Source organism: Protopterus annectens, chromosome 4.part0 (genome assembly GCF_019279795.1).
Source record: "Protopterus annectens isolate FY-2018-M chromosome 4.part0, PAN1.0, whole genome shotgun sequence".
Taxonomy (NCBI): domain Eukaryota; kingdom Metazoa; phylum Chordata; order Ceratodontiformes; family Protopteridae; genus Protopterus; species Protopterus annectens.
Window position 1 is genome coordinate 62,300,105 of NC_056733.1, and position 144,179 is coordinate 62,444,283.

Consider the following 144,179-nt stretch of genomic DNA (forward strand, 5'->3'; position numbering starts at 1 on the left):
CTTCCACTGTGGCACAAGGTGTAAGATCAGTGAGCTAACTGAAAAAGTAGAGTTAAAGCAGGGCTCAAGTCCAGTATGGAGATCATTTTAAAAAGGGCATTAGAATGTGATTATCATAATTAATTTTGATCATGTCTTTAAGACTACATAGGAATGACTTTTACTGAAATAACCTTTTATACCTGCTACTTATGAGGCATTTTGCAATAAGAATGGAAATGCCATTCAACATTGCATACTATCTCTCACAAATGCTGAGGGCTACAACTGATATAACAGAAGGGTTTAGCCAGATACACAAGCAACACATTCACAACAAAGACACTTATAAAAACAGGCAGTAAGAGTTTCACCTAAGGCTGGATTCAAGACATTGTCAAGGGGAGAATTAAGTTTATAGACTTGATTGTTATCTCAGCACACCACAAAGGAAATCTTACATCACTCCTCTCAAAAGTCACACCTTTGAAGGACTATGATAATCTATTTAGCAAGTAGAAGATGCAGGTATTATTCTTCAGCAAAGTAATGACAGTATGAAAATGTCATGAGATGAAATTTACATCCATAAGCTTAATGAATAGTCAACAGTACAAAGGGTAAGAGAGAAGGGGTGAAGATAGAGACAGCTATACAGACACATATAAAAGGATGGTGTTATAGGTCATTAATTAACATCTTTATGGCATATCCTCATTATTCATCTGTCATGCTGTGTATCACTGATTGATGGCTCTGGGGATCAAGAAATTGCAGATGAGTCCAAATTGATGAAGACATGAATAGAATAAGGGTGGTTAACTAATTCTTCCTTATGGTCATGGATGTGTTTGCAAATGATTTTTGCAACAGTATTCAAAGTATGTTAATTAAAGGTCTTAACTAGATAAACATTAAGATATGTGTCATGAAACATCACAGAAGGACAACATCACAGTAAGAAATAATGTGACATATATTTGGAATTGAACCCGTGAAGCTATGATAAAAAAATGAATCCTCAGACAACTGATTTATGTCAGCACTCCACAGAGGAAGTTGCACTTAACTACATCCAATAGTCAAAGAACTGTTAGAGTAACTGTTGCCAATTATTTTCCTTACTCTGCCTTTACTCTGTATTCTGATAGTGCAGCATGTTTAAGCACATTTCCTTGAGGATAAATAAACTACTGTGGTGATGGCAACAACTGACCAGGTTTTGCCATAGGACATGAAGAGTCATTCACCATCACTTGGCACTGGTCAATGATGCCAATGTATGTGCAAATGCTGAGGGGAAAAGGGAAAAAGTGAAGGTTTTCTTATGGGCCATGTGTGTTGTGTGTGGTTCTGTTTTTTGACCAGATTAAATGTGTGAAAAAGGGATTGACAAGAAAGTGGTGAAATGAAGGGACAAGCAAAGAGGAGGATGTGGTAAAGAATAGAGGAATTTGCAGGAAGGATGTGGGAGAGAACTATTGCTATCCACTTCCTCACACCATAAATGTACAAGTGTAGCCAGAATTTACTGAATTTGAATTGTCACCACACCAAGGATAGGTGATAACAACCAAATAATGTACAGCCAACTGTACTGAATCAAGTGTGTCAAGAAGACACATAGGTGAAGTGAAGAGCTATTTATGCAGCTTTATTTTGTTGTAGGACAGGTGCCCATTTTTTATTTATTTATTTTTTTACTTTCAAAGACCTGCGGTGGTGGCGCTGCGCTAGCATTGTCGCCTCGCAGTAAGACGCTATCCGGTTCCACTCTCAGCTAGAGCGTCTTCTACGTGGAGACATGCATGAATGGGCATACCTTCTTTGAAGGTTGTGTGTCAGAGCTGTTAACTCGGCATGTAAAAATCAACTACCAATCATTAGCGGACCGGAGTTCTGCTGTGCTGACCCCTAACCAGGAAAAGCCGAAAGACACAACAACAACATCAACATTTTTTTTACTTTCAAAGAGTGAGCAATGTTGGGGAAGGGGCTTAGGAATGTGAGGGTCACGTAGGTTAGGGTAGGTGAGGAAGCAGGCATATACAGGACAAACAAGACAGACAGGTATGGTGATGGACACTAAAGGTTGGGGGACACCATGACTGGGGATAGGTGGGGACATCAGACGTGCACCTATGTCATGCCTGAGAACAGTTTGAATCTAGTCCTCACTCTCAAAACTGTCATCACTGTCTCCTGTCTCAGTTTTCTGTGTCAGTGCTCAATGTGGCATCATCTTGGCAATATAATAAAGCACATTTTCTACATGGCTAATTCAGACTGCATGGTACCCTCCACCAGCCCTGGCAGTTCTTGGTGGATAACAAAAATCTCCCCCTCCACTGGGGCAGAACTACCTAATGAAGATGGAGTACGTAGGGCAAGGGTTATGGAGGTAGCACTAACAGCTTGGTACCCTAAGTGCTGAGTGTCGGTGCTACAACCTGTGGAGGGATGGCTAGCCGAGACGCAGTGGTCAGTCTACCTCTCTGTGCTGCCTCTCAGTTTTGGTGCATACAGCTATTTATTTCAGTATTGTCATATTGCATATAATTACAGTACTGATTAGGCTTACAAGAAGACCTGATGCATATGTATCCTGGGCCTCTCTGAGGCAATTTAACCACTCTTGGTGTGCCTCCCTTTTCACTGCAATGACTTCAACAGCTGTACAATACAGAAGAAGAGGCATGACAGCATAATGAATAACAGTCTTGGCTGGGTCTTGCATTCTGTATTGGTTCCACTTTATATCATCGAATTACCATTTCATCGAATTGCAAATCATCGAGACCAAATCGTCGAAAACTCATTTCATTGAAAACTCATTTCATCGAATCTCAAATCATTGAAAACTATGAAGCAACTACAAATAACATTCCGCAATGTTTTTACTATGTTTATGCAGGGGGGCAAGTCCCCCTGCACCCCCCATGTGGGGGGCTCCACCCCCCACCCCCCCGTAAATAAATATACCAACTCCAAGGTCACACTACAGTGGTGGAAAAAGGTAATTTCCTAACTCCACTGTAGTGCAACCTTGGAGTTTGTATATTTAATTATGGGGGTTGTGGGGGGTGCAGGGGGGCTTGCCCCCCTGCATAAACATAGTACAAAGTGTCTGGGATGTTATTTGTAGTTGCTTCATAGTTTTTAATCATTTGAGATTCGATGAATTGAGTTTTTTATGAAATGAGTTTTTGACGATTTGGTCTCGATGATTTGCAATTCAATGAAATGGTAATTCGATTATATGAAGTGGAACCTCTGTATCATATAATGTTGATGGATGAGTATACTTACACAACTGAGGGATGTCAGCAGTTCTAAACTCATCCTCCCATTGGCTAAGGAGGTCCTTCTTGCACCATTTCAGGTCACTATAGTGGTGCCAACAATTCTATCCAGTGTGTGGGATGCCACTTGCACTGCAGACAGCCTTGACTAAACTGTTCCAAGCCTCAGTCTTATACTGAGACTCAGTATAGTCCCTTTGCAGCTGCCTACAGCTGTAACACTTCATGAAAAGTGCCATAAAATTCCTGGACTCCTTAACACCCCACCTCTGTGCTCCAAATTTAGCACCATCATCTCCCACACTAGCCATGCCTGCAGAAGTCAAGCAGCAACTCTTTGTCTGAACTGGAACCAGCTTCCAATCTTGAGTTTAACAGCCAGTGTACAAACATGCACAACCATGCCAACTGCAATTGTGCAATGGAAAACAGAGACAGCCATTCCCAAACAAAGAGGAAGCTACTCAAACAGCAATGAAAGCATGAAACATGGCAGTGAGATTTGCCATGTGTGATGCTCAGCCTATTTACACTTTTTCAGATGGTTAACAGTGATGTGCTTAATGGCTTGGCTTGTTATCCTTGGTGTTTTGGAGATTAAATAAGATGACTTGGCACATAACTTTCTAGAATTAAACACTGTAAAAAGTTAGTTGACCAATGTGGGGATCAAACCTAAGGAAGAAATAATAAACAGATTTCAAGTAAGGTGATAATTTGCCAGTGCTACAGGAGAACAACCTTTCAACTCTGTTCATTACAGATAAACTGTATTCAGTATGAATGGCGATATACTTCAGATAGGTCTTTATGTGTGTGAATTCAAAAAGTCCTCTGAAATGCATTTCCATGAAAGAGGCAGTATTGCTGTTTGTAAATGTATGTCAGATGCATAGACTTTCATGTGCTGAGTAATACAGGTCAGGGTATGAGACATACATACTTCACAACACATACTGTCTTAAACACAAAGTTGGGTAATGTGAGGAGTGACGATGATTTTAACTTAAGTATTCTGCCCTTTATAGATATGCACTTGCATTTTTAATTAATTATTATAATTATATTGCTTAGAAAATTACACACACATTCAACTGTGTTTCTTGGGAATTATGTAAATGATTAATGAGATATGCTGCCTAGAAACATTTATTTATCAAAGCATTACTGAGGCATTTCTTGCAATCAACCAAATTATGGGTAGTCATTTTTATGCCTTCTGGAATTTGAACCCTAGAGCAACTCTATTACAGGTCCAGATTGACTGCATTTACAGCTTGTGTCACAGAAAGAGGCATAGTGCACACCACTCACACATTAGAAATACTATGCAACCATGACAAAACTGTGCTAATGGAGGTTACAGAAATGACATTGTTCACACTTTTCTTCACCTGTGAGCCCTGTTTGCTCTCAGCTAAACAATGTGGAAATTATACAGGAAAAAAAAATATATCACAATTTATATTCCACATAATAAAACACAAGCCACAGTTTTACCTCTGCTACAAACATTGCAAGCAGCTTGGAACTTTAAGTTGGATTCAAACCCTGCATCCTCTTTCCTTTAAGCTAATTTCATTTACGCCCTGTGCTGCGCTGTTCTAAGTGCATACCTGTGCCACTCTAAAATGTTACACTGATGGCATGCCAAATTACATTTCTTAGTTTGTACCTTGGGCAGTGGACTCTTGTTCACTGCTACGAAATGCTGCCAGTCCAGAGCACACATTGCCAAAATGCATGTAAATGAGGAACACAAAAACAATTGTCAGTAGTAACAAATAACAGGAAATAATAATGAAAAGGATTGTGAAGTTTCCTAGATCTGTGTGTGTTACAACCTGATCATATGCTCAGGTATTATGCATTAACTTTGTCAGACAGCACATTAACTGAATTTGAACCCTTAAGTGCAATAACAACACACGCATTTTTAATCCCTGTTTGCCACCAACACAAGCTTGGATTAGTAATTAGAAAATGTATATGCCATACAGATCTGACTTAGAAGACCATCAAATGACAGGTCCAGCAGTAGAAAAATCAGAAAGTGTTCCTTTCTTATTTGATTTAACACAGTGATTTTCAACATTTTTTACTTTTTGGGGACCAGTGAAAATAGGGCAATTATTTCAGGGACTGCTAAACAAGCAATAATGCCCAACAGGGTGTGTTATTGTAGAAATAATGCCCGCCCAGCGGCATCGGGCTTCTACACCCCTGGAAGGGCATTATTTCCACAATACCACATACCCTGGAGGGCATTATTGCACTTAGAGAATGGGCTGTCTATAAAATTGTTGTATATTAGTCACCTATTTATTTTTATTACTATTTTTTATATATTTTTTATGTAAATAGCTCCTCCTCCTAATGTGAGAAAAAAGAACAAACCAAACAGTGAGACGCTCCCAGGACAGTTCCTCCTCCTAATGTTTCGGACTTGCTGAAGTATATGTCAATGGTGGTAGAAAAAGCATTTTACTTCCAAAATATAACACTTAAAAAATATCCAGGTATCTACTTTATTTTTTGGTCCCTGACTCCTAAAACATTTGGTTTGTTGCCAATCATTGGAGATTGAAGTTACTAAATAATGGCATGCATCTGAGTTTCAGACTATTATTTTCTTTAGAAAATTCATCCTAACACAAATCTGTTATTTAAGCAAGTTTGTAATTTTATGACGAATAATTAAAATCTGTTCCTATTTTTGAGCCTTGTTCCATTTTTATTTTAAGCTTCATCCAGATTTCTTTAGCTGAAAGGTCAAGAGATATGCACACTCTTTATTACTGCTGCTTCCAGTAGTCAATCTCACTCACTCTCACATGCACACCTCTGTTTCAGAAAATGCATGCTAACTCAAATTCTAATATTCAAGTAAAATATGCCCCCTGTTTATTCAGATATCTTGAGCTAAGAGTCAAAAGACTCACATACCTCTCAACTGTCTAGATTTTTGTAGAATGTCCAGATTTTTGACTCATATGCTTGGTCCCATCTTCATAAAATGTGTAATTTTCTGGCAAATCACTGGAGATTAAAGCACACCTCTCAACTGTCCAGATTTTCACAGAATGTCCAGATTTTTGCCACATATTTTTGGTCTATTCCTCACAAGATTTGTCATTTTCTAGCAAATCACTAGGATGGTCTGAGGATTGATGTCACTAAATTAAATACATTTGAGTTTCAGACTTCAACTCCTTCAGAAAATGTGTGTTAACACAAACCCTGTTACTCTTGCAACTTTTTAAGTTTACAAGAGTAACATTTAAAATCCGTCCCTATTTTTGGGCCTTTGCTCCCCATTTTGTCAGACTTTGTCTAGATTTCTTGCACTTAGAGGTTGAGAGGTGTAGACTGAAGTAATTAAATAATGACAGACAAACACATTTCAGATGTCATATCCTTCAGAGAATACATGCTAATGGAAACCCTGATGTTCTAGTAACTTTCAAAGTTTATAAGAGCAATATTTAAAATCTGTCCCTATTTTTGGTCCTTTGTCCCTCATTATTTGTAACTTTGTCCAGATTTCTTGTGCCGAGAGGTTGAGAGGTATAGTGGAGAGGCACGCAAACCTCTTAACTGATGCTACTGCTGCCAGGGATTGCTCTCATTCTTCACTGTCTGTCTCTCTCTCTCTCTCTGACACACACACACACACACACACACACACACACACACACACTTTTTTCGTTTCATTTACTTTTTTTATACTTGCTAAACAGCAAAAGTGCTGCTTAGCAAGTATAAAATAATGCCTCGATCAATCTCTCAGTCGCATACATGCACACACTCTCACAGACAGAAAACACCTACACACATATTTTTATTTATTTATTTATTTATTTATTTTCTTTCTTATTTTACACTCGCTATACAGCAAAAGCACTGCTTAGCAAGCATAAAATAATGGCGGCAATTTTGTTTTTCAGTCTGAGATCCTAACTCTTTCATGGACCAGCAGGAAATTTCTGGTGGACCGGCGGTTGAAAAACGAAAAATGCTGATTTAACATGTCTAGATGAATGTGATACTGACAAATAGTTTATGCTAACAATAGCCCACATCATATTAATGTAAAATTGTCAAGATTGCCAACTATTTATTTTGTTTATTTTCTGAGAATCTTCCCCTCCTCTCAGCTTAACTACAGAAATGCAATGTCATGGGCATTTATTTGCATCTTTGCTTCAAAGTATAATATAGCTGATCAGCATTTCAGAAAAAAATTAAGTAGAGGACAGACTGTGTGCCTTGTTAAGGTGCTTCCACTTTTTTTAATTTAAGTCTACTATGCATGATACACACACTTCAGAGAGATGAGTCTGTTCAGTATTGCATGTTGAAGAAAACAAAAATGCAGTCACCTAATATAGCAAGCTCCCAACACAGACCAAATGTTGTATACTCCAGTGAAGGGTATTCGTGCCTACACCAATAAAAAGCGAACGACTCCACAGAGACTTTTAGTAAAAGACCTTAACGCCAAGTTTATTTAAGCAGAAACATGCGTTTTCGCTGAAGCTACAGCCACAGCTTCTTCAGAGTTTAAAAGTAACCCGCCAAGCTGGGTTTTTATTTTCACGTCATTACGTGTTTACAAAACAAGCTATTAAAGGGCTATACTCCTTAAAAAGAAGTTTAAAATATATTTAAAACATTTAATAGACATCCCTGGCCACTTCAAATTAATACACCATTAATCGTGATGTACTCAGACATTATAAGAGGTGTAACATCATAGAGTGAAAATTTTAGTTCCTTCATATTACATAAACAGATTTATACAAATCATTAAAAAATACCATAGCATAGCATGTTGGCTATGCATGCACTACCTCATAGTCGCCCGGGACCTACTCCAGAGTGCTGCTTCCATCCCAAACAACACACCACATACCTCCAGTTATGGTCTCCTTAGAAATGAAGAATTTTAATACACACAATATTGCACTTATTATGATTTATAAATTTAATAAAAGTCCCTTACATTAACTAGTTTTATCATGTAAAGACCAGGTCACAAGCAGAGTACTAGCCTACCTCGCAGCTATGATGGATAGTTCATGACCCATGGTTCTTGTTATTATTAACAAAAAATATTTTTCTCAACATGTCAACTAAATTATTGGTGTAGTGAATCTTTTATAATATCACTGTCCACCTAAAATTCATACATTTTATAGTTTTATTCCTCAATGTTGACTGTTAGAATAGTAACCATGTAATACGTGATCATCTGTTAATGTTTATCTTTTATAACTCTTTAATCTCAGTATACAGGTTATATTACAATGCTCGTTCAAACCAGGATATGAGAAGCCATCCAACCTCAACTGCCATTCTAGTTCTTTATTCTCTAGAAACAGTGGTGTTGGCCCTCCTCTTCCTGTGTTACAAATTTGGTCAATTGGTGTGAATTCAAAACTGTGTCCTACATTTTTGTGCTGTGTTTTGCTAGAGCATTTTCGATGTTCTGTTTCCTCATTGCGTAAACGTGTTCGTAAATTCTGTCCCTCAGCCTTCTATCAGATTTACCTATATAGAAGGCTGGGCAACAGTTACACGTTGCCAAGTAAATGATGGATCTTGATTCACAATTTAGTTTTTGATTAATACTAAATTGTCTACCACGAATACAAAAGACACTTGTTGCTTTCACAAGATGGCAGTAATTACATTGCCCACATTGAGAGGATCCTTTCATTCTAGTCATAGAGTTAGTTCCATTATGTCTCTGTAATAGAGCTTTCAAGCTATTCCCTCTTCTGTATATAAACCTAGGTTTATTTCCTAATTTTTCCAGGAGTTGGTAATTATTAGAGATAAAGTACCAGTTTTTATACAAAATGAACTGAATTGACTTAAAATCAGTACTGAAGGTAGTGATAAAACTACATTCAAAGTTGTTCGTTGTATGATTGTCATAATCTACTGTATTATTGCCGCCAATACTTAATGCAAGGGTTGGCTCTCCACTTAAATCCAATGTTGAACTAACAACCATGTCTGGTACTTGCTTGACCGGTAAAAGTGGAGAGTAATAGCCCAAAGCCCTTTTACCATTAACCTCCTGGAATAAATCATCAAATAGATGTACTGGGTAATCTCTATTGGTAAACATAAATTTTAGGGAGTCACATTCCTTCTGAAATAGGACCTCTGTGCTACAAATCCTGGACGCACGGATCAACTGACCCTTGATAATAGCTTTCTTTTGTTTGTATGGGTGACAACTCTTAAAGTGAAGTAAGGAGTTGCAATAGGTTGGTTTTCTATAAATACTTGAAAAATATTCACCCTTTGATAAATCCTTACTTAATTTAATGTCCAAGAAGTCAATTTCTCTGTCGGAGAACTTTGATGTAAATCTTAAGAAAGATGTGGTGTCATTCATAACCGACACAAAATTTTCTGCATCACTCTTGTCACCCTCAAACAAAATAAATATATCGTCCAGGTACCTAGTATAGAATTTTACTTTAGCTTTCCTTGACAAGTGGTTGAAAATATTTTCCTTCTCCCAATGAGCCATAAACAAGTTCGCCACACTGGCCCCACAAGGAGACCCCATAGCGACCCCTTGCTTCTGCAGGAAATATTTACCATTGAATGCAAAGTAATTAGATGATAGAATTATATCCAATAACTGGGTGACTACATTGATTTCTTTTTTTGTTGCTTTTAATTCCATTAACATAAGGGAAATCCATTCAACTGCCTCCAAATGAGGAATGGATGTATATAAATCTATTACATCTATTGTTAAAAAGTTAACAGCTTTGTCATATTCAATATTCCTTATCTTGTCTAAGAAGGTCCAAGAGTCCTTGCAGATGTAAGGTACTTCTTTTAAATATTTTGAGAGGATAGTCTCCACTAACTGGGCACAAGGGTATGTCAAGGAAAGCCGGCTATCTATCTATCTATACAGAAGAGGGAATAGCTTGAAAGCTCTATTACAGAGACATAATGGAACTAACTCTATGACTAGAATGAAAGGATCCTCTCAATGTGGGCAATGTAATTACTGCCATCTTGTGAAAGCAACAAGTGTCTTTTGTATTCGTGGTAGACAATTTAGTATTAATCAAAAACTAAATTGTGAATCAAGATCCATCATTTACTTGGCAACGTGTAACTGTTGCCCAGCCTTCTATATAGGTAAATCTGATAGAAGGCTGAGGGACAGAATTTACGAACACGTTTACGCAATGAGGAAACAGAACATCGAAAATGCTCTAGCAAAACACAGCACAAAAAATGTAGGACACAGTTTTGAATTCACACCAATTGACCAAATTTGTAACACAGGAAGAGGAGGGCCAACACCACTGTTTCTAGAGAATAAAGAACTAGAATGGCAGTTGAGGTTGGATGCCTTCTCATATCCTGGTTTGAACGAGCATTGTAATATAACCTGTATACTGAGATTAAAGAGTTATAAAAGATAAACATTAACAGATGATCACGTATTACATGGTTACTATTCTAACAGTCAACATTGAGGAATAAAACTATAAAATGTATGAATTTTAGGTGGACAGTGATATTATAAAAGATTCACTACACCAATAATTTAGTTGACATGTTGAGAAAAATATTTTTTGTTAATAATAACAAGAACCATGGGTCATAAACTATCCATCATAGCTGCGAGGTAGGCTAGTACTCTGCTTGTGACCTGGTCTTTACATGATAAAACTAGTTAATGTAAGGGACTTTTATTAAATTTATAAATCATAATAAGTACAATATTGTGTGTATTAAAATTCTTCATTTCTAAGGAGACCATAACTGGAGGTATGTGGTGTGTTGTTTGGGATGGAAGCAGCACTCTGGAGTAGGTCCCGGGCGACTATGAGGTAGTGCACGCTTAGCCAACATGCTATGCTATGGTATTTTTTAATGATTTGTATAAATCTGTTTATGTAATATGAAGGAACTAAAATTTTCACTCTATGATGTTACACCTCTTATAATGTCTGAGTACATCACGATTAATGGTGTATTAATTTGAAGTGGCCAGGGATGTCTATTAAATGTTTTAAATATATTTTAAACTTCTTTTTAAGGAGTATAGCCCTTTAATAGCTTGTTTTGTAAACACGTAATGACGTGAAAATAAAAACCCAGCTTGGCGGGTTACTTTTAAACTCTGAAGAAGCTGTGGCTGTAGCTTCAGCGAAAACGCATGTTTCTGCTTAAATAAACTTGGCGTTAAGGTCTTTTACTAAAAGTCTCTGTGGAGTCGTTCGCTTTTTATTGGTGTAGGCATGAATACCCTTCACTGGAGTATACAACATTTGGTCTGTGTTGGGAGCTTGCTATATTAGGTGACTGCATTTTTGTTTTCTTCAACTGTTTTTGTGGTATCGTTCTTAATCAGTATTGCATGTTGTCAGAGTCAGAGCTATCACTGACACTTGCAAGCCATTAGTCACTAACAATTGCCATTGCTCCTCCCTACAGTCCTAGAGCATGTGCATGCACTTGTGTAGTTACTTACACAATGTTTACATCCCCTACAACAAGTGATTTTCTTTTTTGGTATCCAGGAATGCTAATGAATTTGCACCTCATTTGCATATTCACAGTGCCTAAAGGGCTGCATGTGCATTATAGAAAGGTAATGTTGTAGCTATGGAAGTGAAAGAAGGGGACATTGATTGAACAGAGACAGACTGTTACTGCTAGTTAGTTGGAGGAGATTGTTCACGCGGTGGTGGTGCTGCGGTAGCGTTGTCACCTCACAATAAGATGCTGTGCGGTTCGATTCTCAGCTAGAGCGTCTTCTGTGTGGAGACATGCGTGAATGGGCATACCTTCGTTGAAGGTTGTGCATCAGGGCTGGTAACTCGGCACGTAAAAATCAACTACCAATCATTAGTGGACCGGAGTTCCACTGGCGACCTCTAACCGGGAAAAGCCGAAAGACTCAACAAGTTGGAGGAGATTGTTCTACAAAATACTATACTATTTTATAAGGTATGTTTGTTGTCTTCATAAACTGCTTATATTTTAATATGCAATAGAAAAAAGAATTTTGATATGTATGCAATTTTTTCATTCACTGATGGTATACTGCACATATGTCAGTTTTTGCTGTGTTTTCCAGGTTAGTCAATGGAATGATTACATGACAGTATTGTGTTAACATTTTCTCTTTGAATTTCATCATTTAATGTGGACAAGTGTTGTTGTTTTTCTTTCAGCTTTTTCCAGTTAGGGGTTACCACAGCGGAACGCCAATCCGCTAATGATTGGCAGTTGATTTTTATGGTGCCGAGGTGCCAACTTGACGCCCAACCTTCAACGAAGGCACGCCCATTCACGCATGTCTTTCAAATGCCACTCAACTGTGGGGAGGACATGCAGACTCCACACATAAGGCACTCAAGCCGAGAATCGAATGGGAGAACCTCTTTCTGTGAGGCGACAACGCTACCACTGCACCACAGCGGCTAATGTGGACAAATGTATTGTGTTTATTTTCAATTTCAAGGGATTGTGCTTGTTTAGCTAAGGAGGTGTTAGGCTTCTCAGATGTCCAGTGTTGACCTACATAACACTTGAGAGACCAAAGCAAAATCGGGCGGTTGGTCTTTGAATTTTTGCCTAGCTATTGATAATCCTGCCATGCATTTACACAACTGTTCTCCTTATTCCAGAAATATTAACAGAATGGATGTAATGCTAATGTATTACAATGTTTATTTTTTTTTTTGGGGGGTGGGCTACCTTAACTTGGGTGTAGTCTGAAATGAGCATTGTGTGTTCAATTGTTTTGTGTTGAGAATGGGTGTGATATTTTCTTTGAGGAGAATGATTTCTGTATGTGCTACAAATGTGTTTGGTGTTTTTTCTGTTTCATGTCATACAGGATTATGGCACTCAGACCATCTGTTCCACATAACGCACCATTCAGTGATGCAGCGAACAAGGACATCATTCAAGCCTTATGCTGTCATGCATCCTTCCTGCTTGACAGAGGCAGAGGTGATATGTCTGCCTGACAAAGCATATGGCAACAGGTGGTTGCTGACATAAATGTAGTGGGCGCCCATGCCAGAAACTATAATCAGGTATGCCACTGATATGATTACAGCTGCACACAGTAGGGCAACTGTGGTAGCATGATAACAGATGGCTATGGGGAGCTATCCTGCTACGCAAACACAAGTCACTGAAAATGAGCATTTCCTGTCCACTGTCAGAGATCCAGACAGCTCAGCAGAGGCTTCACACAGACTCCTTGATGTTGGTGCTGATGCTGACAACAGGCCAAGCGTGTCCCAAGAAGAAATTCCACTTATGCTATATATAAGGCATTAAATTCCATTCTAGACATCGTTATGTGTTACTACTTCTACATCTGTAAACATCAAGATGTGTGCCTTAGAAAAGACAACAGTCCGACAGAGACTGTGTTGGGGAATGGTCAGTCTGACTGATTCTGAGATATGTCTTAAGGGGAAGATAGGCAGAGCATTATTCTCTTATCCTTGTGTCATTTGCATTGTGATTCTTTTTAGCCTTCTTTCCACTGCCTTCCCCTTTTTCAAGCGACATAGGAATTACCATATGAAAGACCACCTGCACATGGTAAGCACAAACTTTCTTTGATTGGTAATAACCGTTGCTTAGATATAAGTCTGAGGAGAGAGTAAAGACTATTGTATTTCTCTAATATCTGAAATTGTTTAACATGAGCATGTAGAACCAAGTATGGATCATTTCCACTCACTATTTCTCTCCTTCTTGTGTTTTTGCTTATTATCTCATGTGATCCTGACAGTGGCAGTGTAGAACTCAAACCACCTGATGTCAGAGTAGCTGTAGTCTTTGATGATAATAATGGTAGTGATGTAGAGGCAAAGTCAGGGGGTGAAGAGGTTCAGTCTGACACTGAGGTTGTGGCTCACACATCCACTACCCTTATTTGGGCACAGTCAGTATGCCTACTCATACCTATTCCACTGAGTCATCAGATATAGGACAAGTTGAGGGTGACACAGTTGATCACAGTAATGTGGTTACTCCACTTGCAGAGCTGGTTGAGTCTGCCCATAGCCATCATGCAAGCATGGTACCAAACAGGAGAGTTGTTAGAGGTGCTCAGAGGAAGCTTACTGTCCACCTTCATCTTGGTGCTGTTGTATCATTATGTGCCACCAGATGTATGTATAGGGCCATCATAGAGACACAGGCACATTCCACTAGGATGTCAGAACAGATTGTGTGAGTCCTAAATGTGGTGCTATCTGACATGCACAACTGTCTCTACCATACAGGTTACTCATATGATACGATGAATGACATAGCGGATCAGGCAGTGTCTGTGATGAATGCCATCTGGGGATGTCCGGCATCCACATGTCTTTACAGCTGCAACATCCTCTGGTGTTAGCCTACTTGTCTGCGCCTGATTCCACTTCTGTAGTGGGACTACTTCCACTGTTCTGTCAGTGATTGAGGTGTCTACACTCACATATGGTAGGCCACTGAGTCATGGTCCTGGACACGATTGTAAAGACAGCTTGTCCAGCAGACATCATTCATGTTCAGGTAGTATCCCCAGGGATGTAGAAGTGGCAATGTAACTCCTGGAAGAGGCAGTTTGCATGGTTAGGAGCAATAACACTGAACTGACTACCATGCATGGCACATACCTTACTGACATGACAGGATGTAGTGCTAGCACAGAGCTTGATTGTGCTCATACATACACACACATTTCACAAATACTGACCATACTGACACACACACAAACACACACACACACACAAACACACACACACACACACACACACACACACACACACACACACACACACACACGCGCAAGCTAGGAATACCTTAATTTTGATTGGGATACATCTCCTGTTAGTGGCCTTGAGATATTCCTACTTTACTGAATGTTCTGTATTTCTTACAAACTTTCAGTACTTTGGTGTCAGCCTTGGTTTACTTCCCCTCCCACCCTGTGGATATGATGATGATGAGTGTGCCGTGCCCTTTGTTCATTTGGGTTTGATGTGGTCATCACTGTGTCCTTCTTCCGTGGGAGTATATGCATTTATGATGGGTGTTATGAGCCATAGGTTGCAGTCAATTGCCTGCATCACTGAGTAGATGGCCTTGTGAAACATTACCCTTAGCAAACCTTGTGTAAAGTTGTGAGGTGGGCCATATGTATGAATCTAGTAACTGCCTGGGTTGCCTACTCACACACACAATGAGGATGATCCCTCGGGCATTATAGACACCCTGGCAATTGACTTAGTGGAACCCCTTCCTTTTGATGTATGTCTTTCCCTGTTCACTAGGTGGGACTTTTATTCCTATGTGTGTACAGTCTATGGCCCTCAACCCTTCAGGGAAGTGTGGTACAGCATAAACATCCTGCATTGCTCTTGCTCTCTCCTCTGGTGTGCATGGAAAATAGATGTACTCCCTTGCATATTCTAGCATAGCATTAATTCATTGGTGAAATATTCTGGAGGTTGAGTCCTATGACACCCACATTACATCCTATGTGGGTATCTGGAATGTACCAGTAGCTAATATTCTTAATGCTACATATATCTTAATTTCCACTGATGTAGGTTCTCTTCGATTTCCCCTGGGTCTGAGATGGAGGCTACAGAAGTTGCAGAGTTCTTGTAGTGTTTCCCTATCTACCCTGTATCACTTTATTATTTCATATCATGCAGTTCATGATATCATGATATATGTTAAATGGGGTCTGTACACCCTTCTTCTCCTTGAAACAGGGCTATCAGCAGCAGCAGCAGCATGGATTTGAGTCTGTTGCACATACACCTGCAAGAGAGCAGCAGCAGCCCATAATATATCTTTTTTTTCTAAGTGTGATGGTGGCTGTATTACAATAGGTTTTCGAGTTCATGGCAAAGAGATACACCATCTCTACAGAATTACTTTATAGCTTCCTGAATGGCTCCTCATCTTGGATTGGTTAATTAATATGCGATTTAGCTGATCATGCTTTCATTAGCATACTCTGTTGTTTACCTTTGTTTTATGGCACTACACAATGTGTACAGCTGTTTAAAGAACACAAACACAATAGCAGCACTAAGATTAGCCAATCATGAATCTGGCCCCCTATTTCATATAACTCCATCTAACAGCTCCCTATCAGAATTATCAAGGACTGTTTGCCTGATTGTCTGTCTCTTTTACTTTTTCCATCTTCAGTTCACATCACTGAAGCTGAACAAATGCTCTTCATTCCTATATTTCTCAGTTACAAGTTTAATGTAAAAGATGATTATAATGTAGACCTGAAGATGAAAAGACAGTTTTCTCCTCCTTGATCTTGAGAATATCAGAGCATGGTATCTTACACAGGATAATAGGATCATAGGAGGTTACTAGGCTATCGACCCACAGGTCATTTCAAGCCTAGCTGTTTCATCCCAGTGTAATACCAGAGATGCACTAGTCAACACCAGGATTTTATTTAGTAATGAATGCCCATGTCCAGGAGGGTTGTAGTTGCTATTTCTGGTAAGAATTTACAGTGTCCCATCCACTAGTACAGGTTCCCTTTGAACAGTGTCATAGATGTACTCAGCTTCACATGAATTGGTAGCCTATTCCAAAGTTGCAACAGTCACGGGGAGATGAATCTGTTCCTTCAGCATGTCCTATTCATGTCACAGGCCATATTTAGGTCCCTGGAATGGGTAGCTCTAGCCTTATTTGATTTACGGATGTGCCTCAAATTCATTAGGTTTGGTTGGGAGACTGCTCTGTAAGCTGGGCACAAGTGTCCCCTAAGGAGTCTATACAATACAGAGTATAGTGACAGGGACTTTAGTCAGCCTGTGTAAGGCAAGTGCTGGAGTCCCTTGAAATTCTTTGTTAGAAACCTCTGAGGTCTCTCCAATTGCTGTGGGTGTTTTGTACTGAATATGCCAAAAGGTGCATTATACTCAAGTATGGGCCTGATTAGTGATGAGTATAGGGGGGGGGGTTATAACTTCCTTTGCTCTAGAGGGAATGCCTCTGCTAATCAGGTGTGCTACGTAGAAAGCCTTCCTCACTACAGTAGATTCATGGTGATCAAAGATAAGGTTGCAGTCTACTTGTGATCCCAGATCCCTTACCACTTCATTGGTACATAGTGTATTGTTGTCATCTTGATAGTGTGAAGGGACATTGTTTTTACCGAAGGGAATGATGATACATTTCTTTGCATTCAGTTTGAGACTGCGATTAAGGCACCAGTCGTTGATCTGTGTAAGACCATGCTGAAGTACAATGACATAATTTGGGAATTCAATAATTCCACCTAGTTTGTAGTCATCCATAAACATGGTCAGCCACAGCCCCTTTAGTTTTTGCCTGAACTTCTGAGAAGTATATATCAAACAGTAGGGGGTCCAGCATTGACCCTTGTGGCACCCTGCTAGTGACAGGTCTGCTGGTAGATGTGGAGTCACCCAGTTTGATAGTGTGTGACTAGTTTGTGAGCCAGTTGGCAGCACACAAACATACACAAACACACACACGCACACACACACACACACACACACACACACACACACACACACACACACACACACACACACACACACACACACACACACAAAACCTGATTACATTTTAGCATGGATAGTTTTTTCAGGTAATTGCAAGCAGTTATCTATGTAACTTGTCTAACTGTAGTCGCCTCTCAATTGTCCCTGATTTTGCACAGTATTCCTGATTTTGCCTTATTTGTTTACCCTGTCCCTTGTAAAATGTTTGATCTTCTAGTAAATTGCTGAGGATTTCAGTCAGCCATTAATGCTAACCATTAGATTTTTATTCTTAATACTCAGAAAATGGATTTTGATCCAAAACGTATTGCTCCCTTAAGCTTGTAAGCTAAGCTGTCTCTGAGTTGGGGAATTTGTCTCCCCATTTTTATTGGTTTTGTCCACAATGCTTGAGCAAAGACTTTGAGAGGTAACCAGCATCTAATACCAAATCTGTCATTCGCTTTTTCAGTCACTCAGTTCAGAAACAACAAACAGTTTATTAGTTGTTCTAGAATGTAATCAATAAACATTCTCATTCCAGTAATGTACTGAAAAATGTTTTTGCTTAATAAATAACATAAACAATTTGAGCTACAACTTGTATAACTAAGTTAGTTAGTTGCAAAAAACAAAACTATCACCACACACTGTGAGCAGTCAGGTCCAAGGACAAAGCAGAATACAATAACAAGATAAAAAACAAAAGGACCCAATGAAGAGGCTGTACTTTCCAGTTTAAAAACACAGCACAAACACTTTCACAGGTACAAATCCCACTTCTTCAGATGCTAACAACTGTTCAAACAGGAATGGTTTAAATACATACACAGAAACACCTGAATTCATTAAGTAGTGACATCACCTTAAAGCTACACTCATGTTAAAATGTTCAATACCTGCCTATATTTGACTACACATATAAATACAGTACTTAAGTTTTAAAAATATGTAAAAAATATATAAAACATTGCATTACATACTCTAAAAAAATATGTATAATTATTTACTATATATACCTATTACACATATTTTCATCTAGTAAAAGGTCTTTTATTTAATAAATGAGTTGGGTTTAAGAAGTTTAGAGAGATTCATCAGGGAGTACTCCAGTACTGAAGAAAGACATATACATTTGTTAGTAGAGCTAACTAAGTTGGTACTATATAACAACGTCTTTATATAGGTACATAGGTACATAGATTAATACTAGGCTAATTGCCCTTGTGGGCCATTTTAAGCCTAGCCAATTACCCCATGTGAGAATCAAACCCTGTACCTTGTGTCTACAAGGTAAACACCTTAACCATTCTGCCATCCCCAGCCCCAGCAATTTTTGATAAGGATGTATTTTGGCAATGCACTGGCGTAGCTATGAGCACTTCATGTGCCAATAGCTACGTCAATGCAGTAATAGTTATATGGAAAACAGAATTTATGTTACAGGGACCATTTAAAGAAAAATATTGCTTATGAGAAGGTTTGTAGATGATCTCTTTATTTTATGGGGGGCATTTATGAAGAGTTATGGAGATTTGAGGGGTACATCAACAGTAGTATTCTTATTTAAAGTTTACAACAGTACATTCAGAAAATAATATTAACTTCTTAGATGTGTCAATAGTAGTCAAGAACAGTGGAGAAATATACACCAAACAGTATAAAAACGTTTGTCATGTTAATCATCTTCTGTCTAAGAACAGTATGCATCCACCACATATTTTTAAAAATGTGGTTAAAAACTAAGTTTATAGAGCCTCTAGGTTAAATATGCGTGAAGTAGTTAGAAATGATTTGAAGGCCAGAGGGTACACTGAATCATTCTTGGATAATAATATTCATCAGGTTGTAAAATTAAGACAGTCTAATGCTGAGCCTTACTTTTCTGAAAACAGGAAAGAATGTCTGAACAATAATGAAAGTGTTACTAAACTGAGAGTACCTTTAGAATATTCTACAAATGTAGGCATATATATGGATATCGTAAGGAAATACTGGGGAATTCTAACCAGTGATAACCGGGTTAAGGAAATTATATATGTGGAACCAAAATTTTTATTGAAGAATAATTTGTCCCTGAAAAGGAGACTATGTTATCCTAAACACAGTGTTGGAACCCCAATAAGAGTTGATACTAGACCATGTGGACATTGTTCATTTTGCAAATTTATAGATACATGTGCACAATTTACACACCCCTACTATCATAGAATATATAATTTCCGTTTGTATGCTACCTGTGAAACTAAACGTGGTTTATTTAGCACACTCTTTAAAATGTAAAAAGTTTTATATAGGGAAAACTGATAGGTGCTTGAAAGATAGAATTAGGGAGCATCTATACCACATTAATAAGAAGGACAATTTAAGTGCGTTAGCTAAACATGTGAATGAAACTGATTCTGTACACACATTTAAGTTTTTAGTTATTTAGCAGGGCATCTGAGAATATTAGGGGTGGTGACATAAGAAATGTCACAGAAAACTTAGAAGCAGAATGGATAGTAAGGTTAAGAGCCAATGCTGATTTTGGAATGAATGAATATGTTCCCCTCAAGCCTTTATTAAAGAAAATACCTTTTACTAGATGAAAATATGTGTAATAGGTATATATAGTAAATAATTATACATATTTTATAGAGTATTTATTGCAATGTTTTATATTTTTTTTACATATTTTTAAAACTTAAGTGCTGTATTTATATATGTAGTCAAATATAGGCAGGTAGATGTATAATATCCTTGTTTTGAACATTTTAACATGAGTATAGCTTTAAGGTGATGGCGCTATTTAATTACTTCAGATGTTTCTGTATATGTATTTAAACCATTCCTGTTTGAATAGTTGTTACCATCTGAAGACGTGAGATTTGTACCTATGAAAGCACTTGTGCTTCCTTTTTGTGGATTAAAACTGTATTTTTAAACTGGAAACTACAGCCTCTTCATTGGGTCCTTTTGATTTTTATCTAAGTTAGTTATCTCATTGTATAAATTAAATAATACAGGTACACACTGTTAAAACAATTGCTCATGGTACCTAAAATAATTGTCAAACGTGAAGCGACTTTTGATTCATTATGAGAATTGGGATACTCATGGAATGCATTTCTGAAACTATTAAGCAATTGAAATTGTTTTTAGTTCAGCATCTAATACTTCAGACATTTAAACAATGAGCTGGTATACGCTCTGTACACGTGGTTTAATGCAGACACTGTATTCAGAATAGTAGGTTGCAACAGCCATAATGATGTCCATTTTTCTCCAATAATTTTATTGAACCTTTAGAAACATATTTACAATATTTACAAAGAAAAGAAGATTAACAACCAATAAAAATACATTCACTAACTTAGGGAAAGTTAACAACTTTACATGCAAGGGTTATAGAGCTTTTCATTATAGTAGATTACCATTTTAATAATAACATATCTAAGTTGTTCCAGCAATTATTATTATTATTACTATTCTTGCTTAAAGATATTAGCTTGGAAGTATCAATTCCTTTTTTATGTAATATAACAGCTAGAACTTAGAATTCCCTAAACAAAGGGAATGAATTCGATTTCCATTTTTTTTATTACCCTTCTGATGATAGCTAGTAAGCTTCAACATAGAGCCGTGTCTTTTATCTCTTTCTTTAGGAACTGGTATATTTAATAATCATTTCTCTTTCTAAGATACAATTATCAGACACAGATGCGAAAAAATCAAATATGTTAGTCCAGCAGTAATTTAGTTTTTAGCAATTATAAAAGAAATGTACCCAGTGTGCTTTTTAATTTTTGATTACATCTCCAGCAAATTGAAATAATAGATTTACTAAACTTACTTGATTTATAAGGAGTTATAAAAATCTTGAGATTAGACTTCCATGTAAAAACTATCAAATACAAACAAGAGGTAATACTAACTAATTGTAATAACATTTTATTTTCTTCAACTAAATAATGAAAGTTATAAGATTCTAAAAAATATAATAATTTTTGGTAAAATTAAAATTATTATTCAAAATGGGTCTATAAAATGAAGATAAACCTATTTTATTTGTTATACCCTTTAAAAATGAAATCATAACAATAAATATCTTAAGAACTGATGAGCATTCATCTTTACTTATAAATCATAAAATTTTCCTATAACAGCTTGTCCTAAAAATTTGTAATAGCCAATGAAAATGTCCTTAAAAAAGGCGTCAACAGATAAACATCTTATTATTTTCTATACAATCGTATCACAGAAAATAGTATTCTTTAAAATATGTAAATTCAAAATGTTTAGTTGTTCCATAAAATTATGAGTATGAACAATAGAATATAACACAAGTCCCAATTTTTAATTATAAGAATTTTATGAAAAAATGAAATGATAACAATAACTATCTTAGGAACTAATGCGAGTTCATCTTTATTTATCCCTTTAAAGAAATCATTAAATTTTCCTAAAATAGTTTATCCTACAGATAAAATCTTATTATTTCCTAGGCACTCTTACCACAGAAAGATACCCAATTCGGCTTTGTTAAGGGCAGATCTTGCCTCTTAAACCTAGTTGATTTCTTTGAAACAGTTACCAAAGCCATAGATGAGGGCAAGGTAGTCCACACAGCCTACCTGGACCTCGCAAAAGCCTTCGACACAATACCCTACTCGGGCATCATAAATAAGCTTACCAGCTTAAATATCAACCCCTATATCACAAGATGGGTTGCAAACTGGCTCAGAGATAGAACCCACATGGTCAGAATCGCAGGTGCCATGTCCGAATCCAAACCAGTTACAAGTGGCGTCCCACAGGGCTCAGTTCTGGGACCTCTCTTGTTCGGTATATACTTCTCTGAGGTTCAGGCTAACACAGGGAGAGTATGGCTGACAAAGTTCGCAGATGACTGCAAACTGGTGGCCATAATCGAATCTCCAGCTGACACAAGCATTCTCCAAAAGGGTCTCATAGAGACGGATGCTTGGTGCCAGAGCCACGGCCTCAAGCTAAATGCTAAAAAGTGCATAGTCATCCCCTTTGGGGAAAAACAAGGTGCCCACAAATTACCACATAGGTGGTAATCCATTAAGTACGGAAGAAGTAATTAGAGATTTGGGGACAAACGTAGATAGTAATCTCTCCTTTGATAATCATGTTGCCAAAGTGGTTAGAAAGACCTATATAGCCCACCTTATCACGAAAGGGTTTGCATCTAGATCAAGAGAAGTCACTGTGCCCCTCTACTCATCACTCATCAGGCCCATAATTGAGTACAATGCCCCTTTTGAGATGTACCTTACCTGACACCTGTAGCAACTGGAAAGACCCCAAAAGTACCTCACCAAGAGGATCATGGGCTACAAACAGATGTCCTATGCAGCTCGACTAAAGAAACTCCAGCTCTACTCAGTTGCTTACTGCCTACTCAGAGGTGATCTATGCCTGACGTACAAAGCCATGTCAAACCCAGAATTAATGGACATGCTCCACCTCAAAAAACCCAAGTCACTTAGAGCTACACAATCCAGGGACCTAAACCTCAGCACAAAAATAAATAGGACATGCTGGAGGGACAGATTTATTTCCCAGAGGCTCCCCTCACTCTGGAATAGAATCCCAATTCATATTAGACATAGACCCTCGCTGACCCTCTTCAAGCAAAATCTGGACGCGTGGATGGGAGATCGCAAATTCACCCCTGGGATCTCTTCTGTGTCACTTCTAGACAGAGGCACAGTAAACTAATCTTAAAAGGGTACCTTCTGTGACCTACTTTAAAGAGGCACAGTAGGCTAATCTAATAGGGAGGTGGAAGCCAAATACACTCTGGCTAGGCTTATAAATGCCCTAGGGCAGATAGCCTAGTATCTACCTATGAACCTATGAAACTATTAAAATATTTAAATTCAAAATATTTAGACATTCCAAAAAAATAGTAGTGTAAGAAATAATAAATAACAAAAATCTCAATTTATAAATATTGGAATTGTATAAATATAATTTCTTAAATTATGAAGAATTGTCTTTATGAATAATGATTTAATATCAATTAAAGGATTCTCCCCAGAACTGCCCTTATTGTCCAAATAAAAGGATTATTAATATAGTCGAATTTGATAAAATCTAAATCTTTATACATTCACTTTATTAGTAATCCGTTAATGAATTACCATTTATTAAACTAGAACAGATTAATCCAAGATGTTGCAGTATGAAAAATGGCTATGATGGACATTTCTAATTATTGCTGCTCTGTATATATGCACTGATGTCATCACAACATTAATACTGTCATCTAGTGTATATATTCATCACTATTACAGTTTGGAAGCTGGCAAGCTGGAAACTCTTTACCTAAGTGATACACTTTCCTAATTGCAGTTTATTTTCTTAAACTGGTAACAAAGCATGGGGACCCTCTGCAACCAGTAATAGACAGATAAGCTACAGGGGATGTAAAAGGAAAATTTGCATTTTACCACTACTATATATTTTTGAAGCTGCAAAAGGGGCTTCAAGTAAATCAAAAAATAGCATGAAAATAATTTTCTTCCTGTATTACTGTGATTAAAGTATTAAGGATTGAGATATTACATTGTGGAAACAATTGAATATGTTATTAAAAATCATATAAACTACAGCATATATCAAGGGGTAGCCCATTAAGATTGTTCAGTTCTTCATGGGTTAAACTTTAAAAGTGCATGGGTTAAAATGGGATAAGAGGGATGCATAAAGCATTATTTTACAGACATAATGGTATCAAGTAAAAACTTTTTTTTTTCTTGTGAAGAATGGCTTTAATGTAGAATTGTTGGCAGAATAAAGGGAAATGAATGATTAGAGGAAAAGGATGGGAGCATTAATGAATCACTGGGACCAGGTGCATTCCACAGTAGCTGTATAAGACAATTTATTTTGGTCATCGGTTTCCCATATGTTTGCATGTCTGGTTTCATGAATTTCTTTCCAGCTTTGGAAGTACAGTCCACATTCTGATTTTCTTTTAATGCAATTATGATTGATCATACAGGCTTCCAGCACCTTAATTTTATTGCTATTCTGTTTTCTTTTCCAAGTATATCTTGTCTCTCCTTCAGCACCTCAGTTTTATTGTTCAGCTGCCTGGTTTCTTCTTCAAGCACATGTTGCCTTTCCTGTAACACTTCTTCATTTTGGAGAAATTCTGTCTTCCGATTCTCCAGGCAGATTTTCACATGGTGAAGCACTTCTTTCATCCATCTATTGTTTTTTTCAAATATGTTGATTCTTTCTTTCATTACCTCCTGGACTTTTAGCAGCTCTTCTTTCTCATTTTCTAGGGAGGAGTTGATTTCCTGAAGCATTCCAATTGTACTTGCCATTGGAGCTGCATCTTGCTCTTTTTTCTGTTCTAGCTCCCTCATTCTCTCATTCAATACCTTCTGGACTTTGAGCAGCTCTGCTTTCTCATTTTCCAGGGATGATTTGGTTTCCTGAAGCATTTCAATTCTACTTGCCATTTGAGCTGCTTCTTGCTCTTTTTTCTGTTCTAGCTCCCTCATTCTCTCATTCAATACCTTCTGGACTTTGAGCAGCTCTGCTTTCTCATTTTCCAGGGATGATTTGGTTTCTTGAAGCATTCCAATTCTACTTACCATTTGAGCTGCTTCTTGCTCTTTTTTTCTGTTCTAGCACCCTCATTCTCTCATTCAGTACCTTCTGGACTTTGAACAGCTCTGCTTTCTCATTTTCCAGGGATGATTTGGTTTCTTGAAGCATTCCAATTCTACTTGCCATTTGAGCTGCTTCTTGCTCTTTTTTTCTGTTCTAGCACCCTCATTCTCTCATTCAGTACCTTCTGGACTTTGAACAGCTCTGCTTTCTCATTTTCCAGGGATGATTTGGTTTCCTGAAGCATTCCAATTCTGCTTCCATTTGAGCTGCTTCTTGCTGCTCTTTTTTCTGTTCTAGCTCCCTCATTCTCTCACTCAGTACCTTCTGGACTTTGAGCAGCCCTATGTTCTCATTTTCCAGGGATGATTTGGCTTCCTGAAGCATTCCAATTCTACTTGCCATTTGAGCTGCTTCTTGCTCTTTTTTCTGTTCTAGCGCCCTCATTCTCTCATTCAGTACCTTCTGGACTTTGAGCAGCTCTGCTTTCTCATTTTCCAGGGATGATTTGGTTTCCTGAAGCATTCCAATTCTACTTACCATTTGAGCTGTTTCTTGCTCTTTTTTCTGTTCTAGCTCCCTCATTCTCTCATTCAGTACCTTCTGGACTTTGAGCAGCTCTGCTTTCTCATTTTCCATGGATGATTTGGTTTCCTGAAGCATTCCAATTCTGCTTGCCATTTGAGCTGCTTCTTGCTCTTTTTTCTGTTCTAGCTCAATCATTCTCTCACTCAGTACCTTCTGGACTTTGAGCAGCCCTATGTTCTCATTTTCCAGGGATGATTTGGCTTCCTGAAGCATTCCAATTCTACTTGCCATTTGAGCTGCTTCTTGCTTTTTTTTCTGTTCTAGCACCCTCATTCTTTCATTCAGTACCTTCTGGACATTGAGCAACTCTACTTTCTCATTTTCCAGGGATGATTTGGTTTCCTGAAGTATTCCAATTCTACTTGCCATTTGAGCTGCTTCTTGCTCTTTTTTCTGTTCTAGCTCCCTCATTCTCTCATTCAGTACCTTCTGGACTTTGAGCAGCTCTACTTTCTCATTTTCCAGGGATGATTTGGTTTCCTGAAGCATTCCAATTCTACTTGCCATTTGAGCTGCTTCTTGCTCTTTTTTCTGTTCTAGCTCCCTCATTCTCTCATTCAGTACCTTCTGGTCTTTGAGCAGCTCTATGTTCTCATTTTCTAGGGATGATTTGGTTTCCTGAAGCATTCCAATTGTACTTGCCATTTGAGCTGCTTCTTGCTCTTTTTTCTGTTCTAGCACCCTCATTCTCTCATTCAGTACCTTCTGGACTTTGAGCAGCTCTATGTTCTCATTTTCCAGGGATGATTTGGTTTCCTGAAGCATTCCAATTCTACTTGCCATTTGAGCTGCTTCTTGCTCTTTTTTCTGTTCTAGCACCCCCATTCTCTCACTCAGTACCTTCTGGACTTTGAGCAGCTCTATGTTCTCATTTTCCAGGGATGATTTGGTTTCCTGAAGCATTCCAATTCTACTTGCCATTTGAGCTGCTTCTTGCTCTTTTTTCTGTTCTAGCACCCTCATTCTCTCATTCAATACCTTCTGGACTTTGAGCAGCTCTATGTTCTCATTTTCCAGGGATGATTTGGTTTCCTGAAGCATTCCAATTCTACTTGCCATTTGAGCTGCTTCTTGCTCTTTTTTCTGTTCTAGCACCCTCATTCTCTCATTCAGTACCTTCTGGACTTTGAGCAGCTCTATGTTCTTATTTTCCAGGGATGATTTGGTTTCCTGAAGCATTCCAATTCTACTTGCCATTTGAGCTGCTTCTTGCTCTTTTTTCTGTTCTAGCACCCTCATTCTCTCATTCAGTACCTTCTGGACTTTGAGCAGCTCTATGTTCTTATTTTCCAGGGATAATTTGGTTTCCTGAAGCATTCCAATTCTACTTGCCATTTGAGCTGCTTCTTGCTCTTTTTTCTGTTCTAGCACTCTCATTCTCTCACTCAGTACCTTCTGGACTTTGAGCAGCTCTGCTTTCTCATTTTCCAGGGATGATTTGGTTTCATGAAGCATTCCAATTCTACTTGCCATTTGAGCTGCTTCTTGCTCTTTTTTCTGTTCTAGCACCCTCATTCTCTCATTCAATACCTTCTGGACTTTGAGCAGCTCTATGTTCTCATTTTCCAGGGATGATTTGGTTTCCTGAAGCATTCCAATTCTACTTGCCATTTGAGCTGCTTCTTGCTCTTTTTTCTGTTCTAGCACTCTCATTCTCTCACTCAGTACCTTCTGGACTTTGAGCAGCTCTGCTTTCTCATTTTCCAGTGATGATTTGGTTTCCTGAAGCATTCCAATTCTACTTGCCATTTGAGCTGCTTCTTGCTCTTTTTTCTGTTCTAGCACCCTCATTCTCTCATTCAATACCTTCTGGACTTTGAGCAGCTCTATGTTCTCATTTTCCAGGGATGATTTGGTTTCCTGAAGCATTCCAATTCTACTTGCCATTTGAGCTGCTTCTTGCTCTTTTTTCTGTTCTAGCACCCTCGCTCTCTCCTTCAGCTTGTCATTAGTCTCCTCCAAGCTTTTCATCTGTTCGTGTAGTTTGTAGAATAAGTAGATGAAAGGAATAAGCAGGGCACAACAGCCACAAGCTGCCATTTTAAGTTGAAAAATAAAACTATTGTATTCCTGCTTTATGTGATATAAACATATGTTTTCAAACATATGATAAGCACTGTCATAAATCCAGCTCATTTCTGTATTAGTTAAATATCAATGAACCTAGAAATGACCAAATATTAAGAGTTAGTAATTAATTTATGGAATCACAAGATCACAGCAGCAGATAATTTGTGGAGAGATAAAGATTGCTTTTCCTTCCTGGTCTTCCTACTACTACCTAACAAATAAGTTGCAGTTTCTTGTTAGGCAGTATCCTAATTCCTTTATGTCTGCTCTGTGAATTAATGAATGCCCATTGTCTTGGTTCCTTAACCCACACAAAAGTAGATCCCATATTTACAACCCTATACATTAACATTATGTTCTCTGTGTTTAACGTGTGCTGCCCTGCTCTTCTAAAGGGTACTCCCATGCTACAGGGAGAGGTAAGCAGTTACTGCTTAGTCATTTCTCCCTTCCCTGCTTATTCTGTACAAGCCATATTCTGCCCTGACAATATTGCTGATTTTTTGTATCACCTACAAAGGGGCATGCTTAGTGTAATTCCACTGCAATGTTATTTATACAAACATTAAAGAGGTTTGGTATTAAATCTAGACCCTCTATTATATCACTTGTAACTCCAATTTTTTCTTGTCCTTTTTTTTTGTCTTAGTAACCCCTGTGTCCTGTTGTCCATGCAATCTGATCCTAAGACTCTGTTCTGGAATCCACTGTAATGTTAAACCTTGATGTGGAACTACACTGAATACCTTGCTAACATCTAGACTCTGTATCCACATTCCCTCTTTTCTCTATTGTGTTGATTACTCAAAAAAACTACACTAAGGTTAATTTTAAAAAAAGGAGCTAAAATTAAAACAACAGTAGTTATTAAATCCCACATGATTAAAAACTGATATTTCATTTTCTAAGCAGGAGACACTTGTACATTACAAAATGTCAATAGTAGATCCAAACAGGAGTCACCACACGGAAAAATCAAATAAAACTTTCTTTATTTTTCCATAAAAACTGCACAAGTGCTTTCGCGTAGGTTAGCTACGCTTCATCAGGTGTTATATATATTTAACATTACAAAATGTATTAGATTTGTCTCACATGACGTTCTTGCTAACAACCTTCTTTGAATGCTCAACCCCACTGGCTTGTAAGTCCTCAGAAATTCTTTCATTTATAATTGATTCCATGGATGGTTTCTAACCTTACCTTTAAAGAACTACTCAGCAGTGTTCTGCCTTTCCCTCAAATCTAGCAGTTTTTGCACTCTTAACAGAAAATACGGCTTAAAGAATCATGTAGTGGCATCCATGTCTGTCCTTCTAAAAGGTTAGCTTTGATTATATAAACTTAGAATTAGCTTGTCAAGAAGTTTAAAGTAACTGAAGAGTTTCTAAACAGGTTCTATCTTACTAAACTAGACAGTAGTTCATTGATGGTGCTCCAAGCCTCTCCGAAATAATAAGTGGTTCTTCCAATTATTGCCAATTACTGTAATAATGGGAAAAAACAGGAAAGCTCAAATGACTCTAGAGGCCAGATTCTAAAAGAAAGTTGCGGACTGTGTTGCAAACCAAAGGAAGATGCCAGTGCACCAGCTGCGGAAAGGATTTTGTAAAGTATGCTCACCCAAGACTAAGTAATTATTTAGTTAGTGTATGATAAATGTGAACTCCATGCATGCCCAATGGATTCCAAAACAGAGCAGTGCACTCAACTTAAATGCAACAAAGTACTTCACCAACAGCTTTATAAAAGCACTTGGCAGAGGATATATGTGCTGTATTTATATTCCATGATATTAATCAGACTATTACAGAATTCTGAAGAATCTGCAGCATTACTTAATCCAAAAACCATGCAATTAGCATTTAATGAATTACAGCAGACTGGGGAACTGAAAGCTATGTAAGAATATATGCAAATATGTCCCCGAATGCAGCCAACTAGGCGTCGAGCCAGGCTACATCTAAGACAGCTGTCTGATCAGCAAATAATAGACTGAAAGCTGCTGCAGGCTGTGTATAGGATGTGTGCCCCACACATGTATGTATGTACACTGAGAGCTAAAAGTTTGCCTGAGTCTTGGTATACTGGCCTCTGGGACATTTCAGCAGCATATGGGAGGTGCAGTAGGAATGTCCCAGACAGCTGCCAGTTGTATCCTGATTCAGAGCTGTACATAAAAGTGGTGGCCATCACTCAATTGTTAGGTGGTGCATTCAGCAGATGTCTTCATTACAAATATTATAGTGACACACCCTGGTTGTCAAGTGGTCTGAGGGCTGGTTTTCAACATGGTGAAATACCCGAGGGACTACTATTTGGTAAGTACAGAACAACAGCTATAATGTAATCAGAAGCCACACCTGTCAATAGTAAGCATGAGGACAGTATATGTGTTATCTTGTTCCATAAAAATGTCACTCCAGTGGGGAGCCATGGCTAATGATGCCACACACAGCCCCATCAAACTCTACTGAGGACACATACAACAGATCATTCACTGTGACACAAAACACCATTGTTTAAATCCAGATCCAGATATCTGATCTGCAATACACACCAAAAAATGCATCACAGATGATTACTGTGTGTGCCATGCTACATAGTGTGTTAACAGCAAAACATGCTAGCTTGACAGCTGCAGATGTGGGTGACCTGCACCAAGAACCACAGATGTCTGAATATGACATATCACAGCTGTCAGAGAATGATCTGGAGGACAAAGGGGGGAGTAGAAATGGGTGTGAGTGATGGAGGATGTGGCCATATGTCCTAGCCCAGATAACCCAGCAGCATCTGGCATGCACATTTGAGTCATGCCAAGCCATACGTACAATTATAGACAGAGTAAACAGTGATGTTCATGTGCTGTCCCACAAGAGCAGCAAAGATCACAACTAATAACTCATTAGTTGTGCACATTGTACATCATACATAACATAAGCATATGGTATACATGTAAGAATATATACAAAACACAGAAAAGAAACATCAGCACAGGTAAACTGTCTACAAGGTACATCATCAAAGAGGACCACACAGGCAAATGTGTGAAATGCAGGAGGTGTGTACAGCAGAAGTTGTCACTGAACAGGTAGGATATCATCATGCAGATATATAACATGAAACATTACGCATCAAACAGCCAATATCACAAGACATCTAAGTCCATGACTTGTATGGGAATGTCTCAGCAAATGCATACATGAAAACAGGGGACATACCCCAACAGTACTGCATCACTTTCACATGTTCTTTCTGCAGCATGACTCATTTCCAGGTAATATATATAAAAATATGCAGAGCACCAATGACAATGACCACACAACATATATGCAAGATACATCAATGCTGGGGATACAGCAATGCGGGGATAGATAGATAGATAGATAGATAGATAGATAGATAGATAGATAGATAGATAGATAGATTAGATAGATGTGTGTGTGTGTGTGTGTGTGTGTGTGTGTGTGTGTGTGTGTGTGTGTGTACAGATTCAGTCAGATATTGGAAAGCACACATGGGAAATACAACTCAGCATGGTGACTGAAAATGGAAAGAGGTAGACAGAAATGCAGTGAGTGCTGAGGGTGAGGCTTGTGCAGTACCATATTAAAATGCTGTAAGTGACACAGATATGTGTACCGAGGCATAGTTGTGCATGCAGGAATGGCAGACAAAAAGAAAAGGTGTAATGTAAACATCAATCCTTTCCATCCACTAGCAACTGATGCAAACATGAAAGCATGATGTTGTATATTGCATTACTGTCATCAATATCAGTACTAAATATGCCACTGTCAAAGAGGTAATACATTGCACAAATCGAAGCTAGTGACCTAGGTCATATAAATGATCAGAAAATCCTGTGGCATTGGACATTTGGGCAACCACCTACAGATTAATTTGTCAGTGGTCAGTAAAGCAGTTATCATTGTCACAGAGTCAGAATGGCACAACAGGGCACATATTGGATCAACTATCAGTGTTACTCTAACCCAGTCTATTCTGCCCATGTGGACGCCTTACAGCCTGTTCCTGGCTACATCTGCCACATCAATAAAAAGTTGCCCCCCTGGTGCTTTACTGAGGAACTGGATGTGGTGACACTAGCATGTGGGAACACAGTGTGAGAAGGAGCATGACTGTGATGTGACCATCTGAATGTGACTGCTTTGCTTACAGTGGAATGGCCAACAGCAAATGCATGTAAACATTGCAGCATAGACATGTATGTCCAATGGCTAAGTGTGGGTCTAATGAGGGAGGATCTGCTTGTCCACACTGGAGGTAATCTGCTTAGTACAGCTAGGGCACATAATACCCAATTAATGCTATGGCACTGCTCTATCACGGCCATAACAAGGCTTTCAATGGCGCATGCAACAGATAATACACTGTCATGCTGTGCAGCCAATGCTGCCATTTCCACATCTGTGCTTCTGACCTTCATGTAACAAACACAGTTGATGTGCTACATAATCAGTGGCATAGGCAAGTACATGAAGGTCAGATCCACGACGTCGCTGTGAACATTCATTCACCTGTAATAGTAAGCAAACACCCTCTGACATGTGTCTATGTACACCAGCTGCACTCTCATATGTAATCCAATGGGCAGTAGTGCTCTATTGTGGGGAAGAGTCACCATCATTACTGCACTCTACATGGGACAGTGGGTCACAGTCATCATAATGGCTGTCATCTGATGTCCTTGCATCATTAGAATGGCTGGCCATATTATTCTCCACAGCTCAGGCTACAGCATGATCCTCATGATTGTCCCCTTCTGGGCTGGATAATAAAAACCAATTCAGTGACCTGTGTGCCACAGGCCAAGCTATCACAGTGAGACACATCACATCCCATCTCAGGATCAGTGGATGGACTACAGGAGAAGGCAGGCAGTGGATATGCTTAAGAAGTGGCAGATGATACAAGTCGCATACATTCACATGAATCAAATGTTGTGGCTTAGTAATGAAATATGAGACATCTATATGACTACAGTTGTAATGAAGATATGCACTTTCCAGGACATTGTGACTGTGTGTGGTTCAGGGAGTTTGTATAACAGAGAGATGACTTGTACATTACATATTAAACAGCTACGACAAATGGGACTAATAAAAATACTAAAACCTACTTGACATGTCCTTTTGTGACTCCACTGCCAGAGGTGAGGGTTGAAATGCAACTGTTGTGGGGAAATATAGACATAAAAACATCACTATTAAGCACATAACAGATATCATGCAGAAGCATATCAGGTTCAACTAGCACCATGTGCTAGTAGTATGAACCAGTGCCCCACTGCCTCAGGTCTTCAGGTGAAGAGCAAAAAATAAGCACTGTACTGTATCTTATTAAGCCAATCTAGTGATCAGCTTATTATAGATAAAAACAAAACACATTCCTTCTATTACCACCAATCAGGTGGCCAGATGTAAAACATGCCCCCTCCCTCCTGTCCAGCCAGTCAGGCCCCATTTCTGTGCCCATGCTACAGTTTATACCCTGCCTGCACAGAGCACTATGGTGGTCATGTTTTAATTAAAAAGAATCATCTTATAAATTATAGCAAACTGTTTGCTACAAATGTAGCAGACAGTTGCTACAGCTCCTACCCTGCCTGCATGGAGCCAATAGCTATCAGGTTTAGTTAAAAAAAGTTTTTTTTTAACTTTTAAACTGCAGCAAACTGTTTGCTAGGGTGCAGGAAGCAGTTGCTACAGTTTAGATCACACAGTGTGCTACAGCACTCATGTTTGACTGCAAGTACAATACCAGCTTTAAAAGAAAAATTGGGATTGGCTGATCATGCCCTCAACACTTTGCACCTGGGGCAGTCGCCCCTCTTACCCTGCCCTAGCTATGCCATTGCCATCATGTAGAATTCCAACAGAGGTATAACACACAAGAGATAATATAGTCACATACTGGATGTCCAAGGCTGATGTATAGATTGCAGGTGTCCTAGGCATGTGAAGAAGAAGACAGTAGTCATGAAGGGTGCGAACGGGATTATCAATAGTGCCATGTAGTAAACAGATGCAGAGTCTTAAAATTTATATTCTCCCTGATTGGTGATCATATAATCTGTTGTAATGTGGATCCTGTAGTATAACAAGGCACACAAATGTCAACATATGGGTATGCTTCACAGTTACGAATGCCAGAAGAAGCACAGAACAACTATGGCATGCACTGATAAGATATGGAAACACTTAAGTGACAAACTGTGCACATGTCATCCAAATGTACCCATGTATGGAACAAGACAACATAAATATCATACATCACAGGTGTGTTAGAAAGTGCTGCATCATATAAACAAGATGGACATCCATACCTATTCTGTCTGTATGTGCAGCTATACGGCCCATGTCTTGCAGTAATGTATCAGTAGGTTAAAAAGGCAGGAAAATCTACATGTGAGTATATACCACTGTCATGACAGCAGGCAGAGACATAGAAAGCTATGGATCAGTATATGGAGACACTGACTTGATATGTTGCTGCTGTGTAGATGTTGATGGACGTATGCAACTAAAAAACAAAAACGTCACACATCTTGGTGGGAGTTTTATGTATGTCTGTTTTGGCAAGTTAACATGCTGTAACACTTACGATGAGCATCCACATAATTCGTGTTTCCAGCATCATGGCATAATTCTGCAGCTGGAACACAAATATAACAAATACATTAATACTTGTGAATAACAATACAGTAATACTTGTGAAATAAAGTTCCTTAATGAGGCAGTGTGTATGCTGCATTATTTTGGAATGTAGGATATACATTTATTTCCTAGAGCACCTGTTTCAATACCTCCCCTGGGTATACAGTGATCACGACTGGTGGTATAATGCCATGCCAGGAAAACCTTTATTGTATCAGGGGGATGCAAGGGTGGCCCTCAATCAGTGGCATTGCTCACCCTCAAATATTGGTGGAATCTGTTAGCTGCATGGAGGATAATATCCGAGCACTGTCACCAGGAAGTCCTCCTGGATCTATTGTGACCACCTACAGCAATGTTCATGTTTGTCTACACTTCATTCCCCTACATGGTATTTCCAGTTCATCCAGGAAGGCTGCTGCCATGTTGGCACAGAGCCCTGATTACAATTTCACTCTCTCTGTGCTATAAATTGTCTCCCCTACTTATGAATGATATCTTGAAGACAGCATGATATGCAGATGTTATATGTTATATATGGACTCACATATTGATATGATGATGTTACAAGCATGTCAATTGACTTATTTGCCTCTCATTTACAATGCAAAGCTATGCAAAACTCAATTTCATGTATATTACTGTTATGTATAGAAAAATAGAATGTATATGAAAACAGTGTTTGAGTATGTAATATATATAACAACATTATCAAATGTAACAGTTCATTAGAAAAGTTATACAGGTCATATGTGGAATTTGAACCCATGGCAGTGAATATTACAACAAGTAAAGGACAACCACAGTGCCACATGCCCATTATGCTAGCAATGGTGCTTCCACACTTACATGCACATTCAAACATAATGAGCATGTATACCAAAAGAATGTCGGATGCCTGTCATATACAACCATAGATAGTGGCACACATCATGACAAATGTTACTGTCATTATATGGTATGCAACACATATAATGGAAGTTACACAGAAACAGTGAAAAAATAGTCATTCTATTGAAATGAACTGTTATACACTAATGGCTACATATCAACACAATAAACTGAATAGTCAAAGCCATCCTCATGTTGTTTCTATCAGACTGAATGCACTAACAGCTGCTACTATATTACTAAGCATCAGAGAGTATCCATAAAGTAGTTATTGAACAAACAACTTAAAGAAATCCTCAGAAGTCACAACTTTCTGCTAACATACCACAGATATTACAGGTTAATCAGAAATGACTACGGACATATTTTTATTCTAACCTTATTACTTAGCATCAGAGAGCATCTGTAAACTAGTCAGTGAACATACAGCTAATGGAAATGTTTGGAAGTTGTCAGTGTCCATAAAGAGACCACAGACATTACAGGTTAAACAGAAATGATGACAGATATATTTTCTTTCCATCCTTCTCTAGTGTTCACCAGGACTGTTTCCTTTTTATCCCTATAAATGGATATCAGGAAAATGTCCTCATCATTGATGCTCATTTACTCATCCATCTGCATATTGTTCAATTCTGTACCCCTCCTTTAGGTCACAGACAGGTTGTACAGCAGACAATTCAGCAAAAAAAATGGACTGACAACATGTATAAGTTGATTTATACAGATTAATGATAACATAGGTATGTGATAAGAGCAATCTATTGTACCACAGCAATGCAAGCAGGTGACAGCTTATCTTTGAAGCTAGCTGTAAATTAGCTATACCTTAAAGTGAATATAGCTATGTGAACACAGCTTTTAAGTACCATTTGCTCTATAGATAATTAATGAGGTTCATTAACATTTAATGTTTTCAAATCACATTTGCGCAATTCTACGTGAGTTCTAGAAATTTGGTGTACTAACAAATAGCTTGGCATAACTGAAATATGTTCATCACAACTACTTAATAGGTATCAGTAAATGAGAATATAATAATGTGTGTCCAGTACCCTTCAATAGTCTGATACCATCCTATATGCTCCAACTTTAAAATGTGATTTTGATACATTTACTGCTCATACCATTACTACCTGGGAAATGAGTGGCACCATAGTTAACAATTTTGCGAAGGCATTTTTTTGTACTAGTTTCAACTGCTGTAGTGAAGATGTCATCTGAAAGGAGGTTTTGGGCATCTGGGCGCCGAACTGAACAAAAGAGGAGACCACCCAGATGCTCTCTGTCTATGCTAGACATGAGCAGAAGAAGAGAACATGTCTCAGGAGCAGTGCAATGATCAACATCATGAAATGGATTGTGAGGGACCACTGCTGACTGATTGGTATCTACCAGAATGGCATGCAAGTCCATCACCACTATGATGACCTACATCAGAGGGATGCAGAAGATCTTTGCCAAAGGGCCACAAAGGTTCCATGCCAGCCAGCAATCCAGCAGCTGCCTACAGTAAGTTTAATCCACACCTTATCACCTACATTATAATAAATGCATTTGTTTTTATATATCTATCTATATATATATATATATAGAGAGAGAGAGAGAGAGAGTGCATATGTTTATGAAACTGTTTCAGTTGTATTTTATGGGTTTCTGTACAGATAATAGTAATGAAAATGCAGTTAACATTACTGTTTCAACACCTTCTGAGGTTGTCCACAACCATACTGGGCTAGTGCACACATTCTGAATAAACTTTGACTATGACTGTGCATTCATATATACATCACACATATAAATGTGGATTATATTCCATAAATTCTACTTTTAGAATTAGCAGTAACCTTTTTTATGTCACTTAGCTCAAATGGTTAAGCAATGAGTCAAATTGATTGTTGATCTCTTATGTGTGGGTTCAAATCCCATTGTAGGCTAATTTTTAAATAGTGGTGGTTATGTAGATAAGTACTGAACACAACATATGGAAGACCTGTATTTGGTTGGTGACTTATACAGTACAGCTTTTACATATCTAACATAGCTATGGTTCACTGTTGCTTATAGAGCTTAGGCCACGGATGACTAAGCATTTCTCCATTATCCATAACGGTTCTAGAAGCATCACACAGTATACTTTTGTATGTGTGAATGCTGCATAATACATACACACATTATTAAGCTCCACATTATAGAGAGTACATTATCCTAATACCCATGTTTGTTGTACGCACTTTTGTGAATGCAAAACTAACGCAGGTCAGCATGGCTGAAATATGGTGAAGTTTGTAAAAAATAACAAAACTATAAGACAGTTAAAAATTGCCACATACTAGTGTTATAAGGCAGATTCTGTCATTATTCCATACAGTTTTAGAACATTAAAAAAGGTGTGCTGTCTAATAGCTCAAAACCTTAAGCAATAAGCCAGTGTAAATGTTTCATGCATATGTGTGGGTTCAGATTACCATATACACTATTTATAATATTATTCTGCCAGTTATGTGTTTTTTATTTCATAACAGATTTGTGAGATGTATACTTGCTTGGTAAGTTATATAGTTCAGCTTATCAGTTATCAGTTCATCTAGTATGTATGTGGCGCATTAACGCCTGTAGTTCTTAGGTCTTGGATGACTATGCAAGTCTCTGTTATCCAAAAAGTTTCTAGAAATGTCCTACAGTACTTCTATATGATGTGAATAAATGCAGTTACAAGACATGTGGATCTGTAAACCTGATTCTGTCTTAAGGAAGAAGGTTTACCACTGTATGTGTAGATGTGTATTATTTAATCACATGGTTATGCACTAATGCCATTATTGTCTTGGTCATTTTGAAAAGTAAATTCTGATATTTATTTTTGAAAACTATGACAGTTTACTTTTGTATATTGACACATACTAATGTTAAAAGGTAGATAAATGTATATTCCATTGATATTCCATACTGTTTTACATTAAAGGAAGTGTGCTGCCCATTAGCTCAAAACATTAAGCAGCAGGCCAGTGTTAATGTTTCATGGAAATATGATGATTCAAATCTGAATGTCGAGTATTTTGGATAGTATTTTGTTAGTTCCTTATTTTCTATTTAAAAACAGATATGGGAGATACTTGTTTGGTAAGTTATGCAGTATAGCTTTTAAAACATCTAGTATATAAGTGGTGCATTAATGTCTATAGCACTTAGGTCTCTGATGACTGAGAATATCTCTGTTATCTGCAAGTTTCTGGAAACATTCTATGCCTATATGGCTGTATGTATAAATGCAGGGTAACACATACATAGGTCACCTGTACATTTGGATTGTCACAATATTACAATCCATTTTTGTTTAACATTGACTGCACTCTTAACTAACTTAAATGTTGCTGTATTAGATACCAGTGGTGAACAATAATTCCTGTAATGTGTTATGTCTGTTAAGTGCAGCCACATGTTTTAGTCCCAATTATAACGCTTAGAAATATGGTATTACATCTGCTTGTTCTTGCTGTGAGCAATGTGCTGACATGCACTCCAGACTCAATGCTTTTGTAGTTCAAATGCATAGTACATGGCAGGCATTGTACTTTTCCTTTACTCATCCTGTAATTTAAAAGCACAAATTAATGTGCTTAAGTTTAAGTCTTCCCTGCATAGTTACATAGCTGAATGTTTAACTTCCACCATCCATGAAATCACAGCTAACATGGATTAGTTAGGCAGGTAGGTGTCAGGGTTGTAGTATAAACATAGATGAGAGCTGTAGTTCTGTATCTCAGTTCCTGCAGTTTGTACACAGTACCCCTCATGTGTGTAGTATTGAGAGTGAGACAGCAATATTTGAATGTGCAAAATGTGAAATTGTATTTCATGCCATGTGATGTTCACTATTTTTAACTGTTTTGTTGTACATAGTGAACATCATATATTGACCTGACACAATCCTTCTATGGCAGTAATGCATTCATTTTTTTCCTTTTTGCAGCAGATGAAGAAAGTGCTTGTAATCGAGCTCTGTGCATTGAGCGTATACACATGCTGGAGGAGCAGTGGAGGGAGAGAGGTATGTGCTTTAACTGTCAGCACTTATTTTTCCAGAAAGACTCATAACATAGTTAAAAAATCAATACTAAATGCAGCTTTAGGCATGTTAATAGTAATGGCAGACTACCCATGATGCATCTGCAAGGTAAGATAGTCATTGATTTATTGTGAATAACTGTATAAATTTAATGTAAACATTGTCCTTTGATTTATAAGCAGGGTTTTTTTATAACCGCCGTTTATGCTTTTTTTCTTGTTACAACCTAAGACATACAACTTGCTTGTGTTGTGACTGCTGTTTGAACAGCTGGTAGTGGCAAACTTGTATATCTGGCAGTGGTGCTCTGACTGCAATGATATTAGGGTGGCCTAATGGTTAAGGTATTTGCCTTACAAACACAAGGTGCAGGGTTCAAGTCTCCCAAGGGATAATTGGCTAGGCTTAAAATAGCTCACAAGGGCAGTTAGCCTAGTACTAATCTATGAACCTATGAACCTATATAGCTTGCCTATTCTATTATTGAATGGTGTCTCCTGTCTCAGCTTTCTGAATGCTGGTGGTAGACAATTTCTGGCATGTACTCCATTTCCACGTCTTGCGCTTCTGTATAACTGGCCTGTGATGGCTTGTTTAATGCAAATTTATAAATTGTTTTCTATAAGTGTTGTGCCAAAAGCCATTCATGTTCTTCTGTTATGTTGGCCTTGTTACACATTTTATTCATGATTATCATTACAGTGTTTGAATTGTGTAGGTACGTATAACAGCGTAATACAAATGTAGGTAGTGACAGTGATATATAGTGACAGAGACACATCAGTTGATGAACAGTAATGTGTGGGCATGCATGTGTGTGTGTGGGTGTATATCAGAAGTTCGAATGCTCATAAGTCCAAACGCCGAAACTTCGAACTGGGAAATCTGAAGACTGAAAATAACAAAGCCGCAAAACATCAAATTCTTTCCCAGGGGAAAGAATTCAGTGGGCCATTTCCACGGCTTTGCTATTTCCTCCACTGTGGTGCGATCTCGGAATTGGTATATTTAAGTAGGGGGGTGTGGGGGACAAAGCCCCCCACATTAGAAACAGTATGTAGTGTTCTTGTGTTTCGCATTTTGTACTGGAACAGCGATTTTTTTTTTTCCCCTGGGAAAAAAAAAAATCGCTGCTCTCAGTCTTCATAGTATTCAGTTTTCATAGTTTTGGGTTCAATATTTTCATAGTTGAAGTTCTGACACTTTGACTATGTGATATAGACCCTGTGTGTGTGTGTGTGTGTGTGTGTGTGTGTGTGTGTGTGTGTGTGTGTGTGTTTGTGTGCACGTGTGTGCGAGTGTGTGCGTGTTTTACCCTAAAATTGTAGATTTTGCATACTATCACTGTGGTTGTGATTGCCCAGTTCTAAGGTTTTGTATTACATTGCAGTTCTATGATGTTGTGATGCCAGCCATTAACCATGTTGCATTGCTCATCTTATTTGCAGATATATTTTAAGTTTACCACTGCTTGTTCTTCTTACTATACATTTAGAATAAATATATATTATTCAATGGATGTCAACATGACACATTACTTGCACATACAGTAAGTATAATTTATAGTGGAAAATAATTGGTATATTGACACTTCAACATAAATGTGTGAGGCACACATAAAATAGTGGCCCATGGAAGTAAAACTTTCTCTCTGACTTTTTGTTTGATGTTGGAAAGCCTGTATTTCATCTGGGTTACATCAGAGGCCCCATTCCAAATGGTATGTTGTCAGTGTCACTATGAGAATACAGTGCAGAAGTCTTTTGGAATGGGGAATCATATCAGTGTTGTATGCCACAGTATCATGGCATTATTGTCACAATATGTATGTCTGCTTGCCGTGCATGTGTGATTTGCATGCATACTGATGGCTGAAATGCTCATTACTTAACAAGTAGTAACAGCATTTTCTCTGGTAAACTGTAATGTCATGTAATGCACTGGATTAACATTTCACACTGTATGATGGGCATAGAGGCCCATGCATGGCCTTTTATTCATATGATCAATCCATATGGATAATAGGACACTGGGAATGTTGCATGATTATGATCATACACCTGTTATCCTCACAATTTTGTTGTTATGTAAAGTATAAACACACCTTTTGGGCCATTTCATGTAACAATTAAGTTTTAATTATAACTGTACTATATATGTTCTGTCTGATATGTTGTCAAACCATGTACTGTCTTCAACGTTATTGAGGTACACTTCTGTGTTTTATGACAGACCAGTTTTGTACATGACTATAATGTATGTTGCATACCATTCTGTACATTATTATGGATTGAATTCATGCTTTTCATTACATATGGTGTTACAGTTGCATAAGGTCATACAGTTTTGTAATATCACATTCAGTAAAGTTCCTACATGTAGATTGTGTCAATTTGTATATGACATGTTATGTACTCCTAGCTTTTGGGGAATAAATTATGTATGTATTTTTTTACTATTTTTAACCTTAACATAGTGTGGTACCCGTGATGGTTCTCCTATTGGATGCAGAAGACAGCATCACATCATATAAAATCCAAGTATACACTGCACATATGATGTCATATGTAGCGTTATGTTGCTGCTGTAGTATGACACACATTACCAACTTACACATGCACTAATCAATTGGATGTACATGATATGATGTACTTAATGCATACATTTGCTCCATATGGGCAGGTGGTCTACTCCTTACGTGTGTGTGTGTGTGTGTGTGTGTGTGTGTGTGTGTGTGTGTACTGCTATGCATGCAGTGCAGCATAATATTATGTCCAATACAATCTGGCCCTGTATGCGACAGATATGACTGTTGCAGTTACCAAGACACAAGTGAGACATAATAGTTCTGCTTGTGGGATGACAACAACTCACAAACTATATTATTCCCATACGCCGCACTTAACACACTGAGGAGGGTCCATTTTGTACATGTTATCCATGTATATGCATTGCACCCCTTTCTCTGTTGGTTGTTGCTGTCTTATGTCTGTTCAACAACATGACAAGTTCTTGATTATGTGATGTCTGTATCATTATTGTGTCATGCTGCAACACTGCACAATGGCTTTGTACGTGGCATGTAATGACAAATATTGTGTCACACTATATCAAATGACTGTGCATGGAATATATGAGTAGGTACCCTTCACTTACTGCATAGATATTTACTGGTCTGTTAGTGAATATACAGAGGAGGTGATGTTTTATTTAGTATTATTCCTCAATGCCTTGTTTATCCTTAGCTTGTGTATGTCAATAGTTGGTCATTTGGTAAATAGCTTATATTAGGGCATGCATAAACAGATTTTCTTACAGGCTAGTGTGTATGCACTGTAGTACATATACAATGATTTACATATATGCACATGTGTATGCATGTATTATGATCAACATAAACATGCCCTTGTAATTTGTGACTATGTACATACAGTTATTCCATTCTCCTGAGCTTTACTGTTGTTCACAGGACTGTCTTTTGATCATTCCTACACATGTATGGTCCTATTTATATCAATAAGGGTATTTGTTGTACCTGTCATATTTTGTTTGCATGACAGTATATATGTGTATGTGATAATGAAAATTATTTTGTGTTCGTATGCATCTTGTTGTTTAACAGGTGTATCATTACTGGGCTTGTGTCATTTGTACAAAGACATGTTTATAGCCATCAACAAAGCAGTTTACCTATGTAACATACATTTGCCATTTGCTTCAATGTAGCTTTAGTGGACTTCAACACCACCATATGTGGTGAACACATACATGTGCAATATGTCCCCTTAGATAAGATTGTCCTCCTTTATTGTGTACCTGCTTTCTGTTACTGCTGCGGGCCTGTGTTGTCCACCTCTCTCTCCCCTTTTAGCATTGGCCTACATGCTGCACATACACATGGCATACATTTACCTTCCTATACATTATCATAATGTAGTTGTACTGTTACAATAGTACCTTGTGCCAACATGTTGGGCATCATACACATGCAAGGCAAAAGTATGCAAGGTGCTGGCAATTGCTTAGATTCCATCATTGTTCATGTTATAGTTGTGTGTTGAGCATTACCCAGGAATTAATTTTCTTCCTTTGTATGCACAAGCTGGCATTCCTTATCTATCATTACTCATACATGCCACTGTTTACATATTCCATGTCAGTGGTGTGTCTATGTGTGCTGACATTTCTTTCTAAAAGGACCGTGTTAATCTATTGCATGTCACACATGAACATTGTATGCCTGGCAACCCATCTGTCTTGCCTCTGGCATGGCATATGTCTTTGACATATAGATCTCATTTCACCTTTGGGTTATATACACTTATTTGTGTATTAGACAGCCACATTCATGCTTTGCTATGATACTGCCATTTGGCACTGTGCTTGGTTGTTTGCCTTTCACTTGCAGGGCTGGAAATTCTAGTCTGTCCACCAGTTGTCTTCTCCTGGATTTGTTCATTCATGCTGTTGCTTGACCTACACTTCCACTGCTGACAGACTACTTGATTATTGGACTCAATATCCACTGTGTACTGTGATCCCCATTTATTTTTCTACAACACACACCTAGCATAGGTCATACACATTCAGGTATGACTGTCGCACAGTTTGCAACATCTCAGCACTGAGTAGTGCATAAGTACATGAGTATTTATGAAGTGCACCATGGCTGGTATACATCCCTACCCTGTTTGTCCATTTTCCTTTACCCATGTTGTATAGTATGAATGTGTGCTGTCTGTGTACCTTATCTATCCTTTGTTATTAACCTTTGTCTGTTATGTATTGTGATATTTGTTATATGCTATACCTGCTACTTTGCCCTCCTCCTGTAACATTTTTCTTGTCTTTTCCAGTATTCTGTTCTCAGAAAAAAGGAGCCTACTCCCCAAAAAAATAAATAAATAAATAGTGCCACACTGACTGTCCCTCAGACCCTCTTATTCCATCTTTCCTTTAGTGTACCCCTCTTCTTCACCCTCACCCCATGTCTGCTTTTCTATAAACCTATTTCCTTGGGTGTGTGCATTACTTGTGTTCCCCCAAGTGTCCCGCACCTACCTTTTTCTAATGTTAGCCATGATAAAAGTGGCTGTGATTGCCCTTCAACTTCATTAATTTTTTTTATTAGAAATTTTGCAGATTCTTGGATTACATAAATTCTAATGAGTATATTTATATAAATACATGAATGAATTACAATGGTATCTGTAAATGTCTGTGGATATCTGTCACATTTCTATTCCTTTATTAATTTTCAGAAAGATGCATTGAGCTTGTATAATTTCCATACATTTACACTGGGAATGTGCATCTTGGTTTTTGAAAAATTTTTCATGACATACAAATTTGATGTGACTGCTTGAGAGTGCGCAGACATTGCTGAATAAATCTGCTTTGCGCCGAGTTATTCTCCATACACTGAAACATGTTTGTAAATTACTTGGTTATTTGCAGCTTTTGTTTGGAATTCAGTGAACTGCACCGGATTTTGCAAACTTTATGGAATCAGACATTAGGTATTGTTTGAGGCAGACAACAGCTACTTTATATGAATAATGGTAAAGCTAAGCTATCCACCTAATTTAAAGATATACACAGAGTACAATATGTACCAAGTGTACTGGCAAATCATGCTGTTTTAAAACCACAATATCAGGCAATGTTTACATATGTGACAGTCTGTTGTAAAGTAGTCTAGTGGAATGACTTCCTTTTACTTATGATTAGTCTGCCACGGTGGTACGGCAGTAGCATTGTTACCTCACAGCAAGAGGTTCTCCCATTCGATTTTCGGCTTGGCTTGGGAGTGCCTTCTTTGTGGAGCCTGGATGTCCTCCCCGCGGTTGGGTAATGTTCGAAAGACATGTGTGCATAAATGGGCGCACCTTCGTTGAAGGTTGGGTGTTGAGCTGGCACCTCAGTGTTTTGTAAAAAAAAATCTACTGCCAATCATTAGCGGACCGGAGTTCCGTTGTGGCGACCCCTTACCAGGAAAAGCCGAAAGCCAAACAACAACAACAACAACTTATGATTTGAGATCAAACAAATCTACTAAATCTGTGTCTCTTCTCCAAACCCAATGGTTTATAAGATCCTGTTAAACATTATTTGGAATGAATGACTGAGAGAACTGTTGTCAGAAACAGTAAATAAATAAAAAGTTTGTTGATCACAGATTACTAAATAACATTACATTAAACAATATGTTTCTGCTGTGAAGAAGACAAATATAATGCTTGCCAAGGGAAAAAAAGTATCAGAGGTGGTATTCACTAACATACCATTGGCACACTAAAGCATTTTGCAGTTATTGCACACATGCAACCCTGAGCCAAAAGTAGTCAGCAATTAACACGACTATAATATGTATATGCAAATTAACCTGATATGTGCTTCGTGAGCCAGAATGTGATTCATATAGCATTTATTTATTTATTTTATTTTACATTTGTTGACCGGGATAGTCTAACTGGATTTATGTCCATTTTCAGTATAATCCCGGGGAGATATGCTCCAAGAGATTACTAGACTACTAACATACAGATACTAGTTGTTATACAGTTAAATACTATAAATTTTAAACAGTTCAGGAATATTCACAGTTTATACAAAAAACATGTTACAAGCATTAGATAAGATATTTTAGACTTTATGTACAAGACTTCATTAGTAACTAGAAAGTAATTGTTAAACAGATGCATACTTCAAGTTTCAACAGTTCAGCAATGCTCACAGTTTAAACAATACTTGTTGCCTGCCTTAGGTAGGATGCTTTAGAATTATATGCAGACGAATTTAACTAGGTATTTTAAATGATCTCTATTAGGATAAGATATGTTTTGCCAAGGATAGACCTTGATCTAAAAAGACACAGCTAGAGCAGGAATTAGGTCTTAAGAGATGGCATTTGGGATATAGTATGAGATTAGTCTGGATTTGTACAGGGACATAACCAATGGGTTTTACGATAGAGTTTCAGATTGTGTTTAAAAAGTATAAATGAAGACAGTGATGTAAGTTCATGGGGGAGTTGGTGCCAATACTTTCCAACTGCATTTGAGAACAGAGCATCTCCTGCCATGTTATTAGATTTACATGTTGATACAAGTAGTTTATTAGATGAACGTAAAGTTGAAAGGTTCTTATATTGGGTAATGAGACTAGCAAGTATTGGGGTATTGATAGGCTGGAAAAGGGTTTTGTGCGCAGTGGTGAGTTGTTTAAAGTGAATCTGATTTAGAAGCTCTAATCAGCCTAATTGTTTCAGATTATGGCAGTGATGGGTCCTAAAGGAGGAAGCAGTAGCAAATCTGCCAATGGTATTGTAAGCGTTGGATAGCTTGTTAAGGTTATTTTCTTGACAAGTTAGTATATATGGAAGAAGCATAAAGAAGTATGGAGATAAGGTGGGAATAGGCAATAGTGGTTCTGGCTAGTGGGGAGAGAAAGGGTTTTATCCTATAGAGGGAGCCTAGTTTTCTGTTGACAGTTTTTATGGTATTGTTGATATGGGTTTCAAAGTTCAGGTTGTTATCAATGGTTACCCTAGAAGTTTAGTTGTTGGATCGGGAGATATGAGTGTACCATTACTGGATAAGACTGAAAAGCTCATTGAGAGTGATTTATGGGTGGGGGTGAAGAGGAGGAGTTTGGTTTTTGTGGGGTTGAAGAGGAGGCAGTGTTGTAGAAACCAATTTTCTGTTTTATTGAACATTGTCTGAGTTAGAGTCTGTAGTTGGGATTTAGATTTAGCTGAGCAGATTATTGTCAAATCATCTGCGTATTGTGCACAGTTAGTTAAAGGAATAGCTAGGTTGAGGTCATTGATAAATATTGAGAAAAGTAGGGGGCCCAATATAGAGCCCTGAGGAACACCTAGGGTAACTGGGAGATGGGATGAGAGGTTGTTGTCCCATAGCACTGCCTGCTGTCTATTATCAAGGTAGGACTGGAACCATTTTATAGTCTTTGTGTCCAGAGAGAAGGATTTTAGAATATTGAGAAGTGGTGGTTGACCATGTTGAATGCTTTTAAAAGGTCGATGAAAAGTGCTAAAGAGAGAAGATTGTTATTACGGTTTTTATTGATGCTGTCAGTGAAGGATAGGAGTGCAGTTGTTGTACTGTGGAAAGGCCTGATGCCATGTTGAGATTTGGCCAGTAAATTGTTCTGGAGTAGTTGGTCTAGTAACTGTCTGTTGATGCACTTTTCCATTATTTTAGCAAATGGGGAAAGTAGAGCTATGGGATGATATTTAGAATATTCTCTGGAGTTTCCACCCTTGTGTAGGGGGATGATGTAGGAGATTTTCCAGATGGTGGGAATAGTGCCTTCTTGTATAGTTTTATTTATCAGCAATGATACAGGATAAGCTATGACTTTGGCTGCCTTTTGCAGGTATTCAGCAGGTAGCTGGTCAGCTGAGGGGGTAGTAGGTTTTAGTTTACTTAAGAGGTTGCAGATGAGGGAAGGTGGGACAAGTTGCAGGTTTAGAGTTGGGAGAGAGTTAGTAGTATTGGTTGGAAGGGCAGAGCTATCAGCTGTTAGTTGATTAGCAAGTGTTTGGATGGTCTCAGTGAAGACGGTATTAAAAGCATTAGCAGTTTGCTTTGGATTGTCAGAATTTGATCCTAAAGGGGTGGTGTTGCGGATTGGCCTGGTTGAAGTAGTCTGTTTATGCTAGTCCAGAACTTTTGTGGATTATTTTGGTTGGTCTGCTGGCGGTGGAAGTAAAAGTTTTTTTTATCTTCGAGTATAGCTTTCTTAATCTCATTTCTTTTTTGCCTGAATTGTTGTTGGTCTACGGGGTTTTTAGTTGTTCTCCATAGTGCCCAAACTTTATTTCTGTGTTGAATTTTCTGCCTGGCTTTCTTTGTAAGCCATGAAGTGGGTTTAGATTTAATTTTGATGGAACGCTTTGGTGCATGGTGGTTAAGGATTGTTAAGAATTTTGAGTTAAAGTAGTTTGTTGCTTCGTCAAGTGGGAGGTATTTCATAGGTGACCGACCACATTCTTTTAGTTCAGCTTGGAAGTTATTGGGGTTAAAGTTTCTGTTGCTTCTTATTGTTTTATATATGGTTGGGTTGTGTGAGGTTGACCTTTGCCTGATTATGTAAGTGAGAGAATGGTCACTTACATCATCAGGGAGTGTCCCTACATTATAGAGTTGTTGGTGATTATTTATTAGAATCCAGTCTAGGATGGATTCTTTGTTATTGGGTTTATTAATTCTGGTTGGGGAGTTAATTGTTTGTGAGAAGCCATTAAGGTTATTGTGGGAGGTTGGTGATTCAGTAGAGCAGTCCTTCCAGTCTATATTAAAGTCTCCAAGAATTATTGTCTCTTGGGGAATTTTTGTGGAGAGTTCAGCAAGGATACCTTCCAGAGTGGTGATGTTACCAGGGGGCAAGTAGATACATATTATATTTAGGGGATTTGCTGGGTTTAAGTTGAAGTTTGGTGTTAATGATTTCTGCATTGTTTTCAGAAGAGGAACCAAGATTTAGTATAGATATTTGTAGCCCTTCTTTATAGAGGATAGCAATTCCCCTTAATTTTTTAATGCGGTCTTGTCTCAAGATGTTGTACCCAGATGGAATAATTTCAACATCTTGTGTAGTGAGTTTTAGACATGTTTCTGTTAAACAAAGTATATCAAAGGAATGAACATTCAGGAAAGCACGGAGGTGGGCAATTTTATTATTTATGCTGCGAATATTGAGGTGAGCTATATAGAGTGAGTTGGGAGATTTAGATGGGATATTTGGGGTAGCGGGAACATGAATTTGTGGTTCTGTGTTTTTTTGCCCTGGTCCTGGGTTAGGATGAATGTTCCCATCTAGTAAGGAGAGGTGTAATGGTTTGTTTAAGGGACTATGGAGGTTAAAGTAATGGTGAAGAGGTTTTTTAGGTTTTAGATAGTTGTATTTGATATGGGTCAGTCTGTGATATTTAGCAGGTAAATAGCTAGGTAAAGATGTTATATTTATGTGTTCTGGGGAGTTAATTAGAGTTATAGTACTTGTTTGTGCATTAGGGAAGTTCAGCTGTAAATATTTTGACTGTTGAGGTTAGCAGGTAGGTTACTGTAAGAGAAAGTAGGAGAAAGACAATAATTAGGAGCCTTAGTTGGATTTGTAAAGGTCGTGTTTGCATAGTGACTAATAAGCTTACTGGTGTTCTTTAAAGGGGAGGAGTTATACTAGGGGTGATTAGACAGAGGTGTATGTAGAATGTTAACAAGATGACTATTGTGATTGGATTGGAGAGGAAGAGGGTGTGGTGAGGATTTATAAGCTTAGGAGCAGTAGGGGTGGGTGGAAATTGGGTGTAGGGTAGGGGAGCGGAGTGAGCCCGCAGGGCGAATGGAGTGAGTAGAGACAAGGTAAGGAGCTGAAAACAACAATCAGTTGAAGCAGGGATTACAGTAGGTAGGCAATACTAAATACTGGAATAAAGTTAAAAGAGTAGATAATAGAGCTGTTTTTTTTTTGGGGGGGGGGAGTGTGAGAGCTAACCATAAAAATAAATAGATGTTATGGGCTACAGTTTAATAGCAAGTCTGTGGATAAACAGTATATAGCAAAGGTGTAGTATAGGTCAGCAGAAGGCTTTAAGGCCTGGAAGGGACAAGTCTGCCACCTGGTGGCCCAAATTAATTTAATGTAAGCAGGGTAAAAAAGGAGGGAGTTAAGGTTCCTAATGCAAGAAAAGGAGTAGTGGTTCTGAGTGTCTTTAAATGGTGGAAAAAGTAGATTAGACTGGTTACAGAGTGGGGAGGGAGTAAAGCTGCTGGGTTTACTGGCTAGCGCTTTATAATCACCTAGATCTAATAATAAGTTATAGGCTATACTGGCCGTGATAGTTTAGACACATACTTTCATGCTCCCTTTACTGAGAAACTACAGGGATAGGTTGCTCAACTGTGGAGACTGAAAGGAGTTTGGACAGGGTCCTTGTTCTTCAGGTTGTTAGTTTCTGTGTCCTCGAGCAGTGTACTCAGATTGGAGAGATTAGCCAAGATGCTGGGCCAGGAACACACAGCAGCTGTGGCTGTTCTATAAAAAGGGATGCCATGTATGTACAAATACGTCTGTGATTCAGTGTCTCAGCCTGAGTACTGCTGCTGTAAAAAAAATATGGATTGCCTAGCATACATCATTTGAAATATAACAACAGAAAACTCAACAGTGATTGCTACAGGCGAGGAAGTATACTGTCATGACTCTAGGTTGCATGTCATACCTCAAGTATAGTACATACTGCTGTCAGGCAGAAGCAGTCAGACTGATTTTGAGAAGCTAGACAAATATTGAATATAGAGGATGGAGGTATATGAACCTAGCGGGACAGCAAATACCAATGCAGGAACAAATAAAGGTAGTGACTATGATGGCAACTGAAATCTGCCAAAAAGCCTACTGTTGATACTAGTGGAATTTTGCATGCAACCTCTATCTGGAACTTATAACAGATTCTTGAGTGTTTACTTCCCCATGAATTGATTTACATCTGGATGCTCCAGGCAAAGGCTGAGCAGATACCAATAATGCGTGGGTTACATAACATTTATCACTTGCTAAGGATGCTTGATGTAGTGGATGCCACACTTATTTTGATCTGGAAACCTGCCACCAATGATGCACTTGCATATGTAAACTGGCATGAAAACTGCTCCAATAAATACTCAGGTAATATATGACCTCAGGGAGTCAAATAACAGATATATGTGCATGTAATCACAGTGGAAATAATGGTGCCAACATGTGGCACACTCCATCTCTCAAGCTTTTAAAAGGGGGATAATCTCTCACAGCTGGCTTCTCAGTGAAACTGGCTTCACAACAGATGGTTTAAAATTTGGGCCCATCATATAAGCTATAACATCATAGAGCAAGTTTGTGCAAGCCACAAAAATGAGGCTCCATTACCTGAATGACATTTAAGGCCTGTTTTTCTGACTGGTTTGCTGTACACCTGCTGCTGTTTTGGAGATTATCTAGGATGTGAATTTCTTATTCATAACTGCTTCCATTCTATTAAGTTTTGCTAACTTCACTTGTGAAAGAAGATTGCATCAGGAGCAGCACGTTTATGTTTCTTATTATGGGGGAGGTATTCACAAGCAAATAACACGTGCAATATGTGAAATAGTACAGTGAGTAGTAATGCAGAGGGGGAGATGATTCAGGAGCACACACAGTACAAACATGCTACTCAAGAAATAGTATATTATACTGATAACCACATAATGACATGTAAGTGAATATTAAAATGGTAATGAGAGCCATTACATATGCAAATGGCAAAAGCAAACATAGCAGTGTGATTCAGAAATCTATAAACTCAAGCCACAATGATTGTTTATATTGAACACAGGATTTTTCATAGCCTATGAATATTATTTGCATGAAGATGTTAGTAGTAGCATCTGCAGTGGTTGGTCAGCATGTGTTAGTGGCCACCTTCCAAACCATTATCCATAATATTGCATGTCCCCCAATAGTGTCACGGAAGGTTCCACCAGCAGCTGACATACCATCACCTCCACAACTGAGACACTGTAGAACACAACTGAGTGGACACCATAAGGGAATTTGTAGAAATGTGCAATACTTACATAGAGTTAAGGGGTTATGCGGAATGCCAATTCCAGTGAACATGAAGGTTTGTGTGACAGTACCCATCCTTACTATGAGGACCTATCATCAGTGGATGCATTAGGTAATTTTAGGCATTGGCATTAGGAATCTCACAAGAGTTCTTGGACATGATACTGCAGCATGTGGAGGATCATTTTGGTTTCAATGACAGCAGAGGAAAAAAAAACCTATATGCTGCATTCAACATTTCCCTGTGGTTCTATGTTCCATCAGCTGCATCAATATTGCTATCAAGGCATCACCTTCTCCATATGGCATCCAGTATAACAACTGGAAGGGCCTCTACTTTATCAAGTGCCAGGAGGTGTGCACTGCACAAGCTATTAAATATAATGCATCTGTGTGCCATCCAGGCTGTTCCCATAATTACCATGTCTAGTACATGTACAACCTATAGCACTATTTCAAGTGGGGTAATTCCAGAGCTTGTTTAGTTGGTGGGTGCATATATTGTCACCCAACAGAGTCCCTGTCTAGTCCCATGAACATAGCATTACACTCATAATAGTGTCCACTATTGTGTGTTGCAAGTGATGCTGGATATGCATTGGAATTATGGCATATAACCCCTATCCACAACCCCCAGACCATGTAACAGATAGAGTATAACTCAGTTCTGTCATGGACACGTAACATTGTTATATGTGAATTCAGACTTCTGAAGAACTGCTTCCTCTACTTGGATACATCTGATAGGATAGTGCTGTATGCTCTGGAGACCTGCAGCAAGATATCTGTGGCCTGTTCCATGCTACATAATATTGTGCTTAGGAGGGCAGTTACACCAGTACTATGTTTCCTACTAGTGAACGTGAAGGGCCGATCTTGTCTCCTGAACCTGATTGACTTCTTTGAATCAGTCTCCAGAGCTGTGGATAAGGTGGTCCACACAGCATATTTGGACCTCACCAAGGCCTTTGACAGCACCCCCCACTCCACAATCATAGATAAACTTACTAAGCTGGGCATTAATCCCTACATCACTCGATGGGATGCCAACTGGCTTACTGACAGAACCCACACTGTAAAAGTAGCTGACTCCAAATCCAGCTCCAGACAAGTGACAAGTGGAGTACCTCTGGGTTCAGTCCTGGAATGGCTCTTGTTTGGCATCTACTGCTCTGAAGTACAAGCCAACACTAAGGGACTTTGGCTAACAAAGTTTGCAGATGACTGCAAACTGGGAGCCATTACTGAATTCCCAAATGATGTGGATACTCTACAAAAGGGCCTTACAGAAACAGATGCTTGGTGCCAGAACCATGGGCTCAAGCTCAATGCCAAGAAATGTATAGTTATCCACTTTGGAAAAAAAACATGTACCCGTGAATTACCACATAGGTGGCAGTACATTAAACACCAAAAGTGTGATAAAAGACTTAGGGACACAGGTGGACAGTGGTCTCACCTTCGATAACCACATTACCACAACAGTCAGGAAATCCTTCTATGTGGCACACGTCATCACTAAGGGCTTTTCATCCAGAAAAAAGGAGGTCATTGTCTCACTGTACTCATCCCTCATTAGACCCATTATAGAATACAATGCCCCATTTAGTATGTACCTATCAAGACATCTGCAACAACTGGAAAGGCTGCAGAAATACCTCACTAAAAGAATCACAGGACTAAAGCAGAGGCCCTATGCTGACCACCTTAAAAAACTCCAGCTATACTCTGTTGCATATTGTCTACTCAGAGGCGATCTCTGCTTAACATACAAGGCCATATCAAACCCAGAGCTGTTAGACATGCTACACTTAAAGAAATCCCAATTCCCTCAGAGTCACATGCTCTAGGGATCTAAATCTTGTCATCACAATGAACAAGACATGCTGGAAGGATAGGCTCCTGACCCAGAGACTCCCCCAGACTCTGGAATAGACTGCCCATACATGTCAAGCAGAGTGCTTCTTTGGCCCTCTTCAAAAGGAACCTTGACGATTGGATGGGAGAAAGGAAATTCACCCCGGAGATCACGTCAGACACCCTGCTAGACAGGGGTCCAGGGAAGTAAATAATGTGGGAAGAAATATCCAAGGAATTGTTATGGCTGAGCTTGTATAGGCTCTAGGGCCGATAGCCTAGTACCAACCTATGAACCTATGAAGCTATGAACTAGTGCAACTGCTCTCCTACTGGAGTATTGTGCTTAGGAGAACAGTTACAATAGTAGGACACCATAGCACTGTACACTGTCTGACATGCCTGTAGCAACAGTGGAAGAAAAGCAAGGCAAGGAGTCATCAACTCTCTGCAGCAGTACCTAGTGTGAGGCACAGTATGTCAAGACACTGGCAAAGAGATGGTGATTAGTAAACAAATGTGGGCTGTGACAAGACAAACAAAATAAAACTGATGCATGCAATAACACACAAAGTCTAAACAAAACAGTGCATTAATTAACCCTGGAGTGCTTCAAACATTACCATATCCACACAGGCCAGAAGAGTAGCTAGGACACAGTCATCACCATTCGCATAGATGGCATGTGGCACAGTCACAGAGAACATCAGTGCTGTCACAGGTGAAAGGGTCATGTGTTGTGGATGTGGTAGTCACACGCATGGCTAGGAGGTTGAAGGAAGCCAGTTATCACATCTTACAGTGATAGCAATGAGACTTCCATGGGTGAAGGTCAGGCTGGGTGTACCATGTGGCTGTCAGTGTCAAGAATGGAGTCTACTTGTCCAAGGAATGGCATACCATGTCATAAGTGTACACATGAACCCCTTCCCATGGCCACCGATCTAGTAGAATGTTGATATCCACAACTCTGTGAATAAGCACAAGTAAGTTTTGCTCATGGTAAGACTACAGGAAGTATAATGGTTTGAACTGTTGGATCCTGGTGGGGTGTGCCCAAAAAAATGTCATCAGTGACCATGGGAGCATTCATATCCAGGGTCAGAGGCAGCTATGGAAAGCGTGAACAGTGGAACAATCTCTGGGTGTTTGTCATCCATGTAAGCCTAGGATTTTACTCCAAATTGCAGATGTATCCCTTAGCATGACCACAGTGGGCAAATGTCACTATCCTCATGGATGCCTCAGTGGTTGCCATGTGGGCCACCACTGCCCTCAACAGGTGCATCTACTCCAGGTCCTTATATGGCATGTCACTCTACATACATTGCAGGATGTCCTGCAGGCCCTGTAGAAGTTGTACTTCCTCACACAGGCCAAGCAGCACACTCGGCATCTCTGACATGGTGTGAGTAGCATTTCTCTGAGAAATGTTTATCTGTGCCTGTCTCACTGATCTGCTCATCTGCTGACTGATGCCAAGGGTGACACCTGGCCTGGGAAGAGACAGGGAGGAGGTGGTTGGGGGATCCAACTGTTCACTACCTTTTTATATGAGAACATTCTTAATTTGCACATGTAAAGGGGATTATTTGTTTCTTGTTTCATTTGATTTGTGATACTTAGCAGCCTTTTTTCCTTTCCCCTCCTCACATAGAGGCACATCTGGATTGCAGGCTGCCAGCCCACTTGCACATAATAAGCACACATTTGGTTATTGTTATTACTGTATGTATAAGGTAGATTCAGTTCTACATAAGAGCAACAATTTATGTTGCTGTAGCATCTATTAGAGTTCAACATATTTTTTGTATAAGAAAAATATGTCATCAGTTTTATTCTCTGTTTCAATGTTTGTTGTTTTTATTGCCTGTTATAATAGCCTGAGAGTGGCACTATGGAACTCCTACCACCTGAGGTTAGGGTATTGGTAGCCTCCGATGATGATGGTGGTGATGAAGAGGCACAGTCTGGGGGTGCATAGGAACAGTATGACATTGAGTCTGTGGCTGCCACATCCCCTGCCCATATTTTGGACAGAGTCAGTGTTCCTACACATATCCATGACACAAAGACCTCTGATATAGGGCAAGTTGAGGGTGAAACAATTGATCAGGGTAGTATGATTACTCCAGTTACAGAGCTGGTAGCTTCTCCCCATAGCCATCATGAGGGTGAGGTGCCACACAGGAGAGTTGATAGAGGTGCTTGGAGGAGGTCTGCTGTCCTCCCTCCTCCTGATGCTGCTGTGTCATTAGGTGCCACCAGACTTGTGTTTAGGGCCATTGTGGAGATACAGGCATGTCTCACCATGGCCTCAGAAGAGATAGTGAGAGCACTAAACATCATGCATTCTGACATAAGTGACTCTCTGAACTGTGTGGGTGACTCCTTGGGCAAAATAAATGACACACTGGATTGGGCAGTGTCTTTGATGGAACATCTGTGGGGGGAGAGTAGGCAACCACATGTCCAGAGAGCTGCTACATTTTCTGGTTTTAGCAGAAATGACTAAAATAGTGACAGTACTGTCACTGCTTCATCAGTGATTGAGGTGTCCACAATCAGATGTTGTACACCATGGGGTCATAGTCCTGGACATAGTTGTGAGGAGAGCTCATCCAGCAGACATCACTCATGCTCAAGTAGCACCCGAACTCCTAGCCATGGCCATGGAAGTAGCAGTGCAATTCCTGGCAGAGGTGGTTCTCAAGATCTGGGGTGATGTTGCTAAATTAACCACTCTACTATGCATGACTCACACCTGTCTGAGATTCCAGGATGTAGTGCTAGCACAGTGCTTCACTGTATTCATGGTGACACAAGCACATTGAAAATAAAATCACTTGACCATACATCTTATTCACATGCATGCTATCTGAACAGTACTTTTGAATGCCACACATCCATTGCTACTGGCCCTGAACACTGTGTACCCTGAGAGAAAAATGTGTTTTTTACTAACACACACTCACTTCTTTGGTGTCAGCTTTACCCTCCTATCACCCACCCACCCCACCCTGTGCAAGTTATGATGACTGTGCCCTGCCCTTTGCATGTGACTTAATGACTTAAGGTTACATATATGTTTCTGATGCACACATCAGATATGTAGTGCTTGCTTACTCACAAGCTTGCATTTATCAATATTTATTGCAGAAGAAAAGTTTTTGATTTCTTATTTCTACTCGTTTGTTAATGATTGCTTATATAATTATTGAACCTTATTGTATTTAATTTAGTATTGTAATTAAATCAGTGGAAGCATTAGGTACTTCCATCTAGCTTCATGGTATCATTGTGCAAATGAGAGTATAATTGAATGGTTCCATGATTTATAGATGGTGGTCAATCAAAATGCTTGATACACATTATTGATCTAATACATAACTGTATGTTGCAAAACTCTGACATACAAGATACTACTGGCATGGCTGTACACCTCAGACAAATGCTTTGCTTAAGGGCATATACATATTTTCATATGAGAGTAGTCAGTTATATATACTTTTTTCTTTACAGGATCCACACTTTCCTTGTCACTACTGAAAGTAACAATTATCTCCTTGGGGATTGTCCCTGTCTGATGCTTTCAGAACAGTCATTACATTGTTAAATAAAGGTTGTGGACCTTGACAGGCAGCAGTTTTCCTATTTGTATGTGTGTGTAGGATCTTAGGCTTTGACCTAGGTAGTGAAGGTATGTGTGCTGTCCTTTGCCTATTAGCCAGAGCAAGGGCATATTGTGCACGCCTCCATCTATCAACACAATCTGCAGCTGGTGGTTCTCCCTCAGATTCCTTATCTGTATCTGCTTCTGTTTGCCCTGCCTGTGGTCCTTGAAACTGTGGTCCTGCCCTTGCTGTCCTTGTTGAAGCTGTTTCCTGAGAATTAGTTTGTGTATCATGGCACAGCGTATAAGTATTTCGGCAGAGGTGTTGGGCTTATACTGCAGAGTACCCCCAATGTATCTAGACATTAGAACCTCAAGTTAAGCAATCCAAACACGTGTTCTACAATATTTCTAGTTTGACCATAGGCCTCATTGTATCCTTGCTTATTGGGGTAGTGTGGGTTTTTCATGGGTGTCATGAGCCAGTGCTTGAGTGCATAAGCTGTGTCCCCTACCGAAATGGGTTCTCCAAGAGTTCCTTGGAGCCTGAGGTGGGGGTGGCAGAGGTTGCATATTTCTTCCATTGTTTCCCAGTCAATCTGTATTTTTCAGCAATTTCTGTGTCATACAGTCCATGATGGCATTGTCGCCTCACAGTAAGACGTTGTCTGGTTCGATTCTCAGCAAGACCGTCTTCTGTGTAGAGACATGCATGAATGGGTGTACCTTTGTGGAAGGTTGTGCATCAGAGCTGGCAACTTGGCATGTAAAAATCTACTGCCAATCATTAGTGGACCGGAATTCTGCTGTGGCAACCCCTAACCAGGAAAAGCCGAAAGACACAACAACAACAACAACAACAACAACAACAGTCCATGATGAGTCAAACAAGATCTAAACACCCTTCTTGTTGGTTAAGGTCTGGCAGCAGCAGCCCCCACATTTAAAGCCTGTTGCACATACAGAATAATAGCAGCAGCAGCCCCCACATTTAAAGCCTGTTGCACATACAGAATAATAGCAGCAGCAGCCCTCACATTTAAAGCCTGTTGCACATACAGAATAATAGCAGGAGCAGCCCCCACATTTAAAGCCTGCTGCACATACAGAATAATAGCAGCAGCAGCCCCCACATTTAAAGCCTGTTGCACATACAGAATAATAGCAGCAGCAGCCCCCACATTTAAAGCCTGTTGCACATACAGAATAATAGCAGCAGCAGCCCCCACATTTAAAGCCTGTTGCACATACAGAATAATAGCAGCAGCAGCCCCCACATTTAAAGCCTGTTGCACATACAGAATAATAGCAGCAGCAGCCCCCAGCATACTTTTTTTTCTAAGGGCAATCATGCTGTATTCCAAACAGTTTTGGCATACTAGGCAAAAGTCTACAGAATGTACATGACTGCACTATCACTTCCTGAATATCTCTGTCATATTGGATTGGTAAATTAGCATGTACTAGAATCTTTATGTTGTCATTAACATGTTCTACCATTTACATTTGTTTGGTGGCTATATGCATCTTGTAGAGCCTTTTAATGAATACAAACAGTGCGCTATTGTGTTCATGGAACAATATGCTGCTAACATGATATCAACACTTTGTATAGCTGTTAATGAATTTGGCCCTGTCTTTATATTCTTCATACATATGCTCTTTGTCTTTATTATTCAGATATGCTTTTTGTAACATTATTATCTGTGCATTAATGTATCTTGTACTGTTTTTTACCTGTCCAGCAGCCCACTAACATTCCATATTAATAACTCAAACTATGCAGTAGTAAAGTTTATCTTTTTATTCTACATACATATGTTCTTTGTCTTTATTTTACAGACTGTTCTTTCAGTCTTTCTATAATATTTGTGTCACTTTAAATATTTTATGTAATATGTTCCTAACTAAATCTGATGTTCTATTTTCACTACCTCCCAAAATAAACACATATTAACTGCTTATATATTGCCAACTATAAATGTTTTTTTCCCAAGGAAATAGAGCTAATTATCTGTAAAAAAAAAAAAAATAGTTTAAAACTTCTTCTAGTCTTTTCTTATCAGACTTAAACAGTGATTTACTACTTTAGGCTAGAGATCACCTGTTATAAATCACTCTATAACTAGCAAAATTAAATATCATATTTCCAAACTGTCCCTCTATCCTTCTGTTGCTGAATACCCAAACATTGCTAGCTACCTTTTTTCACTTTACATATTTATCACACTGATGTTTATTCCTGCAACTGGTTCACATTCTTTAAAAATTCCCCATTAACTTCATTAGATATTTCAAATGCTGTATGTATTTTCAAAAGGTTAGACTTGTCAACTATCTAGGCAAACTGGTTCCATCCTCTTGTAATCAACCATAGTTTGTCAGTGAAGTCAAACTGTATCCCAATAGCACTAGAGAACAAAACAGGTCAGTCTGCAGACTGAGAATCTCTCATTCTGAAACATGATAATTAATGTGACTTAAACAAACACCACACACCATTAAACATTTCTCACAGGTATTGACTGCGGTGGTGGTGCTGCGGTAGCGTTGTCGCCTCAAAGTAAGACGTCCTGTTCGATTCTCAGCTAAAGCGTCTTCTGTGTGGAGACATGCGTGAATGGGCATACCTTCATTGAAGGTTGTGCGTCAGGGCCGGCAACTCGGCATGTAAAAATCTACTGCCAATCATTAGTGGACCAGAGTTCTGCTGTGGCGACCCCTAACCGGGAGAAGCCGAAAGACAGCATTTACTGATTGAAATTGTTTTAAAATACCTACCAGTGCACTTCTTATATTTTAGTTATACAAAATATCCTTGTACATACATATAGATTCCCCTATATTTAAACTACTTTCCTTGGTGTTTGTAGTGTAAAGTTTTCCTAAATCATGCTATTTAGCCTTCTTTCAATCAGCATACTTGTCTCTTTAACTTTGTATTCAATCCTAGACATGATGCACCCATTACCATAGTTATACATAGTTGTTTATTTGCTTCCATTGTATAATATATTAGTTTCCTTTTTAATCTTTTACATATTTTTCTCCTTCCTTTAACTGCTGTAAAAGAACTTTTATTGAAAGCATCGTAACACGGTTTTAAGTTTGAAAACAAATGGGAGTTTGACCAGACAGTATGCAGTATGGCTTCCTTTTCAGTTAGATATAAACTTTCATTTTTAAGTAAAACTTGTAATATCTTACATTTATATCAATCAAATAGTCATTTTCCCTCTACTATTTTCTAAATTTAATGGTTTTAAAGTACCATTTAGCATGCAGGTTACATTTTTGTTATATCAAATCATCCTTTTCCTTATAAACATATATCCATTTTAAGTACTTCCTTCACCCATTTCCAATGCATTGTTTTGAATGGAATCTCTTGTTTCTTGAAAACTGTTTTATACCCCTTGTTTTATCTGTCATTTTCTTTTGGAAAACAAGAAAGTGATTTACAAGAAACCTCTCAACGGAAGTGTTCATAGTGCGTTTTTCTGCATTTGTCGACTGATTGCTTGTTCCCTTGCTACTGGATCCTGTGTCCAATTCTTTTCTTTTTGTCAGTTTATCTTGTGCCTTTTAAGAGTCAGTTTAAGTTTATAATCCGGGTGGGTAGAAGAGTAGAAGTAATGCAAAATGCAATAACCTGAAATGAAGTTTCATTTCTCTGCAGAGTCTTATGTAAGGAAAAAAAAAACATTTCTGTTAGTTTAGGTTTGTGATGAAAGTCACTATCCAGATAGACACCTATGTACCCAAACTTTTGGATTTTTCAGCTTCTCCATGCAATGGGAGAAAGTTTTTCTTCTAGCTGGTATGTCTACAAATTAATCAATAAAGATTTCAGCTGCTGTCCCAGTCTCAAATTAAAAATATTTACTATTTGTTCTCTATCTATGTTAATGTCAACAATACAATGCCCAGTCCATGTGCTGAGGCATTTTCTCATAATCTTTTTATAGTCCTTCTCTTCAGTTTGTTCTGGTGCTGATGTAAATCTCAAATTGTCTCTGAGTGGTCCATCTTAAGAGTTCAGCCAGTTTCTGTGCCATTTCTTCATATTTTAATTGCTCATTAGCTTGCATATCATTTATGTTGTCTGAATGCCTGGTTAAAACATCTTCTATTTCCTGTAATCTTCTATTATTTGTCTCTTTATATTCCAACAGAGAGCCATTCACCTTAAATCTAAGAGTGCATTTAGTCAATCTTCCTCTGTAGGGTTACTGAGGGATTTTCTCATTCAGTTGCCATCCCCATCTGTTTTCCCACCTCTGCTCTCTAAAGCTTTTAGTCCCCTTCTGAGTTTTCACAGTTGTTCACACTCTACTTCACTTTTATAGGTTCATAAGTTCACAGGTAGGTACTAGGCTATCTGCCCGAAGGCATTTATAAGCCTAGCCAGTATGTATTGGCTTTCGCTACCCCCTTAGATTAGTTCCTTGTGCCTCTGTCCAGCAGAGCCACTGAAGTGATCCCCGGAGTAAACTTTCTGTTTCCCATCCACTTGTCAAGGTTTCTCTTGAAGAGTGCTAGCGAAGAACTCTGCCTAATGTAGATTGGAATTTTGTTCCAAAGCATGGGAAGTCTCTGGGACAGGAATCTATCCCTCCAGCACGTCCTATTTATTGTTGTGGTGAAGTTTAGATCCCTAGGGCATGTGGCTCGAGTGGATAAGGTTTTCTTTAGGTGGAGCATGTCCATCAATTCTGGGTTGGACATAGCCTTATATGTCAGGCAGAGATCACCTCTAAGCAGGCGATATGCAACTGAGTACAGCTGGAGTTTCTTCAGTCGAGCTGCATAGGGCATCTGTTTGAGGCCAGTGATCCTCTTGGTGAGGTACTTCTGTGGTCTTTCCAGCTGTTGCAGGTGTCTTGTAAGGTACATCCCAAATGGGGCATTGTACTCTATGATGGGTCTGATGAGTGATGAGTAGAGGGGAAAATGACCTCTTTTGATCTGGATGCAAACCATTTTGCGATTAGGTGGGCCACATAGAAGGATTTTCTAACCACTTTGGCAATGTGATTATCAAAGGAGAGATTACTATATACTTGGGTCCCCAGATCCCTTATTACGTTTTCCGTATTTAGGGGACTACCACCTATGTAGTAGTTTGTGGGTACTCTGTTATTTCCAAAGGGAATAACTATGCATGTTTGGCATTTAGCTTGAGGCCATGATTTTGACACCAGGTATCCATCTCAGTGATACCATTTTGGAGGATGTCTGTGTCAACTGGTGAGTCAATTATAGCCCCTAGTTTGCAGTCATCTGTGAACTTGGTCAGCCATAGTCCTCCTGTGCTTGTCTGTACCTCTGGGAAGTATATGCTGAACAGGAGGGGTCCTAGGACTGAGCCCTGGGGAATGCCACTTGTAACCCATTTAGAGTCAGACCTAGCTCCTGCAACTCTCACCATGTGGGTTCTGTCCGTGAGCCAATTGGCAACCCATCTTGTGGCATAGGGGTTTATGTTCAGGCTGGTGAGCTTGTCTATAATACCAGAATGGGGAATGGTGTTGAAGGCCTTTGCACGGTCTAGGTGGGCTGTGTGTACCACCTTTTCCCTCATCTATAGTCTTGGTAACTGTCTCAAAGATGTCCACCAGGTTTAGGAGGCATGATCTGCCCTTACAAAGCCGAACTGAGTAGGGTCCAGTGTTTGGAGGTTCCCAATGTCTCTGTTAAGGAGTTCCATGATGATGCGCTCCATAGCCTTGCAGACCAAGCTAGTCAGGCTTATAGGGCGTTAGTTCCCGGGGTCTGTTGTGGCTCCACCTTTGTGGAGCAGAATAACTGTTGCTGTGCACCACTCTATGGGTACGTAGCCTGTGGAGAGGCTGAGTTTGAACAGTGTGTTTAGGTGAGGGGTTAATTCATCTTTGAGCTCATGTAGGAATGTAGGACGTAGCCTGGGACACTGTCCGGTCCCACTGATGCTGTGTTTTTGGCTTTGGATAGGGCTATTTTAACCTGAGTGTCTGTGATTTCAGGGGTCTACATTCTTCTGGTATGGTTATGGGCCCTTTTGGGGGTGAGAGGGGGGTGAAGTTGGCACTGAACCTGTCTGCCAGGATGTTGGCAATATCGGTTGGTTCAGTGTATTTTGTGCCATTCTGCACTAACTCCGAGCAGATCTGAGCATTGCCACTTAGATTCTTGACATAGCTAAATAATGCCTTGTGGTTATCTTTGTAGTCCTTGGCAAGTTTTCTTTCAAAGCTTGCCTTGGACGATTTTATGAGGGATCATAGTTCCTTGCTGATGTTGATCAGGGATGTCTTCCCTTCTTGGGATTTTACTCTTCTGTACTAGTCTCCTCCTTCTATTGTATAGCTTGTTTATGGCAGGGGTCCACCAGACTGGTTTCCTTTTCTTGTAGGAGTAAGTCTTGGTTTTGCTTGGAATAGCACAATCCATGCATTCTTGTAGGTGCCCATAGAATGCATTAGTAAAGGATTTTGCAGCTTGGACAGCTTATCCTTTAGCATGGGGGCTTTGAAACTTTCCACCTCTGTCTTAATTAATATGAAGTTTGCTTTTGAAAAGTTTTTCACGGTGGTTTCATTGTCCGGGAGTGGGGGCGGAATGTGGATATCCAAAGTGATTTGTTTATGGTCAGATCTAACCAGCAAGAGGTTGACCTCTGGTGTGGAACACCAGTCGCCCATGTTGGTGATGACCAGGTCCAATATGTTGTCACCTCTGGTGGGAGTGTTGACCAATTGTTCCAGGGCATTTGAGTTTATAAATTCTAGGAAATGTTGGGCAAGGGAGTTAGTACTTGAGTAGTTCTCCCAGTTAATGTTTGGGTAGTTGAAATCACCCAATATTAGGGTGTTTGGTAGGACCTTTATGTTACCCAGTGTTTCCAGAAATGCAGAATGGGGGTCCTGGGACATGGGGATGATCTGTAGCAAGCTACAATTTGAATTGCAGTTTTGCCCATTATTAGTTGCACATGGACAATCTCTGAAGCATCATGCTGTGTCATTAACCTGGAGGTGTGGGTATCTTGATGAATATGGATACTCCCCCACCTTTTGTATTTCGGTCCAGGTTCTGTGGCTGAAATGTATGGTATGAGTTGTAGCCTAGTAATGCTGGGGTGCTCTCTGGAGCCTTAAACCAGGTTTCTGTTACTGCACATATATCAATTTTCTCCATACTGAGGAGTGCCTCGAGTGCGTGCATTTTGAGGTTTAGACTTCTGGCATTGAGTAGTATTACCCTCAGATTTTTGTTATTTGTGCTATTTACGGCTGTGGGTTTGTCTTTTGAGCCTTGCCTAAAAAAGACAATATGGGGGTGGCAAGAGCCTTGGCCAGTATTCGAAAGCCAAGGGTGACAGGTGCAAGCCATCTCTAGTGAAGCAGCGTGGCTTGTTGAGCATGTCATCCCAGGCAGAGAGACACTGGATCCCCTTTGAATGACACCAGAAACTTAGCCAATTGTTGAAATTGATAATTTTTTCTTTATACCGTGACATCATTCTTGGTGAGGGCAGGATGCTACTCAGGATCAGGGTCATACCGGCCTGGGCTACGTGATCAGAGAGCTCTTCCATGTCTCTTTTCATGTAGTCCCGGGACGTACGGCTCAGGTCATTCACACCAACATGGACAATGACAGAGTCATATTTGTACTTGTTCTGGAGTGACCTGAGTGCTTGTGTTATGTGGCGGATCCTGGCATCTGACAGGCAGCTAACAGTAACCTTCTCCTTATTCAGCCTAGTGAGTGGGACATCAGCATGCCTGACTATAGAGTCACCTATTACTAGTATGTTGGGTATGTTAATTTGCCTTGAGGGCTGTGATTACATGGCACACTGGTTTTGTGAAGTAGGTGTTTCATGGTTTGTGTTGGGGGGGGGTGGAGGTTGCTTGGATGTCTGCTTTGGAAAGCTCTGTTGCTTTTGCAGATTTTTATTTAGAGCCGCCGAGTATGTTTTCATGTGTTTACTTGTGTTTTTTACCCATGCTGGTTTAATGGGTCTATGTGAGACTGGTGGTGTGATGCCAGTATTTCTCTTCTCCTCTTGACTGTCTGATCCAGTCTTGGATTGAGAGAGCTTAGCCTCCAGTTTGGCTGTATAATTGCATCTCTCGGATGTATTAGTGTTTGTAGGTAGGAGGAGTGGGTTGTCTGTGTACATGAGGCAGTTGCTACATTGCCTTAAAATGCCCAGATTCACCAGCTGGATTGAAGAGTACACTTGAATCTGCCCTTTGCACATGCCTGGATAGGTGCAGTAAACTGTTTTACTGAATGTCTGGTAAGGTCGAATAGAGAGCTTTGTCCTTCTGTAGTGCTAGGGCTTATAAGTGCTTGCTATGAGCTTTGAACAAGCGCCGGGCTGAAAAATAAATGGCTTGAGTGCTTAAGTTGAAAGTTTGTCTAGTTCCAAGGAAAATTTGAAGAGGAGACTTTGTGGAGCCGGGAATAGTTATACCCTAGCTAACCGGCGCTGCCCGGCACGCAAAACCGGGCAAATGCAGTTTTTATAGCAGGGAAATGAAAGAGATAGAAATTAGCCCAAAATGGCCAATGAACTACTACTTTCTGACCTGAAACCACTCCTCCAGGAACAGGAATGCTGCTCAAAGCTCCCTTCTCTGACAGGTGAACAGAGAAACTTCCTTCTATCCAAGTAAGGTATGGGCAAACACAGAGATCTGTAACTCAGCCCTGAATTCAGTACTAATCTGAAAACTGGACTATACTAGCCTAGAAAGGTGGGAAATAAGTATATATATATATATATATATATATATATATATATATATATATATATATATATATATTCATAAAATAAAGCAGATACAATAAAAAAAAAACACTTTAAATGCACATAAAATGTTGCTTATTGTTATATATCTCATTTCAGAGTTGTAGTCAATGCCCCTAGTAATAAAGTAGGAAGAAACAAAAATACAGTAAAAGCAGATAAATAAAGTGCAATTTATATATATATATATATATATATATATATATATATATATATATATATATATATATAAAACAATAGAAAACAAACAATATGATTTAAACAAGTTACCCAATTAACCAGAAAAAGTCTCAAAACTGAGCCCTGTTCCAGCAGTCTTCAATCAGACAAGTTCTAACTGCACACTCCCGCTACTAGGGTACAGGGGAACCTTCTCCAAAAAAAGATGGCCTGGATCAGTGCTCAAGTTATACAAACAAAGCTAGATTCAGCAGGCCAGAATCTGTCCCTATGCTACAGCAACAAGGCGCACCAATTTCAGAAAGAAACAGTTCGAATAAGCAGGCACAATAAGCCTGTGAACAGAAATTCCCATCTCAGAAGGGCAGAATCCAGCCTATCCTCCCACAAGAGTGCAGACCACAAACCTTCTTAATGTAGAATAACTGGCCTGAAGCCCAAGTGCTTAAACCAGAACTAATACACTTTTAGAATAGCAGACACTGAGCTTTCAATCAGCAATTCCCAGCTTAGAAGGATGTAAGCTACCTGTCCTGCCACAACAGTGCAGACCACAAACCTTCTTAATGTAAAACAACCGGTATGAAGCCCAAGTGCTTAAAACAAAAGACTTAGAATAGCAGTTACAATTTAATCAGGCTACTATCAAGCAGCAATAAATGCAGCAGAATAAATAAAATTGAGTACTTTTAAGAAGAGGCAAAAGCAAAATAAAGAAGGAGGAAACACAAATACAGTAAAAGCAGATGAACTTTTTTTTTTTTTTTTTGTTAATAAAGTGCAAGGAGAGATGATGGAAGAACCTAAGTGGGTTGGCCTTCTCAAATTTCTCTGTGTTATATAGAGTGAACACTAGACTCAGAATATGATCTCACTGTATTCAGTTAAGTGAGCAAATGAGATGGACTCAGGAGGAGTGTTCAAATAGAGACTTACAGGAGGGACGGCAATTCCAGAGCCACTAACACCAAAACAAGAACAGGGTGAGTGGCTGGGGACAAACAAAAAGAAGAATAAGTACAGTTGTACAGATTACAGAGATATTAAATCAAAATGCAGACAAAAAATGAGAATAAACACATCTTTTCTCAATATCACAGCTGGCAGTAGGTCAATCTCTCTGCAGCAGCCTGACAAACAGGTATATCTGATTTAAAACACAGGACAGAAACCAAACAATGCAGATGCAGGAATACTTCGGCCGGATGAAACTAGTTCTGAAAATTTACTGCCACTAAGAAAACAGACAAGGCCTCCAGACAAAGGATTTCACTACACCTGAGGTCAACACTAAGAGAATATACAGCTATAACACACAAGAAGAAGAATAAGTACAGTTGTACAGATTACAGAGATATTAAATCAAAATGCAGACAAAAAATGAGAATAAACCCTTATCTTTTCTCAATATCACAGCTGGCAGTAGGTCAATCTCTTTGCAGCAGCCTGACAAACAGGTATATCTGACAGGTTTGTCTTCTTTGTTGACTTTCTGGATATCATAGATATTCACCTACCAATTTAAGCAAGCAATGTGCAGTAGTTTTCTGGCCTTTGCTGTTTTTAATCATTCTCAATCCAGAGTTATGTTTTTAGCTACTTACACTACTGCCGCTGTCTTAGACTCTTTTCTAAAGAATTTTTATGCTTTATGAAGAGTTTGAGTTTACCCAGATCATTATATCTGCAGCCCAGAAATTAGGATATACATCTGTCTCAGTTTTTTGCCTCATTCAAAGACCTCGGATTTGATAGTGTAGCTAGTTTCATAATCTGATGACTTCCTGGAATATTTTTCCCTGGAAAACCCCTCCTGATTTTGACCACATTCTAACATCTGTAATATTACTTCTAATGTATTTCCCTTTAGTTTCCTTTAGTTCCTTCTGGAGAATGATGCTGGTGTCTAGATGCTTTAGTGGATGACTGTAGTTATCTGTGAACCCAAAACTGGTTAGCAGGATGAATCATGATATACAACAAGGTGGAATTCACTACCTCACAGCATCAGAACCACCACAAATACCAACCAATTCAAAATGATTATTAAAAATTATCTTAATGACCCCTGGCTTTGTTCCTGTACTACTCCTGACTAACTAGATTTAATAGTTCTGGTCATACCTCTTCTTCTTCCCTGACCACCTCCATCTATGCTCTCTCTCATGTCTAGATAATCTCTAACCTCATATTTTTATACCCAATTTCCCCCTTACAAACCCTTCTTCACTACAATAAGGAATTATATGAGATGATTGTATAATACAAATATCAGCTATAATAGCAACAAATTTAATTTCTGGTGTACTGTAGGTCTTGTATATTTTTTGAATAATTTCTTGTATAAATTTTGTATCATTTCTAGTATAAGTTTTTGTATAATCTCTGTATGTGAAGCTTTTCTCCCCGGGCCTCCACTGAAAATGGGTCTTATTCCAGTCAGACTTTCCCGGTAAACAAATAAAATAAATAATATATATATATATGTGTGTGTGTGTGTGTGTGTGTGTGTGTGTGTGTGTGTATGTGTTTGTGTGTGTGTGTGTGTGTGTGTGTGTGTGTGTGTGTGTGTGTGTGTGTGTGTGTGTGTGTGTGTGTGCATATACAAGAAAAAATGTCAAAGAATTAATCAATACTTATGAATCAACAGACTGCAGTGGAGAATAATATAGCAAAAAAAAAAAAAAAGGTGCTATTCCATCTAGTCATATGCTCATAGATTCATATGTAAGTACTAGGAAATCAGTCTACAGACCATTATAAGACTAGCCAATAACCCATATTCAAAATTTGTCTCCACCCTCAATGAGGACAATACAAAATAATCTGATAGAGAATTTGAGGCTGCCCATCCAGTTATCTAGGTTACATTAAAGGTGGAGAGGATGCTACTCTGCTTGAAATGTAGAGGAAGATTACTCCAGAGGTGGGCAATACATTAGGATATGAATCTGTCATGTCAGCTTGTCTTATTTATCTGTTGATGAATGTTTAGTTAATTGAATTGGTATCTGAGAAAATCTGTTCTGTGAAAGAGCAGGAGGTCAGAAAGGGTTCCTTCACCATTCATCTTTCAAGACTCAAATGGCTAGACACAGATCCAACAGACACGAAATTGAGTACAGGCAGAGGGCAGTCGGTCTATCATGTCAACTAAGATTTTTTGAGGATACCGATCTTTTTAGTAAGGACTTTCTAAAGTCTCTCACATTGAGAGATATGTTTAGGCAAATACATGACAAAGGAAACGTTATATTAAGTAATGGGTCTGATGAGGTAGAGGCAAAAGGGAATTAAGACTTCTCTGTATCAGAGCAGAAGACTTTGGAAGTTATATGAGGCAGAAAAAAAGTTGTGCAAACTAATATAGAGACATGATGGTCAAAAGATAAGGAATTATCAACAGCAGTACTTAATTGCCTTACAGCAGTGTCTGATTGGAGGGTTGTGTAACCTATATGGTATGGGAGTTTTTTTTTACCAAAATTAACTGTACTACAATTTCTTCACATTTAATTTGAGACCATTATCCTTACACCAATTGTTAATATGGTCTGACCCATACTGGATCAATTGTGAGTCAGTGGAAGATCACATAACACCTTAGGCCAGGAGTGCTGACTTTTTGGAATCATAACTTATGGGTGTACACCTCTGCTTTCTAACATCCATACAGTCAGAACATTAGCATTAATTTACCCACTCCTTGACAGTCTATAGACAACCTGAGAAAGCCACCTTCCACCTGGGAAGGGCTGAGGTGGAACAGGCTGCAGACAGGGAAACTCAGATTATGTTATCTCTCTGTTCCTGTTGAAAGTGCAATTTATTACATTTCATTACAAAAATATAGCTAAAGTTAAAACTAGTCAGTGCTGTAGAGCTATATGAAAACAAATTATGCAACTGAAGAAAGCAACACAATATAACCTTAGGTGTAAGAAGTATCTGACAAGTACAATATCTAAAAACAAATCAATAAAATAAAGGAAAGGAACTTAATAAATCTAACAGTAAATATGAAGAATACATATACATATGATAAAAACAACTAAAATTTTAAACTGCAGTATAATGTAGAATTCCATCATTTTAGCAAAACATGGGTTGTCTTTCACAGAAATAATTTAAAGTCACAATACAGAGAATGCACAGAAGAATATTCTATATATATTAAGAAAGAGCCTAAAAACTACAAAAGAAGACATTATTGTAGTCATAAAATCAACTACAAAGCAGCTAATAAAATGGCTGCAGGTACCAAATAAACATGCAATGATGAATGCAATAAATGGCAATAGACAGCAAACTTAAGTATCTTCTTTCACTATAAAATAACAAATGTAATAGGGGCAAGTATTTTTTTTTTTATTTCCTTGGCCTTCTTCAGACTACTGAGTACATTTTCAGAAAACATCCCAACATTTCTACTAGCCCAACCAATTACAGTTGCACTTTTGAAACATGTGATCATTTGTATCACAGAGAAAAAAATGTTGTTTTGTCTTTCGGCTTTTCCTGGTTAGGGTTCGCCACAGTGGAACTCCGGTCCGCTAATGATTGGCAGTTGATTTTTACGTGCCGAGTTGCCAGCCCTGACGCACAACCTTCAACGAAGGTACGCCCATTCATGCATGTCTCCATGCAGAAGACACTCTAGCTGAGAATCGAACAGGATAACGTCTTACTGTGAGGCGACAACGCTACCGCAACACCACCACCGTGGACTGCTATTCTTGACACTAAATTGAGTAATAGGGAATACTTTTAGACTGTTGTGGATAACATAAAAATGCCTAGTCATCTGCTGCCTATTTGCTGTAGACATTAATACACAATGACAATAAAACATTTACACAGTCTTAATAATGCAGCATCAGACCATTCTATAGTATCATAGTAGGTGAAGTAATGCAAATAAATTAGTGCATATGCAAGGCAATAAAAATAAATAAATAAAAAAAAGCTTGTGTGGGTTTTGAACCCACCCACTACTGTGCCGAACATTAATCAGTTGAGTTTTTCAGCAATATGACTTTTTCCATGCTGTAGCAGGGACTCCAAACACACACCAATATATCACAGCATTATCACACACATGCTTTCATAATTGCAGGAATAGTTTGTTATAAATTACTGCATGATTGCAATTCAGCCCTTGCTTAGCTATGGATAACTTCAGAATGAGGAGTCATATGGCCAGTTATGGTGTAGTACTTATTCATGTTCTGCATTATAACACACCTACTGGTGGTATCACAGCCAAAACATCATATCATTATAAATACAGTCATAGTATTATAAATCTGTGTGCTCTACATTCCACTACTACTCCTTCTATACATCATTACACCTGCCTGAAATACATGAATAGTTAGGAAACACAAATCATTGCTGCATAATATCTGTTCAGTAACTGATACCTGCACAAAAAAGGTGTTAAAGTGTGGAATATAGCACTTTTAATGTAGAAATACAGAGGGTATAGGTGAACCTCAGTGATCCTTTTCGCAGTTGCTCTCATTCCCTATGATGGACGTCATCCTAGTCATGCGGACCTGCACTCCAGTCCTAAAGATCTTGGCCCATCTGCAAAGCTCCCTGGCAATCCAGTTCCACACATCAGTCTGGGTGAAGTTCCTATGGCATATCTGCGTCCTCCTTTGTGTTGCACATACACTGCCCATCCATTTGGGTGTTGGACATGCCATAATCTCCTCTCTGTTGACATCTTGATGGAAGTTGAAGAAAACAAGTAGAAAAATGCTTTTTAAAAAATTCTCCCTGAGATACTATTCAGTTTGCAGGTAGCAATGGAATGACCAAGTTAATATATCAATATCACCTTTTAAAATTGGTGCAGTGAGGTTGGTAACAGCTTACTGGTGGGCATTGGGCACATTCTGTACATCTACTCATACAACTATTGGACATTTGCGCTGAGCACTGTACACTTACATTGAGCTATTGATTAATGTGCCGAGAGTCAAGAACTTACACAGGTGTTTGCAAATGCAATTCCAAACCACTGTGTGCTGAAGAAGATAAGTGATTATGCATGGCACAAATAGTAGTTAATAGCTTAGTGTGCTGAGACACCCTTACTGTTAGGTACACTTCCCTGACTCTTCATACCCAAAAGGAAAGCTTTTGTGAGGTCCGCTGCTCGTGTTTCTATATTCACAAATTGAGCTTATCAGTGTTCTTGGGATGATCAGATTGTCCAGTGTGCACCATCTAAGTCAAATTACATATAGTTTTCACTTAGAAGTTATCAGTACAAGAATATGTATTTAGATAAAGGGTATAGGTTGGCCTTCTCCCATATTCAGGTGTATAGACACATTTACATCATCCCCTGTGAACTGTAGATATGGATACATTACAACCATATAAGCTGGGAATGCAGTTCTACCTGTTAGTCCATAGAAGAGTTTACTAATAGTGTAGGGTTGCAAGAATGTTCATAAATTGTACTTAAAAAGTATGGTTTGCAGATATTCACTGAAGCTGAGTCTTATAATAGAAGCTCCCATACCATTTAATGGGACTGCATGGCCATCCAGATGACACAGCCTGTACTCCTCTTCAGTGGTAAACTTGAGACATCACTTCTAAGATGTAGATGTTAGTTTGTTCTTAATGTGCTAAAGTGTTGTTTAACACAAATGAATAATGTGTGTAGGTCACATGTTAATTATCTATATTTACTGATAGACAGCTATATGCCCAACACATTACACAGTTCTGCAACTCTGTGTGAATTATTATACTGATGTCTGTCCCATATGCCCAATCTGTGTAGGTGACATGGTAGGGATATTGGACTCTGCAGATTAATGTAGGTGTGAATACAGCAAGAGACAGCATTGCTGAAGTGGTGTTGTTGTGGCAATGTGCATCATGAAAGACTGTGAGTAGTCACACAGACCTTGGTTCAAAACCCATCAGTGAATGCATGACATATCCTATGTTGTCTCTGTATACAGATAGGGTTGTGTGTGTCAGTTGACCTGCCAATGCCTGATGTTAACAGTGCACTTTACTCATTTGTTGTTCATGTTCCACACTGATGTCAGAAAGTGACAATGACAAACTCAGTAAGATTATCCCCAAATATGCTATATTAAGTTTCTGTTAAGTGTCAGTATGAGCACTCTGTGTATTAATGCTCTGTTCACCTGCACAGGCCTGTAGCATTCCAGCCGCCAACATTAGCCTTCAAGTATGTGACTCTCTGCTATGATTGTGTTGCTTGCATTAGTTCATATACACCCTGATAATGTCTGTATGCTTCCTACTGACTTGTTGCATATGTGTGTGTTTGTACAACACAGTGGCATTTCAATTCTCACCACAGGAGATGGAGTCAGAAGTGCACGTCAGGTAAGAGTATGTCCACATGTATTTGCATTTTTACAATGATACTATTATATGTTTGTTGGTTGACTAATAAGGACTTTCACTGCTCTCTAGGGGCATTGCACTACCCACGGCCATGCTACCCAAGAAAGTCAATATCTCCATTACTATTTTGTGTAGTTAGCGCATTGCCAGACCTTATCATTTATATCCTGCCTCATTCACCATTTCTCAATGTATATGATGCATCATATCTGTATCTACAGCATGTCACTTCCTGCCTCCTCCACAAGTCCATATGCTGATCCTGAGGAGGGATATGATGTGCCTCATTCAATCAGTACAGCCAATGGTACACAGAACACTGCACTGTTGACATGTCATGGAGGGGTTAGTCCTGTGGCTCATGATATAGCCTCTGATGGGGGAATAGTATGACTGGTCAATCTAATGATGTTGGGGTATTAAATATTGGTCATAATGACCCTGAGCTATTGCCTCCAGTTGAGTCTGAGAGTGGTGGTGACTCTGCCCCCACAACAAAGTGATACTGTGTGCAGGACAACTCTTACAGATGCATGAACATTCGCAGCAATGTCTGTGTGCACTTGTTCATGTTACCAACCATGTAGCACAAGGGCCATTAGCACAGGCATTGGGAGGTCATGGCAGCACTGGCTGGGTTGCATAGCATGATAGTGTGGTGTCTGGTGCACCCTCTATTGAAAGGCTTGTTACAGTGGGGATGGAATTCTGCCATAGTACAAATCAGGTGTTACGTGCCCTGACACTTGTGAGCAGATTGCCTCGAGTGGAGATAGGCAAACCACTTCCCACAAGATCCGCACATGGCCCTCATCAATCAATGTCTGTGCTGCAATGTACATGTTCATTTTCTGTTGGTGGCCTCATCCAGAACCCAGCAGTCACGTCCTGACAAGCAACTTGCAGTACTGCTCATACCCACACTGTGTTCCAACCTGCAAATATCACCACATCCAGCTCATCAGTACAGCACTGTGGACATACTGTTACCAGATGTGGCCAGGCTAGCCAAGACCATGGTGTGAGCCATCAGTATGGGTGCTCTCAACTACATTTGTGTAACACTGACAGTTACCCGGTTGTGTGCCTTCTTGTGTTGTCCCGCCCCTTTGGCAATGATGACTGCTGTGCTGACCGCTGTCTACTCTACCTGTTAGTGGAGTATGGCATGTCTGATGCCACAGGCTTTTTCTAGTCATATAGCTGACATGATAGACTGTCTACATGTTATGTCATTGTGTACATATATGTTCTTGTTCTATTATTTGTAATTCTTTGAGAACTTTATCGATGAACTTGAAGTTAACTATTGCTTCTGTCTGACCTGTTCTTCCTAATTGAAATACATCAACCATGTCTTCAACTCACTAACATACAACCTCACATATAAAGCATTAATTTACTACATTCAACATTCCATTGTTGTCTGCATGCACAGTAATACTTCAATTTGCATACCAGTATTACATGTAGTACTTAATTATGGTACAACAACTACCTCCCATCAGCACAATGTGCTCCTACAATTTCCCTTCTCACATTTGTTATATTCTTGCTGTAGTGTAATGCTCATGTGTGCTTTTCCATACACACTTGCTTGCACTCAGATATCTATACATATGGTGGCTTACCCACTACACTGCTGAGTGTTCCATGTCTGCTGTGTCATACCTGTCTTTGATCCTTTGTTGCATTGCACATATTTGTGCATCTGAATGTCTCATGTTGTTGCACCCACTCATCCATTATGCCATTGCCTTATGTGTTGCAGGAAAGGACAGGCATGTCCCATACTACTTGCATGTACCTTGTCAGGTATGTGTCTTTACAGGCACACCTCACCCTGTTGTTAGTATTGAAGCTGCTGTCTGCTGTGTACCCTAGTGTCCTGCTTTGTTACACATTCCTATGATGTGTGTACTGTATCTCAGTGTTATTATACGACCCCCCTCCCAGTTAGGTACCACAGGTCGTGGTACATCCTCCCAGTGCACAATCCAACAGGCATTGTCAAACCAGCATTTATGCTGCTACATACACACACTAATTATAAATATGTTGATAACATACCTGACCATCAACACTTTCTGTTGTGTGCACCTTAGGCATGCCACACACATGCCCATAAGGTCACCTTTGGTGGTGTACCTTTTCTAGAGGAGTCTAGTGGTGAATATTATTATCTGGCCATCCAGATGTATTCATTTTATTCATACACATATGTGTATAATGCTTTGCAGACCATATTGTGGTTATGGTATATATGATGTTCCATATGGACAATGGTATATATGATGTTCCATGTGGACAACTAGTGGCCATTCTCTGTAGTTGTCTGTGATCCTGCTGTCATGGGGCAACAGTGTGTGAACATCACTGATTTATCGGTGTACTTCTGTATGTGTGACTTGTTATGGCCCAAAGTTTTGAGCGAGATGCTGTCATGTTACCTGAGCTAGCTTTTTCGGCTGCTGTCTCTGTCACCCACAACTGGTTTCTCTCACCTTTGTGTCCTGCTGATCATCCTGTTACAGCTGTGATAGTGCCATGTGAGACATCTGGGGTTCTTGGGGTAGGTCATCCCACTCCTAGGGCTGACAGGCCACTGTGTTTCGTTATTAACATGTTATGCAGCATGATATACACAGTGACCATCTGTAAAGCCGTTTCCAGTGTATATTGTAGTGCACCCCTGGATGTGTTCAGACATCTGAATCATGATTTCAGCACATCAAACACCCAAGTCAATGGTATTATGTGTCATGGTGTGTGCTCTGTTGTAAGGTTCCTCAACAGCTCTATAGCACCATTAGCCAAGACTCCAGTGGATAACTGCAGTCACCTGTTTGTAGAAGAAACACATTTAGTTGTAGTGTTTGCTGTTAATTGGTCTTGATTCAGATTACATCATAGTTGTGGTCCTCTACTTACAGAGCAGCAGCCCCTCCAAAATGTTACCTTGCTACAAAGTGACTCTCAGGTCACTTTCACTCCATATTGGCACATCTTGCACACTACTGGGCTGTGTTGCCATGATACTGATAATGAGGCCATCTGCAGAGAACACATGACAATTTAGCAATGGCCACCCCTTTATATTGATGCACAGTTCAGCATTAGATGATGCTGAGGTTTTGAGTGGTACACGAGTGCAGTTAATTGTGTCAAGGCATGGGGAAATTTTGTGATGGCATAGAACTCTTCTATGACAATGTTGTGTTCTATGGCTGTTGCTGGGAAGTGGATGAATTCATCTGCTTTCCTGCACATTACATACAAGAACTGTCCTAATATGTGACAAGCAGCTCTCTAGAACACCTCTACAGCATCACCCATATGCAGATGGAATGACCAAGTGGCCAGTATATCCAGACTCAGGCACACTTTTGTTTCTACTGGGTCAGAAATATCCTGTAAACTGCATGAAGACATGTGAGGTGTACACATCCTGCACACAGCCTGCACCAGCTCTCTATTTAATTTGTATCTACCTATGATGTCCTGGTCAGAGAGCTGGCTTAAGTGTAGAATGGCTCTGCATCTAGCTGCCTGTCTTCTAGGATGCATTTGCAGATCATTTTCTAGTATGGCTTGTAGAAACTGGGCCTGCAGTGCATTTGCTGAAGCTGGCAGTTTTTTTTAATAAATGTAGTGTGGAAACCACTGGACTGTGGAAAAAATTGTATCAAATTGTGTGTGAAAATGGTCAGCAAGTATGGCCTCCACTGTTCATAAAACTGTTGGCGTACTTCTCTGTTGCATTTTATTTTTGTTGGGTGCACTCATTAATTTTTGGAATCTGATATACGTATGTCCACAGTTATCCTACACTGAATAAATTATTTTTTGTGCTAGATATTGCACACACTATGGCATTGCATCCACCACTACTTTGCCAGTGTATTCCTTTGGTACACTGCACTGTCCACAACTTTCTTTTGGGATCCGTTTCCAGATATCACAAGTGTTGTGTATGTCCCTCAGAGGTCAATTACAGGACCACGTTTATCTGACATTTTTGCTGTTAGCATAAAAGTTAAGAGATCAAACTGCTTTAAACTATAACAATTGATGCATTATGGTTCTTCTTAAGATTATATTGAATACTCCAGTAACACCTTCACTACTTGTATATATACTGTGCTCCAATTCATTAAAAAATACAGACTACATACGACATTAACAATCATGATTTGATAACAGGGAATAGGACAGATGATCTGGAGGCATCTATAGACAAACATCAAAATGCTGACTGCATTGTGCCTATTAGGGTAAGAACATTTTTTTGAGAAAGACACTTAAATATATAGTTCTTTCATAAATTTTCACAAATCATATTTCTCCTTTGTATGTTTTAGAGAGGCCAGTCATGGAATATAAATTGCTTTCTGCTTTTCTATCATTAAACAACTTTTTCATTTGGAGAGTCAAGAAAGATACATATACAGTACAATAATTGTAGTAAAATAACTTGGTTATGACAACTGACCAAAATATCATTCATCATATTCAGTTTCAAACAGATTCCTGTTGTAGAAGGAAGTAGTAGTCCACAAAAAACTCATAAACTGACAGACCAGAAAAGAGCCTTAAAAATGAGAATGGACTATTGAGAATAAGAAAGAAATTATGTAGTGTTACTATTAAGCAAGAAGACCAGAATCTTCAGTTGGAAGATATTCAAAAAGATTAAGAGATAAATTAGAGGAAAGAAAAGTATTTGCACAAGAAAAACTGTCAAAAGCTTCAAATGCAAATTTGTGTTTGTTAATACAACAGATCCATGAAAAGCATTATATAGACCAAGAAACATTGGACCATTTAGAAAAAAGAAGCAACTAAGCAAGTGCAAAAATATAAAGAATAAAACCTAGAGATTTTTGAAAGATATAAAAAAGAAATAAGAACATGGGAAAGAAAAAGAGGTTTAATGTGGTGCAATATTTATGCAAGGGTTAAAACAAAATTAAATCAAAGTTAAAGAAATACAAACTAAAGTTATGGATTATCTCTGAAGTGAAGGATTTGGTGCAGAAAATCCAGCTCAAGTAATGTCACAACATGATGGAACAATGAGTCCCCAAATTAAGGAGAAACAGGTGAAACGGGAAGCATCTGATAACTTGCCATATGAAGATACTCTGGAACCCTCAGCAGGAAACCATTACAAAAGTTCAGTTGGAGTTGCACAGCAAGGGAAGGAGCAGGAAACAGTGGCAACTCTGACGCAGTCAGTGTTGTGGAGTGATAAACCAGTGAGTTCCCATATGAAAGAGCAGTGGATGACGCAAGATGCAGCTGAAGAGATATATCACAGGAAGATGTTATGGAACTTTCTGTAGAATGCCTGCAGGAAACAGAGAACAAAGAATGTGCCCCCAGTTTAGAGAAAAATGATCTAAGGGATGAGTTGCTTGATTTAATACGGATGGCTAGACATATTCGGATTGATGAAAGAAATAGATTACAGAAAGTCAATAAGACCCAAAATGCTAGAAGTCTGATAAAAGACATGAGCTTAACAGAAGAAAGTAAGCTATATTACTGGGTAGCTAAATCAATAACAGATGAAGGTTTACCACAAAAATGAAGGGCAATACAGGAAAGAAAGGGAAGAAATCAAATGCCAGCATAATTCAAAGAAAACTATAAACCAGTTAAGACAAGAAGTATCTCTGTTAAAAGAAAACAGAAAAAGGAACAGATGAACAACAATCATTGGAAAGACAGATGTGATAAAAGCAATGTGTAGGGTTTGAACACAGGAGGATTTATTGTACATCATTGCAAATAATAAACTAAAGATTCCAGCACAGGCAAAAAAACCTAAGAGATGTGCAGATAAATATAAAGGATAAGTACAAAATAAACACTTCATTGGTGACCCAAAAAAGTTTTATAGAGAATTGGGAAACAAAGCAAAAGGAATAGAAACACCACCAAAAATGAATAAATGGACATATTTTGGAGAAAAAATCTATGAAGACCTTATGAAACATAACAAAGATGCTGAACGGATAGAAAAAGTAAAAGAAACAGCAAGAAGTTCAAGTGTACAGGATATGAAATGGGATAAAGTAATGGACAGAGAAAATGAAACAAAATAAAAAAAAAACTTCTAATTGGAAAACCCAGGTGCAGTACCTAACGTCTGGCCAAAAGTAGGAATGTCTTTACACAAAAATGTAACCCTAAGTATTATTTTGATACACACCCGAACAACAGACACCAGCCTAGTTAATAACAGAAAAAATGATACTCCTCCTTAAGAGTGAACCTGCAAGCTATCCTAAAAACTATAGACTACTAACTTGCCTTCTGATGATGCATAAACTATGCACCATACCTCTCAACCTCTTAGAACAAAAAATCTGGATAAAGCCAGAAGTAATGGGGGACAAATCCCCAAAAATAGATAATTTTTTTTAAATATTCCTCTTACAAACTTAGAAAACTTTTGCATTAGCATGAATTTTCTAAAAGGTATGAAGTCTGAAACTTAAAAGTCTGTCATTATTTTCTAACTTCAGTCCTCAATGCTTTATCAATGGTTTTCCAGAAAACCACAATTTTATGAGAAACACACCAAAATATGAGGCAAAAATTTGAACATTCTGTGAAAATCTGTACAGTTGAGAAGTATGCTATACAATGGAATTGAAGTTGACAGAGTTTATAGGCATTTAGGAGAAAACTCAATCACGGCAATAGAACAAAAGGGTAACAAAAGTAAGTCATATGGAACAAAGGATCATTTGTTGTTAAATAAAGTCATAATGGAGAACTGTAAAAGGGGGAAGAATCTAAGCATGGCATGGATAGGTACAAAAAAGCATGTGACAGCATCCCACATTCATGGATAAAGGAGTGCTTACAGATGTATAAGATACATCTTACATTGATCAATTACATTATAGTGGCCATGAAGCAGTGACAAACCACTCTGCAGCTAAGACATGATAAAGGACAATTTATTATTCTAGGGATACAAATTCAAATGGGGATATTCCGGGGTGACTCTTTGTCACCGCTGCTATTCTATCTTGCCCTTAACCCATTCAAATGTTTGCTTAGCAGATTAGGGTACGGTTACAATCTGTCTCACAGAAAACAACAAAGTGTAAAGACTTCTCATCTTCTTTTTGTGTATGATTTCAAACTGTATAGTTCATCAGATGAGGAGCTGAAAGCACAACTGGAAGTGGTCAAAACTTTCTCAGATGATATAAGGATGTCATTTGGTCTTGATAAATGCATAAAAGCAACAATTAAAGCAGGAAAGCTGCAGCACCAAGAAAATATCAGTTTGGGACAGGAATGTGATATAAAGGAACTTGAGCAGGAGGGAGTGTATACATGTTAGTTGCCTGTCGGGTGCCAGGATTCGCCACATAACACAAGCACTCAGGTCACTCAAGAACAAGTACAAATATGACTCTGTCATTGTCCATGTTGGTGTGAATGACCTGAGCCGTTCCTCCCTGGACTACATGAAAAGAGACATGGAGGAGTTCTCTGATCACGTAGCCCAGGCCGGTATGATCCTGACCCTGAGTAGCATCCTGCCCTCACCAAAAATGATACCATGGTATAGAGAAAAAATTATCAATTTCAACAACTGGCTAAGTTTCGGGTGTCATTCAAAGGGGATCCAGTGTCTGTCAGCCTGGGATGACATGCTCGACAAGCCACGCTGCTTTGCTAGAGATGGCTTGTACCTGTCACCCTTAGGATTTCGAATACTGGCCAAGGCTCTTCCACCCCCATAGTGCCTTTTTAGGCAAGGCTCAAAAGACAAACCCACCACCGTAAATAGCACAAGTAACAAAAAACGGAGGGTAATGCTGTTCATTCCCATTAACTGGGAAAACTACTTGTGTACCAACTCCTGCTTTCTGGAATTCATAAACTCCAATGCCCTGGATCAACTTACCCACACCCCCACCAGGGGCAACAATATCCTAGACCTAGTCATTCCAACATGAGTGACCGGAGTTCCACACCTGGTCAGTTCCTCGTTGGTCTGATCTGACCATAAGCTAATCACCCTTGATATCGACATCCTGCACCCACCCCCCGGTAAGGAAACCACGGTAAAAAAATTCTCCAACGCCAACTTCATGCTTCTTAAGACAGAAGTGGTGAACTTCATGACACCCATGCAGATGGACAATACAGTTACAACTGCTGAATCCTACACAAATGCACTCTATAAGCACTTACACGAGTGCATGGATCGTGCTATCCCAAATAGAACCAAGACACTATCCTCCAAAAAAAGGAAGCCAATCTGGTGGTCCCCTGCCATAAACAAACTGTACAACAGAAGGAAGAAACTGTTGCAAAAAAGAGTAAAATCCCATGAGTGGAGGAGCTCCCTGGTCAGCCTCAGTAATAAGCTGAGATCCCTTATAAGATCCTCCAAAACTAGCTATGAAAACAAAATCGCCACGAATTCTAAGGACAACCACAAAGCATTCTATAGCTATGTCAAGAATCTCAATGGCAACACACAGATCTGCTCTGAGTTACAGCACAACGGCAAGAAAATTTCATAACCAACTGATATTGCCAACATCCTGGCAGATAGGTTCAGTGCTAACTTTACCCCCCTCAACCCCTAAAGGGCCCATATCTATACAGGAAGAATACAGAGTCCCTGTAATCACAACTACGCAGGTAAAAGCTGCACTCTCTAAAGCCAAAAACACAGCATCCCTGGGACCGGACAACATCCCAGGCTGCGTTTTACACGAACTTCAGAATGAACTGGCTCCCCACTTAAGCACCATGTTCAGTAATAGCCTCGCATCAGGCTTTGTGCCCACTGAATGGTGGACAGCAACAGTTATCCCACTCCACAAAGGGGGATCCACCACTGAACCCGGGAACTATCGACCTATTAGCCTGACAAGCCTGGTCTGCAAAGCTATGGAACATATCATCATGGAACTCATAAACAAAGACATTAGTAACCTCCAAACTTTGGATCCCACCCAGTTTGGGTTTGTGAAAGGCAGATCATGCCTCCTGAACCTGATCGACTTCTTTGAGGCAGTCACCAAAGCCGTAGATGAGGGTAAGGTGGTTCACACTGCCTATCTTGACCTCGCCAAGGCTTTCGACACCATCCCCCATTCTGGAATTATAGCTAAACTCACTAAACTAGGTATAAATCCCTATGTCTCAAGATGGGTTGCCAAATGGCTCACTGACAGAACCTACACTGTAAAAGTTGCAGACTCCAAATCTGACCTCAAAGCAGTGACAAGTGGAGTACCACAGGGTTCCGTCCTGGGACCTCCCCTGTTTGGTATCTACTTCTCTGAAGTACAGGCTAACACAGAAGGCCTCTGGCTAATGAAGTTCGCAGATGACTACAAACTAGGAGCCATAGTCAAGTCCCCAAATGATGTGGACATCCTACAGAAGGGCCTCGCAGAGACAGATGCCTGGTGTCAGAGCCATGGCCTCAAGCTCAATGCCAAAAAGTGCAGTGTCATCCCCTTTGGTAAAAACTCTGTACCCATGAAGTACCACATAGGCAACAATCTACTTAACACCGAATGTGTGATAAGAGACCTTGGGACCCAGGTGGACAGTAGTCTCTCCTTTGACAGTCACATCGCCACAGTCATCAGGAAGTCCTTCTACATGGCACACCTCATCATAAAAGGGTTCTCATCCAGGAAAAAAGAGGTCATTGTTCCCCTCTACGCGACACTCATTAGACCCATTATAGAGTACAATGCCACTTTTGGAATGTACCTCACAAGACATCTGCAGCAGCTGGAAAGGCCACAGAAGTACCTCACAAAGAGGATTACTGGCCTCAAACAAATGCCCTACACTGACCGCCTCAAAAAACTCCAGCGTTACTCCGTAGCATATCGCCTACTCCAAGGTGATCTCTGCCTAACATATAAAGCTATGTCAAATCCAGAGCTGTTGGACATGCTACACCTAAAGAAATCCCAAGCCCTCCTAGCTAAACTCTCTAGGGAGCTAAACCTTGTCACCACAATAAATAGAACATGCTGGAAGGATAGATTCCTGTCCCACAGACTTCCCATACTCAGGCTACCCATCTATGTCAAGCAAAGTTCTTCATTAGCACTCTTCAAGAAAAATCTTGATGAGTGGATGGGAAATAGGAAATACACCTCGGGGATCAATTCTGTTTCTCTGCTCGACAGTGGCACAGGAAAATAACTTTCTTGGGTGGCGTAAGCCAGGGAACCTTGTTGGCTAGGCTTACGTAGGCCTTTGGGCCGATATCCTAGTACCTACCTATGAACCTATGAACCTATGAACAACTGGACACTGTACGGGCCACCCATACAAATGACATTCGCTGCCTGCAACATATACCCACAGAGAGGTCATAGGAAAAAACACCACACACAGGTTTGCAGAAATGGAAAACCTTTAACTGTGTACTATTACAATTCTATACACCATGCCATATAGCTGTTCAGACACTGACATCCATATAAACAGAGTAATGCAACTGTGAAACAGTTATACTAATACAGTAGTCTGGAAAGGTTCACAACTGTTGCTGACCAGGCCAAGCCCTTCAAATTGTACAATAGTGAGGACAGACTGGGCCACAGGATACCAAACAATCAACAGTATGTAATGCAGGTGTATAGTTCAGCAGCCTCTATCTACATTCTGTACAAAACCACTAGGTGGTAAAGACATCATGTGACCAAATGGGTTGTAACTGTTACATAACAAGACATAGCTGACACCATCACAAACACACTGACAAACAGAACAGTCTGTATGGCAGGAGGCAGTAGGCGTGCATTAACCCAATGTATGTAAGTAATGTAAATATAGGTGAAGTATACAGTACTGTACATCCAGATACCTTAAGGCAGCTCACCCCTGATACCCCCACATCTTTTAACAGCCTAGGTCATTTATGGTGTTCCCCCCAGGCTCAGTAATACAGGGCCATATACCACTGTTGCATACACTGGCCTCTGGAGTGCATAAGAACACACATGTATTGTGTAGGTGACGCCCACACATATATGGCCCCAGCCCCACCGTATGTGTGGGGGATACAACAGCAGTGGACTGATGGCAGCAATGGCAGTGTGATATACTCATAGCCCACTACAGAACAACCCCTGACAGCATGTCAAATGTGCAAAGCTTGGTATGTAGGTGGAGGACAGAGGCTGGAACACAGGCACAAATATGGAAAACTGTTGCCATGCACTAAGCAAGTTGCTGGTGTTACACAATATTCTGCAACATACCCGTAGTCAGGGAATTGAGGTTAGAAACAGAAATGGATGTAGCCATGTACTGATAGCACTCAACACACACATTGCCAGTGAAATATCTGACACAGGACCTGTGTGGTGGACAGACAACACATGATAGGCACACCTCTGGCCACCAAGAGGATAGGCCCACAGTTAAGAGCTATGCAGACAGACTGCATTCCAAGGTAAAGTAGTATGTACACACAAACCCTGTAACACCAGTACTCTACAAAGCATAACACAACTCTACTCACACTCTGTCTGTAGTTCCTGAACCTCCTACAAATATGTAGCTGCCCTGAGTGTGCCAGTTCTCCTGTAAGAGGTATTGCTACCTGCTGTCTGTAACACTGATGCCCACACACAGGAAGGATGTCCATCACACAGGAAATATAAAGGGACCATGCCCACATGATGTGGGGATTTATAGTAGGTGGTTGCCATGACAGTGGTGATTTGAAGTACTACACATGTGTAATCATATATATATATATATATATATATATATATATATATATATATATATATATATATATATATATATATGGCTATCTGGATAATAATATGTACATATATTTCCACCATATGTCCTGAACATGGAGTGTAGCCCGACCCCAGCCTCTATAGTCCCACAGTTGTAGTGCAAGGGGATGTCAGGTATGTATAGCAGGTATATTACTAGATTATTGCTACTGTCATTGGGATTGTCTTCACAGACATGGTGTGTGCTGGAGGTCACATCTGCTTATAACATGTGTGCCATTGGCTACTGACAGACATCCTAAGGACATCATAGTAAAGTACCGCTGCTAGTACATAATGCCCCTGTGGACTGCAGCAGAGATATTTGCCAATATATGTGGACATTCTGACACACTCTGTACAGTCCAGAGGTATACACATAAACCCTTAGTGTTAAACATGTGTACCATGCCTGACAATATGGATGTAGACAGCCATGTACATGGGTATAACACAATGACTGGAATACATTTGCCACCATAGATTATGCATTCACACACCCCTGTCTGGCCTGACACATAATAACCGCTGGTACAGGGGTGCCATGGCCACATACTACCCACTAGATATTGACATACATCTGTACAGTATACCACTGCTCTGTCTGAAATGCGTGACTGTTAAGGGAAGACCAGCAGCAGTACATCTGGCAAGTATCTGCACATGATTTCTCACTGGGTAAGTACACTAAGCTGCTAGGCATGTAACAATGCACTGTGCAGGCTACAGGCAGACTGGCTCAACACTGGCCTACATCTCCTTTGGGGGAATGCACATGTACCTGCATATATAGCAGGCTCTACAGGCATGTCACAGCACAGGGTAAGATACACCTGTGTGAAAGTGCATAACCACAACCAATGTGAACACAGCCACAGCCACATATGTTAAGCTAGCATAATATTACAGCTTATGGACTATCTGTTCGACACCATCCTCATAGACTGACTCTACATATACTGGGCTGCTAAACAGTTTGGTCTGATGGCTGGCTGTGGTATGGGACATGTGTGTGTATGGCCCTACAAACATGTACGCCAGTACAGTACCATACAGTGGAGCAGCATGTAACATCAGATAGGACAGGATCTAGAACAATGACATCGACCACAGTTTGTACACAGGCTAAAGTACATATTAACAATACACAGACTGTCGACATTCACCATAAGTACACAGACCTCAGTACATCCACAGGATGTCCACAGAATGTCCAGGTTATGTCATCAAATATAACCCCTACTGTACATAACGTGTAGCAGTCTGATATCTCACTGGCTTGTTATCAGATATGATGACACTAATTATGGTGTTAGCACATAGGCACCACTTCATGCATGACATATGTACACAGGTTGACAGAGCTGTGGCTGGAAGCACATACACAGGGTCAATAATGACATGTTGCTGTGATAACCTCATACAGTTACTGTTGTAGCAGGGTTTGTTGCAACATATCTCCTATGAGGGATATGAAGCCAGTAACTGTCACGGCTTTCACCATCTACAGACTGCAATCCTCACACTACCTTCTGCAGTCCACAGATAGATGCTCTGTTGGTAACACATGAAACCGAAGGCACAACACACTGCCCTATCTGCAGATGACCCTGCAGATGGGGATTCCTCATAAACATGGAACTGACATTGCAGATATTGAGACATGTAGGACAGTCATATCCATACACACACTGTTGAACAAACAGTACTCCAAATGCAGTATTGCAGCACTTACAGTCTGTAGTCAGGTCAGGCACATCCCCCTCCTGTGTGTTGCCCTGTTTTCACAGTGTCTGTTGTTAGACGTAAATCCCCAATCCATCTGAGATGCTGTTTGCCAAACAACAGATCTAGTTCCTGCTCACAGTGAATGAAAAGGGCCAACACCAACATGATGTTCCTAGATATTGGAGTGTGTTTCCATGCAATTGGCTATGGGAATGTTACCACGGCTGTTCCACTTGCAATCATCTAGGGGAGGGCTGTAATTCATGCACAGGCCATCAGCTGATCATGAGTAACACTAAAAATACACATGCTGCTGCCAAGCAAAGCAGATGTAGGTCTCCAGATCCACCAGAGAGAGCGTGGGAGAGGCAGACAGAGGCAAAGACAAGTCAGGGAGTGGTGGGAAAGTAAAACCTAAGCATGTTTGTGTCACACACCTACCAGCACAGGGTATCAAACCCACTGACGACTATGTAGTGCTATCACAGTTCTATGCAGTTATTGGATGCGCCACATAGGTTACCTGTTGTGAAACCCTCAGAACATATATGTGATGGTGACTGACATCTGCAACAGGGATACGGCAGCTATATGGTAGGCGAAGTACACGTGCCTGTCTGCATGAACAGGTGCCAGCATCAACACAGCCACACTCTCACAGGGACGCACATACATTAACACACTTGGCAGGGCCAGGATTACAACTCATCAGTAGTGGGATTGCCACAACACATCACTGTGCAGTTATCACATGCACCACACGGGTCATACAGGGGTTGTATGGGCAAAGGGTATGGGGGGGTGTCAGACATCAGACAGCATGCTTCAGTATGCCCATGGGGGTTGTAGGGGGTATGGATGTGAACATATGCACCATATAACACACACACAAACACACAGGGTGCCAGTACTGACATGCATGGGTGCATGTCTTCATGGGTGTGTGGTGGTCAACTGTGCCAGACAGCTGTACAAGGCTAGGTGATGGGTATACCTTGGCATCAGGCCACATGATGATGGTCTGCATTGTGGCTCAGTGCTGTAGTGTCTGCATTTGCCCACACAGGTGGGTATTATATCCCTCATCCAGTCACCTGGGTGAGTATTGTGTGTGGCCAGTGCTATGCATCACTTGCCATGTATGTGTTCCTTAGTCCATGACATGGATGGTGTCTGGGATGTGCACACCTCCCACATGCATTACAGTGACATGTGGAACTGTACCTGGGGTATCTGGCCCATGTTGTGAACACAGATTATCATCAGCAATGCCAGTCTTGCCCACCTGTGGCAGAAACTGATAATGGAGAGCAGTTTTACCCTGCACCTACATTGATAGTATTATAATGGCATTCCAGGGCATGTTGTCAGGCATGGTATGTCCTTTGTGGGACACATGTGATGGCACCACATGTGTTTTAGGTGTCCATTGGGGAACATGGGGAAGGCGCACTGTCTCCATGTACGTGTGTATTGGACAGATGGGCAGGGTGCCATGTCCTCTGTAGCCCACAGCTATCACCCCATAGTTTCTATCAGTGGCCAATATGCACTGTATAACCCATATATTGGCTGTTGCCTAGGCATGTGTGTGTGTATGAGACATGGGTTGAGAGTGTGCTCTGGGTAATACTGGGGTTGCTAACTCTGATTGCCTGGCCATGATGTCACTTGTATGGGTATGGCTTTGCACCCCAGCCTCTCAGCTATTTCACATCTGTTATTCTTGTACAGTGGACATTCTGATATGTAGTCCCGCTCCACATTGGCCACAGATGTCACACACTCACAACCACCTCCACACAGGGTACATGTTACAAACACACACACACATGCACACGCACACACACCTGTCATGTCTGGGAGTAGAACCCCTACCTAACAAGCTTATTACACTACAGCACTATGCAGTTATAGTAAGCACCATAGAGATTACTGGAGTACTCCTTCCCCAAAGGTGTATATCACATTGGATGACATCAGCAGAATGGCCAAAGTAGGATATTCAAATTGTAGTAATTGTGACTAGCCTAAAATGCATTGCTCCCTACACAGACAGTGACACACACACACAAAACATCCACAACTGACATGTGTGGGTATAGAACACCTAACAGAGGTCTATATCACACTGCAGCATGGAGCTGTTATAGGACGCACCATGGGGACTACTAGAGAACTCCTTCCCCAAAGGTGTATTTCACAATGAATGACATCAGCAGGATTGCCAAAGTAGGCCATTTGAAATGCACTGTGTGTGACTAACCTAAAATGCATTGCTCCCTACACAGACAGTGACACACAAAAAATATCCACAACTGACATGTGTGGGTATAGAACCCCAAACAGAGGTCTATATCACACTACAGCATGGAGCTGTTATAGGATGCACCACAGGGATTACTAGAGAAGTCCTTCCCCAAAGGTGTATTTCACAATGAATGACATCAGCAGGATTGCCAAAGTAGGCCATTTGAAATGTACTGAGTGTGACTAGCCTATAATGCATTACTCCATACACATACATTGAAACGCACACAAAACATCCAGAACTGTTATGTATGGGAAGGGAACCCTACCACAGTTCTAAATCACACTACAGCAGTACACAGTTATGGCACGCGCTACGGGGATTACTGAGCTATAACCTTCCCAGAGGTGTATTTTTAGGTGGGTGACATCAGCAGCCTTGCCAAAGCTGAGTATATGAATTGTAAGGAGCGTGAGTACCCTAAAATGCATTGCTCTGTACTCAGTCAGGGTCTCACACACACACACACACACACACACACACACACACACACACACGCACACGCACACACGCACACACGCACACACACACATGTCTGGGATTAGAACACCTACCTAACTACTTTAGCACACTACAGCAGTATGCAGTTACAGGACGTATGTATTTCTGGGTGGGTGACATCAGCAGCCTTGCCAAAGTTGAGTATATGAATTCTAAGGAATGTGAGTACCCTAAAAAGCATTGTTCCCTACACAGTCAGAGACAGACAGACACGCACACAAACACACACTCACACAGTTTCCAAGTCTGGGGGTAGAACTCCTACCTAACTAGTTTATCACACTACAGCAGTATACAGTTATGGGATGTTCCATGGAGATTACTGGGCTACAGCTCTGCCAAAGGTGTATTTCACATTGGATGACCTCAGCAGGCTTGTCATAGTAGGGCTATGGGTAGGGTGGTGTGTGCATGGGCCATAACCCATTCATCTAGGGGTTGGCATGCAACATGCGGGCACACACGGGGTCATATGTCACAGGCACATGTATACAGCTGCTAGATGACTACTTCCTTGTACAGTCATGTTGCACAGCTGGCACGTGCACCACATAGTCTGTAATGCTGACAGATGCTGGTGGCTAGTATCTGCAGTGAGTGATATCTGCACCCCATATGTTTGGGGCCCTTTGGCTGTGTGCTGGGTGGGACAGGCCTGAATGACTCCTTGCCACACATTTATGTACGTCTACCTTTGGCTTATTATAATGTGTTGTCCTGACATATATGTCTGTATTCCTATCCACTGTGTGTGCAACGCATGAGTGGTGCATACTGATGAGTGTCTGCACTAACAACTGCAACTGCCTGATATGTCTGGTCCACTGTTGTTTGCAGACATGGCCTTCATGTGTTTAAGTGTGTGAGCATGCCCAGTATGACCTTTTATTATGTTGTTGACTGACATTGACTTCATTTCTATAAGTGTGTGAGCATGCCCAGTATGGCCGTCTGCATTGAATGTGTGGATTGTGTCCAGGTAGTTTCTGCTGCAGTGCTGACCTTTGTGTTGTACACCGACAGGTAGCATGCTGTCTCTGCAGGGTATCCATCGATCATTTGGCTTTGACTGTTACTACATTTCTGCACAAGAGTGTGGGGAGGGCACACCTGACTGTTATTACATTACTATGTAGGATGGGGGGGCACACCTGACTATTTCTACATTTCTACACAAGGTTGGGGGCACACCTGACTGTTATTACATTACTATGTAGGATGGGGGGGCACACCTGACTATTTCTACATTTCTGCACAGGGTTGGGGGGCACACCTGACTTTTATTACATTGCTATGTAGGATGGGGGGCACACCTGACTATTTATACATTTCTACACAGGGTTGGGGGGGCACACCTGACTGTTATTACATTACTATGTAGGATGGGGGGGGCACACGTGACACTTGTACACATTTGCTATGACTGTACTGGTATGTCAGGTACTCCATTTCATTCTGTATTGCTAACTATCATGCTGACTAGAGGCATACCAGTGTACTACAGATCATGGCTTTAGTTGCCCTACATATTACTGTCTGACTTTCTACCCTTCAGAGCTAACATCCCACTGCCTGCCCTGCTGTGGTCTGTCTGTGTATGCCTGGGGGGGGGAGGTTAACCATATCCATCATTCTGGGGCCATGGCACAGACTCTGTTTGGGTTTGTCTACACCTGTCCTGCTGGCTGAGACTGTTGTTGGGTATGTGAACCATCCTGACTGGCATGTGTGGGTCATATGGACACACATGTCACTCAGCACATTTCCTGCAGTGGGTTTTGTCAACCTGTGTAATACTGGCTACTACATGTCAAGCAGAGCACCTCTTTGGCCCTCTTCAAAAAGAACCTTGATGATTGGATGGGAGAAAGGAAATTCACCCCAGGGATCACATCAGTTCCCTGCTAGACAGGGGTCCAGGGAAGTAAATAGTGTGGGATGAAATAGCCAGGGAATTGTTATGGCTAGGCATCTATAGGCCCTAGGGCTGATAGCCTAGTACAAACCTAAGAACCTATGAACATATGATCTGTGGTGACTCCAGTATGTGTTACAGATGTCATGGTGCTACTATGGGTGTCTACTGTCTGCTGCCATAACATTCAGCCACCCAATTCCTTTGCATGCTCACATCCATACCATAGCTACAGGTAACGACACATTCTACTCCATTTGGCAATTGGTAGGTTGATTGACTTACCTTGAGGGTGTGCCAGACTTGCAGATGGTGCTGGAGGGCTGCCTTTGTTGGATGCACATAGTACACTCCCTATACATGGCTGAGCACAGGTAGTGTCATGTTTGGCATCCCTTTTACTCTATGTGCAAGTCAGAGAGAGGTGTCATTCCTGCGTCCATACTGTGCCAGTGCATGTGCTATGCGTTGCCTTTTTGCCAAGGCCAGGTCATACTGGGCATGCCTCCTTCTGCCTACTAGGGCAGGTTCAGGTTGTTCCTCCTCTGGGTCACTCTGTGCCTGTGCAGGTCTTGGCATGGGTGGTGGGCTGTGTGGCTCTGCCCCATGCTGTTCCTGCTGCAGCTGTTTCTGCAGGATCATATTGTGTAGCATAGCACATACCATAACAATTTGGGTACATATAGTTGGTGAATACTGCAAGGATCCACATGATGTGTCCAGACACCGGAACCGTGACCTGAGCATCCCAAACACACGTTCTATTATATGTCTGGCCTGTGCATGCGTCTCATTATGGCGTTATTGTTCAGGTGTGTGTGCATTTCTGATGGGTGTCATCAGCCACGGCTCCAGTGTGTACCCAGCATCCCCCACTAGGTGACCATAGGGAATGTCCGCATTGGCAAATCTCTGGTACAGCTGCGTCAGATGCCATATGTGGGAATCATCATAGCTTCCAGGGCAGCCAGCACACACATTCATTATAAGCCTTGGGTATCACATACGACCTGGCAGTTGATGGAGGGGATGCCCCTGTGGTTGATGTAGGCCCTACCCTGCTCACCAGGTGGTGCTTTGATGCATATGTGCATGCAGTCTATAGCACCCACTACCCCAGGGTATTCTGCTATTTGGTGGAAGGGATGCATTTTGCTGGTAAACACCTCACAGGTGTTGAGGAACTATACATGCACACTGGCATAGGCTGACATGGCATCCAGGAATTGGTGGAATACTCTGGATGCTGATGCCTGTGAGATCCCCATGATATCCCCAGTTGTGCTTTGGGAGGTACCTGTGGCTAGTATACCTAGGCCTAGATATACCTTGGTATCCACTGAGATGGGTTCCCCTTGGTCAGTTTGGAGTGTCAGGTGTGGCCGGCACAGCTCAACAATTTGCTGTAGGAGGTCTCTGTCCACCCTATAGCGCTCCACTATCTCCAGCTTATGTAGCCCCTGGTAAGTTACCCTGGGTCCATACATTCTTCTCCGTCTCCTCACTGTGGGTTGTTTGGCAGCAATCACATCCTCACCACCCTCAGACTCTTGCACATCTTGTTCTATGTTGCCTGCTGCAGCCCTTCTCATTTTGTAGGATTGTTTGTTAAAATTTCCCTGCTTGTATACACTGGTGGTGTAGAGTGTGGGAAAAACCAGAGGGGAAGGTGTTTGCTTAGTTTATAGTAGTGTTCTGGGCTGGGCTGGTCTGCTGCCTGTGTAATTGGCTGATTCTGATACATTTCATCTGCCAGCTATGCTATTTCGCCTTGATTACCTTCCTACTGCTGTTTTCCCTTCCCATTGCCTCCCTATTTAAGCCCGACAATCAATAAAACAAATAACTTTCCCGAAAAACACACACACAACACAAGCACACCAAAAACCTTACAAACCTACACTAAACCTTACATACACAACTGTATATGCACTAACCTTAACCCAAACCCTAACCCTAAGGTCCGTCACTATCGCACACTTACCTTACCCGCACGCTAACCCTAACTCACTTAACCCGCTCCTAAACCTAAAGTCCGTCACTATCGCACACTTACCTCACCCGCACCATACCCTGACGTCCGTCACTATCACACACTTACCTTACCCACACCCTGACCCTAACGTCCATCCCTATCGCACACTTACCTTAACATGTTGATGTTCTCAGCATCGGGATTCTCAACTGTCGGTCTTCTCTGTTGTCGATCTTCCGGTGTCGGTTATCTCGCTGTCGGTCATTTGCAATTTCGGTTAATTCAGGTACACCCATATATATATATATATATATATATATATATATATATATATATATATATATATATGTGTGTGTGTGGGTGTGTGTGTGTGTGTGTGTGTGTGTGTGTGTGTGTGTGTGTGTGTGTGTGTGTGTGTGTGTGTGTGTGTGTGTGTGTGTGTGTGTGTGTGTGAGACTGACAACTTGTTAAAGTCAGAAAAATGCCAGTACAACCGATCAAACATGTTAGCATGTTAGCATTGTTTCTTTAACAGATAATGGTAGATATATACACATATATATATATATATATATATATATATATATATATATATATATATATATATATAGATAGATATATGTATATATATACATATACATACACACATATATAATTAGCAAGGAGTCCTATTGCATGAAAGAATATATTTTTTTAAATTGATAGGCTGCTGACCAAAAAGTTGTGTTTGAGCTGTAGTTTTTCAATATATATCACACACTTCAAAGAATACAACAAATAAATAAGAAAATAAATCAGAAGGAATCGAGCCCTGACCACATTGATAAAAGAATACATGAAAAAAGAGCAATATTTTCGAGTGAATCTAAAATCTAAAATTACTGAAAAAAATAAAAAATAAAAAAGATATTTGTGCATGGGTGGCATGCCCCCATATCATTTATTTATTTATTGAACCAAATTCTTTACTTAATAACATCTTCTACAATAAATGGTAGGAGATGTGAGGTTACAGGAAAAGTTACCTGTGAAACTGTTGCAGTTATTTATGCTCTTACATGCCATGTTGGCTTGGTATATATAGGGCAGGCAAGTAAGAAATTCAAAACTAGATTACAAGGACATATGGATATTAAAAAAATAAAGAAAATAGTCCTGTGGCCAACAATTTTCATCTTAGAGACTATAGTGATAGTTCTGAAGCTACTATTTTACAGAATTTGACAGTACATAAAAGGGGTGGTTATACCACTATAGGTTATCTGTTGTATAAAGCAACATATTGGTTATATTGAAATTTAGTACTGTACAGCCACATAGTTTGAATAATGAATGAACTTGGAAAAGTATTTTGGTGTGAGTTTTTTCTTTAAAAGTTTTAATCAATTAATTTTTTTTTTTCAGTTATGCTGGTTAATTGATATTTTTAAGTATTAAATGGGCAAGTGATGCTTATATTTTCTATTATAAGGGCTATCTATTTTAAATAAGGGATTACTTTAGTGATGCATGAAGAAAACTACAACATTCGATAGCAATTCATAGACATATAGGTTCATAGGTAGTTACTAGTCTATCTGCCCAAATGCATATATAAGCCTAGCCGGAATGTGTTGGCTTTCGCTGCCCTCTTAGATTAGTTCCCTGTGCCTCTGTCCAGCAGAGCCATTGAAGTGATCCCTGGGGTAAACTTTCTTTTTCCCATCCACTCGTCAAGGTTTCTCTTGAAGAGGGTTAGCGAGGAGCTCTACCTAATGTAGATTGGAATCTTGTTCCAGAGCATGGGAAGTCTCTGGGACAGGAATCTATCCCTCCAGCATGTCCTATTTATTGTTGTGGTGAGGTTTAGATCCCTGGAGCATGTGCCTCAAGGGGATATGGTTTTCTTTAGGTGGAGCATGTCCATCAATTCTGGGTTGGACATGGCCTTGTATGCCAGGCAGAGATCACCTCTGAGTAGGCGATATGCAACCGAGTACAGCTAGAGTTTCTTCATTCGAGCTGCATAGGACATCTGCTTGAGGCCAGTAATCCTCTTGGTGCGGTACTTCTGTGGTCTTTCCAGTTGTTGCAGGTGTCTTGAAAGGTGCATTCCCAAATGGGGCATTTTACTCTTTGATGGGTCTGTTGAGTGACGCATAGAGGGGCCCAATGACCTCTTTTGATCTGGATGCAAACTCTTTTGTCATTAGGTGGACCACATAGAAGGATTTTATAACCACTTTGGCAATGTAATTATCAAAGGAGAGGTTACTATCTACTTGGGTCCCCAGATCCCTTATTACATCTTCCGTACTTAGGGGTCTACCATCTATGTGGTAGTTTGTGGGTACTTTGTTTTGTTCAAAGGGGATGACTATGCACTTTTTGGCATTTAGCTTGAGGCCATGGTTTTGACACCAGGTATCTGTCTCAGTGAGACCCTTTTGGAGGATGTCTGTGTCAGCTGCAAAGTCAATTACAGCCCCTAATTCACAGTCATCTGTAAACTTGGTCAGCCATAGTCCTCCTGTGCTTGCCTGTGCCTCTGAGAAGTATATGCCAAACAGGAGGGGTCCTAGGACTGAGCCCTGAGGAACGCCACTTGTAACTGGTTTAGAATCAGACCTAGCTCCCGCAACTCTTACCATGTGGGTTCTGTCCATGAGCCAGTTGGCAACCTATCTCGTGACATAGGGGTTTATGTTCAGGCTGGTGAGCTTGTCTATAATACCTGAGTGGGGAATGGTGTCAAAGGCCTTTGCAAGGTCTAGGTAGGCTGTGTGTACCACCTTTCCCTCATCTATAGCCTTGGCAACTGTCTTAAAGAAGTCCACCAGGTTTAGGAGGCATGATCTGCCCTTAACAAATCCAAACTGGGTAGGGTCCAGTGTTTGGAGGTTTCCAATTACTCTGTTAAAGAGATCCATGATGATGCGCTCCATAGCTTTACAGACCCAGCTAGTCAGGCTTATAGGGCCATAGTTCCCGGGGTCTGTTGTGGCTCCACCTTTGTGGAGTGGAATAACTGTTGCTGTGCACCACTCTGTGGGCACGTAGCCTGTGGAGAGGCTGAGTTTAAACAGTGTGTTTAGATGAGAGGTTAGTTCATCTTTGAGCTCATGTAGGATGCAGCCTGGGACACCGTCCAGTCCCATTGATGCTGTGTTTTTGGCTTTGGAGAGGGCTGTTTTAACCTGACTGTCTGTGATTTCAGGGGCACTCCATTCTTCCGGTATAGTTATGGGCCCTTTTGGGGGTGAGAGGCGGGTGAAGTTAGCACTGGACCTGTCTGCCAAGATGTTGGCTATATCGGTCGGTTCAGTGTATTTTGTGCCATTCTGCATTAACTCTGAGCAGATCTGAGAATTGCCACTTAGATTCTTGACATAACTAAAGAATGCCTTGTGGTTATATTTGGAGTCCATGGCAATTTTTCTTTCGAAGCTAGCCTTGGATGATTTTATGAGGGAATGTAGTTTCTTGCTGATACTGATCAGGGATGTCTTCCCTTCTTGGGATTTTACTCTTTTCTGTACTAGTTTCCTCCTTCTATTGTATAGCTTGTTTATGGCAGGGGTCCACCAGACTGGTTTCCTTTTCTTGGAGGAGTGAGTCTTGGTTTTGTTTGGGATAGCACTATCCATGCATTCTTGTAGGTGCCCATAGAGTGTATTAGTAAAGGATTTTGCAGCTTGGACAGTGTTATCTTTTAGCATGGGGGCTTTGAAACTTCCCACCTTGGTCTTAAGTAACGGTGGTTTTGTTGACCGTGGGTGGTGCCAGAATGTGGATATCCAGAGTGATTATTTTATGGTCAGATCTAACCAGCGAGGAGTTGACCTCCGGTGTGGAACACCAGTCGCCCATGATGGTGATGACCAGGTCCATTATTTTGTCACCTCTAGTGGGGATGTTGACCATTTGATCCAGGGCATTTGAGTTTATAAATTCTAGAAAAATGTTGGGCAAGGGAATTTGTACTTGAGTAGTCTTCCCAGTTAATGTTTGGGTAATTGAAATCACCCAATATCAGGGTGTTTGGTGGGACCTTTATGTTTCCCAGTGTTTCCAGGAATGCAGAGTGGGGGTCCTGGGACATGGTGGGTGATCTGTAGCAAGCTATAATTTGAATAGCAGTTTTGCCCATTGTTAGTTGCACATGGATGATCTCTGAAGCATCATGCTGTGCCACTAGCCTGGAGGTGTAGGTATCCTTGATGAATACGGATACTCCTCCACCTTTTGTATTTTGGTCCGGGTTTTGTGGCCGAAATGTATGGTATGAGTTGTAGCCTGGTAGTGTTGGGGTGCTCTCTGGATCCTTAAACCAGGTTTGTGTTACTCCACATATATCAGTTTTCTCCATACTGAGGAGTGCCTCGAGTACGTGCATTTTGAGGTTTAGACTTCTGGCATTGAGTAGCATTATCCTCGATTTTTTCTTACTTGTGCTATTTATGGCAGTGGGTTTGTCTTTTGAGCCTTGCCTAAAAAAAGGCACTATAGGGGTGGCAAGAGCCTCGGCCAGTATTCGAAAGCCTAAGGGTGACAGGTGCAAGCCGTCTCTAGCGAAGCAGCGTGGCTTGTCGAGCATGTCATCCCAGGCTGACAGACACTGGATCCCCTTTGAATGACACCAGAAGCTTAGTCAATTGTTGAAATTCATAATTTTTTTCTCTATACCGTGGTATCATTCTCGGTGAGGGCAGGATACTACTCAGGGTCAGGGTCATACCGGCCTGGGCTACTTGATCAGAGATCTCCTCCATGTCTCTTTTCATGTAGTCCAGGGAGGTACAGCTCAGGTCATTCACACCAACATGGACAATGACAGAGTCATATCTGTACTTGTTCTGGAGTGACCCGAGTGATTGTATTATGTGGCGGATCCTGGCACCCGACAGGCAGCTAACAGTAACCTTCTCCTTTGTTCAGCTTAGTGAGTGGGACATCAGTGTGCCTGACTATAGAGTCACCTATTACTAGAGTGCTGGGTATGTTATTTTGCCTTAAGGGCTGTGATTGTGTGGCACACTGATTTTGTGAAGTATGTGTTCTATGGTATGTGTTGGGGGGTAGAGGTTGCTTGGATGTCTGCTTTGGAGGTCTCTGTTGCTTCTGCAGATTTTTATTTAGAGCCTCTGAGTATGTTTTTGTGTATTTATGTGTGTTTTTTGCCAGTGCTGGTTTCATAGGTCTATGTGAGACTGGTGGTGTGATGCAAGTAAGTCCCTTCTCCTCTTGACTTCCTGGTCCAGTCTTGGGTTGAGAGAGCTTAGCCTCCAGTTTGGCTGTATAATTGCATCTCTCATATGTATTAGTGTTTGATGGAAGGAGGAGAGGGTTGTCTGTGTACATGAGGCAATTGTAACATTGCCTCAAAATGCCCAGATTCACCAGTTGGACCGGAGAGTACATGTGAAACTGCCCTTTGGACATGCCTGGATAGGTACAGTGAACTGTTTTACTGATTGGCTGGTAAGGTTGAATAGAGAGCCTTGTCCTTCTCTACAGTATAGGGGGGGTCTAGTGCCAAGGTTTATTAGTGCTTGCTATGAGTTTTGAGCAAGTGCCAGTATGAGAAGTGAATGGTTTGAGTGCTTAAGTTGAAAGTTTGTCTAGTTCCAAGGGAAAAATTGAAGAAGAGACTTTGTGGAGCCAGGAATAGTTATACCCTAGCTAACCAGCGCTGCCCGGCTCGCAAAACCACGCAAATGCGGGTTTTATAGCAGGGAAATGAAAGACATAGAAATTAGCCTAAAATGGCCAACAGACTACTAATTTTTGGGCTGAAACCACTCCTTCAGGGACAGATAGGCTGCTCAAAGCTCCCTCTCTCACAGTGAACAGAAAAACTTCCTTCTATCCAAGTAAGGTATGGGCAAACACAGAAACTTGTAACACAGCCCTGAATTCAGCACTAACCTGAAAACTGGACTATACTAGCTTAGAAAGGTAGGAAAACAAGTATTTTTTTTTTTTTTCAGAAAATAAAGGAAATACAATAAAAAAACACTTTAAATGCACAGAAATGGCTATTACACTTGAGTGTGTAGCCTACAACAGTTAAACAGGTAATGTAAACACAAAAATGACCTTGTTAAAGTGCAGGCAGTAAAATAAGTACAATATGTAGCTGAAACAAGCTTTGTAAATCACAGAAACTCTAGAAAATTGGTGTTTTACACAAAATTAGCTAAAGGCAGCAAGAAAATGCAGAAAAACTATACTTAATCACTCCAAGGTCTCTCTTTTGTCTCTCTGCTGCTATACAACTCTGCAGGGCACCAAGCAGGAGCTTGCTGATCTGTATACTAACACAAAAACCTTGCAATTGTGGGTTTTATAGCAGGAAAATGAAAGAGATAGAAATTAGCCCAAAATGGCCAATAAACTACTAATTTATGGGCTGAAACCACTCCTGCAGGGACAGATAGGCTGCTCAAAGCTCACTCTCTCACAGTGAACAGAAAAACTTCCTTCTATCCAAGTAAAGTATGGGCAAACACAGAAACTTGTAACACAGCCCTGAATTCAGCACTAACCTGAAAACTGGACTATACTAGCTTAGAAAGGCGGGAAAACAAGTATATATATATTTTTTGTTTGTTTGTTTGTTTTCAGAAAATAAAGCAGATACAATAAAAAAAACCACTTTAAATGCACATAAATGGCTATCACACGTGAGTGTGCAGCCTACAACAGTTAAACAGGTAATTTAAACACAAAAACAACTTTGTTAAAGTGCAGGCAGTAAAATATGTACAATATGTAACTGAAACATATAGTTTTACAATGTTCAGAGTTCCATTACAGAGATTATAAAGCTATTGGGAAGTAATCTGTCATGTTATAAAATAGAGTTTAGCTAAATACAGCTGCTAAATATGGGAGCATCTGTGATTCTCATAACACATTCCCAAGAACAACACTTAAATAAATGTTTTGTTTCCTTCTAGATGGTTATTCTACACAATGAAGGTGAACTCTGCTTTCAAGATGCAAAGAAGAAATGCCAGGTAATATAATCATCACAAAACTTCTGGAGAAAATGTTTTATTCATTTTTAATGAAAATAGCAAATTAAAATAAGTACAAGTTACCTATTTGCATTACACTAGGCTAGCGGTATAGCAGTAAGATATTGTGAGGTGAAGTTAGTCTCTCAGTTTAAAACAGGCCAGGGTGCATATAAGATCAGGTGGAGAAAGAAGGACCAAGCACCATTTTTGGTGAGTCTCAATTCCCACTGTCCGGAGGTAGGACGAACTCCTACCTTGCCTGCAGTCACACCTAGTTACACCTAACTGAAATCACACTTGTTTATACTACAGAAGAAAATCAAGTCTAACTTATTGCCTTCACAATGAAATATATTCAGAAGCAGAGAAAGTGAAGTTGGATGACCTCCTGTAAAAAAAAAAACAAATACAGTGTAATATGTAGATAACTATGTAGATATCTTTATTGAATGTATGTGTAACCAGGGAATCAATCATCCAGTGACAGCAGAAAGCAAAGAGAAAGAAATGTGAGCATTTGTTGTATTACATAGTTGTGATGGAAAACAAACAAAACCAAATCAAGCTTACGTTACCAGTGTACTGCATTACTTCCATGTAGTTTATATCTTTTAACTCACCCCTCTCTTTCCTTTCCTAAAACAAGTGCTGTTTATGTTTATTAGGTGAAAACTGTACTTCACCGAGCAAAATATCCTCCAAACTCATTCACTTGTAACACGGCAGAGAGTGCAGTATTCTCACTGCACAAATCACCGCATAACCATTGTAATAAAATATTAAAATAAAGATGTGCTACTGAATGGTAACTAGACATGAAGACCAAACTGCATTGTTACTTCATAAAAGTTTGCATGTCTCTGTATTTGTCATGAGTTTATGACGACTACTGAAAGCTAGATTTACTGCCAAAACTCAGAAAATAAGTATTTCACTGCAATATGCTCAGTATATAAAGTTTACATTAAGAAACATTTCCACTTTGCATTCTAAAATATGACATTCACAAAAAAAGCGTAATCTATTACTGACCTCACTGAATAGTTTGAGTTAGGAGAAGGTTGTTTTACATGAAACACCTGCTGTTTCAGTCACCTAATGTCGCCTTCTAGCAGGAGAAATGAAACTGAAGTCACTGTCACACTTCCTAGTTGTATGTTAATCAGCAGGTGTAACCTGTCCAAATATAAACCTATTGACAGAAACATTTTCAGGTCACCTTATTATTACCTAATAATAGTCAACTGAGCTATTTCAGATTCACTTATGTTTAAAAAAAATCATCAACAACAGATTCCCATGAGACTATAGTTCAGTTTACAAAGAAATTTGTTGTTTGTTAGTCACTCACCTTTCTGCTGTCTGGCACTACAGAAAATCTTCAATCATAAATGCCTCTATGGCACAAGTTTAGTAGCGCAGGTGTGTAGTGGTCCCCCATCCCCACTCCACATAGTAGTTTAAGTGCCCTTACATCACTACTACAGTATCACAGGTGTCTATTGGTCTCATCCCACAATCCCCATACTGCTTTAGGTGTCTTATAGCAGAAGTGTAGTTTCTCTTTTGTCTAGTGGTTACCTCACCTTGATCCCTGTACTATGCTAAATACCAGTAGATGACCACAGTGTGGTGGGGCCACATGTACTGATCTATACACCTGAGCAATTTCCTGAATCGCTCGGCATGTAGATGCCTTCTTGGAGGCAGTTTCAGCATATGCTTCTCCCTCCTGACTGCCTAATTAGCATACTGCATGGCCATGGAGTTAGCCCTCTGGGGTGCTGCACCATGGTAGGGCTGTCTCTGAATTCAGAAAAGTTGCATGTTGTTACACATCGCTGTACCTTTATGAATCTCCACAGGTATTAGCTATACACATGGTTGCATTTAATTTATATTTGTTAATGTTCATAATTTTGATATAAACATTCCACATTTGAGTTTCAGATATTATCCAGTTTCAAGCTGTCAGAAAGCAAGAAGTTTGTAGTATTGTGTATGAACACTGACATCTTTGCTGTTTAGCACTGAACACTGAATGTAGATTAAAATGGTGGTGCTTTTTTTAATGAGCATCACTGCAGTTTGTGGTAATAAACTGCTCCACGTTTAATCCTTAATAACAATAAACTGGAGTTAGAAGGGGGAAATGAGAGACATGAGAACAGAAAACACTACTTGAAAAGGGCATTATGCACTGTAGGGTAGTATGTTTCTGTTTAATTTCATTTCATAAGCAATGAAGACAGTTTATCAGTTTACAGACTTAAACATTTTTATTATTAATTGGCAATCTACTTAATCATGCTTTGATGTCACCCTTCTAACATGAAAATCTGAGCTGATAAATACACTCTGGTACAAGGCCATAGTACCTTGACAAGGATGCACAGAGAGCTAGCACAGTGCAAAATATTGCATGTAATGCCATGTGTAGGATGTGCAGGTTTCCAAGGACAAGGCTGTGTGGCTGCCAATTGTTGAAATAGCATGGCATTCCGACTTCTTCTTTTGGCTTTTCCCGGTTAGGGGTTGCCACAGCGGATCACATGTCCGCTCATGATTGGCAGTGGAGTTTTACAGTGTCAGGTTGTCAGCCCGGCACCCAACCTTCCACAGAAGGCACACACATGAACGCACTCACACCTAGGGCCAATTTAGAGTGTCCGGTCCACCTACAGCATGTCTTTTGGATTTGGGAGGAAACTGGAGCACCCAGAGGAAACCCACGCAACCACAGGGAGGACATGTAGACTCCACACAGAAAGCACCCCAGCCAAGGATTGAACTGGAAAGCCTCTTGCTGTGAGGTGGCAATGCTAACCTCTGCACCACCACGGCCACCCCCAGCATGGCATTCAGACTATGACTTTAAATTAGGAACTCCTTGCAAATGAGCCATACTGAATAGGCAAATGAAGGAACCTAAAATGGCAGACTCAGAGAGGTATATGGCACTGCCTACCTATTTTGAATGCTGAGATTCATGGCATGCATGATGTGAGTTATACTGGAATTGCAGCAGCAGTTGCACAGCAGTATGTGCTGAAGCAGCGTGCAGTTCATTGGCTCACAATGTTGCTCATTACAGCTGTCAACATCAATGGAAGAGAATATGACAGCACCAAACTTACCTCAACCTGACAGATCAAATAGATAGAAGGCTGTTTCCAGGAGGAAAGGGATACTTTTGTGGACCTAGATAAAGTATGTCACCCACATATAGACTGAGGGGTAGTTGTGGTACTCCCATTCCTGTAAATGGAAAGATGTGTGAATCATTAATCATCTTTGCTACCGAAACCTTCCAGTGATGTGGGGGAGACATGTTAGGAATGTTGCAGGAGTCAGCCAGTCACACAGAGCCTGAGCCAAATTATGCTACACTATTTGTAGGAGCATATCTGGTTCCCCAAGACACTAGGGGAGAGAACCAACATGACAGAGGCTTTCTGTGAGACAGGCTTCTTCTGCTGTTTCCTGTACATTGTGCCCATGCTGTTCTCAAGACCACAGCTGGTCCAGATGAGTAGAAATATGTAAAGAGGAAGGGGTTCAATTCCCTTTACATTCAAGTTATTTGCAATGCCTAGGGCATTATTTATAATGTATATTAAAAAAAGTATGGAAAAATTTCATTAATTTCAATTTATTAGCATAAAGCCACAGCTAATGGTATTTTCTTGAAAGTATTCTTCAGAAGTGAGGTACAATAAGACATGATATTTTTATCTGTAAAAAACTCGAGAATTGTCAAAATACATGTATTGAGGGATAACAGTATAAAGAAATGCAATATTGTAGTAAGCAAAAAAAAAAAAAAAAAAATATATATATATATATATATATATATATATATATATATATATATATATATTTTTTTTTTTTTTTTTTTTCACCTAACACATTATCAATTTAACTGAATATAATTTGTTCAGAAAATCCCAAGAATGCTTGATGAATTATTATATTCTTTGGTTAACCTTACTAAGGCTATTATCTAAATATAAAGAAACACACTCCATTTTAGACTCACTTGCTGATATAGTGGGTACAAAAGGAGTGTTAGTAGAATCGTTATACAGTTTAGTTATACCAAAACACCACAGTTCATGAATGATGCTCATATAAAAATCAAATCAATTGGTCAAATTCCAAAAGACTTGCTCTCTCTGTAAGTGACTTACTGTGGCATATTATACCTGAGTAAAGTCACTCACACTGAGAGCAAGTCTTTTGGAATCTGACCCACGGTGTAAGCCTGTTTCCAGATAGGTCTTGCACCAAAGTAAGTAACTTACACTGAGATCAAGTCTTTTGGAATCTGACCTCTGGTGTAAGCCTGCTTATAGATAGGCCTAAAACCGAAGTAAGTCACTTAAACTGAGAGCGAGTCTTCCAGAATCAGGACAGGCTTACACTGGAGTAAGTCACTTACACTAAGAGCAACTCTTCTGGAAGCTGGCCCAGTATATTAAAAAAAAACTAAAATCCACAAACCAGCAAGTCCTGTTGTAGCGCACTTTAAGACTCACCACCATATGGATGTAGAAGGGCTACAAGCAACAGTTTTAGACCAAATTTGTGTTGGATAATTTGAAAATGTAGATATTAAATCTAGGCTGTTATACAAAGAATCAAATTGTATATTAAAATATGATACTCTGGTTCCTAAAGGTCTTAATGTAGAATGTAACTGAAAGGTTTTTATTTAATTAATTATTTTAATATGTGATTGTTTTTTAATTAATGGTAGTATATAAGGATTGTTTTTTCTGTTAATGTTATACTCTGAAAAGGCTTGTGAGCCAAGGTGCTAAGAGAAAGAAGTTTAAATAAAAGTTTTTTTGGATTATCTGGCTTTGTGGCTTTATGGTTTGTGGATTTTGGATTTTATTCTTGGTTTGCGTGTTGTTTGATATTGAAAAACGAAACTTCCACCTTTTTAGTGACTCTCGTAAAACTGTCATTTTATGTACCTACATATTTGATTAACATATAATAGGGCCTTCAGCTGAAGCAGTGTTGTCTGTCCACCCTACAAATATGCAGGGACATACTGCACATTGAGCTGATGTGCATAGCCATTGCAGGGCATCATGTGGCTTCACAATTGCTATACAGTGTGAGCTACTGACACAGTTCATAGCCATGACTATGAGGTGTATACACAATAAACCCTAATGTGGAATGTGTGACACAGGTCACAGAAGTCTATACAGATGACACCCCTGCACATCTGCAACCATATTACTGATACCTGGCAACTATGCCCACACATCGTTAACTTACAAGTACTCTATGTACCACATGCCATCTGTGTACCTCACACACATGAGGAGCAGGCATGACAGTGATGTCTGACACCAGCAAGGTGAATGTACTATATCTGTGGCTTGATGTGGATGTATGTGTATGTTGTGCAACACATGTATGTATTTGGAAACTGTATAGGTGGATGCTTCCATGTCATGACACACTCAATATGTTCAAGACATGTTATGTGGTGGTTTCATGTTATGCCTTCACAAGCTGTACAGAGGCCTGTATGATGTTTAGTGTTTCACATCTGCTAGCACATGACATTGTGTGACATTCATAGCAAAGGTATACTCCACAAGGGTATATCCTGTGGGCCAGGCATACTCCAGCTCCAACACATTTAGAGTGTGTGCACACATATGCTCTCTGTACAGTACTGTTCATAGTCCCAACATGTGTAATGCTGATATGTAGTACCTGTCCCTACAGTGGAACACACCTCCACCATTGTATTCACTGTTGTCCACACATCTGGCAATGACAGTTTGGAAGGTTTAGTGTAGGTCTTTCATATAGTCTTCAGTTGTTTCACATAGGTAAACAGTGTGATGCATTGCAGGTCTGACCAGTGTCCATTAACGGGACCACCATACATTATGTGTACGTGTGTTATGGCAGATAGCATGCAATTAATACGTTCCGTGCATTATCAAGCCTGGTAAATAATAACAATCTCACCTGACACAGGCTGTTGTCACTGCAAAATGCCAGAGGTACCTAAACAGGAGTTTCACAGCAGTAAGATCATTATCCACACCTGTGTGATAGCTACAGGGTGCAATGTCCATGTTAGCACATAAGCCAGTAAAATACACTATACTATGGGGTATGCACATCTGTGCATACATAGATTAGCAGACTATAGTATGTGGCATGTGTGCATACATGTCTTGCATATGATGTTACATTACATATTGTACAGTAGCACATGTAACTATGTGATATATAGTTGTGTTTTAAGTGCAGTAGTGACTTACCAGGCAACTCCAGGCTCGGTGGTTGAGAGACATCCACCTCCACAATACCAGCAAAAGCTTGTGGGTGGAGGTCTGCAGGTGTCCCCAGGTTGGCCAGTAGCTCCTTGGTACATGTGAGTGGGGGCTGGGTGAGTAGCCCCCCACCTGTTGTACCTTGTTCCATGGCAATTGCATTAACATGCTGTTTCACCCGTCTTATCAGGTCAGTGCAGTGTCGGCACACCTGCTGATAGGTGCGATTGTGACCATCAACATCATTTACTCTCCTGCAGAGTTCCTCCCACAGGGCATCCTGCTGCTGTGCATCATGTGGCACATGGCTGAAGAGCGTTGTGTAGTTGTTGAGGAGGTATGGGATGAGGACCTCATCCTCCAAGCAGCTGTAGGCTGGCAGTCTGCTATGTGGCATACCTGGAAGACATAACGATGGAGACAGGTCACAGTAACTCACACAGAAGTACAGCAGTACAGCTGAACATACATGTGTATCACATTTATTAAGATTACAAATACGTCTTTGTAAATCTACATGACACTAACACCACTGACATGTATAAGTCACACATATTTGACACCTACTGGTGATGTGATGTTATCGCCATATATGTATGCGCCATGTGATGACATTGCTCATACACCATGTGGATGTTGCCTTGACGTGGGCATGTCTGTTTGCCTGTAGTGGTGTCTTTACCTATCAGCACATGCCTGGATGTGTTCACATTAATGCAATCTACCTTAATGCTGTGTATATGCCACATATATAGTCATACATAACCATTAGGGACATGACCTGTGACCCTGCAGACTTGCAAGCATGTATGTGTTTTGCCATATACATCTACATGGCACTGTACAGCTGTGTAGCATCCTGCCATGTATTGCCTGTGTTGCACATGTGTAACACATGGTACAATAGCTAGCCTGATGGTATTTGCAGGATTGGATATCAACTATAGCATGTATGGTCATAGTGATCTAGTAGGCTATTTGCCCTGGGCCATTTATGAGCCTAGTTACCTAGCTGTAGGCAATAGACAGGTAGGTTTCAGTGGCTAGTTCAAGCAGTGCCACAGAACTGATACACATGGTTACTGATATATTTGGCATGTCACAGAGAGGGGCGATGTGCAGCTTCACTGGACAGGGATGCATAGTATGGCAAAAGTATGTTAAGTGTATGGGACAGGGATCTGTCAGGCATGTTGTGAGCCTTGTACTAGAAAGGTGGATGTCCATGACGTATGTGTTTATTTGGGATCAGGATGTGTTAAGTGTAGCATGTCCAACACCTCTGGGTTTGACATTGCTTTATTCAGGGTAGGCTACATACTACATAGTGCATATTGGGATTGCGAAGGGCAGTGTAGGCCATCTACACATGGGCAATAACCCTTAAAGGAAATATGTGATCTATTATGGTCACATGGGTGTTGTGCATGGCTGAGCAGTTATCTCTATATTCCTGGCTGGCACCCTGTCATGATTAGGGGTGCGACATACGACTACCTGTCTTTTGTGGTGACGTAACTATCAAAGGGAAGTACTGTCCAGCTGCATCCCATACACACAGTTGTCATTATTTTGACCGCTGTCTAGGTGGTAGTTAATGGGTACAGGGTTTGTAACATAGGGGATGGCAATGCAATACTTAGCTGACAGATTATGGCCATACATCACACACCACACATCTGACACACTAAGGCCCTTCTGTATGTTGAACGCAGCACACAATGAGTCGACTATTGCTCCTAGTTCATAGTCATTTGCAAACATCAATAGGCTGATGCCTTCTGTGTTAGCCTGTGTGGTATAGATAACAAAGAGGAGGAGTACCAGGAATGACCCCTGTATTACTGTGGCTGGCACTGGTTTGATGTGCGTGTATTTGTCAGACACCTTCTGTAGTGTGGGTTCTGCCAGCAGTCCAGTTGACAACCACTTCTGTGACATAGGAATATACACCTAGTTTACTGAGTGTAGCTAGAACACGGTATGGGTGATGGTGTTCTACGACCTGGCAAGGACATGATATGCAGTGTGAATCAACCCTACTGTCATCTACATCTGTACCGAGTACATCAGTTACGGTGACCATGGTTCATGGCCATACAGACCAGAATCAGCAGGGTAGTTGTGCACTATGTCCCATTATCAATGGTGTCTCCCCCTTTGTGGAGTGTGATAACTGTTGCTGTGCACCATTCGGTGTGTACACAGATTGACATGGAGCTATGATTGAACATGATGTGTATGTGGATAGCTGAATGTTCTTACATTTGTGTACGATACACCCGGGGATGTTGACAGGTCCCATGAAAGCTGTATGCATGGCTTTAGAGAGTGCAGCTTGTACCTGCATAGTTGTTAGTACAGGGGCCCTGTAGTGTACATGGATATATTACTAAGTGTACCTGTTGGGGGTGGGGGGAAGTGGGAGTGGGTTTAGGTTCTCTGAGACCCTATCTGGATGAATGGGTGCTATTTCTGTAAGTACAGTACTTCCCATACCATAGTGCTGTGCAGCACGGCAGATCTTGTCATTGCTATTACGATTAATGACACAGCTATAGCATGCTCTGTGCTTGGCCTCATAATATGTGGCTGATTAGTTTCACAGTAGCTTTACATGGTTTTATATGGTGTATCTGAATCTTACTGAGGCTGACCAGGGATCAACTACACTCATGTGTGTTCACTCATGCAACAGTTACTACCTTCTGTGGTACAGTTTAAAGCATGGTACCACCAGTTTGCCTACTTGTTTGTGTTGGGTTGAATCCTGGTTCTGTTTCAATGGCACAATCACTGCAAATATGTGACTGCTTAAGGTTCATTTGTGTAGGATTTAGCATTTGCACATGCATTGTCCATCTGCATGGGTGCCATGGCATTCACCACTCTGCTCTTAGGAAACATAACATTGGCATTGGATACTACCTATGTGTAGCATACTGTTAGTCCTGTTTGTGTGACTACTGTGGTCCAGGTCAGTGGGGTCAGTGGACTTCAACATGCATTGAGCGCAGATGTTGGTACATGAGGAGTCTTCCTAGTTCATAATGGAATAGTTGAGAGTAGCCATTATTATGGTTTTGTCTCAGACCTAATCTTCCCCATTACAGCACATTATGGCAGTTGGGAAGTCCACGGCCTGGTGGGTGATCTGTCTCAAGGTGCATTTTGAATTCCACTTTGGCACAAAGGTAGTTGCTCAGCATAATGCATCTGATGTTATGCAAGTGCAATTAGCGTGGGGGTGTACATATCCTTCAGGAATATGGACACACCTGTGGCCCATGTGTTCCAATAAAGGATAATGGGCAAGAGGTGAGGTATGTGTTATAACATGGTCATGCAGGTGTGCTTTCCGGAGCGTTGAAACATGTCTCAGCCACTGCACAGATATGTTCTCCATGTTAGGGATTGACATATGTGTGTCCATATAGTGTTTCTGGCATGTATCATTGTGTAGCGAGACCCACAGTTTATTTCTTGGCTGTCCCTGTAACAGCAGTGGACCCTCACTTGAACAGTGCATGATGAAGGCACTATAGGGGAAGCATGAGCCCTAGGCAGTATCCAGATTCCCAGGGGTGACAGGTGCAGGCCCTGTCTGGCAAAGCATCATGGTCTGTCAACCATGTTATCCCAGGACAACAGATACTGGGTACCCTGTGACATGCACCACTACACTAGACAATTGTGGAATATAATCCTTTTGTCCCTGTACTGCAGTATCATTCTGGCCAATGGCAGAATGCTACCCAGGGATTGGGACATACCTGCATGGGCTACAAGACCCGACAGTTCCTACATGTGTTTCCATGCAGTCCAGGCTACTGCATCACAGGTCCTGCACAACAACATGGAATATGCCATAGCCATGTGTATAGTTCAAAAGGTGGTCTGAGTGTATGAGTATAAGGCTAATCATGGCAGACAGGCAGCTGACAGTACATATGCCCTCGTATAGGTTGGTGTGCAACATAGTGCTAGAGTTTGCATTCACAAATGTTTACTGTTGGGCATGTTTCCAGTCATGTGTGTAGAGGTGTGGCACAATTATGCAAACTATGTCATACAGTTTGTGTATTTTGGTGTCTGTTTCTTCCTGCTTTGGGGGGGTCACTTGTTTGGCCAGATACTTAGACGTGTCTGTGAATGTGTGTGATTTCCGGTAGTGTGTGTGGGTGTCCTTACTGTGTTCTGGTAAGGGTATGTGTTGGTTGTGTTGGTGAGCTGCATGTGTTAACCTGCACCTCATGACTGTCCAGTCCAGTCATGGCTGTAGACTGGGCTGCCTTCCAGCTTACCCCTGTAGCAGCATCCCAAACAATGTGTGGGGTGTGGTGTTAGATGGGTCTGGTAGTGTACATGGCATAGAGATTACATTCCCCCAGGATGGCCACATACACAAAGATGACATTAGGAAACACCAGTAACTGACTAGTGGACATGCCTGTATGAGCAGTCAGTACTACAAGTACCAAGTACTGTATTTAGTTTACGTATTGCCTATGAAGATGTTTTAGACAGTGATGCTCACATGTAAATATTTGTGTTATGGACGTGACAACAATGGCTATTACGGAAACATTGTAGCTACCTTTAGCAGCAATCCTCCTCTGAGGAGCACATCACATCCTGTTAGTTGATTACAGATGATGCAAGTGTCTACAGATCTGTTTCTTTCTCTGGGTATATACTCACATATCCACCAGGACCATGAGCTCTGTTGGGCACAGACACCCACTCTCCAAACAGAGTCATGTATCAATAGGCTCTGATGCCACTATCCACATGACCAGGGTATAATCAGCTAGTGTGAGCCATCACCTCTGATGCAGCCATTACACATGGGCAGCTGTCTCCTACATCTTACACTCCTACTGCAGATGTTACACTGGAGCTAAAGATGATATGCAACCTGTTTCATTACCAGTGCAGTGCACTACCTTACATACAGTATGTGCAGGTGACTGTTAGGTTGGCAATGAGAGGTTGGGTTGCACAAACCTGGTGGTTCAACCAGTGTGTCTGTACTCTCAATATCTACTCTATGTAGGGGTGCACATAGCCATTTGGCCCAGCCCTGTAACAAGGGTCACTACACATTTGCATAACATGTACACATGCACAGCTGTTATTGCTTGCAAATGATAGTAGAGAGGTGGATATTGCATGTGTTATGTGCATGGATAGTTACCTGGCTCTTCCAATTATCTCTGCTATCATGCTGCTAACCTGTCAGATGAATACTAATGCTATGTATCCTGTTATTGAGTATTGTAATTGCCAATAGACATAACTACTGTTTGCATAACATAACAGAACTGCTATGTAGAATAGAATACAGATCTGCCTAGAATGCTGTACATTACACAGTTATTGGCACAATATCCCACAATGCACACCATATTTGCATGGTAAGCCCACCTTTAACATGTCCATCTTACTTATACACCCATACATACGTCAACTGTTACAATATATCGACATATACTATCCCCTGTTATAGCACATACTTGTTGGACCAATCCTGACACTGACAGTGGCTGGAAGCAAATTGGTGGGCTCCAAGCCCATATCATCCCTTGTGGTATATGCGGAGTGTGCTGTGTGACCTACAGCAGTACACACATAGAATACTACAAGCGTTACTACTGCTCAACAATACATTGCTACAAGATAGCTATTTCCACTATATGCATTGATTACACTGTAATTCTTACAGTACAGGTACTACATACACAGACATACTACATGTTATACATACCCTCTTAGTAATTGGAGGTGTTATTAACAAGAGTAATACTCGTTTTCGGTTTGTCTTCCACTGTTTTGTACTGTCCTACAGGTAGATACAGATGGTTTGAATGTGTGACAAGGCAACCTTTTATAGTTACAGATCAGTAACATGTGCTATCCTGATGGCCAGTTGGTGCTCCTAAGTAGCTAATTACATGCACATCAGCTGCGCTGCTACTGCCTTAGCCAATGCCATGGCTACAGTGGAGTATAACTGAGTACTCCACTTGGGTGTTGTCCCTTTGCCTTACTTGTGAGGAAGACAGTGTGGAAGTTTTGTTTGGAATCTATTGCAACAGCTGTATGGAGACGAACAGTAATATATTGTGTGTAATGCCTAGAGGATTTGGTCTAAATGTGAGTACTGCTGTTATATTTCTGAACATTGCTACTTGTGCATGGGTTTGTCTGTACCTAATACGTCTGCATATGTCTCAGTCTGGCTGAGTTGTCTGACCAGCTCAAGGCTGCATAGCTATGCATATAATGTTAGGGGGTTTACAGTGTGCTTACCAGACATATTTAGTTTGGTGTTACTGTGTATCATACTATGCTAAAAATCAGTACTCTATAAAACTTCCTGGTGCACGAACATTTCAACCTTCTGGAACGGGATTAGTTCATACAAACCTTGTTACATCAGCAACTGTTCAATTGTATAACAGCAACTATTTCACATAGGGCCATGTTAGTGTGTCTGTGTCCAGGTATGTTAAGGTTTCAGCAGATGTTGTACAGTAGTTGCATAATTGGTTATGGTATGACAGTATGTATTGATGTAATTATTTTGGTTGTGGGGTAGATGTTGGTGGGTGTACATAGCACATGCAGGTGTGTAGGAACCCCTTTTATACAAAGTCTATATGTGTGTGGGTGTTCTTTCCCTATGTGAACACCTATCCCTTAGTGGACTAATACTATGGTAACTGCAGGCTGATTCATTAAGGCACTATTAAATGCATCCTGTATAGCATGCAGGTACTGTTAGTCCTTAAATCCTTTTGGCAATACATCGGAATGTAATAAAGGTTTGCAAAATGAAAGCTGTTTGTGTAATTCTGTCATGGATATTTGCAGTCATTGCAGTTGTGCTGGTGACTGTGTCCATAGAACATATTTGTAATAGTGTATTGGCATATGCTCTTCATATGCATATGTTATGTTCATATTGTTTGGGGGGGGGAGTGGAATGTGTGATTGCTATGGTCCATGTTATACTCAGATATGACCACTTTGGATGCTGTTTACAGACATGTATGTGTGTGTGTGTATGTGTATATATATATATATATATATATATATATACACACACACACACATATATATATATATATGTATATATATATATATATATATATATATATATATATATATATATGTGTGTGTGTGTGTGTGTGTGTAGATATATACATTATTGCATATGTTTATATGTACCTCCAGAGATGTGTAGATGTTTTTAACCTATCTATATATCTGCATATATATGTAGACCTGTATATATCGACATGTCTCTATGTATCTCTCTCTCTCTCTCTCTCTCTCTCTGTATATATATATATATATATATATATATATATATATATATAAGCATACACCTATACACCTTTAATTGGGCACATGGCGGGTTGTCCTATTTCAACACATTCCTCCCTTTTGTGTTTTAACCTGTCTGCATACACAACTGGGATAGGTACATTCCAGGTAGCTTAGTGTTAGGTTACTCTGAGGATGGAGTACATGGTTGCGGGTTCTACTCCTGGAAGTTGTTATTATTTTACCTCTCAGAGTAGGCACTTCTAGGGAAAGTGTGAATAATGCACATTTACGTGGTTGTGAGCAGGTTTCCCGTGGTCTGCATGACGTTAAGCAAAGGTCAAAAGTGTGCAGCGCTTCTCCGTTTACCATGTTTCAACGCCTTTTACTGTCTCGCAAACACATGGAAACCCGCTTACAACTGCTTAAGAGTACTTTAATCCACCTGCTTCCAAAAGCCCTTATTCTGGCCCTCAAAATAACCTTACAGTCCTTGCAGGTCTTGAACCCGGGACCATGAACACCACAGTCTCTGACTTTACCACTAAGGCATCTGAGATATGTATAAATGTTATGGTGTTTAGAATATACGTTGTACTACAGACATTCCTCACTACTGAAAACAAATGTGACAGTCAGCTGGTGTACATATGTCTGATACATGTTAATGTTCATATGTTTGTGAAATTAGGTGCTGCAATGTGACATGACAGGGTGTATTATGAATGAGAAAGGTTCTTCCTTTGTGTCCTTTTTATATTGTCCCCATACTCCATGTATGCCCCTCCAGTTTACTTATTGGACATCTGACCCAGGCCCTCCTTGATGCATGATTGCATTACCCATCATTCCTCCCCCACCCCAATCTTCACATACACAACAACCACCCCTTTTATGGTGAATTAGGTTAATATTAATTGTTATAATAGCAGAGCTACATGTGTTTTGTGTACACTCTAATTTCTTTGGAGTTTTTCTGTGTCATGTAGTGTGTTCATAGATGTTTATATATATGGCTATTGATGTAACTGTATATATGTGTGTGTGTGTGTGTGTGTGTGTGTGTGTGTGTGTGTGTGTGTGTGTGTGTGTGCAGGCATCACTGACATATGTATATATATATATATATATATATATATATATATATATATATATATATATATATATATATATGTATGTATATATTTCATATTAGTTTGTAACAGTAATACATATGTAGACTGGAATGTGCTGGTTCACAAACTACAGTACATTACAATGTACTGTACATATGTACACAAAGTGACTGTCCCATTTGTGATCATTACAGTGAAATGCATATGGTATAAGGTGTAGTCTCAAGACCATGAAACATCTGTACACCTCGGATGGCTTAGTGGTAAGTCCCATGATTATAGTGTGCATGGTCCAGGGTTCGACACCTGCGATGCTTTACAGATGTTTTTTACTGCAGAATAAGGCTCATTTAAGCAGTTGTAAGCATGCTTAAAAATGTTTGTGTGACATTATAGCAGCGGTTAAACCCAGTTAAACAAACTTTGTAACGTATAACCTGTGCGCGCAAACATAGCCATATCTGCTAACTACTCTGGATATATACATGTCAGTGATGTAACATCTCACTATGTCAGAGAGAAATGTACCACTACTCCATCAGAGTTGTCATAAGATTACATTCTGTGTTGACTGTAGTCTCCAGCACACATGGGTTTATATGGGTGTTTCGAATGTTTATTATACAGAAGATTACTACCTATATATGCAAGCTGTGGTTAAGGTATACTTCTGCACATGATAAACATCCCTGTCTTTATCAAGATTGTAACCTCGAATGCACAGATACTATGCGGATGCTGTAACCATTACACTGTTGACATTAACGTTGCTTCAGCCTATTTCCTATTTAGATGATTTCTGTGTGTAAGCTAGGCTAAGCAAAGGGCGGTGTCCCCCAAACTCACTGAGCTTTACATACCCTTGAAATAACAACATATAACAAATGTACTGTGAGACAATACATTACATTCGTAACTGCATTAGGCATAGCCCCTCACTTGACACACTTCGAGGGGAACCTTGTTGTGTGAATGGGTATATACCCCTGGGATCATGTGTCCCAGAACCATACAGCCAGGTGGTGGGGGAGCCTGTCCAGTTTGATAGCTGCAAGACCTGCTGGGGGAATTGAATGGTGTTGAATTGCCACATTAACATGCCCTCTTTAGATCACTAAGTGCCCCTATCACCCTCCACAACCCCAGTCTTCAACAGCTTCCAGCAACTCTACCTGGAATTGCTTCATTGGCTATGCTTGACAGAGGCTCAGTTACTTCTTCAATGGTGTGGGGAAGGCCAGCACACTGTAGCTATGTTCCTAATTGCCTTTGGGCAGATAGGTAGTAGGCTATCTGTGAACCTCTAATGTGCAGGCCATCACAGCCATAATATGTGAATAAACAGACCTTCAGATCACAATATAAAGTGAGAACTCACCATGTAGTCAGGAAACAGTTGAGTACAGCAAGAACATACAGAACACTGACACTTAGTCACTCCAAAAGCCTATTTTGGAAGCTGGAAAACTTGTATAAGTTTAAGGCTTTCTATTGCTTACCAGTAGGTTACCTACAGGGGAGATGAAAAACAAGCACAGATGGGGAACATGCATGCAATGATACCATACCGGCCTATGTGTCAGCCTTAGGCTTTGGAATACTGGCCAAGGCTATTGGCGCCCCCATGGTGCCTTATTTGGGAGAGTTTCAAAGGTGAATACCAGCTCCATAAACAGCACAACAGCATTCAATGAGGATTATGCTACTCAACACCAGGGGTTGTGATCACAACATGCATGCACTCACAGCACTCCTCAAGATGGACAACATCAACATTTGTGCATTAACTGAAATCTGTCTTAAGGCTCTTGAGAGCACACCAGCACTATCAGACTACAATCCATACCAAACATTTCAGCCACAGACCATGGATTGACAGACATGGAGGGGCTGTATCCATATTCATCAGGGATATCTACACCTCCAGGTTAGTGGGGCAGCACGATACCTGTTATCATCCATGTGCAGCTAACATCAGCCACAACTGCTATGTGGAATGTGGCCTGCTATGGATCACCCACATGACCCAGGACCTCCAGTCCACCTACATGGAGACAGTGGAGAACATGACAGGCCTAATGCACACCCTGGCATTGGTCACTGTCAACTACCATAGCATTAACTGGGAAATGTACTCTGGTACTCACTTCCAGGCCCAGCGCTTCCTGGAATGTATCACCTCATACGTCCTGTATCAGTTAGTAACCTCCCTAACATGGGGTGGAAGCTACTAGATGTGGTCATCACCAACATGGGCAACAGGTGCACCACAGCAGAAGTTATCCGGTCACTGGTTAGATCTGACCATGAACTATTCACTGTTTCCACACCCAAGCACCTCCCCCACCCATGGATACCACAGTGTGTACCTTTCCTACAGCTAAATTTACAGTACTAATGACAGAGGTGGGGGGGTTTCACAGCCCCCACACTAAGGAGAAACACTGCTCAAGATACAGACAGATTTACAAATGCAGTCTATAAGCACCTACACGGATGTATGGATCGTGCCATCACTGGTAAACCAAGACTCACTCCTCCTAGACAAGGACACCGGTCTGGTGGACCTCTACAATAAACAGCCTCCTACAGAAGTAGGACAGTGTTCCAGACACACAGCAAATCCCACGAAGGGCAGACATCTGTGACCACTATTAGTATGATACGTAGGTCCCTCATGACATCATCCAAGGCTAGCATCAGCAGGAGAATACGCAAGGATTCAAAAGATAACCACAAAGCCTTCTTTGGCTATGTCAAAGATCTATGTGATGACACACAGATTTGCACTGTGCCAGTGAAATATAGCACAAAATATGCTGACCCTACTGATATCGCCAACATCCTTGCAGATACATTCGGTGCATACTTTACCCCCTAAATAGCCCACAACACTACCCAAAAGGTACAGTATCCCAACCATCAGAGACACACAGGTGGAAATGGCCCTCTCTAACAGCAGAACACAGCATCAATGGAGGCATATATTGACCCAGACTGCATCTTGCAAACTGTACAAGACAACCTGCCCCCCACCTAATTAAGCATTCCTACCTCAGCCTCTCTACAGGCTACATGCCCATACAATGGCACATGGCAACAGTTATTCCACTCCATCATGGTGGAATCACAAATGACCATGGTAACTACCACCCCATAAGCCTGACTAGCCTGGTCTGCAATGGTATGGTCCACATCCTCATGTCACTCATTAACAATGACATTGGTAACCTTCGAACACGTGACCCAACCCAGGTCAGCTTGGTTGAGTGCAGTTCATGCCTACTGAACCTGTTGGACGTCTTACATACAGTCACCAAGACATTAGATGATGGAGGAGGTGGTTCACACATACTACCTGGACCTCACCAAGGCTTTTGACACCATGCCCCACTCAGGTATTATTGATAAATACACCAGCCTGTACATTCACCCATACATCACAGGCTGGGTTGCTAACGGGCTTACACACCAAACCCACATGGTATGACTAGCGGTCTTCAGGTCCAACTCTTGAACAGTCACAACTGGTGTCCCACAGGACTCAGTCCTGGGAGGCCTACTGTTTGGCATATACATCTCAGATGTACAGGCAAAAACAGGTGGACTATGGCAGACCATGTTTGCAACGGCTGCAAACTGGGAGCAATGTTTGATAGTCCAGCTGACACAGACATCCCTCAAGGGGCCTCACAGAGAATGTCACAGGGTGCCAACGACACGGCCTCCAGCCAAGTGCCACTAACTGCATGGTAATTCCATTGTGGAATTGGCACCCACATATTAACACATGAGCGGCAGCCACTATAATACAGACAAGGTAATGGGGTATCTGGGGATTAAGGTAGATAGTGATCTCCCCTTTGACAATAATATCTCCACAGTAGTTAGAACATCCTTCTATGTAGGCCATCTGATTACTAAAGGATTCTCATCTAGACATGCTGGGGTTATAGTGCCCCTTTACTCATCACTCATCAGTCCCATCATAGGGTATGATAACCCATGTGGGATGTACCCCAAAGGACACGTCCAACAGCTGGGGGGTCCACAAATGTACCTCACCAAGGGGAATACTGGCCTCCAACATATGGCCTATGCAGCCAGACTGAATAAACTCCTGCTTTACTCAGTGGCATCTCATTTACCCAGAGATGATCTCCACTGGCCAACACAGCCATGTCAAACTCAGGTTTGATGGATATGCTCCACCTATGGGAATCCATGTCACAGTGAGCCATACACTGTAGTGAACTGACCTTGCCACAACAATAACTGGAAGATGCTGGAGGGACAGCTTCCTGTCAAAGACACTTCCCATACTTTGGAACAACATTCCTAACTACATTATACAGAGCCCCTCACTAACACTCTGCAAGAGAATCCTTGAAGGATGGATGGGGAACAGTAGATGCACCCCAGAGATCCCACCATTGGCTCTGCTCCACAGAGGGACAGTTAATGAATCAATGGGGTGGCAAAAGCTGACACATTTTGGCTGGCCTCATGAATGGCCTCTGGCAGTTGGCCAAGTACCTACCGATGAATCTATACATACAGTATCTGCATATGCTGATAGCTTAATTTACTGTTCAGGTGTTGACTTACCTTTTGCCAATGGATGTTGTGTGTGCAATAGTTGAGGTTTGCCTATGTTGGATGCACACAGTAGACTGCCTATACATGACAATTTACAGGTAGTCTTGTGTGTGCCATCCATTTTTACTGTGTGTGCAGGTGAAGAAAGGTGTCAGTCCCTAGGTGCCTACACTGTCAGTGTATGTGCTATATGTTCCCTCTTTGCCAAGGCATGGGCATACTGGACACGCCTCTGTCTGCCTACTCGGGCTGGCTCAGGGTGTTCATGGTCTGAGTACCTCTGTGCCTGTGGGGTCCTTGGCAATGGTGGTGGGCTGTGAGGGCCTTCACCATTCTGTCCATGCTGCAGCTGTTTCCACAGGACCATATTGTGTAGCATGGCACACACCATGAAGATGTGGGCACATGTGCCTGGAGAGTACTGCAAGGCTCCACCAGATATGTCCAAGCAACGGAACCATGATTTCAGCATCCCAAACACACGCTCTATGATGATTCTGGTTTGTGCGAGTGCCTCATTATGGCATTCCTGCATGGGTGCGTGTGCATTTCTGATGGGAGTCATCATCCACGGTTCCAGTGCATAGCCAGCATCCCCCACCAGGTGGTCATTTGGGATGTCCCCCCGGGAAATAACCGATACAGCTGTGAGGCATGCCAGATGTGGGAGTCGTGATAGCTTCCAGGGTTGCCAGCATACACATCCATGATAATGCCCTGGGCATTGCACATGACCTGGCAGTTGATGGAGGGGTATCCTTCCAGTTAATGTAGCACCTACCGTGTTCACCAGATGGTGACGTGATGTGTATGTGCGTGCAGTCTATTGCACCCAGTACCTCCGGGTATTCTGCCATACACTGGAAAAGATGCATATTGCTGGCCAACTCCTCCTGCGTTCGGGGGAAGTATATGTACTCATTGGCATGTGATAACATGGCATCCAAGAGCTGGTGTAGTACCCTGGATGCTGATACCTGTGAGATACCTATGATATCCCCAGTTGGTCTTTGAAAGGTACCTGTAGCTAGTAATCTCAGGCTTACACATACCTTTGTATCCACTGGGATGGATTCCCCTCTGTTTGTTTTGGCTCTGAGACGTGGCCAGCACAGCTCCACAAGTTGCTGTAGGGTGTCCCTGTCCACCCTGTAATGCTCTACTATCTCCAGATCATGTAGCCCCTGGTAGGTTAGCCTGGGTCTGAACACTCTCCTCCTCCTCTGGTGCCTGCGGTGGTCGTGTGAATCATCCTCCACACCACCTTCAGTCTCCAACACATGCTGGTGGAACAAAGCTATGGCAGCCCCTAACATGTACATAATAAAAGTTCCCCATCTGTATACACCACTGGTACAGAGTGTATGGGAATACACAAATGTGTATGAGGTGCTTTCACACTTTATAGTATTGTGCTATGGATGCTGCTGATGTAAGTGGGTGTGTATGAACTATTCCAGCTGCTACGTGTCTTAATTATTAGTTTTGCAATGAGTACTGTAAGTGTGGGACCTTTACTGTGGAGATCTACTTGCCTGCCTTGATTAATCTGTTGCCTTGTAATTCACTTTTAGACCTGGATCCCCTCCCATTATCAGGCATGCATCCACCCGCCATCTTTCTTGTTTTGTAATTTCCCTACCCAGTCATGGCAAAATGTGCCTTGTAGCTGATATACTGCATATCGGCTTTGTTCTGCTTTGACACTTTGCTGTTTTCTTTGCAGTACAGCCCCTCCCCTTCCCTGTTCTGTTGGTAGCTGCTTGCAGCCTTGTTAGTTGTTGTCAATGGCCAACTGTAGGCTCCTAGGTGTTAATTAGTCATTTGTACTCCAGTTTCACTGCTGCAGCATTTCCTTATTTCTTTACTATATCCTTCCTGTTTCAGCTGCAGTGAGCACCACGCATACCCGTTTGCCGGGTTTACATGCGTTTTCATCTCCATTCACATGCATACTCGGTTACCTTGTGTACTCTCAGCTAAGCATAGCTATGGGCAATTCGACACACCCCTATCCTGCAGCTTTGCCTAGCTATTAGCAGACCGGTTTAGCAATGTTGCAATGTGCTTACAGCAATTACAACACACCCCTCGCTTGATATCATCTTTATCTCAAGGGCTCAACTCGGTGTTATAATGCTACGCTGTGAGGTGCATCCTTACAGCATCGGGGAATCTGCGATTCACTATTACTCCTCTCATTTGCATGGCATTGCCTACTAATTCCTAGCTACTGCGCATACTACTGTTACTGCCCCTTAGCAACCCTTGTGCCATGAGTATGGTGTAGCATGCCTGCCATTGACTATTATGGGGAAATCATGATATGTGTTTCATTGCGGTTTTATTCTATATTTTTATATATTCCTTGCAATCCCCTTTGTGCACTGCTGCCCTGCACTTCCACGTCACGATAGTGTGACTATATATATATATATATATATATATATATATATATATATATATATATATATATATATAAAATGTTAATTTTCTATTTTGTACATTTTTTTTATGCCAATGGCTATTGGCATATATTAACAATATAATACATGTGTTTGGTCGGCTGTCATGGCTCCGATTTTATGTTTGTAAAAATGTAAACCATTTTCTACGGTTTACATTTCTGCATGCTTACACTATGCCTGCACCACTTCCTGAATCGCTACATACCTTCATGTGCATGCTACACTGCTGCACATGCAGTAATTAGCATACAAGGCTCAGGAGTTGTGCGGGCGTAGCGTACGCAGGTAGTGCATGTGGGAACAGTTCGTACCTGAATCGCTCAGTGGTCATCTTTGGTGTTAGAACACTGACGCTATGCCTGCACATGGCGCAAGTTTCATGAATCCCGGGGTATGTCTTTAAATTATGAGGGGAAACAAGTGCTGACGTCATTCATAATGTGTGAGAATGTACGGCCAGGGGGATGGTTTACTGAATGAGAATTTGAAAATAATGAGAGTTATTTGTAAGTATATAAAGATATTTTTCTTTTTTAAACTTATGTTTATGGTCAGATGAAGCCACAGTATGTAGTGAAAGCGCTAACCAGTCATTAAAAAGGTTACTTATAATATATGCTGCTTGGAGCCGTATTTCGTAGTACCACTGTTTTTATCTTTATTACTGCTGTTACGTGCTTGTCGCAACTGTATACGTTTACCAGCTGGTTGTTTTTTAGTATTTGATTTTATATATATATATATATATATATATATATATATATATATATATATATATATATACATATATGTATGGGTCTAGGACCAGTGCTCGAGCGGCCATTTCACCGAATGTGAAATGGCTGGGCATTCTTATGCAAAAGTGCTTTTCACCGAAGAAGCACTTTTTGTAAGTATGCCTGTTGCGGAGATCGCACTACATTGGGGATAAGGGAAAACTCCCTTTTCCCCACTGTAGTGCGACCACGGAGTGAGAATATAAATGTAGGGGGGTGGGGGGTGCAGGGGGGGGCCGCCCTCCCTGCAAAAACATAAATGTAATGTTTTTTTTTTTAACACACTTTAACAAAAATGCTTTTTTGGTGAAAGCGCTTTCGTTAAAGTGTGTTCAGTGATAGTGGATTCGGACTGTTGAACTTTCAACAGTCTTAGATCCATATATATATATATATATATATATATATATATATATATATATTTCACAGACACACACAGGTACACAGACTCACATGCATGCACATATATATATATACACACACACACACACACACATATGTGTGTGTGTGTGTGTGTGTGTGTGTGTGTGTGTGTGTGTGTGTGTGTGTGTGACTGACAACTTGTCAAAGCCAGAGAAATAAACACAGAAAAAGTCTCCGGCACAATGAAGGTTATCCTTGTGTTGGTAAAAGCAGGCAGACCACTCGAGAGGTAACAAATACTTTAATCCAGGAAATCACTTCAACAAACAAAAACAAAGTCCAAAAACCAGTAGCATAGATCGATTAAGCGCTTTCGTCTCCTTACAGCGGAGACTTCATCAGAATAATTTATGTATCTCGACCATGCTTTTTATACATTCACCATTTTCACTAATTGACAATCATAAAATTGAACGCCATCAGCCTTAAAGCCATAGCGCTACATAAAAACTGAAAACTGTTGTTAGTGGATAAAGCCCATTTAAAAAGACATAGTATTAAATATTTGTTCCTAACAAAGCAAGTTAAATACCCTACGAGAAACAAAAAATGTATATAACAGTCGCAGGCTGCAACTTAAAATAAGATTTACATTAAGATTTAAGTACAAAGTCTTAAAATGTATTAACTTAGTAAGTCTAAATTCCTGTGTATTCCTAAACAAACTCATAACGGACCTATTACTAAAATTCCAAGTCATCATTTTCAGGGAAGCCTAAATCTCTATCAAAAATACATAAAAACCTAAGAAATTTGTTAAAATTGAATATAAAAATAAAAATTGATGCTTAGGTAATAAGTCAACTAAAATAGAACCTGTTTTCATACATATTGGTTTCATCATGCTCAACAAAATAACCGAGTCATCAAATAAATACTAAAACATGTAAATACAAAAGTATGTTGTATACATACTTATAAATGCATAACAATAAATATATAAATAAATAAATAAATATGTATTTATAAATCTTAAATATAAATATATAATTACCTAAATAAATATATATGTTAGGCTTCCTTTATGTAGCGCTATGGCTTTAAGGCTGATGGCGTTCAATTTTATGATTGTCAATTAGTGAAAATGGTGAATGTATAAAAAGCATGGTCGAGATACATAAATTATTCTGATGAAGTCTCTGCTGTAAGGAGACGAAAGCGCTTAATCGATCTATGCTACTGGTTTTTGGACTTTGTTTTTGTTTATTGAAGTGATTTCCTGGATTAAAGTATTTGTTACCTCTCGAGTGGTCTGCCTGCTTTTACCAACACAAGGAAAGCCAGAGAAATGCCGGTACAACTGATCAAACATGTTAGTATTGTTTCTTTAACAGATAATGATATACATATATATATATATATATATATATATATATATATATATATATATATATATATATATACATATACATACATACACACATATATAATTAGCAAGGGGTCTGGGAATGCAGGGGGCTTGCCCATTTCATGAAAGAATATATATTTTTAAATTGATAGGCTGCTGACCAAAAAGTTGTGCTTGAGCTGTTGTTTTTCAATATATATCAAACACTTCAGAGAATACAACAAATAAATAAGAAAATAAATCAGAAGGAATCGAGCCCTGGACCACATTGATAAAAGAATACATGAAAAAAGAGCAATATTTTTAGAATGAATCTAAAATCTAAAATGATTGAAAAAAAAAAAATAAAAAAGATATTTGTGCACGGGTGGCACGCCCCCATATCATTTATTTATTTATTGAACCAAATTCTTTACTTAATAACATCTTCTACAATAAATGGTAGGAGATGTGAGGTTACAGGAAAAGTTACCTGTGAAACTGTTGCAGTTATTTATGCTCTTACATGCCATGTTGGCTTGGTATATATAGGGCAGGCAAGTAAGAAATTCAAAACTAGATTACAGGGACATATTATGGATATTAAAAAAATAAGGAAAATAGTCCTGTGGCCAACAATTTTCATCTTAGAGACTATAGTGATAGTTCTGAAGCTACTATTTTACAGAATTTGACAGTACATAAAAGGGGTGGTTATACCACTATAGGTTATCTGTTGTATAAAGCAACATATTGGTTATATTGAAATTTAGTACTGTACAGCCACATAGTTTGAATAATGATTAATTATTTTGATTAATGATTAATTATTAATAATTTTGGTGTGAGTTTTTTCTTTAAATGTTTTAATCAATTAATTTTTTTTAGTTATGTTGGTTAATTGATATTTTTAAGTATTAAATGGGCAAGTGATGCTTATATTTTCTTTTATAAGGACTATCTATTTTAAATAAGGGATTACTTTAGTGATGCATGAAGAAAACTACAACATCCGATAGCAATTCATAGACATATAGGTTCATAGGTAGGTACTAGGCTATCTGCCCGAAGGCATTTATAAGCCTAGCCAGAATGTGTTGGCTTTCGCCGCCCCCTTAGATTAGTTCCCTGTGCCTCTGTCCAGCAGAGCCATTGAAGTGATCCCTAGGGTAAACTTTCTGTTTCCCATCCACTTGTTAAGGTTTCTCTTGAAGAGGGTTAGTGAGGATCTCTGCCTAATTTAGACTGGAATCTTGTTCCAGAGCATGGGAAGTCTCTGGTACAGGAATCTATCCTTCCAGTACGTCCTATTTATTGTTGTAGTGAGGTTTAGATCCCTGGACTGTGTGGCTCGAAGGGATATGGTTTTCTTTAGGTGGAGCATGTCCATCAATTCTGGGTTGGACATGGCCTTGCATGTCAGGCAGAGATCACCTCTGAGTAGGCGGTATGCAACCGAGTTTCTTCAGACGAGCTGCATAAGACATCTGCTTGAGGCCAGTGAGCCTCTTGCTGAGGTACTTCTGTGGTCTTTCCAGTTGTTGCAGGTGTCTTGTAAGGTACATCCCAAGTGGGGCATTGTACTCTATGATGGGTCTGATGAGTGATGCATAGAGGGGCCCAATGACCTCTTTCGATCTGGATGCAAACCCTTTTGTCATTAGGTGGGCCACATAGAAGGACTTTCTAACCACTTTGGAAATGTGATTATCAAAGGAGAGGTTACTATCTACTTGGGTCCCCAGATCCCTTATTACATCTTCCGTATTTAGGGGGCTACCACCTATGTGGTAGTTTGTGGGTACTTTATTTTTTCCAAAGGGGATGACTATGCACTTTTTGGCATTTAGCTTGAGGCCATGGTTTTGACACCAGGTATCTGTCTCAGTGAGACCTTTTTGGAGGATGTCTGTGTCAGCCAGAGAGTTAGTTATAGCCCCTAGTTTGCAGTCATCTGTGAACTTGGTCAGCCATAGTCCTCCTGTGCTTGCCTGTACCTCTGAGAAGTTTATGCCGAACAGGAGGGGTCCTAGGACTGACCCCTGGGAACGCCACTTGTAACTGGTTTAGAGTCAGACCTAGCTCCTGCAACTCTTACCATGTGGGTTCTGTTCATGAGCCAGCTGGCAACCCATCTAATGATGTAGGGGTTTATGTTCAGGCTGGTGAGCTTGTCTATAATATCTGAGTGGGGAATGGTGTCGAAGACCTTTGCAAGGTCTAGGTAGGCTGTGTGTACCACCTTTCCCTCGTGTATAGCCTTGGTAACTGTCTTACAGAAGTCCACCAGGTTTAGGAGGCATGATCTGCCCTTAACAAAGCCGAACTGGGTAGGGTCCAGTGTTTGGAGGTTTCCAATATCTCTGTTAATGAGATCCATGATGATGCACTCCATAGCTTTGCAGACCAAGCTAGTCAGGCTTATAGGGCGATAGTTCCCGAGGTCTGCTGTGGCTCCACCTTTGTGGAGTAGAATAAATGTTGTTGTGTGCCACTCTGTGGGCATGTAGCTTGTGGAGAGGCTGGGTTTAAACAGTGTGTTTAGGTGAGGCATTAGTTCATCTTTGAGCTCGTGTAGGACGCAGCCTGGGACACCATCCACTCCCATTGATGCTGTGTTTTTGGCTTTGGAGAGGGCTGTTTTAATCTGAGTGTCTATGATTTCAGGGGCACTACATTCTTCTGGTATAGTTATGGGCCCTATTGGGGGTGAGAGGGGGGGTGAAGTTTGTACTGAACCTGTTTGCCAGGATGTTGGCTATATCAGTCGGTTCAGTGTATTTTGTGCCATTCTGCACTAACTCCTAGCAGATCTGAGAATTGCCACTTAGATTCTTAACATAGCTAAAGAATGCCTTGTGGTTATCTTTGGAGTCCATGGCAATTTTTCTTTCGAAGCTTGCCTTGGATTATTTTATGAGGGAACGTAGTTTCATGCTGATACTGATCAGGGATGTTTTCCCTTCTTGGGATTTTACTCTTTTCTGTACTAGTTTCCTCCTTCTATTGTATAGCTTGTTTATGGCAGGGGTCCACCAGACTGGTTTCCTTTTCTTGGAGGAGTGAGTCTTGGTTTTCTTTGAGATAGCATGATCCATGCATTTTTGTAGGTGCCCATAGAGTGTATTAGTAAAGGATTTTGCAGCTTGGACAGAGTTATCCTTTAGCATGGGGGCTTTGAAACTTCCCACCTCAGTCTTAAGTAACGTGAAGTTTGCTTTTGAAAAGTTTTTCACGGTGGTTTCTTTGACCGGGGGTGGTGGCGGAATGTGGATATCCAGAGTGATTAGTTTATGGTCAGATATAACCAGCAAAGCATTGACCTCCGGCATGGAACACCGGTCGCCCATGTTGGTGATGACCAGGTCCAATATGTTGTCACCTCTGGTGGGTGTGTTGACCAGTTGATCCAGGGCGTTTGAGTTTATAAATTCTAGGAAATGTTGGGCAAGGGAGTTTGTACTTGAGTAGTTCTCCCAGTTAATGTTTGGGTATTTGAAATCACCCAATATCAGAGTGTTTGCTAGGACCTTTATGTTTCCCAGTGTTTCCAGGAATGTGGAGTGGGGGTCCTGGGACATGGTGGGTGACCTGTAGCAAGCTATAATTTGAATAGCAGTTTTGCCCATTGTTAGTTGCACATGGATGATCTCTGAAGCATTGTGCTGTGCCACTAACCTGGAGGTGTGGGTATCCTTAATGAATATGGATACTCCCCCACCTTTTGTATTTCGGTCCGGGTTTTTTTGGCCAAAATGTATGGTATGAGTTGTAGCCTGGTAGTGCTGGGGTTCTCTCCAGAGCCTTAAACCAGGTTTGTGTTACTGCACATATATCGATTTTTCCCCATACTGAGGAGTGCCTCGAGTGCATGCATTTTGAGGTTTAGACTACTGGCACTGAGTAGCATTACCCTCAGTTTTTTGTTACTTGTGCTATTTACGGCGATGGGGTGGCAAGAGCCTTGGCCAGTATTCAAAAGCCTAAGAGTGACAGGTGCAAGCCGTCTCTAGCAAAGCAGCGTGGCTTGTCGAGCATGTCATCCCAGGCTGACAGACACTGGAGCCCCTTTGAATGACACCAGAAGCTTAGCCAATTGTTGAAATTGATATTTTTTTCTCTATACCGTGGTATCATTCTTAGTGAGGGCAGGATACTACTCAGGGTCAGGGTCATACCGGCCTGGGCTACATGATCAGAGAGCTCCTCCATGTCTCTTTTCATGTAGTCCAGGGAGGTACAGCTCAGGTCATTCACACCAACATGGACAATGACAGAGTCATATTTGTACTTGATCTGGAGTAACCTGAGTGCTTGTGTTATGTGGCGGTTCCTGGCACCCGACAGGCAGCTAACAGTAACCTTCTCCTTGTTCAGCCTAGTGAGTGGAACATCAGTGTGCCTGACTATAGAGTCACCTATTACTAGTGTGTTGGGTATGTTATTTTGCCTTAAGGGCTGTGATTGTGTGGCGCACTGGTTTTGTGAAGTACATGTTTCACTGTTTATGTTGGGGGGTGAAGGTTGCTTGGATGTCTGCTTTGGAGGTCTCTATTGCCTCTGCAGATTTTTATTTAGAGCCCCAAGTATGTTTTCATGTATTTATGTGTGTTTTTTGTTGGTGCTGGTTTCATAGGTCTATGTGAGATTGGTGGTGTGATGCAAGTAATTCCCTTCTCCTCTTGACTGCCTGGTTTAGTCTTCGGTTGAGAGAGCTTAGCCTCCAGTTTGGCTGTATAATTGCATCTTTCACATGTATTAGTGTTTGATGGAAGGAGGAGAGGGTTGTTTGTGTACATAGGGCAATTGTAACATTGCCTCAAAATGCCCAGATTCACCAGTTGGACTGGAAAGTACACCTGAAACTGCCCTTTGGACATGCCTGGATAGGTACAGTGAACTGTTTTACTGATTGGCTAGTAATGTCGAATAGAGAGCCTTGTCCTTCTCTACAGTATAGGGGGGGGTCTAGTGCTAAGGTTTATTAGTGCTTGCGATGAGTTTTGAGCAAGTGCCGGTATGAGAAGTGAATGGTTTGAGTGCTTAAGTTGAAAGTTTGTCTAGTTCCAAGAGAAAAATTGAAGAGTGGACTTTGTGGAGCCAGGAATAGTTATACCCTAGCTAACCGGCGCTGCCTGCTGCACAAAACCACGCAAATGTGGGTTTTATAGCAGGGAAATGAAAGAGATAGAAATTAGCCCAAAATGGCCAACAAACTACTAATTTCTGGGCTGAAACCACTCCTCCAGGGACATATAGGCTGCTCAAAGCTCCCTCTCTCACAGTGAACAGAAAAACTTCCTTCTATCCAAGTAAGGTATGGGTAAACACAGAAACTTGTAACACAGCCCTTAATTCAGCACTAACCAGAAAACTGGACTATACTAGCTTAGAAAGGTGGGAAAACAAGCATTTTTTCCCAGAAAATAAAGCAGATACAATGAAAAAAAACACTTTAAATGCACAGAAATGGCTATCACACTTGAGTGTGTAACCTACAACAGTTAAACATGTAATTTAAACACAAAAACGACTTTGTTAAAGTGCAGGCAGTAAAATAAGTACAATATGTAGCTGAACCAAGCTTTTTAAATAACAGAAACTCTTGAAAATCAGTGTTTTAGGCGGAATTAGCTAAAGGCAGCAAGAAAATGCAGAAAAATTATACTTAATCACTCCAAAGTCTCTCTTTTGTCTCTCTGCTGCTATAGAACTCTGCAGGACACCAGGCAGGAGCTTACTGAGCTGTATACTAGCACAAAAACCTTGCAAATGTGGGTTTTATAGTTATAGCAGGGAAATGAAAGAGATAGAAATTAGTCCAAAATGGCCAACAAACTACTAATTTCTGGGATGAAACTACTCCTCCAGGGACAGATAGGCTGCTCAAAGCTCCCTCTCTCTCACAGTGAACAGAAAAACTTCCTTCTATCCAAGTAAGGTATGGACAAACACAAAAACTGGTAGCACAGCCCTGAATTCAGCACTAACCTGAAAACTGGACTATACCAGCTTATAAAGGCAGGAAAACAAGTATATATTATTGTTTTTTTCAGAAAATAAAGCAGATACAATAAAAAAACACTTTAAATGTACAGAAATGGCTATCACACTTGAGTGTGTAGCCTACGACAGTTAAACAAGTAATTTAAACACAAAAAACGACTTTGTTAAAGTGCAGGCAGTAAAATAAGTACAATATGTTGCTGAAACATATAGTTTTACAATGTTCAGAGTTCCATTACAGAGATTATATAGCTACTGGGAAGTAATCTGTCATGTTATAAAATACAGTTTACCACAGTGTATAAAATGACAGTTGCTAAATATGGGAGCAACTGTGATTCTCATAACTCATTCCCAAGAACAACACTTAAATAAATGTTTTGTTTCCTCCTAGATGGTTATTCTACACAATGAAGGTGAACTCTGCTTTGAAGATGCAAAGAAGAAATGCCAGGTAATATAATCATCACAAAACTTTTTGAGAAAATGTTTTATTCATTTTTAATGAAAATAGCAAATAAAATCAGTACTTCTTCTTCTTCTTCTTCTTTCGGCTTTTCCCGGTTAGGGGTCGCCACAGCAGATCATCTGTCCGCTTATGATTAGCAGTGGAGTTTTACGGTGTCGAGTTGCCAGCCCGGTGCCCAACCTTCCACAGAAGGCACACACATGCACACTCTCACACCTAGGGCCAATTTAGAGTGTCCAATCCACCTACTGCATGTCTTTGGATGTGGGAGGAAACCGGAGCACCTGGAGGAAACCCACGTGACCACAGGGAGGACATGCAGACTCCGCATAGAAGGCACCCCAGCCGAGAATCGAACCAGACAACCTCTTGCTGTGAGGCTGAAATGCTAACCAGCAAATAAAATCAGTACAAGTTACCTATTTGCATTACACTAGGCTAGCAGTATAGCAGTAAGATATTGTGAGGTGAAGTTAGTCTCTCAGATTAAAACAGGCCAGGGTGCATATAAGATCAGGTGGAGAAAGACGGACCAAGCACCATTTTTGGCGAGTCTCAATTCCCACTGTCCGGAGGTAGGACGAACTCCTACCTTGCCTGCAGTCACACCTAGTTACACCTAACTGAAATCACACTTGTGTATACTACAGAAGAAAATCCAGTCTAACTTATTGCCTTCACAATGAAATATATTCAGAAGCAGAGAAAGTGAAGTTGGACGACCTCTTGTAAAAAAAAAAAAATACAGTGTAATATGTAGATAACTATGTAGATATCTTTATTGAATGTATGTGTAACCAGGGAATCAATCACCCAGTGACAGCAGAAAGCAAATAGAAAAAAACGTGAGTGTTTGTTGTATTACATAGTTGTGATGGAAAACAAACAAAACCAAATCAAGCTTACGTTACCAGTGTACTGCATTACTTCCATGTAGTTTGTATCTTTTAACTCACCCCTCTCTTTCCTTTCCTAAAACAAGTGCTGTTTATGTTTATTAGGTGAAAACTGTACTCCACCGAGCAAAATATCCACCAAACCTCATTCACTTGTAACACGGCAGAGAGTGCAGTATTCTCACTGCACAAATGACCACATAACCATTGTAATAAAATATTAAAATAAAGATGTGCTACTGAATGGTAACTAGACATGAAGACCAAACTGCATTGTTACTTCATAAAAGTTTGCATGTCTCTGTATTTGTCATGAGTTTATGACGACTACTGAAAGCTAGATTTACTGCCACCACCCAGAAAATAAGTATTTCACTGCAAGGTGCTCAGTATATAAAGTTTACATTAAGAAACATTTCCACTTTGCATTGTAAAATATGACATTCACAAAAAAGCGTAAGCAATTACTGACCTCACTGAATAGTTTGAGTTAGGAGAAGGTTGTCTTACATGAAACACCTGCTGTTTCAGTCACCTAATGTCGCCTTCTAGCAGGAGAAATGAAACTGAAGTCACTGTCACACTTCCTAGTTGTATGTTAATCAGCAGGTGTAACCTGTCCAAATGTAAACCTATTGACAGAAACATTTTCAGGTCACCTTATTATTACCTAATAATAGTCAACTGAGCTATTTCTGATTCTCTTATGTTTAAAAAAAATCATCAACAACAGATTCCCATGAGACTATAGTTCAGTTTACAAAGAAATTTGTTGTTCGTTAGTCACTCACCTTTCTGCTATCTGGCACTACAGAAAATCTTCAATCATAAATGCCTCTATGGCACAAGTTTAGTAGCGCAGGTGTGTAGTGGTCCCCCTTCCCCACTCCACATAGTAGTTTAAGTGCCCTTACATCACGACTACAGTATCACAGGTGTCTATTGGTCTCCCCCATCCCACAATCCCCATACTGCTTTAGGTGTCTTATAGCAGAAGTGTAGTTTCTCTTTTGTCTAGTGGTTACCTCACCTTGATCCCTGTACTATGCTAAATACCAGTAGATGACCACAGTGTGGTGGGGCCACATGTACTGATCTATACACCTGAGCAATTTCCTGAATCGCTCGGCATGTAGATGCCTTCTTGGAGGCAGTTTCAGCATATGCTTCTCCCTCCTGACTGCCTAATTAGCATACTGCATGGCCATGGAGTTAGCCCTCTGGGGTGCTGCACCATGGTAGGGCTGTCTCTGAATGCAGAAAAGTTGCATGTTGTTACACATCGCTGTACCTTTATGAATCTCCACAGGTATTAGCTATACACATGGTTGCATTTAATTTATATTTTTTAATGTTCATAATTTTATTTGATATAAACATACCACATTTTAGTTTCAGATATTATCCTGTTTCTAGCTGTCAGAAAGCAAGAAGTTTGTAGTATTGTGTCTGAACACTGACATCTTTGCTGTTTAGCACTGAACACTGAATCTAGATTGAAAGGGTGGTGCTTTTTTTAATGGGCATCACTGCAGTTTGTGCCAATAAACAGCTCCACGTTTAATCCTTAATAACAAGAAACTGAGGTTAGAAGGGAAAAATGAGAGACATGAGAACAGAAAACACTACTTGAAAAGGGCATTATGCACTGTAGGGTAGTATGCTTCTATTTAATTTCATTTCATAAACTATGAAGACAGTTTATCAGTTTACAGACTTAATCATTGTTATTATTAAGTGGCAATCTACTTAATCATGCTTTGATATCACCCTTCTAAAATGAAAATCTGAGCTGATAAATACACTCTGGTACAAGGCCATAGTACCTTGAAAAGGATGCACAGAGAGTTAGCACAGTGTAAAATATTGCATGTAATGCCATGTGTAGAATGTGCAGGCTTCTAAGGACAAGGCTGTGTGGTTGCCAATGGTTGAAATAGCATGGCATTCAGACTTCTTCTTTTGGCTTTTCCCAGTTAGGGGTTGCCACAGCAGATCACATGTCCACTCATGATTGGCAGTGGAGTTTTACAGTGTCAAGTTGCCAGCCCGGCACCCAACCTTCCACAGAAGGCACACACATGAACGCACTCACACCTAGGGCCAATTTAGAGTGTCCGGTCCACCTACAGCATGTCTTTGGGATGTGGGAGGAAACTGGAGCACCCAGAGGAAACCCACGCAACCACAGGGAGGACATGCAGACTCCGCACAGATGGCACCCCAGCTGAGGATTGAACTGGAAAGCCTCTTGCTGTGAGACGGCAATGCTAACCTCTGCACCACCACAGCCACCCCCAGCATGGCATTCAGACTATGACTTTAAATTAGGAACTCCTTGCAAATGAGCCATACTGAATAGGCAAATGAAGGAACCTAAAATGGCAGACTCAGAGAGGTATATGGCACTGCCTACCTATTTTGAATGCTGAGATTCATGGCGTGCATGATGGGAGTTATACTGGAATTGCAGCAGCAGTTGCACAGCAGTATGTGCTGAAGCAGCGTGCAGTTCATTGGCTCACAATGTTGCTCATTACAGCTGTCAACATCAATGGAGAGAATATGACAGCACCAAACTTACCACAACCTGACAGATCAAATAGATAGAGGGCTGTTTCCAGGAGGACAGGGATACTTTTGTGGACCTAGATAAAGTATGTCACCCACATGTGGACTGAGGGGTAGTTGTGATACTCCCATTCCTTTAAATGGAAAGATGTGTGAATCATTGATCATCTTTGCTACAGAAACCTTCCAGTGATCTGGGGGAGACATGTTAGGAATGTTGCAGGAGTCAGCCAGTCACACAGAGCCTGAGCCAAGTTATGCTACAATATGTGTATGAGCATCTCTGGTTCCCCAAGACACTAGGGGAGAGAACCAACATGACAGAGGCTTTCTGTGAGACAGGCTGCTTCTGCTGTTTGCTGTACGCTGTACCCATGCTGTTCTCAAGACCACAGCTGGTTCAGATGAGTAGAAATATGTAAAGAGGAAGGGGTTCAATTCCCTTTACATTCAAGTTATTTGCAATGCCTAGGGCATTATTTATAATGTATATTAAAAAAGTATGTAAAATTTTCATTAATTTCAATTTATTGGCATAAAGCCACAGATAATGGTATTTTCTTGAAAGTATTCTTCAGAAGTGAGGTACAATAAGACATGATATTTTTATCTGTAAAAAAAGTTGAGAATTGTCAAAATACACGTATTGAGGGATAACAGTATAAAGAAATGCAATATTGTAGTAAGTAAAAAAAAGAAAAAAAAATATATATATATATATATATATATATTTTTTTTTTTCACCTAACACATTATCAAATTTAACTGAATATAATTTGTTCAGAAAATCCCAAGAATGCTTGATGAATTATTATATTCTTTGGTTAACCTTACTAAGGCTATTATCTAAATATAAAGAAACACACTCCATTTTAGACTCACTTGCTGATATAGAGGGTACAAAAGGAGTGTTAGTAGAATCATTATACAGTTTAGGAATACCAAAACACCACAGTTCATGAATGATGCTCATATAAAAATCAAATCAATGGGTCCAATTCGAAAAGACTTGCTCTCTCTGTAAGTGACTTACTGTGGCATATTATGCCTGAGTAAAGTCACTCACACTGAGAGCAAGTCTTTTGGAATCTGACCCCCGGTGTAAGCCTGTTTCCCGATAGGCCTTGCACCAAAGTAAGTAACTTACACTGCGATCAAGTCTTTTGGAATCTGACCTCTGGTGTAAGCCTGCTTATAGATAGGCCTAAAACCGAAGTAAGTCACTTAAATCGAGAGCAAGTCTTCCAGAATCAGGACAGGCTTACACTGGAGTAAGTCACTTACACTGAGAGCAACTCTTCTGGAAGTTGGCCCAGTATATTGAAAAAAATAAAATCCACAAACCAGAAAGTCCTATTGTAGCGCACTTTAAGACTCACCACCATATGTTTGGAGAAGGGCTACAAGCAACTGTTTTAGACCAAATTTGTGTTGGATGATTTGAAAATGTAGATATTAAATCTAGGTTGTTATACAAAGAATCAAATTGTATATTAAAATATGATACTCTGGTTCCTAAAGGTCTTAATGTAGAATGTAACTGAAAGGTTTTTATTTAATTAATTATTTTAATATGTGATTTTTTTTTTTTAATTAATGGTAGTATATAAATATTGTTTTTTCTGTTAATGTTATACTCTGAAAAGGCTTGTGAGCCAAGGTGCTAAGAGAAAGAAGTTTAAATAAAATTTTTTTTGGATTATCTTGCTTTGTGGCTTTATGGTTTGTGGATTTTGGATTCTATTCTTGGTTTGTGTGTTGTCTGATATTGAAAAACTAAACTTGCATCTTTTTAGTGACTCTCGTAAAACTGTCAATTTATGTACCTACATATTTGATTAACATATAATAGAACGTATTAAAATTTTTGACATATTTGGCATCTTCTACAGTTTCTTGCATTACTGATTGATATAATAATCTTATGATTGTATGGGAGTATGGTGAGTGGACTTTTTCATCACAAACCCTGGGATTCATTAACAATTATGTAGGTGCTGCACTACCCCTATAGAATATAAGCATGTTGGCGCAATGAGAAGCAGTACTGATCGAATATCCATGTTACTCATTGTGCCTACATGTTTGCAAGCACCTTTTCATGGCCAGCAATAGTGTTCATGTCCATGGAAAGGTGCTTGCAAGCATGAGCACAGAATGGGAACAAAACAGCATGTATATAGGCAATGCTCAGATATGAACATGCTCTGTAACCCAGACATATTAATGGCAAATACAGGGAAAGAATACAGAAAGAGGGGAAGCAAAATGGGAGAATTGGTACTGTAAATTACATTATAATGAATAATTAATGCTGAAGAGGAGAAATGTTTAAAGTGTACTCATATCCCTCATGCAATTGTCATTAAAAAGTGTGTAAGAAGAATGCCTGACATAAATCCAGCTATATTGATATAATGATAGTTAATGTCAATGACAATCCAGCAATTATGCACATAAATAAAAACTGGTATGCTAATAAAGGATGTGATAGGGACATAAAGCTGCAGTGTAACAAAGGGGAGTGGAAATGTATCTCCCATCCTTACTAACCTTCAGGCATCACAAAATCAGAACTTGAACAATACTATAACAAAGTTGTTACATCTGTGCCCGTTTCAGAACCCACCATGTATAGCACTAAAAAGCCTAAATTGGTTAGAACACGTGGGACTGCAAGACTTTGATTGCTTATAAAATCATCTGGGCCTACAAACCTGATATAAGTATATTTTTTGCACTTGTTCTGTTTTCAGTTATATTAACACGTCTGTGTTGCATTTATTTATGTGGTTGAATTTATCACTGTTTTTCAGCCTGCACTTGTTAAAGAAACTCCATCTGTTTGCTACTATACTCTTCTTAAGTGGTTTTAATAACATTCTGACATTTTGTAATCTCCTCTGATACTGCAAAAACTGCTCTGAACAAGTCTGCCAAAATATTTCTAAGTTTTGCAAAGTTTTGTGTGTTGTGAACATTCCTCAGGGTTAGTGAAATGATTTCCAAGGATTCCTGATATTGCAGAAGTTCTTTCTTATGTTGTAAAGCATTTGTCACTGCACTTGAGCTCAAAGCCAGTTTGTTTTACATTGAAAGGGTTATTTTGCACTCTGGTGGGAGAACAGAGCTAAATTCAGCCCATCCAAGGTGGGAACTACTGGTCGATAGCTTATTGTGTTTTTATCTGATTGGTCTGAGGTTTTAAACTTATAAGCTTTTCATCCTGGTCGTATAAAAGAATTACATTTTTGTGTCATTGTGCTCATTTATTCACAGCTTCCTTGTGCCTCACTTGGACACCTGTGACTGTAAGGCTGATTGCTTATAAAATCATCTGGACCTACAAAGCTGATATAAGTATATATTTTTGGAAACATTGTTCCCTGTGCTCGCATATAAGTATACCTCTCCAGTTTAAAATAGTCTATAGGAAACGCTGTCCATAGTCTCCCACTGTTCACAGCTGCTCAAAGAGATGCCAGTTTGTGCAGAGGGTGGTACCACTGCAGGTCATCTATTAGTATACTACTAAACAATCTCACTTTGACCTTTAAGTGACTCTCCCTTGCTCATTCCCATTGAGAAATTGTGTTTCCGTGCCTTACACAGCATAGGCTAGATTCAAACCTGCTGAATCTAGACTGTTTGATATCAATGTGCTCTTAGACCAGACATCTTACACTAAGAGGGCCTCCCTGCACCCTTGTGGCAGAAGTGTGTAGCTCAGGACCCATCTGAGTTGGGGATTGCTGGAGTAAGGCTCACTTTGTTTGTAGTTCTACAATTGATAGTTGTGTTAAAGCTGTTTAAATCTGCCTGTATATAAGCCTTACATTTGCACAAGTTTTCCTTCAGTTTACTGAAGCTATGTTTGGCAACTTTAGCCAGAGGTCTGGAGTGCATCTGCACTGAAATCCATGGCACCTACTGAAAAAAAAATGAAATGTAAGTATATTTTAAGCCAGCACTGCACTTTGGCAACTGTAGTTAATGGAATCACTGCTTCATTTTTGCTGTTTGTGACTGCTTTTTACTCTGAACTTTGAAATTGTGTTTCATTGCCTTATATAGCATAGGCTAGATTCAGACCTGTTGAATCTAGACTATTTGATATCATTGTGCTCTTAAACCAGGCATTGTACATTAAGAGGGTCTCCCTGTACCCTTGTGGCAGAAATGTGTAGCTCAGCACCCATCTGAGTTGGGGATTGCTGGAAAAAGGTTCGATTTGGGACTTTCCCATTGGCAGTTGTATTAAAACTGTTTACATTCACTGTATATAAGCCTTGAGTTTATGTGAGTTTGCGCTCAGTTTACTGGAGCTGCTCAATATTTGGCAACTTTAGCTAAAAGTCTGGAGTACATCTGCACTGAAATCCAATGCATCCATTGAAAAAACTCAAGAATACGTATATTTTAAGCCAGCACTGCATTTTGTTAACTGTATTTAATTGAATTGCTGCTTTATTTTTGCTGTTTGTGACTAAATCCAACTAGCCTACTTCCTTCCCAAATACCACATTCAGAAAAATCCTGCCACAAAGGACAGACAGTTTCCCATCATTTCTCCTGCCAGCTTGATTAATATGGGCATCTTGAGGCAATGTAGCAATTGCTTCATGTATACTGGCAACCATTTACTCCTAAAGCAAACTAACACCATATGCTAGAGATACAAATGTACTGTGGAATTGGAGTCAGTTCTCTCATGTAAAAACAAACTAGACATCAAACAGGCTGTCAGCATACGCTTCACCTCTCATGAAAACCTTACCTCTCACACAAAATAAGGTCATGACACATAAACCCACATACATGGAGGTACTCACTAAAAGCCTACGAAAATAACAGAGACCTTCCAAACGTACACCAGCAACATTCACCACTAAGCATAAAGAAACCACTACACATATCAACACACAATCTGGAAATATATCGCTGATTGCTAAGTATATTTCTTGGCATTTTATCCTTTCAGAGTTCTGCATTGTCTTAATTTTGCCTGATGGAATTGTTTTATATATTTTCTGGCATTGTTTTCTGTTTTTATCTGTCCTGAAACTGCTTACCCCCTATCTCTGAGGTGGAGTTTATAAAACTGGTCTAACAGCTTCTGTGTTATCTGATTACTTCAAGGCTTGCTGATTTAAAAATAGTTTCTGTTTGTAAATTCTTGCATTCACTGTTGGAAACTCCTGGGTTCTGGCTAGTGTGATTCTCAAACAATCTGGAAATATATTGCTGATTGATAAGTATATTTCTTGGCATTTTAACCTTTCAGAGTTATGTATTGTCTTACTTTTGCCTGACTGAATTGTTTTATATATTTTCTGGCATTGTTTTCTGTTCTGATCTGTCTTGAAACTGTTTTGTTATAGTTGGTGGCTTTGCAGATGCCCGCCCCTACTGTAAATTTGATCTGGGACACCCCTCCCAGTCTGGTGTTCACTCTACTTAATGCAGAGTGAACATTTGAGAAGGCCAACTCACTTAGGTTCTTAACCTCTGCTCCTCCTTCCTTTTTTCCTCTCTCCTTGCACTTTACTAAAAAAAATTGCACTTTATTTTGCTTTTGCCTCTTCTTAAAAGTACTCAATTGTATTTATTCTGCTGCATTTATTACTGCTTGGTAGTAGCTTGATTAAATTGTAACTGTTATTCTAGGCCTTTTGGTGTAAGCACGGGCTTCAGACCAGTTGTTTTACATTAAGAAAGTTGTGGCAGGACAGGGAGCTTACATCCTTCTAAATTGGGAATTGCTGATTGAAGGCTCAGTTTCTGTTATTCTAAAAGTGTATTAGTTCTGGTTTAAGCACTTCAGCTTTGGGTCAGTTATTTTACATTAAGAAGGTTTGTGGTCTGCACTCTTGTGGGAGGACAGGTTAGATTCTACCCTTCTGAGCTGGGAATTTAGGGTTAAAGGATTATCGTGGCTGCTTATTTGAACTGTTTCTTTCTGAAATTGGTGCACCTTGTTTGCTGTAGCATAGACTAGATTCAGGCATGCTGAATCTAGCTTTGTTTGTATAACTTGAGCACTAATCCAGGCCATCTTTTTTTGGAGAAGGTTCCCCTGCATCCTAGTGGCAGGAGTGTGCAGTTAGAACTTGTCTAATTGAAAACTGCTGGAACAGGGCTCAGTTTTGAGCTTTTTTCTGGTTGATTGGGTAATTTGGTTAAATCAGTTTGCTTATTTTCTATTGTTATATAAAAAATGCACTTTATTCATATGCTTTTATTGTATTTGTGTTTCTTCCTACTTTATTGCATTTATTCTGCTGCATTTATTACTGCTTGTTAGTAGCTTGATTAAATTGTAACTGTTATTCTAAGCCTTTAGTTGAAGCACTTGGGCTTCAGACCAGTTGTTTTACATTAAGAAGGCTTGTGGTCTGCACTGTTGTGGCAGGACAGGTAGCTTGCATCCTTCTAAGTTGGGAGTTGCTGATTAAAGGCTTAGTGTCTGTTATTCTAAGAGTGTATTAGTTCTGGTTTAAGCACTTGGGCTTCGGACCAGTTATTTTTTCATTAAGAAGGAGTGGTCTGCACTCTTGTGGGAGGAGAGGGTAGATTCTGCCCTTCTGAGCTGGGAGTTTCTGGTTAAAGACTTTTTGTGCCTGCTTATTTGAACTGTTTCTTTTGAAATCGGAACACCTTATTTGCTGTAACATAGACTGAATTCAGACCTGCTGAATCTAGCTTTGTTTGTATAACTTGAGCACTAATCCAGACTATCTTTTTTTGGAGAAGATTCCCCTGCACCCTAGTGGCAGGAGTGTGCAGTTAGAACTTGTCTGATAGAAGACTGCTGGAATGGGGTTCAGTTTTTAGCTTTTTATTGGTTAATTTGTTTAAATCAGTTTGCTCATTTGCTACTGTTATATATAAAAAATACACTTTATGCATCGTTGCTTAGCTAGGGTTAAACTATTCCTGGTGCCATAAAGTCTGCTCTTCAAATATTCCTTTAGAACTAGCCAGTTTGTTTAGTTTTAGCACTCAAATCTGTTTCTTTGAGCTCAGCACTTGTTCAGAACTTGTTGTAAGCACTAAATAAGCTACAAATTACTACAGCACTAAACTTTCCTCACTTGTCTAGAGGAAAACAGTTTTTAGTACTTAATAAATAAGCACCTATCCAGGCATGTCTAAGGGTCAGCTCCCAGTGCTTTTTCCTGTCTACCTGATGAATCTGGGCATTTTTGGGCAATGCAGCAATTGCCTCATGTACACAGACAACCCTCTCCTCCTACCACCCAACACTACAACCTGTGAGAGATGCACTTATATAGCCAAACTGGAAGCAAAGGTCTCTTCACCCAAGACTGGACTAGACAGTCAAGAGGAGAAGGTAAACACCTGCAGCACACCACACTCATCACATGGTCCCTCAAAACCTACACCACCAAAACACACACATAGCAACACAAAACACACAACTACATTCGTGGAGGCTCTCAATAAAAATCTGCTCAAGCAACAGAGACCTCCAAAGCAGAAATGCATGCAACCTCCACCTCCCAACACAACTCAAGTGACATATAGCCCACAAACTCAGTGTGCCACTCAACCACAGCCCATAAGGCATAACAACATACCCAACGCTCTAGTCATAGGTGACTCTATAGTCAGGCACACTGATGTTCCACTCACCAGGCTAACAAGGAGAAAGTTACTGTCAACTGCCTGTTGGGTGCCAGGATCTGCCACATAATGCACGCACTCAGGTCACTTCACAACAAGTACAAATATGACTCTGTCATTGTCCATGTTGGTGTGAATGACTTGAGACATGTCTCCCTGGACTACATGAAAAGAGACATGGAGGATCTCTCCGATCTTGTAGCCCAGGCAGGTATGAATCTAGCCCTGAGTAGCATCCTGCCATCACCCAGAATGATACCACAGTACAAGGACAAAACAATTGACTTCAACAATTGGCTAAGCTTCAGGTGTCATTCTAAGGGGATCCAGTATCTGTCTGCCTGGGATGACATGACCGACAGGCCACAATGCTTTGCCAGAGATGGCCTGCACCTGTCACCCTTGGAATTCCAGATACTGGCTAAGGCTCTTGCCAAACCTATAGTGCCTTTTTTAGGAAAGGTTCAAATGACAAATTCACCACTGTAACAGGTACAAACAAGCAAAATCTGGGGGTAATGGTACTCAATGCTAGAAGTCTAAACCTCAAAATGCATTCACTCGAGGCACTCCTTAAAATGGAGAACATCGACATCTGTGCAGTGACAGAGAGCTGGTTCAAGGCTCCAGAGAGCACCCGTGTATTACCAGGCTATAATTCATACCACACCTTTCGGCCACCTAACCTGGACTGAAACATATCCTAGACCTAGTCATTACCAACATGAGTGAC

At 40.2% G+C, this 144,179-nt stretch overlaps 2 protein-coding genes across 2 annotated transcripts; both read right to left on the minus strand.

The window, feature by feature from the left end:
* Positions 1–23,898: 23,898 nt before the first annotated feature.
* Positions 23,899–25,470, minus strand: LOC122799187 (eukaryotic translation initiation factor 3 subunit A-like). The gene has a single exon (XM_044068091.1). The coding sequence runs from the start codon at positions 25,468–25,470 to the stop codon at positions 24,856–24,858; it is 615 nt and encodes a 204-aa protein (XP_043924026.1). The 3' UTR covers positions 23,899–24,855.
* Positions 25,471–25,660: 190 nt separating this feature from the next.
* Positions 25,661–102,660, minus strand: LOC122799186 (putative leucine-rich repeat-containing protein DDB_G0290503). Its single transcript, XM_044068090.1, has 2 exons — positions 102,536–102,660; positions 25,661–28,234 (listed from the first exon to the last, which is right to left on the minus strand). Exon 2 carries the CDS (start codon positions 28,205–28,207, stop codon positions 25,661–25,663), a length of 2,547 nt encoding a protein of 848 aa, XP_043924025.1. The 5' UTR covers positions 28,208–28,234; positions 102,536–102,660.
* Positions 102,661–144,179: the final 41,519 nt, after the last annotated feature.

Coding starts and splice junctions, on each gene's coding strand:
- LOC122799187 (XM_044068091.1), bottom strand. CDS start 25,470: ATGGTAAGTAGAATTGGAATGCTTCAAGAAACCAAATCATCCCTGGAA.
- LOC122799186 (XM_044068090.1), bottom strand. CDS start 28,207: ATGAGCTGGATTTATGACAGTGCTTATCATATGTTTGAAAACATATGT.